This window comes from Hippoglossus stenolepis, chromosome 4, assembly GCF_022539355.2.
Source record: "Hippoglossus stenolepis isolate QCI-W04-F060 chromosome 4, HSTE1.2, whole genome shotgun sequence".
NCBI classification, from domain to species: domain Eukaryota; kingdom Metazoa; phylum Chordata; class Actinopteri; order Pleuronectiformes; family Pleuronectidae; genus Hippoglossus; species Hippoglossus stenolepis.
The window spans coordinates 10360616-10488105 of NC_061486.1; the positions used below are offsets into that span (position 1 = coordinate 10360616).

General features: G+C 41.8%; 9 protein-coding genes across 11 annotated transcripts; 4 read left to right on the forward strand and 5 right to left on the reverse strand.

Moving 5' to 3' along the window:
• Positions 1-2823: 2823 nt before the first annotated feature.
• On the forward strand, positions 2824-3260 carry sptssb (serine palmitoyltransferase, small subunit B). The gene has a single exon (XM_035154941.1). It carries the CDS (start codon positions 2824-2826, stop codon positions 3064-3066), a length of 243 nt encoding a protein of 80 aa, XP_035010832.1. The 3' UTR covers positions 3067-3260.
• Positions 3261-12793: 9533 nt separating this feature from the next.
• On the forward strand, positions 12794-15171 carry otol1b (otolin 1b). Its single transcript, XM_035154818.2, has 4 exons — positions 12794-13196; positions 13281-13370; positions 13760-13831; positions 13908-15171. The coding sequence occupies exons 1-4, from the start codon at positions 12794-12796 to the stop codon at positions 14804-14806; spliced, it is 1464 nt and encodes a 487-aa protein (XP_035010709.1). The 3' UTR covers positions 14807-15171.
• An 842-nt stretch (positions 15172-16013) lies between these two features.
• On the reverse strand, positions 16014-18357 carry LOC118106030 (Fc receptor-like A). The gene is made up of 6 exons (XM_035154151.1): positions 18272-18357; positions 18160-18183; positions 17669-17959; positions 17251-17523; positions 16674-16937; positions 16014-16569 (listed from the first exon to the last, which is right to left on the reverse strand). The coding sequence occupies exons 1-6, from the start codon at positions 18294-18296 to the stop codon at positions 16175-16177; spliced, it is 1272 nt and encodes a 423-aa protein (XP_035010042.1). The 5' UTR covers positions 18297-18357; the 3' UTR covers positions 16014-16174.
• Positions 18358-19161: 804 nt separating this feature from the next.
• rabgef1l (RAB guanine nucleotide exchange factor (GEF) 1, like) lies at positions 19162-29143 on the reverse strand. The gene is made up of 9 exons (XM_035154150.2): positions 28896-29143; positions 23617-23813; positions 23314-23486; positions 23019-23197; positions 22568-22649; positions 22311-22443; positions 22077-22168; positions 21745-22001; positions 19162-21136 (listed from the first exon to the last, which is right to left on the reverse strand). Exons 2-9 carry the CDS (start codon positions 23787-23789, stop codon positions 20705-20707), a joined length of 1521 nt encoding a protein of 506 aa, XP_035010041.1. The 5' UTR covers positions 23790-23813; positions 28896-29143; the 3' UTR covers positions 19162-20704.
• On the forward strand, positions 25095-34676 carry caspa (caspase a). Its single transcript, XM_035154152.2, has 9 exons — positions 25095-25865; positions 29386-29611; positions 30984-31262; positions 31359-31453; positions 31685-31861; positions 31951-32221; positions 33548-33700; positions 33801-33910; positions 34053-34676. Exons 2-9 carry the CDS (start codon positions 29605-29607, stop codon positions 34164-34166), a joined length of 1206 nt encoding a protein of 401 aa, XP_035010043.1. The 5' UTR covers positions 25095-25865; positions 29386-29604; the 3' UTR covers positions 34167-34676.
• A 319-nt stretch (positions 34677-34995) lies between these two features.
• On the reverse strand, positions 34996-88237 carry stx1a (syntaxin 1A (brain)). 2 transcript variants are annotated; one of them, XR_004695195.2, is made up of 11 exons: positions 87797-88237; positions 70942-71019; positions 64130-64229; positions 51964-52038; positions 49531-49604; positions 48943-49051; positions 41641-41714; positions 41419-41553; positions 40428-40559; positions 39366-39476; positions 34996-37697 (listed from the first exon to the last, which is right to left on the reverse strand). XR_004695195.2 is itself a non-coding variant. In XM_035154768.2 (10 exons), the coding sequence occupies exons 1-10, from the start codon at positions 87824-87826 to the stop codon at positions 36238-36240; spliced, it is 864 nt and encodes a 287-aa protein (XP_035010659.1). In that variant the 5' UTR covers positions 87827-88228; the 3' UTR covers positions 34996-36237. The 2 variants fall into 2 exon arrangements, 1 of the variants encoding a protein (XP_035010659.1); XM_035154768.2 differs by lacking the exons at positions 39366-39476; positions 40428-40559 and adding an exon at positions 39077-39187 and having other exon boundaries at positions 34996-36315; positions 87797-88228.
• A 918-nt stretch (positions 88238-89155) lies between these two features.
• On the reverse strand, positions 89156-93915 carry bud23 (BUD23 rRNA methyltransferase and ribosome maturation factor). The gene is made up of 12 exons (XM_035154770.1): positions 93717-93915; positions 93523-93560; positions 92760-92855; positions 92433-92515; positions 91989-92085; positions 91801-91897; positions 91655-91705; positions 91480-91565; positions 91164-91209; positions 91019-91077; positions 89819-89908; positions 89156-89627 (listed from the first exon to the last, which is right to left on the reverse strand). Exons 1-12 carry the CDS (start codon positions 93762-93764, stop codon positions 89573-89575), a joined length of 846 nt encoding a protein of 281 aa, XP_035010661.1. The 5' UTR covers positions 93765-93915; the 3' UTR covers positions 89156-89572.
• Positions 93916-94613: 698 nt separating this feature from the next.
• Positions 94614-97134, forward strand: dnajc30b (DnaJ (Hsp40) homolog, subfamily C, member 30b). Its single transcript, XM_035155362.2, has one exon. The coding sequence runs from the start codon at positions 94691-94693 to the stop codon at positions 95867-95869; it is 1179 nt and encodes a 392-aa protein (XP_035011253.1). The 5' UTR covers positions 94614-94690; the 3' UTR covers positions 95870-97134.
• Positions 97135-97702: 568 nt separating this feature from the next.
• LOC118106320 (SH2B adapter protein 2) lies at positions 97703-119894 on the reverse strand. Of its 2 annotated transcripts, XM_035154756.2 has the most exons (10): positions 119664-119894; positions 109734-110682; positions 104610-104711; positions 104257-104348; positions 103828-103928; positions 103568-103729; positions 103250-103452; positions 102123-102297; positions 101624-101669; positions 100571-100672 (listed from the first exon to the last, which is right to left on the reverse strand). In XM_035154756.2, exons 2-9 carry the CDS (start codon positions 110649-110651, stop codon positions 101659-101661), a joined length of 1764 nt encoding a protein of 587 aa, XP_035010647.1. In that variant the 5' UTR covers positions 110652-110682; positions 119664-119894; the 3' UTR covers positions 100571-100672; positions 101624-101658. The 2 variants fall into 2 exon arrangements, with proteins under 2 accessions (XP_035010646.1, XP_035010647.1); XM_035154755.2 differs by lacking the exon at positions 101624-101669 and having other exon boundaries at positions 97703-100672.
• Positions 119895-127490: the final 7596 nt, after the last annotated feature.

The following is a 127490-nucleotide window of genomic DNA, read 5'->3' on the forward strand; positions in this document are numbered from 1 at the left end:
GCAATATTCTGATTTATATGCCACCTGCAGCTTTTTCTGTTTTGCATGTGTTGAATATGTGCACCACAAGTGGAGTATAGAATGTGAAAAGTGCTTTTTCAACATCATATATACACAGAAAATTAGCTTGGCAACATGTTGGCTTGTATATATATTTTAAAGCACTTATGCTGCACATCAGTCAATCACTTAGATTTCATTTGTATAGCCCACATTCACAAATCACAGTTTTCCTCATAGAACAAACAATCTGTACAAGGTGGAACATCCTCCTTCCCTAACCCTCGACTAGAATGAGGAAATACTGAAAACTGTTTTAACAGGGGAAAAACACCAAGAGTCACAGGCATCCGTCTCCCAGGACAGACAGAAGAGAAGTGTAATAGATGTGACCCGTAACAGAACATTTGAACAAAAAAATCTAAAAAATAATTACACCCTAGGACAGAGATCGTTTGTTAAATCACTCCTTCTTAAGGTTGTGACCCACATATCCTCCTTTTTACTACATATAGTACTTGGCCTGCCATAAAGAATGAGGGACATTTTATTAAGTGATCCAGATAAAATGCAACACAACATAGATTAAAATACAAAAGAGACAACACATACATAGATATATGAATGTTTAGCACGACACACTACCAATCCCTACTGTAGAGACTTTGGTATAGTTTATGTTAGACATTAAAACCAAGATGATTTCAGAGTCATTGGGGTGGAAAATAAATGTATAAAATAAATGCATATACCAGAGATTTCTCCGGACAGATTGGAAAGTGTCCTTTTCACTCACAATCGACTATGCAGGTCTCTTCAGTAATAATCTCATTACATCATTATCTGCAATTTCACGTTTCGTTAAGCTTGCTTGTGAATGATTTTCATGTTTGTTTAATGTAAGGTTTCCATATACTGACTCATATGAACATCCTGAGGCTGCAGTACGAGTGAGTGCACACACACACACACACACACACACACACACACACACACACACACACACACACACACACACACACACAATAGTGCTGCCTCTGCTTGTTTTTGCCTCCTGCTACGTCAGAGGCGGCGCTGCGGCGCAGGTCTGCAGCTGCAGCAGGATGATGGAGCAGGTGGTGGGACAGAGGCGCTGAAGGATGCGGACACATGGAGTGAAGAAAGTTTAAAGATGCCGCACAAAACATTGGACTTTACGTGACTGAAATAAACCTGCGATTAAGACACCGACTCCTCCCGCGCCTCTGATGCGAGGACGTGTTTCCCTCCCGATGCGTAAAACCGCGCACACCGGCCTGTGTGCGTAAAAGTCCTCTGCGCCTGCTCCTGCCTGACCTGTGGCGCCAGGTGAGGGTGGGCAGTGTTAGTGGGAGTGGTGTCAGTGTCACGGTGGGAGAGTGGTACATATAGGACGGTGGCAGACTGGTGAAGCAGCTTTTGAGTTTACACTAAACAGCGGAGCGGCGGCAGGACGGACTGCTGTCTGCGGCTCAGCCTCATTAAGCTCCAGCAGCGTGGTTCACACCAGGGAATCGGACGGCGGCTGCTCAGGTGAGTCCGTGTCCAGATTCAGTTTTAACACAACACAGGATACACAAGAGCCTTTATTCAGCATTTAGAATCATAATAAAGAAATGTAAATTCACTGAGGAATAGTTATTATCATGGTGATTTTGCAGATCATTAATTATTGCACATCTGGACAGGAAGGACAACTTTAAGCCTCAGTTATTTCACTTTTGTGAGCCCAACTGATTGATGGAGATATTTATCAATACATTATAATAACAACAATGCAAAGATGTGCTCTGGTTTACATAACTTCAGTGCAACAGTTCTACTTGGGCTGAAGGAAGTAAATTAGTGTCCCTGTGCTCGTTGCTTTTCTATCTGCTTTAAGTTTTTTGCAGAACTTGCAGAGCACCTGTTGCCCCCTTACCTGTGCAGCAGATTCTATTCGAACCTGAGACCACAGGGCGCCCACATGCACTTAACTTTAAATAAACACTGCTTTTTATCAGATTTGTGGAACACAGCACATTAGCACATTCATTGTGTTGTCCATGCAAACCAAGCTTTAAAACAAGTGTTGTTTTGCCTGTATGCTCTGTGGGGATGTGGAACTGTTGCTCCTTCCCCACAAAGTCCCATGTGTGTGGGAACATGTGTGTGTGTGTGTGTGTGTCAAGTGTGAGAATAAGCGTGCCAAGAAAATAAGCGAGCGTTGTTTTACGTCCATGTGGGACCCGTGGGTTTAATTTCATGGGCATGTCTCTATCCACACAACGAGCTCCCATGAGGCCTGATTGATTGCTCCACCAGGGACATGAGAGGCTTTAATGAGAGCTCTCAAGTTCCCCCTACGCCTCCCTATTAATAAAGAGACAGCCACAAGAGCTTTCTTATATCATTTGAGGATTATTATCCATATAGCCACACGATCCCCCAGGACAATGGTTGACACAGGGCAGAACATGTCTTGATCTGTGTACTGAGGGTTTCATCAGGTTTCGTCAGTTTTCATGATAGACTAATATATAGAATAGAATAATCATTTATTATAGAATTGTGTTTCGCACATGCCATGTATAATTTTTCTGCGTGGAGTAAACTCCCTTTGTTCAGGATGGTACATACTAATAACACTGGATTGTTTTTAAGAAGTAAATCATGGTGGAAATTTGCTACGAGTACCATGCATGCTTGAGAAAACATGCTTTAAATTCTTGTAATCACTCTTTCTCTTCACACTTTCTCTTTCTTACGACTCGTATCTCACGTGTCTCCACCTCCGTTTTCTTTCTCCTTCATCCAGCCTGCAGGATGCTCTTCAAGAACCTGAGGGAGTACCTGGCCTGGCTGTACTACCAGTACCTGCTCATCACCGGCATCTATGTCCTGGAGCCCTGGGAAAAGTCCATTTTCAACTCCATCCTCTTCTCCGCCATCGCCATGGTCATCTACACCTCGTACGTCTTTGTGCCCATCCACGCGCGCCTGGCACTGGAGTTCTTCTCCGGGATCGTCGGCGGCCAGACCAAGAGCACCATGACGCTCATGAACTAAAAGAGGGAGGGGGGGGAGAGGCAGCGACTGGGTGGATTGGCACGATACCCTGAATCATTTTCCTGTAACTGGGCAACTTGAGCCCCTCCTCACACCTTCACCTTCATCCAGAAACAGCAGCTCATCGAGACTGAAAACATACGAAGATCTGAACGGAATTATCTGGAAAGCAGAGCCTTACCATCTTCTTTACATCCCACACCCTCTGGCCTTACCCCATGGTATTAGACACATGACTGTACTTCACTTTCACACCCTCACGGTGAAATGTCTTATGGAATGTTGTTTGTCCTTTTTCTTTTTCCTTTCCTCACCTATATGTCGTTTTTAAGTACATACCACCTCTCGGTTTTGAATGATAGGATCATACATGAGTAGATTTGCATGCTCGCCTCCATACAGAACACTGCTCGACTCGTTTCTTTCAGGCATGAAGTTTGAGCTACAGTCTCGGCATCCCAGCGGTTTTCTTTGTCACTTCCATAAAATTGGGGGATTTGTTAAGGATATCATTTTAAAAGAGAGCGGTTGTAATCGAAGCAGCAGAGCTTGAGATATCTTGAGTTATAAGACACGGTCACATAAACGCAAACATACCCGCTGGGATTTGCTTCGCCACAGAAAGCTAATGTTTTATTCATCTTCTTGCTCACACAGATCGGAAGTGAACTGATACATTCTGGTATGTGTGATCTGATCTGCACTCTTATGGCAAAATACTGGATCCTGCATTTCCCATAATACAACTCAATTGGGCCTTTTAATGGATCCTCACTTATTGTTTCAAACTTAATTTACTGAACCCAATTCCCCAAGGTTGTAACACAACCAGTCTGCCAAAATGTGTAGTTTTCAAACTTTAAATCCCAGTTCGATTCCCAGTTTGACCGGTGTCGTTTCAAAGTTTGCATTTTTTCCCAGTATCTGTGTGGGTTTACTCTACCTCCTGCTTCTTCCCACAGTCCAAATGCAGATTGGGGTTCGGGTTAATTACAGATTTTAAATCATCTGTACGTGTGAATGTGAGTGTGAATAGTGTCCCCTGGCATGCACTGTACTTCTCGCATCAATCCCATGATGCAAAGTGTCTACAACTGCCAGAGATGATGCAGAATGATGATGGATTCTCTGCTGACTGATTACTACAGAGTATAAACCATTGACCATCTATATTACAGTGAATAGTGACTGAGTGGATGAGGTGATTTCAGACACAGACGCAAGAAAGCTTCCTTCAGAGAAATAGAAGACATAATAGAGTCTGTGTGTGTGTGTGTGTGTGTGTGTGTGTGTGTGTGTGTGTGTGTGTGTGTGTGTGTGTGTGTGTGTGTGTGTGTGTGTCTACTAGCTGCCATGTTATCACTGATTGTGACTCAACTCACCCCAACGTTTCTGACATGCACCTAATGTTCCTGGTTGATCTGTGGTTTTGGATCAGAACACTATCGCCTGTTGCCTTTATTGACTCTAACACAGACTGATGGGAGGCACACTGCACATTTCATGTATCACGTAGAGACCAGATAGAAAAGCTGTGCAATGTATCAGTGCAACATTCAATGATTTATTGGTTAAAGTTATGGTTAAAGTGTAATATGACAGAATAACGGCAGCGGTGCGTGCGGAGTCTTCTCTTTATCTCACTGCTGGTATGTCAGGAAGCAGTGCTCAGCACTGAGCTTGAGCAAATATTGATCCAACACACCTTTGTTCTTGAGGCTTGGCTTTGTTAATGACGTCGCTTCCCTCCATCAACAGCGACTGAACGCAAAGCTGAACTGTTTTCAGTCAGATGCAAAATGCAGCCAGATTTGGCCTGAACGCAAAGAGCAAACCTGATGAAAAGTCTCCTATAGTTGATCTATAGAGAAGGAGTCGCAGTGTGTGTGGTGGCTGTGATGAGCATTTAGTGGTGTGCTTACGATCATTTTTCATTATTTGTGCTTTGGGTCAAGGGCTCGCTGATTACCGTCTGAACATGATCTCTAAGTTAACTTTATTTATATGGAGCTATATATTTATATACACTGGTAAACGCTTGGCTGGTTACAATGTCAATTACCAAACCTTTTGTTTTGTTTTGATTATTTATATCTGTGTTCTTTTGTGGCCATAAATTACACATCAATTTGTTTCTCTACCTGAAATTGCTTTTTATACATGTATTGTTTCTATTTTATGTCATTTCATTTACCTTTTTAAACATGTTCAGTAGTCTCAGACAATTTTCTTTACCAAGATTGAAGAGCTTTTTTTTCACCGCTCACTAAATGAAAGCTTTATTTATACACAAGAGCAACACACCACTGCAATATTTAGAAAATAAAGTCATATGAAGACACTTTGACGACTCTTCTGTTTGTCATCCCTGTTTGGTTTTCCTGATATGACCGTGCAGCACGTTTTGCCTTCAGTGGAGCACCGCCGTTACTTTGAAAATGAAAGAGACGAGCATTTCAGAGAGCAAAACAAAAGCTTATGGGAAGCTCGTTCTTGACACAATAGACTACACCACATAAAGTGAATTCACACAATGAGGCAGAGTCCCCAAACCAGTTCTACCAAGCCAGGGCAGGAATGAATGCCCATGGGCTCCACTTTCCCTCCTGCAGGTAATGTGTGCATACCTGCAACACTGCTGACCTGAAGCCTGCACCACTTCCATTTCAACCAATGTTGATAAAATGGATCAGTGACTTTTTACTCTACACACCCCCATCTTGGTTCTTTTATTTTCCAGGATGTTGTGACATCTCTTCCTTTTCGTCTCCTTTCCATCTTCTTTCTTTGATCTGCTTTTCCTACTCTTCCTGTTCCTTTTCTTTCCCTTCCCCTCCTTTCCTGCCCTCTTCCTTCCTTTCCTCTCCTTTCCTTTCCTTTCCTTTCCCCTCCTTTCCTGCCCTTTGCTTTTCCCCTCCTTTTCTGTCCGGCTCTTTCCTTCCCCTCATTTCCTTTCCTTTCCCTTCCCCTTCTTTCCTTCCCCTTCTTTCCTTCCATCTTCCTTCTTTTCCTCTCCTTTCCTTTCCTTTCCTTTCCCCCTCCTTTCCTGTCCTTTGCTTTTCCCCTCCTTTTCTGTCCGGTTCTGTCCTTCCCACTCATTTCTTTTCCTTTCCTTTCCTTTCCTTTCCTTTCCTTTCCTTTCCTTTCCCTTCCCTTCCCCTTCTTTCCTTCCCTCTTCCTTCCTTTCCTCTCCCTTCCTTTCCTTTCCCCTCCTTTCCTGCCCTGTCCTTTCCTTACCCTCCTTTCCTTTCCTGTCCTTTCCTTTCCTAATCCTTTTTCTTTTAAAGTTGGCCTCAGGCTCATTGAAGAGCACTCACGTGTTTACACTTCACATGTTAATTTGTAGAACATGAGGTAAGAAGCCAGAGGTTATCTCCATAATGACACGGTGTAAACAGAGTTTGGTGCAGACTCAAACACACAGTGGGCCGGTGTATTGTTTCTGTTGTGTTTACATGTGGTCTGTGACGGTTTCTGCCACAGAAAACCTGAGGGAGAGAGAGAGAGAGAGAGAGAGAGAGAGAGAGAGAGAGAGAGAGAGAGAGAGAGAGAGAGAGAGAGAGGCACATAAGAAAGCATGCACCATCACACCAACACTGCTGCTGCTACCACCACATCTCAGTTTACAAGGAAACATCAGTCCACACATTCAAGTTCCTCTAGATATTTGGTACAAAACACAAAAGCAATAGGTAACAAAAAGATAGAGCAAAACAAATATATGTGTATCTGTAGAACAAAAAGGTGAAGGCTGAAGCAATAGATGCAGAATGAATTTAAACTGGCGACCCTGTAATGTCTGAAGCTTAAAGTCATTTAGTCAAAAAATATCACTGTAAAGTTTGTAGAAAATACTGAACATACTCACACAGATTTCCTCATGAATTTACACATGAAATGAATATCTATAGGCCTTTTAAGTTTTACACTTAATTATCACAAACAAATCTAAATGTTTTCCAGTTAACTGTAAAACTCAGGCTTGTGATTTTGAAACTCTTCAAACCAAATTTCGCAACACTTGGTTCGTTTTTGAGTCATTTGTATAAAATCCCCAAAAAGAAAAAAAGAGAAGATGGTGAATTACAGAGTCTTTTAATCGGCTTGTTTTGAGGGAACAGTGTTTGCACTGCTGGGTGTGTGTGTGTGGTGTAGTGCTTCAGGTGGGGGCTTTGTTAAACACTCTTAACTATATGTTTCCTTATAATGATAAGAAAATGTAATTTCCAGGAAAGGGTCTCATTTCATAAGAAGTCAATAACATTTATAGACTGGACATCGATTTTACAGCTAAAAACCAATTCCAGGAGGGATTTTCCAAATTAATTTTGTTCATTTTTAGTTCAAACTCTTCATACACAGAGAAAAACAAAGGCTCTAAAATACTTTGAGTTTGCTCCACTGAGTAAATGTAAATCAAAAGTAGATTAGATTAGACACAATGGTGTTTTAACATGATTTGAAAATATAATCACATCCCCAACACAGTTCAGGTACAGGATCACATTATTACTGTTTGAGAATAAATGATACTGCATCGGCCTCCTCTCTCATCTGATAACAGACGCCTATTGTAGCTGTGGCATTTTGGAATGATTGTGCAATTATTGGCATTCTTTGTTAAAAGATGAAGTAGGAATTCACTTCGTGACACTCCCCCTGTAAAGCTCCACTTTATATCTGAGGTCTGAATCAGTCAATAGAATCCTGGGAGTGGTCGGCCTGATAAAAACCTGAACCCAGTAAGGCGTGAAACCACAGCCAGAGCCAAACCCTGAAATGATCAATGGACTTTCACTACACATGTAAAAACATTTTCTTGCTGTTTGTTCATAGCAACTTGGACAAAGACGTTGCTGTTAAATATGATCATGAGATCACAACTATCTGGATATTTTACATTTGTAAAGATTAAAGTATAAAGCAGATTTTCTAGCTGATACACATTTTTGTCCAACATACATTTTCGTTCGTGTTCAGATAATGACGTTGAATAATTCAAGCCCTGTAACTGTAAACATCCCTGTGGTTAAACCAGAAATACAAGTCTGCCACCAAGTGGTCAAGTAGTGGTCAAGTTTGCTTGCTGTACTTCAGCTGTGTTGAACAATAATCTTATTCTTTGTTCAAGTCACTGAATCCAGCAAATAAGATACAGCAGTCTTAGTAATTCTGATTCTGTTGAGACTATCAGGTTCACTCATGTGGTGTATTTTACAGGGTGGTGCTGTATACTCACAGAATAGAGGGGTATTTTCATCAATGTGTGCACCCAGGTTTGAAGGAATGTTTCACAGAGCAACAAGAATTTCCATGTGAAACACACAAAGGAAGGAGAGAGAACTTTCCCTTTTTTCTCCACTTGATATTGAACCTGTCTGTTCTTCACAGGGTCATGGATCCTGCTCGGTGTGCTACTCCTGCTCGCTGCAGTGGGCATGGTGCTAATAATCAGTTTAGGGTAAACTCTGTGAAGGTGAAGATTGTGCTGTAATATAAACCTCTTTATAGTGGGTGCTTGTTCATTTATGGGCATATGAGGGTGGTGGGTGTTCTGGGTATAGGACCTTTAAGGTAGCAAAGCTAAATCAAAGATTAGGGGGTATTGTGAAGGAAGTTTTCAAGGAAGCTGGTGAAAGTAGAACTCGGGAAGCGGCTGATGTATTTTGCAGAAGAGTTTAATGCATCAAAGAGACCAGAAGGGGAAAACAATATCAATGTTAACAGAGTGTTGACAATTGCCCCCCTAAGGCTAGAGATGCGGTCACTTTCTATGTTACATCTTATTGGATACTTCAACCTAAAGCATGAGCACCTAAATAACGCTGTGTCACTACGTTATGTGCCTAAGAGTTGGAGCCTCTCTGTCTGGCACATTTGGATTGGATTTGAAATTCCCTGAGCATGGATGTTATAATTTACAGCTAGTTTTCCCTTTATAAATAATCTGGCCTTGTGAATTCAAAAGGAGAAAGCAGTATGTGTAGATGAGACTGGATCTTCTCTCCTAACGGTAAACAAATAGCAGATGTGCTGTGTGAGGATGCTCAAAAGTTCCTTTACAGGAATGAGATTAATGAAGATGGATAAACCATCGATTCCTCTTTGGAGATACAACTCATGGTCCTGTAGGATGATCGGCTTTTCCTCCTGCTACTCCATCTTCCTCCCACAGTCTAAAAACTGTTAGCCTGGGTTTAGGTTAACTGGAGACTCTAAATCGACCATAAGTGTAAATTTGAGTTTTTCTCTGTATGTTGGTGAAGTGTCCAGGGTGCACCCCCGCCTCTCGCCCCATGTCAGCTGGGATCGTCTCCAGCTCCATACAAGCAGTATAGAAAGTGAATGGTTCTCGGTTAAGTTATGAAATATTTGAGTTCCTGTCTCATTCGTCTATATTATCTAACCATTAAGTCTCCAAGATGTTTTTCTTTTGTGAATTTAAACGTACTGCAAATGAGTTTTTAATGTAGTTTTTAACTGGTTATGAAACGGTCTCATTTTAATATTGCCGCCTCCTTATGACCTACAACAGCAAATGAGGGAGCAAATTGGCTTTTGGTATACGATACAGATTTGTGTTGCCTTTGGAAAGACCCCATGTTTTCAGTCTTTATGCAAAGCCAACAAATCCATCTGTAGATAAATAATGGCGTTTTTCCAAATTTCTAATGTATTTTTTAAATTAATTTAATGATATAAAACACTGATCACTTTTGAACTACCTGTAACTACCAGTAAAAATAAAGCTGAAGAGAATTGAATTTCCTCTTGAGGAAAAGGCCGTCATGTTTGCATTGTCAGTGTATCAGAAAACCAACCTCGGTGTGTGGCAGGAGTGTTTTGTGCTCTGACTACATGAGATGTCTTCACTGCCAACAGATCTCTTGCCAAAGTCATTAGCAGCTGGATCTGCAGGACCTTGATTTTCTATAATACGATCCCACAGTAAAGAACAGGAAAACAGTCCATGGCTTTATTTGTGCTGGCAGGGGAATAATCATATGGACAATGGTGGTTTGCTGTGTTGGTTTCTAAACACGTCTCTATCTTTTTGTTCCACACTGTAGATGTCATCAGGCCGGGACTTTTGTCTTACATGTCTAGTTTGGACATGGCGTGTAATCAAACTTTGACGCCACGCCACGGTCACACCGTGTGACGAAAAATCGATCTTTGAGGTAGTTTTCATCTCCATCTTGTTGTGATGACACGCATCTCCATATGAAGTTGATCTGATGAAAGCCCTGGGACAAGTACATCAAAGTAAAAATGTGGAAAATGGCCAATATGGCCACTAAAGTCAAAATGGCGGGCTTCCTGTTGCTTTTTTCCAATTGCACCTCTGACCTTTTTTGTTTGTCTGGTCATGATACACCTGGGCTACGATTTTTGTGAAGATCGGTGAAAGCTAACTGAGGGCTTTTCCTTAGATGGCGCTGTTGAGCCATTTTCCCACCCCATTTCAAATTACTCCAGAATACAATTACTTTTTGGGTTTTGAATTCCCTGCAAACTTTGGTAACAATTTGAGCATGTCTAGGCCCCGAAAAAGCCCCAAAAGGGAAATACAAATCCTTCGAAATACAATAGGGCCTCCCACCGGAGGTGCTAGGCCCTAATAAGGTTAGGGTTAGGGTTAGGGTTAGCCATTTACTTGTGATGGTTAAGGTTAGGGTAAGGGGCTAGGGAAAGCATTATGCCAATGAGTGTCCTCACTAAGATAGAAGTACAAAGATGTGTGTGTGTGTGTATGTGTGTGTGTGTGTGTGTGTGTGTGTGTGTGTGTGTGTGTGTGTGTGTGTGTGTGTGTGTGTGTGTGTGTGTGTGTGTGTGTGTGTGTGTGGATGGAGGCCAAAACACGGCCGGTGCCAGTGTTACATGAATGGACAGGGGAGAGGCGCCTGGGTCTGCTGTGACCAGCTGGGCACTGTAAGCTGACCGCCACTGTTGTGTGTGGTCTGAATGGAGCCGAAAGACGACAGGGTCGAGGTCGGGCATGGAGAAACCCAAAGGGACCAACCCCCCAACCCTCTCAGGACTCAGCTGCATATCTTACACTCCATCTATTTGTCTGGAGGGGCAAGTCAAGGACACTTCACCTGAGCCGCTGGGAAGGAGGGACGAGAAGAGTGCCTAAACGGAGGTGAAGAGACAAAGTAAAGTGTACGTGGGCAGATTCAAATTTAAAAACACAGTCTTCTCTTATTTAGCAGCTATGCCACCATCCCCCATCTCTGTTTCCCAAATTCATTTCCTCCTCCTCCCTCACACCTGGTCATGGATCTCTCTGAGGACGTGAAGTCTTTGACAACTCAGGCATGTCCACTGCTCAAACATGCACTTGCACTTGCACGTTGAGGGTTTCCTGCAGACAACTAGCAGAAAATCTCCTTTTCCGCTAAAACTCAATGCTATCCTGTTACGCTGCAAGAATGAGTCATTGTGCAGCTACACAGTGTGAATCACAGTTAGCGTATGTTAGCTGCCGGAGATATCTGGGCCTCATGTGCATGATAGTCAGTCACTGTGAGGAGGTGAGTATCGCAACGGCACTGATTCAAGGGAGATAAGCTGGTTCCCAACAAACAGCTCAGGTTTAGTAACGCTGAGTGAGGAGATTATCAGTGCTCTTTAGACTAAACCTTTCTTCTGGATGTTCACCAAGTACCCGTAGATTGTAAATACTAAGGCCCCCTGTGCTGTGTGCCAGTTTGAGGATCTCATACTAAGTCATTTTAAATTAACTGTTGCAGATATTTTCATCGAGGGCAACTTGCAAAACTCTGCGTGGGACGTTACAATAAAAGCTCTAAAATTAAAATGGTTTGCACCTTCCCGCCTTCAGAAAGCTGCACAAACCAAAACTTAAAAAAGGCCATTGTGGTGCACTGGCCTCTGTCACAGAACCCTCTTTACTTGGCTTTGTCCCACCGTAAGAGCCTGGGTAGAAGGTTGGATGTTGGAGGAATGCCTCACATATCGGATGACCCATTGCCCCGCGGCCTTTGCTCCTCGCCTAGCTCGCAGCGATGGAGTGCTCTCGGCGGCCGCTGTATCCCGTGTCACAAAAGCACCTTTCTACACAACAGGGCTACAGAGGATGGGCCACAGCACAGTGGTTCTCCTCGGGTCAGCACCAGCTCGCCGTCGTTGGATTTCAGACCTCCCCCTTTTTCTTCCAGAAAAACACCCTCATTGGTGGGGATGTTATTTCGCCCAAGCCTGGCAGAGATATCAGAGAGACCTGGAGCTCCTGGTGCTGCCTCCAAGACGCCGCTAGAGAGGATAAATGATCATACTACTTATGCATAATTGGGTGAGTCTTCTCAAGTCTGCTGCATTTTTGTTTTCAGAAAGTTGGATATTAGCACAACAAATAACCCACTAAAGTTTTGGTTTTTATCTAATTGTTGGTTTACCGAACTTGAATCATGTGATATTGAGTCGAAAAACCTGCAGACTTGGTCATTGGATCACTGGGAGAATCTATATTTAAGTGCAAACTAACATAAGTATTTAACAGTGGACATGGAAATGTAAGATTGAACTAACGAGAACTAAATCCCTTCGTATTTTGTGATTTGATTAGCAACTGTGAACTGATCAGTATTTTTTGTAACATCTTTTTTTTCATTGAAACGTGGATGGAAAAATGAAAGTGGTGCAGAACATCAGAGAAAAAGTGTGTTGTATAAACTCCTCTGTTCTCAGATCCCAGTTGACCATGAGGACTCTCTCGTGTCAGTGGACCCTTGTGGCTGTCGTTGTGGTTGCACTCACTGTGGCGTCCTGCGCTGAGGCGAAGACCACTCAGAAGCCAAAGTATCAGTACACCAAGAAGCCTGTCCCTCAGATCACATTGCATGGCCCTGTGACCACCAGCATACCCAAGACACTCAAGATAGTGGCCAGTGCAAATCCTGTGGTGCCCCTCCCCCTGCCAACCAAGGAGAGGACCACCTATCCAAGTCATGTCTTTCCTCAGTACCACTCTGAGAGCCCTGAGCCCTCTGGTGTTGGCCCTGAGAACTACACTCTGGATTACAATGAGTGTTACTTCAACTTCTGCGAGTGCTGTCCTCCAGAGCGAGGCCCCAGGGGGCCAAAGGGAGACAGAGGCCTGGCAGGTATAACACTCACAGGTAAATGCAAGATAGAACTTTTATTTTTGCTTCCAAAATTTTAAACTTCTCTTATGATTCCTCATGTAGGACCACCTGGTGAACGAGGCCCTGCAGGAGCAGCTGGTTTACAAGGACCACCAGGTGTGAATGGTCCTGCGGGATTTAAAGGAAGCAGGGGTAAATATAATATGGTTAAATAAAAATTATTTGCAACAGTGGCAAGAACTGAAGTGAAATTTGTAAGACTTCTGACCACATACAACATTGATGCTGGGTGTGGTTGGAAACAGACTCGAAACCTACATCCACAGAAGGAAGTGAAACATTGTTTTTCAGCCTAGAGTTTTTATTACTGGAAGAAGAAGAAAAAAAGTAAAGAAAAAACAAAATCATCATTGCAACTTTTCCAGTTTGTTTGAGTCTTGTGAATTTACAAACATATAGTGTCATTGGGCCATTAAATATTTAGTTCTTCTTCACCTGTAGCTTCAGATTATAAGATTATCATATTGTGTCTATGTTGGATATTGTTAATTAAACATTAGCTTTTTATGTCAATTTCTTAGGGGATAAAGGTGACAGAGGAAACAGTGGGACTGCTGGCCCATCAGGTATCCCAGGAAAACCAGCACAGAAAGGTACACATGTGTTCAAGCGATAGTTTTATTATTGTATAATGTTACCAGAGCTCTGACAGTTTCCCTTATATTGCAGGTGAAATTGGCTCAAAAGGTGAGAAAGGGGAAATAGGGCTGCAAGGTGTCAAAGGTAATAGTGGAGGAAAAGGGGAACCTGGCCAGAATGGGAGTGCTGGTGATAAGGGAGAACCGGGAAAAGAGGGACCAGCTGGACCTCCAGGAGTGGCTGTCGAGCTAGGTCCTAAGGGAGATAAGGGAGATAAGGGGGAGTGTGGCACTTTTGGAGAGAGAGGACAGAAAGGAGATCGAGGTGATCCTGGTCAATCCGGCATCCCAGGAGTGATGGGCATTCCAGGAATTAATGGCAAACACGGATCATCAGGTCCTGTAGGTGTCCGAGGGGATCAGGGACCTCCTGGACCTCCAGGAGAACCAGGGATGAGAGGGCCTCAAGCACCACAAGGCATACGAGGGATGCCTGGGCCAAAGGGGGACAGAGGTTACCCTGGGATGAGAGGTGACCGAGGCATCCGTGGATTGAAAGGAGGTAAAGGATCGGGAGTTCCCCAGAAACGCTCAGCCTTCAGTGTTGGCATCTCTCCAAAAAAGTCCTTCCCACCCTCTGGCTTCCCGATCCGCTTTGACAAAATCTTCTACAATGAAGAGAATCACTTTAATGTCTCTTCCAGCACCTTCCTATGTGTCATCCCTGGGGCTTATGTCTTCTCCTTCCAAATCACTGTACGCAATCAGCCACTGCGAGCCACGCTCGTAGTGAACGGGACCCGGCGGGTAAGGACAAGGGACTCTCTGTACGGCCAGGACATTGACCAGGCTTCCACTCTGGTGGTGCTGCGGCTGGCGTTGGGCGATCAGGTGTGGATGGAGACATTCAGAGACTGGAATGGGGTGTATGCCAGCAGTGAGGACGACAGCATCTTCTCTGGGTTTCTGCTTTACCCAGACAAGCCCTGATACTTAGTGGTGCTGACAATCTCTTCTATTAGACTGTTCCAACATGATCATATATGAAAAAGGACCAAATGCTGGTGGTGCTACACTTTCATACTCACTACGTATGAACTGCTCAGAAGCTGTACTGTACACTACAGGACTGGTATTATCGAGATCATTGCATTTATTGCATTATCAGTGTATTAGTATCCTCTTGTTTGACCCATATGGATAAATATGAGAAAACAATGTGTTTGATTAAAATGACCCTCATCAGGTGAATGAACATGCATCAGCAGGTCTAGACCCAGGAAATTATGAATGCATTTAAAATGCACTTAAATAGGACTAGAGACAGAGAGTGAAGATAAAATGATCCCAATCCTAACCCCAATACTTATTCCAAATGTAACCTACTTTATTCATTTTATTTAATTTTGTAATATTTGATTGGGTTTCATTACTGTTCAAGTTCATTTAAACACAATTTTTAAAACAAATTAATCAGTAGTTTATAATAAATAATAGGATTAGGTTGAGGTTTTTTTTTCAATGTACAAGAAACACTAATGAAAATAGTGGCTTTTCTTTGGATTAGGAGGGGTGGACCACGGTGCAATGCAGCAGGAGATGTGGCCTTTCCCCTTCACCCTCCACACACTGTAATATAATTACACATGCAAAAAAACTGCGTGTTTACTTGGAGGCTAAAATACTTTTAATGAATATACCAGCAGTAAATTAGACAGTTAGCAGGGTTGTTTTTTTTAAACCTTGCAGAGTTGCTGAATAATACATGTAGCCTTTACTCCTTTAAACCCACAATTATGTATTCATAATTATGTTATTCATTCACAGTCTACCGTTACTTATGTACTCTACTAATGCCATGGCCCCATGTTACTCTCATTTCTCTCTGCCTCAGTCTTTGTCTTTAAGTTTTACTATGGATTTCTCACACTCTTTCCTTTCTAATCCAGGTATCTAACTGCATATTGAGACATAGAAATATATTATGTATGTGCTGAGTATAAGGAAAATATCACCATGAGCTGCATTACTATTTCAAATCCAGCGAAAAGGACTTAACTCTTGCATTTGAGAACTATATATAATATCCACTGTCATGTTATTATACCAATACATGTAATATGTAAGCAGTATTGTTGTACAATGAGGCTGTATAAAGAGAGTGTTTCAGTGCAAATAAAATCCAGTAACACATATACACCATTTATGGAATGATTTATTTGCTCCAAGCCTGAGTATGAACATGAGGATTTTCGTATTTGGCAAAGCACTGCAATGTCCCAGGAGTTACCTGAGTCTCACCTTATTACTCTGATTTAGGATCATTCACTTATGCAACAGTTTAGAATGTCTGATAACTTATGAATGTGTAACAGTGGCTGAAGACATGTCGTCAGACTCCTCTGACATGTCCCCAGATGCTCCAGCCATGTCAATGTGTGATGACGTGACAGGGTGGATCCTGCTTGGTTGAACAGTTTGATCGACAGACTGGGCTGGAGAGGGCCGGATCCAGCCTGTCACGTCTTCAGCCATGTCAATGTGTGATGACGTGACAGGCTGGATCCTGCTAGGTGGAACAGTTTGGTTGACAGACTGGGCTGGAGAGGGCAGAGAGCCTGGAGTGGATTGGTAAAGAGACGCCTGGGTTGCTGCTGGCTCATCTGTCAGAGGCAGGGGGTCTGGGGATGAGACCGGGGGAGCAAAAGGCCTTGGATTTCTGGGTTGAAGAAATGGAGGCGTCGACTCTCGCCCTATTGGGTCAAAGACAAGTAGACCTCTGAAGTTTCCCAAATCAGAACGAGGATTAGGTATCGAACACAAGGAGACACAGCATGTTGCGTTTATGTCGAAGTACCTGCCACTTGTCCAAAGCTTTTGGGTTCACTCCACCTGGAGATGTTCAACTGAGGCACCTTGGCCCTGCAGCTGTAGCGGCCTGGACTCTGTCTGACCAGATCACTGTTCTCAGAGGTCGCTGTTCCCAGTCGCTGGTTATTCTTGTAGAAATAGTAGTTTATTGGAGGGGCAGGAGCGTGGGCGTTGTATTGGAGGTGGCAGATGAGTTTGATCAGCTGCTGATCATGTTCAACAATCTCCAAAATTGGCTGCGTCAGAACCTCTGCGACAGAGCCACATGAGAGAAAATAAACAACTGACACATTCAAATACATTAAAATATTGAGAATTATATTCCTTGAATCAGGCTGAAAATAAATGGAGCGACGCTTGAGAGCTGATATCAAAACCAACATTCATGTATTTCATCAAAGAACAGTCATATAATTTAGTTTACAGCCAAATATAAGGGAGGTGTTGATCTTCTCATCTTGGCAAGAAAGTGAATAAGAACATTTCCCAAAGTGACTTTTCACTTGTGATCTGCAACAACAAGCAAACTAAGGATATGCAACTCAACCTGTATGTAAACTCACCTAAGACCTGCACTGAAGCATCAACTGAAAGGACAGAGCGTGTCCGTCTGTCTGTGTCCCAGGAGGCCCGACAAGAATACATCCCTTGGTCTTCCAGGGTCAGGTGGTTCAGGTGAAAATGTGGGTCGAGGCCCCTTTGTTTCATGACTTCAACCTTGTCCCTGTACAGAATCACCTCATGAATTGGGGGATTGCCTCGGACGCGGCACGTGAACGTTAAGGTTTGTCCAACGAGGCCTGAATGGGGTGGGACTTGCAGGATGGCCCACCCTCCTGAAGGAAGATCGCACAAGAGAAAGTTACCACACTATGTTGAATAGTGTTGCAACAGCAAAACAAGCACGATGATCTCATTTTTAAAAAAAAACAAATGCAGAGGATGCAAGATTTTAAATAAAATGGATAAATAAGATCTTACCATCCACATTGATCTCCACAGGCAGACTCTTGAGGGTGTCTATGTTTCCCACCAACGTGTCCCTCACTCCCTGGCAATAATATTTCCCACTATCGTTAACCCTCGCCTTCCACAGAACCAGGTGCTCCCCAGACTGTATGAGCTTCTCAGATCCTTTAAACCACTGGAGATCCCATCTGGACCTGTGGGTGTCAGGAACGCTGCACCTCAGCCGGACCTCCTCCCCAGAGAAGATCCTCGCTTCCCCCAACACCCTCTCCACGACAGCTCTGAATGAGGTCTCAAGGGGAGCTGTACGGAGATGAAAACACACAGAATATTCTGTATAATCTGTTTTGATTATTAATGTTTTTACTTAACCGAATTACTTTAAATCATATTTATGTCATGAGTCCAGCAGAAGCAGCTGATACACTGATTCTAGTATGATATGCTTACAAATGGGAGCATGTTTTTATGAGGCATGAATTATACGAATATTTGGTACATACCCACAGGCGCCAGAGTCAAAATCACTGAAATAGAAAATAATCAACGATCAAATTAGCAGAGAACAATATTATCCGACTGAATGTTGAGTTTGTGAAAGTAAAGAAAACTCACAGAGGAAGGAAATGACCGCGTCCATTCTGAGTGTACTGTAAGAAACCAAGACCTGTGGGGGGGCCTACATATATTTATAATGTGGAGGGAAGTGAAAAACATTTTTTTTGCCTTCTTTTCACACAGGATATCCCCTTTTCATTTCACTGTAAACGGTGAGCACATTTCTTAACAAGGAACAGCAAAATAAAAACAGAGCAGCATTATTTAACAAAGGATCTCCATCTTATCTACCTCAAACATTCATGATACAATAGTTTTAATGTGACAATCTGTGACACCTATTGGACGTTATGTATCGGTGCATCCAATGCCACCAAGTACCACCACAGACTGTCCAGGAGCTCACTGATGCCCTGATCCAGGTTTTGGACGTGGTCGGGACTGCATGTGCGGAGTCCATAAACACTACGGAGTCACATTATGAGTTGCTGTGATTTCAATATTTGTACTTTACTTTCTGTGTAGTTTTGAATCCGGCCGTCAGTGGGTTGATGATTTGGGTTTCCATTGACCGTTGTCACGTCATTTTGTTCTCGACAAATTATACAATGTACATCAGTAAAGATTTTCAACCTGAATACTTTGTTCGTCAAGATCTGATGTGTGATTTAATTCTTCCCTTCATTTTTCTGAGCAGTGTATTTGAATTTCCCCTCTAAGATTTATCAGTCTCATTGGATTTAGGCTTTTATTCTGGACTATACAGCAAATCTGAAATTTCTGAATATATCACAAACCAAATGAGTCTTTTGCCTTTTTACTAAAAGTAAAAATATAAACACACACTGGAGATAAAGGATAATTCCAGAAATGCTGTATTTTCATGCGGTTCTTCACTTGCGAAATCATGACAGTCTTGTGAAACAGGAACTGCACATGAGCACCCGTGCATTTTCAATTTTTATTAATCATCACACACCCATAGATTCAAATAATACTAATACTGCCCCAATAAGTTATGTTTAAATAAAAGACAGTATTAAGTTACTTCCTCCCATGTTACAATTACAAACCTATAAGGTTACAAAGATGTTTCTGACTCATAAATGGCTTCTGCTTACAGTGCGATATTCAAGTTGTTGTTTGCATTAAACACTTTAGTTTTTCTAATTAAAATTGGAAAGTAACTCCACACTGAACATTCTGTTGTAGAAGGACTAAAAAGATTCAGATGTAGCAATAAAAGAAAAACTTAAGTCAAAAAAAAAGAAAAATATGTGCCTTTCATATTTTTCAAACATCTTCTCAGGACTGTCACACAGCTGAAAAACACGTGGAAACAGCGTATAACACTGTTTTCACCAATTATCCTTACAAATGAATATAGCAATTACTTCCTTCATTCAATGTCTTTCTTAAGAGCTTTAAAATTAAAGAGACTGAAAGTGCTTTAAAATAAACTGAACTGGTTGATGTTATATTGATATTTCTGCACTATTAAACAGATCTGGGGTGATTTGTACGTTTTGGGCTTGGGGGGGGAAACAGCATCTTCTCCTTGTTAACCAGACACTTAACTATAATAAACCAAACCCAATTTCCCCAGGGATCTATACAAAGTATTTCTGATTGGGATATCTCATCTAAAAGCTGATTACTTGAAGTATCGTTAATGGGAGATGCTTGAGAAGATTAATGAACAGATGGAGCTTTATACTATTCAACCATTAGGATTCATGTAACATGTTTTCAAACTATTTTCTTTAACAATAGCACTACTGTAAATATTACAGGATTCGTGTCTCCTATTGCATCCAGAAGAGTTGATACCTGCCAGTCTATAGAAAAATAAAATCACTGTACATCCAGCTTACGTCTGGAGTGAGAGGTCTGGCATGAAAACAAGACAATATCCGCACGCACGCACACACGCACGCACGCAAGCGCACACACACAGCAGAAGGAATTTCAGATTTGTCATTAACGGAAAATGTCCATGCTTTTTCTCGCCAGATTTCCCAATAGTTCAGGGAAACAGTGAATCAGAAAGCATGAGTGTGAGCTGAAGGGGTTATTTTAGTGAGGGGGAGTTATGCTATGAATCATACCGATTTCTCCATTTCCTTTACCAAAAACACAATTTCACTGTTATAATAGTCGGTGTAGAGTGTAGAGGCAATGAAGGATCAGTTTTACACAAGGAAATATCACAACATAAATGAAATACAAACCCTTATTTGGGAAGTTGTGTATAATCACAGAGACCAGTTTCAAACTCACATCCAACCATTTATCCCATTTACACAAATGTAGGGGGGGGCATTAGCTCCGTGCAGATCTCCTATGAAAGAGGAAAATGGATGGATGGAATGGAGGTGGCTGGAGTGGAAAAGGGAGATGTGCACACAAACATTGAATAGTGAGGAGTGGGGTGGGTTGGGGGGTGGGGGTGGAGTAAAGCCTCTTGATTTTTTTTTTTAGAGCAGAGATCTACACGTCAACCACCTGCGGCTGCAGTGGCGGAGGCAGGAGCTCATTCTCAATGTTATCAGAGTCAATTGCTGACTGTGCTGCAGAGCCGCTCGCTGTGGGTGCAGAGAGGTTTTCCGTCTCTGGTGGGAAGTTCTCCAGAGCGCACTGCACCTTCTGCTCCACGTCATCTGTCCAGTCGATTAGGTCGCTCTTCAGTTGGCGAGCCTTCTCCATGACGCGATCCTGCCTTTCCCCGAGCCCCGTTAGCAGGTCTAGTCGTTTATGGACCTGACTGAGAGCTGCGCTGCCTGATGAGGGTGAGGAGGAGGAAGCTCCGTTGGTATTTGGCCAGTGGGGGGACACCTGGCCCGACATGTAGAGGTCAAACTGCTCAGAGCTCAGGTTCAGAGACTGACCATCCAGCTTCTCAATGAAGGCCACCGCACAGCACTGGGGGGAGGGGATGAGATGGGTCATTGAAAATAAATCAGTCTGTGACTTCACTTTGTTTAGAGTGGTAAACTTTACATTTAAAACTCACAAAAATAGGAAAATCGTTGACTAATCAGAAGACAGAGCTTCACAACAACACAAATAAGCTGCAACATGTTCAAGACTTTTAAAAATCCAATTTGATGTAAAACATTAGGTACCATGAATCAAAGTGCCAACACTGAACTGTAAAGTTAGTGTCCAGCCAGAGAACGTTGCTATGAGTGGCTCATTTCGTTCTACCCTAATTTCCTGTAATCTCTCTTTTATGTCTCTTTAATAAAGAAAACAATGTCAAATAAAGCCCAACAGAATTCAAGTGTCTTTAAGACAACTAAAAGCATTGCTGTCTAATATAACAGTCCCATAATAAATAAGCGATTTTTCGTGTTAACATTTTTCGGAGGGCGTTGATTCAACTTAGTGATGATTCCAGAAGATGTTCAAATTCCCTGCTTATATAACACTAAACAATACAGCACCGGATCTTCTTTGAACATGTAGGAATATGGCGACTCGGACACACACACCAAAAAAACCACAAACACAAGCAAGCATCCCCTCACCAGATTAGTGAAGTAGTAACCATCCTCTCCGGTCATGAGCTTCCTGGGGTTGCAGAAGCGGTTGATGTACTGGATGTTGGACTGCAGTCGTGGAGGGTTTGCTTTTAGCACGATGTAGATGAGCGTCGGGAGGAAGTCGTCCGCGGACGCAGCCTCATTCGTGCTGGCTTTGATGGCGTTGAAGATGTGCTTGCTGCAGCTGGTCATGCACCGCAGTTTGTCGTTGGGCACGCGCTTCGAGTCAATTTCGATCAAATCTACAAAAGGAAAATTGTCAAGATATTGATGTCTGCACATGGGCTTCTCGAAAAAACAAACCCAACAACACTTACCTGTGATGGCTTTGACTACATTGTCAGAAACCTCAGGGATCTCCTCATCCACCGGAGAGCACAGCATCTCAATGGTGACCCAGTGCAAGTCTCTGAGACCAAAAACAAAGATAATATTCAAATAAAGGAACTCTCAGCTACAGTCATGTTATTTTCAACCTTTTGCTCTGAAGCAGTACAGAAAAAGTAATATCAAAGATAATTTAAGTGTTAATACAACTTTTATTCGCTGACCTGATTCTCTTCTGAATGGCCAGATCCTTTTTCTCATCATCTGTGGTTTCAGGACAGAACACTTCCTTGTAGAGACGAGTCATCACGTACTTCTCTACTTCATCCATAACACTCTGTACCTGGTCTGACGAACCTATGAGCAGAAGAAAATAACATAATTATACAGGTCAAAGACATTATATGTTGGTGACATTCGCTGTTTCATGCTGAATATTCTTGAGTGTTTAGCAAAAAGAATCAGCTATAGGCCGTTTTACCTTTGAACTGAGTCTGGAGGCGATCTGAGAGGTTCTGGTAGAAGTCTTGCACACACTCTGACAGCTCATCAGCACCCATGTTCTGTAAAAAGGAAAAAGAATGGAAATAAAGACTTCAACCTTAAAAACATGTTGACAGAACATGGGCAGACTATTAAAATTGGACAAATAGTTGATATTTAACGAGCAGAACTCGACCATTATATATTAAAAAACATATACAGTGTTTAGTGATAAATCAGGTGGTAATGAAACAGTTTAACAGATAAACACTGGTGGAAAGTGAGGTGAAACGAAAACTATGTCATCAGTGCTTTCTGACTCTTAACCTCAAACTTCTGCTATAGGTAATTTGTTCACATCGTATCTGGACTTACACAATTATTCATCAATAGGAACTAAATGGTTCCGACAAACACAGCAAAATAATGAGTAATCCAGTGAACCTCACCCGCTTATAGACCATGCTCTCAGTGAAGGCCCGGCACTGTTTGAAGATCTCCCTGCCAGACTTCATGGGCTTGAGAAAATCAATGAGCTCTCGCATTGAGAGGTCACTGTCCACAGAGGAGCGTCGGCTTGAGGAGGTGCTCGGGCTTGGGCTGGACTGTGAGTCGAAAGGAGCAGCATCTAGGGGAAGATGTTTGATTAATTCAATGCGACAAACATTTGCCGTTTTTCATCGGGCTATGTGTTCCTGTCTAATAGTCTCTCAATAACAGCTACATGTGTGCTAATATACATACCCTTTTTTGGTGGTGTTTTGGTGGAAGGAATAAAAAACTTTGTGACTGTGTTAACTTTGCTGGACTTTTCCTTCGTTTTTCTTTCTTCAAACTTGCTGAAGGGTGTGATGGTAGGCTGTGACTCTGCCCTTGGTTGTTTGCTCGCATATGCCTTCTCTTCCTCTCTCTGAAGCCTGGGAGGGAAAATACAACACAGATGTGACACTTAAGCAAACCAACAAAACGAGGAGGAGAGAAAACAAAAGACACCATATTTGGCATTTTGGAGCAATTGTACAAGTGACACCAGAGAGACAGACTGACTTCTCAGCAAGTGCCCAGTCTTCTTGAATCTGCTTTTGCTTTTCTCGCTGGTTTTCCTCTCGCCAGCACGTTGAGCACAGGCCCTGCCAAGCGTTGTTGCCGTAAAAACCACATCCATTCTTGCAAAGCAAGTCTGATTGGTCCAGGTGGATCCTGCGCCGCTGGCTCGTCATCTTTGCAGTAAATCAGGAGGATTGCTAGAGGGGTCAGAAGACAAGATACCTATCAAAACCAAAGCAGTGAGTAAGTCCTGTAATGACGTACTTGTACTTCACTTTCAAGAACTAAGAAATATAATGTGTTGAGGATAATGCAATCATTTTCATTTTGACAAAAAAAAAATGTCACTAGTTGCAAGAGAGGATGTTGAAAAATATATGCAACTATTTTCATTTGCTTTGTCACTTTACTTTTACAAGTACGTGTTATGACTGAGAAAGAATGTCAAAGGAGAAGGATATGTTTATTGCTTATCTAGATGAAGTATAGCTCATTTATTAATTGGTCATTTAATCATTTTTAATCTATTTTTTATTACATTTAATCACTTAATCATTTATCATGTTTTATTTTGAATATTTTTCCAATTTCATTTATAATTTAATCATAATCACTTTTATTGTAATTTATTAATTTGTATTGTTGTTTACTCTGTTGAGGATACTGCAATTGTTTTTACTTTTATAATTAGGTTGGTCTCAGAACCTGACCTATTTATCATATGACGGGCGGTTACGTCTTTTCTCATGTGAATTAGAATTTATCATATGATAGGCGGTCATGTCTTTATTCATATGAATAGAAAACAAATCTAGAAAGACCAAAAACAAAAACTCAAGGAGGAAAATCTCCAAAGTAGCCCCGCCAAGAAATTATCTGACCAAAAAGGATGAAAAACATTAATTTGTTTGAATCAACTTCTTATATTGAGCTTTCTTATATCATTATCATTATATAAGTATCCAAATATGATTGTGAACTGAAACTGAACTGAAAGTGTTTTCTTGTATTCTTATTCTTGTGTTAAGATAATATTAGAGTGCATGATCATGTGCTTTGTCTAAAAATCCTGGAATTGATGAAAGTTTCCATCCTTAAGTGAAGACACCAATGGTATTAAGCTTGTGACAAGTATGTGTTATGATGACAGAGAAAGAATGTCACAGAAGAAGGATGCTTTCTTGCTTATCGAAATTAAGTATTAGCTAATTTATTAATTAACCATTTAAACATGTTTTAAATCTATTTTTTATTACATTAGATCATTTAAGTTTGATTTTGATGTACTTCAATCTCATTTATCATTTTATGATTGTTAAATTGCTCATTGTTATTATCATATACTCGTTTTAATGTTGTAAGAAGGGTGTCAAAAAGTCTCACTAAAAAGTCCCTCCCAGAGATACTTAAGGTCCCAGCTGCAGCTGCATGAGAAAGGGAGGGGGCCTGTTGTGAGTAAGGGCATCCAGAGTTCAAAAAGAAGTCTGTACATAGGTCATACCTCTGTCTAGAAGCCTGTTCCAACCAGTTCCTTAACTGGAGTTACCCTAAATTTCCTCTGAGGGCGCAACTCTAAGCGGAAGAGTTGTGGTTTTCACACAAGGCTGTTCCGGTTTCAGCGCAGCATGGTATAAATATGGCTGCCTCAGATGACTCCGGCAGCCTGCCACAGACTCCAACGGATGCATAATTTGATATTCATTACCTCAGCTCTCGAGCTAGAGAAGCCAAACTCCGGCACTAGAGACGAGGACTTAGAAGAATAATATGCTCCTGCGATACGCTCATGGGTTGTTGCTAACTAAGGCAATTAGCCATAATAGATGGCTTCCCGCTTTAAATGGCATCAAACCACGGCACAGCAGTGAACGTGAGGGAACGTAGAAAATTAACACGCTGTTGCTGACATGCTCATGGGTTGTTGCTAGCTAAAAGCATATTAGCCATAATAGATGGTTACCCGCTTTAACAGCATCAAACCAGAGCGTAGCAAGTAAGCGTGCGGGATAGAATCAGGAGACGCATGACACCCTTTGACTTTTGATGTAAACCGCTTTTATTTTCCGTGCTCAGTAGTTTTTCATTTTATTTCTTTTCGTACATAGGAAAACCCCTGTAATCCGTTTCATAAGGTTGAATAAAACAGCGTCGTTTGATAGCATCATCTGTTTTTGAGTTTTCTGTGGCAACACCCCGAGCACCAACACATAGTTTTTCTTCAAAAAAAGGACACCGCTACGCCCCCGAAGGTAAGCTCCAGCGCATCCACACCACGGCAACATTACTGATGACCTTGGTGCACACACACACACACACACACACACACACACACACACACACACACACACACACACACACACACACACACACACACACACACACACACACACACACACACACACACACACACACACACACACACACACACACACACACCTCTCATCTCAGGGTAGAGAAGTGCTGAAGGGACCTCCTCTGGTTTCAGCACAGCACAGTATACAAACAGCTGTTTCAGCAGACTCCGGCAGTCTGCCACAGACTTGAACGGATGCGTGATTCGATTTTCATTACCTCAGCTCTGGAGCTAGAGAAGCCAAACTCCGCCACTAGAGATGAGGACTTCGAAAAATAACACGCTCTTGCTGACATGCTCGTGGGTTGCTGCCAACCAAAAAGCAATTGGCCGTGGATGCTGACCACTCAAGAGCTTTACTGATAAACCTTTGACTCAGCGATTTCACCTTCCGATAAACCATTGGCACAATAGGTTAGTAAGTCCAATGAACCTTTGGAAAAGGAAGCCCTCAGTTCGGAGACATTGGTAAATAGGCTACTTATACCATAGGAGACTAGATTGGTACTCGCTTTTAAGGAATCAAACTGAAGCATAGCAAGTGAGCATAAGGGATAATATCAGGTAAAACCCAGGATGAATGACACCCTTCAATTTATGATATAGGCCGCTTTTATTTTTCGTGTTCGGTCATTATTTTAGTTTCGTATAGGATAGCTCCTGTAATCCATTATATGAAGTTTTTCGTTAATAAAAAACGTCGTTTGACAGCATTATCTGTTGAGTTGTCTGTGGCAACGCACCAAGCACCAACATATAGTTTTCTTCACGAAGAGGACACTGCTATGTCCCCAACGGAAAGCTCCAGCGCATCCATGCCACAGCAACATTACTGACGACCTTAGGGCACACACACACACCTCATCTCAGGGTAGAGAAGTGCTGTAGGGACCTCTCCCCGGCTCGAACCAGGTGGTAAGGGTTTTTAGGCAAGGGTTTTCTGTACAGTCTTCTTCTAGTCGGAGACTCCCAGGAACAGGCTGTGAGTCATTCGGACGCCCGCACCGGAGACAGCCCTGTGCAGCAGCGTCACAGGGGGCCTCCTTAGGGGGTCTGAGTCGACTCAGAGAGGCCAGTGGAGAGTATCACATAAGAGGGCCATCTCCGCCCCTCTCCCCTTCCTGCCTCCGTACGCCTCGGTGCTCATACGTCGCCTCAGGTCGAGGACGAGGCCAGTGAGCAAGGACGGGCACAAAGGGGTCCATGGTAGCAACCGGACAGGACAGAGAAATTAACCGACTGAGAGGTAGGTTCTCTCCACTCGTCCTCGAGGGCTACGGGCTCGCTAGCATAGTCCAGGAAGTCCGTAAGTGCTATAGGCGGCAGATTAATGAACGTGCTGTCGCCGGCGGGAAAGTCTCAGCTCTGAGGGCAGCTCGTCTTGTTAGCAGTGGCGGAGTCAGAACATTTTCAGTGGGGTGGCCAGGAGGAAACTGTAATAATTTTGGGGTGGTAGCATAAAAATCACTATTACGTGAACATAAAAATGTGTTTGAGTAGAAAGGCAAAGCTTATAATATACAAATGTACAAATGTAGTGCAATATACAGACTATCATCCGATTAACAGATGTTCTAGTGTTCAATTTTTATATTCATACTTGTTTTTAAACTTTGTGAGTAGAGTGCTTGATTGTTGCTGACGGTTTTATTCATATTGTATGTAGGGCCTGTCACTGAGGAGTTGCACTAAAGTATCCCAAACTACGGACTATTACTACTCTTCTAGGAGCAGGTGTTCAGCTCAGTTTATGGTGATCAGCAGCAGTATGGTTACAGGTAAGCTATAATATCAAAACAGAGATTGCATTTCGACGCTTTTAGTAACGTTAATCCTCCCACCCATGACTATCTATCTAGAGGTTCAAAACTTCGCTAAAAGCGTCGAAATGCAATCTCTGTTTTGATATTATAGCTTACCTGTAACCACTGGTTAGACTTGCCAGGCAAAAAGTCAACGCACGCTTGCTGAAACACATCCACTCACAGCCAGACCGACTCACAGGATGTGCGCGCGGCTTAAGTGTCCGGCAGTGTGCCTGTGCCAGTGCAGGAAGGTTCCGCACGGGGGAAACCAGTAACGGCTGTGACGTGTTGCCTGGGGTGGCCAATAGGGTGGCCAAGATTCAGCGTGAGGTGGCCATGGCCACCCCTGGCCACCCCCAGCTCCGCCACTGCTTGTTAGACGCCTTAATGCAAAATGTTAAAAACATCAAAATATCTGGATCCAGCCCCGCACCAAAATGTACTGGTTTCTTCTTTGACCTACATCACATCTTTCCAAGTTTAGTTGTAATCCGTCCAGTAGTCTTTGGGGCAGATGTGTTAACATTATAAACTATGATGTTATTATTATAGAACAGAAGACTATCGATTTGCTGCCGTGTCTGTATTCACACCACAAACCACAGCAGTGAGTACAAACAGCAACGCAGAGACAGGAACTGTCACCTTCATACGTCCAGAAGAAGCCAAGTACTTATCCCACAATAAACACATCTGCCCCGGAAATTACAGCCCAGCACCGGCTCTGGCTGGAGCTCATTCCTGGGGATAAAACATTAAATCCAGTCACAGCAACAGGAATGACTCCCTACCTCTACTCTGCGGGTTAGCATTGGCTAGCTGGTAGCAAGTAGCTACCTCTGAAGTTCTCCACTGACAGAGAGTACTAACGTTCATTTTTGAGACAAAACATACATTAAAAACAGCGCCACCTCTTCGGTAGCACGACCCCTTTGTCGGTTATGGGAAAATAAACAGTTGAACTGTTGTGGCTGCGACTCTAAACGCAAAGTCAACAAGCTCCTCTTCAGCTAGCTGACTCTGTTTACCTCAAGCTAGTGACAGCGCTAAGCTAGCTCACTGACTGGATTAACTCCGGTTTAATGGAGATGCTATGGGCTGAGGATTTAGTGTCGACTTACACTTCTACATTCGCAGCGGTAACGAGCAGCGTTGTCGTCCCTCCGGCTCCTGGCTCCTGTCGGTGGATGTTTACATTAGCACAGCAGCTAGCTTCGTCCTCCAGCCATTTTGTCACCGTTTCTTTTTCTCTGGTTGTTGTTGTGTGTGTGTGTGTGTGTGTGTGTGTTAGAAATGAGTGTTGAGTGGTTTGGCGCCACCCAGTGTTGCCTCCTGGGCTGTGTCTCATGTTGGCGCAGTGAGGAAGGAAGTGGCGAAGAGTCCGATCAGTCTCAATATTCCACACACACACACACACACACACACACACACACACACACACACACACACACACACACACACACACACACACACACACACACACACACACACACACACACACACACACACACACACACACACAGTTATCAATGTGTATACATGTTTTAAAAAAGGTTCACAAATAAATTAAAGTTTCACAAATATATTTCTGCATTTGTGTGTGGATCGCAGTACATTTTTGTGGACTCACCCACTTCACCCACCCCTCCATCGGCATCTTGGTGAGGAGTTTGGGCGAACTATCCTATACAGGTGTTTCCTCCTGTAAACACCCCCACACACACACACACACCATACCCCCATACGAAGACACGTATTGTGTGGAATTGACCCGAGACTCTTTCGTCTGAGACTGCAGCAAGAAGAACTTTGTGACTCGACATCTGTGCAATGGCCGGTAAGAGTTTATGATCTGAATGCAACTTTGCGTGCCACCGTGGCACAAAGCAAAATGTACTGTATGTACAATATGGAGGCGATCAGACAGGAAACGCAGAGGTGGTTAAAGAGTGTGTGTGTTTGTAATAAGGGCGAAGAGGAGAATGAGTTTCAGAAACATGATTTCATCTTTCACAGCTTGAATGTGTCCTAAAAGTTTCGTTCAGGCTTCCCTGCAGTTTCCTATAGGAACAACGCGTCTCTGTCTGTTTGCGGTAAAAGAGAAAGTGAAAGTATGCAGCCTCTATTATGTAAATGTCGACAAGCCTCTTCAATGAGATTAAACCCGACTGTAATATATTTCTTAATCTACATTATATTCAAAGCTGGTGAAGAGTCTGAGTTTAAAGTGTTTGTTCGGGTTTGGTTTGAAACCATAAAGGAAGGTCAAAGTACACAAGTCATCTCATAAAGTTGGTCTCAACTGAGGAATCTGGTGACGTTGGACTGAAAACAACAGACTTCTTAGCTGTTTAAGTGAAATAAGAAAACAATGGGCAGTGCAATTAAAAGTCCCCTCCAGAGGAGTCCACCCTCCATCCCTCCCTACTTTCATATAAGTTTATTATTTCTGTCTTATACTTTATACTCAAACCTTATATACATCTTATACTTATACCTCATGTATATCTTATAGTTATACCTCATAAAAGTTAAATATTTCTGTCTTAAACCTACTTATACCTCATAAGTTTATTATTTCTGTTTGATACCTTATATATATATATCTTATACTTATACCTCATGTATATCGTAGTTATACCTCATATAAGTTTATTATTTCTATCTTATACCTACTTATACCTATATATTATATTTATACCTCGTATATGTATGCTGTGTATAAGATTGTTGTCCTTAATACAGTGAGTACAAAGCATCACTAAATACACAGATTGATTCTACATCATTTTCTGATTGAACTTATGAACATTTGAGCCTCTTTTCGTCACTGTAGGATTAGGAATTAAATACTGAAGTGTCCAGGATGAAGTGTGAAAAAGCTGTTAGATGTTATGAAAATGTAATGTCCTAAAGTACTAAAGTACAACTGTAAAACTAAAGTACAACTGTAAAAGATATGTTTTGAAAATAATTCTGATCTGCTTCTATTCAATGTTCTCCCTGCATGTTAGTGTGTTTTCTGCTGGTTCTCCCGCTTCCTCCCATATTCCAAAGACATCTAAATTCCAAGTAGAAAGTCCAAAGAAGCCCAAACACTTAAATTGCCCATAGGTTGTTTGTCTTTGCCCTGTGAGTTGGTCAGGATCTATGTGTATAAGTTTTGCAATTTACTTTACTTTTACCATGATTTATATTCTGTTCTCTAGACAAGCTCGCCAAGGTGAGAAGGAAGTTCGTGGAACAGGTGTCCATAGCAACTCTTGATCGGCTCCTAGACAACATTCTGGAGGATCACATTGTGAATGACTTGGAAAAAGACTCCATACTGAAGGGGAACAGCAGCAGAGAGAAGGCGCGCTGCCTCATCGACACGGTGAGGAAAAAAGGCGATAGAGCCAGCATGATGATGATCGCTCACCTTCAAAACTGTGATCTCACACTTTACTCTGAGCTGGGCCTCGGCTTAGTACCGCCTGCTCCACCTGGTGAGAACTTTATTCTACTTTTTCCAAACCAATATTGTATTTTCAGACTCAAATACTTAATTTTATTACGTAATCTTGTATTTCTGTTGTTTGCAGCTGCAGAGCCTCGGAGCATTAAGGAGGAGGGCCGGTCGACCACACTCATCCCCACTACTGAGGATTTCTGGAGGGAGAAACAGAACCAGAAAGATGTCAGTCTCTCATTAAAGTCATATAAATGTGGCTTAATTGATAGAATTACCCTATTGCTATTTTATTATCTAGTGGAAACAATGGGAAATGTTATTGAGTTAGTTTGCATCTCAGTTTACCTCAAAATTGTTTTCTAAAATGTATCTTGTGAAAGTTTTCATTGTAGACATGGTACATTTTTGTTTAATTTACATATAAGACTACAATATCCTTTAAACTCTTCTTTTCAGATTTACCCTGTGACCAAAGATAACTATAGGAATCGTGTGGCGCTGCTTATCACCAATATAAAGTTCACGCTTGAGAGATTTGACAGACGTGGAGCTGAGAAAGACGAGGAGAACGCGGAGAAACTTCTCACAGATCTGGGATACGAGGTGGTGAAACACACAAACCTCACTGCAAAGGTGCGTCATGGTGAAAAGGGGAATACATATCTTTTTCCTGGTTGACGATGAGTAAATGAAACCAAACTCTTTCTAATTTCTTCTCACAGGCCATCGATGATGCTGTAATCAAGTTCTCTAAACATCCAAAACTCAGAGAGACAGACAGCGTGATGGTGGTTATCATGTCTCACGGGAAACTGGGAACTATCCTAGGTGTCGACTGGAAACCGAAACCTAGACCACTGGAAACCTCAAAATCTGATGACGAGGAACCGGATGAGTTCCCCATCGACAACATTTATAAACACTTGGGTCCAGAGGAATGTCCGGCTCTGCTGAACCAAACTAAAATCCTCATCATCCAGGCCTGCAGAGGAGGTAATTCTCATCCAGTCTTTACAGATACACCAATCTTTCTCTAGTAAGAGCTACGCCCCAACCATAAGTGATTTAAAGGTTTGAATGGAAATTGATATGTTGGAAGTTGAGGAGAAATGAATGCACGTTGAGTGAAGGGGTTGAGGTGAAGCTGCGTCTCATAGGCTTGTCTGAGAGGAGGGAGACTCTTGTTCTCAGGCATCATTCCACCAGAGCTTATTACAGGACACCCAGCCAGAACCTAGAATGAAACATGCAAGAGGTATGAACAGTTGAATGTAGGGATGAGCAAAGGAGCATGAAGTACTGAGGGTAGGGATGAAGGGAGGAGGTAAGGATGAAGGGATTCAAGGGATGCATGTAGGGATGAGGGGATGAAGGAATCAGGGTAGGGATGAGGGAAGGAGGATGAAGGCATGAGGGTAGGGATTAGGGGAGGAAGTAAGGATGAAGGGATGAAGGGATGCATGTAGGGATGAGGGTGAGGACGAAGGGAGGAGGTACGGATGAAGGGATGCATTAGGGATGAGGAGGAGGAGAAGGCATGAGAGTAGGGATGAGGGAGGGGTAGGATGAGGATAAAGGGATGCATGTAGGGATGAGGAGGATGAAGGCAGAGGGATGAAGGAGAGGAGGAAAGATGAAGGGATGTGAGGGATGAGGGTGGAGGGAGGAGGTAAGGATGAAGGGATAAAGGGATGCATGTAGGGATGAGGAAAGGAGGATGAAGGCATGAGGGTAGGGATGAAGGGAGGAGGTAAGGATGAAGGGATTCAAGGGATGCATGTAGGGATGAGGGGATGAAGGAATCAGGGTAGGGATGAGGGGAGGAGGATAAAGGCATGAGAGTAGGGATGAAGGGAGGAGGTAAGGATAAGGGATAAAGGGATGCATGTAGGGATGAGGGTGGGGACGAAGGGAGGAGGTAAGGATGAAGGGATAAAGGGATGCATGTAGGGATGAGGAAAGGAGGATGAAGGCATGAGGGTAGGGATGAAGGGAGGAGGTAAGGATGAAGGGATTCAAGGGATGCATGTAGGGATGAGGGGATGAAGGAATCAGGGTAGGGATGAGGGGAGGAGGATAAAGGCATGAGAGTAGGGATGAAGGGAGGAGGTAAGGATGAGGGATGAAGGGATGCATGTAGGGATGAGGAAAGGAGGATGAAGGCATGAGAGTAGGGATGAAGGGAGGAGGTAAGGATGAGGGATGAAGGGATGCATGTAGGGATGAGGGGATGAAAGTAACTAAACTTAATTTAATACAAATTCATGAAGGTCTTGTTTTCTGTATCAATCTGTATTAAAAGTGGGACACATGTTTCAGATGAGAAAGGCTTTGTGCTGTTGAGCGACCGTCCGGCTGTGCCTGATGACGACGGACTGCTAGGGTTTTCTCCTGAACACGACATTGAGGATGATTGTCTGCGAACGGAACACAAAGAAAAAGACTTCATCTCTCTTCTCTCCTGCACGCCTGGTCCGTTTGAATCTAAAATAATCTCATTCTAAATCTCACGACAGAGGGAAGATGAAAGACGATAAATGTATCTTCTGTTTTTTCGTGTTTTGCGCTGCAGACACCGTCTCATATAGACTACGGCATCGTGGGTCTTTTTTAATCCAGTTTATTGTCGACGTATTCAACACCGCCGCACGCGAGGATGACATCGAGGAACTTTTCAGAAAAGTAAGTGTAGACTTTTCTTAATCCGTTCTGAGTGTAAAATATTCTTGTATAATGTGTTTAAATGGAAAATAACATCAGTAATAAAGCAGTAATGATGATGGTCTTGTTTTTATAAAATCTTATACCCTGTCTGTTTCCACAGGTCATGCAACGCTTTGAAGAGTTCCGCACCTTAAACATAAGGCAGATGCCGACCAAGGACAGATGCACACTTACAAAACGCTTCTACTTTTATCCAGGTCTCAATGTTGTTTGAGACACTTCCTGTTATAAACGTGTTATGATATCTTCAGGAGTTGTACACGTGTTCATAATGTGTGCTATTGGCACATAGGGGATCTATTTACTTCACCGGCCCACGTCTTCGTCAGTTTTGTATTATTCAATTTTTACTCTTGAAGAATTATTTTTATAACAAAGTTCTTGCAGTTAAAGTGAATAAAGTAACCATAGCTTCACTTTTTCTGACAAACCTGATGAAGTGACATTCGGGCCAGAGAATCTTTTTATCTCAGGGTTAAGGGTCGCATACGGTCTATGTGCAGATCTTAGCTGACACTGGTTGAGAGGTGGGGGACACCCTGGCCTGGACAGGTTAATATCGCAGGGCTGTGTGTGTGTATAAAAGCAGTTAAGGAAAAGTATAGTGAACTTTCATACTTTTGTACTTTTACTTGTGTAAGATTCATCAACAACAGTTCACACTGTGATGTTACATTTATGAGTAAACAAGAAAAGTTAAAATAAATATGAGAATTGAAAAAGACAAATTGCGTCTCTTTGCACATTTGACTATATGCACATTCATTTTTGCACATTCCCTTTAAACATTGTTAAAATTGTCTACCTCAGTTTTGATGGATGTGTGTGATGAGTGAATATGAATTAGCATTTTTCTTACCTTAGATTTTTCATCTTTGTTTTCCTTTATTCTATTTTTATATTGTTATATTTAGACACGTATCGACGACATCAGGTAGAGACATGGGGAAAAAAGAATTTCATTGCATTGATAACATTGATAAATAAGAAAATCGTCTCTGTAAGTGGATGCCTCCAAATCAAAAACACAAACACACTGAATGTGATTTTTCAGACGAACTTTACTTGAAATTTAAAAAAAACAAAAACAACTTGGATCAAACAAACATAACCATGTCGTCACAATACAACACAAAGGCAACAGGTCGATTAGGCAACATGGTAACATGGTTGCATTGTGCAGGTCTGATGAGTCGCCAGAAAACTGAGATGAGTCTTTCACGGGGCTACTTTGAATTCATACTGACTGAAGTTCATTCATACAAATAAACAGAAGTAGTTTGACAGGAGATGGGCTCTGTTTTAATCTCAGGGTTTATATATATATATAAAAAAAAGACATAATACAACAAGCGTACGACCTCCAACCAGACAAGACTCCTTTTTAACAGCTTCTTTGAACATACTGGCAGTGTTAGAGAGCTTTTTTATATATATATCAGTTTACACTTTATACAAAACAAACAGGAGACTATTAACAAGCACTCATGTTCTCATCCCATGACTCGCACTCTGCACGTTTAGCTACAAACAAACACGCTCATCACCGCTCACTTGATGCATGCATACACGCAGTCACTCACACCGCAGCCACAGTCAGAGAGGCTGCACGACTGGTAAGGCCCGGACGAAGGGGACGTTTGAAAAAGTTTGGCAGTGTGATGATGACTCTACGAGCAAAACCAAAAAATCTCACATCAGTACGACTGTCTTCTTCCCCTTTTCACAACAGAATACAAAAAACGCCGCTTTACAGTGAACTAAACCATGCAGGGCTTTCGAAGGGTGGTAGACGACATCCGAGACAGGGTAAAGAAAAGATAACGGAAATTAACACGGGAAAAGAAACAGATCTATAGATAACGTGGCTTTGAAAACACTGCCGATAAGTGGCCTGATACTTTGCCTGTACAGCACGAAGTAGACATTACAACTGAATATTTGGAAGTTGGAATGTATTAGTATAGCGATATGTAGCGTTTAGCAACTTGTTCCATTCAAGAATTCACTTTTGGAAACATCATATCTTTGACAACACAAAACACTCAGATAAACAGTTTGCAGCACCGCACATTTACAAAATAGCAAATCATGCGAAAACACCTCTGGCCCTGTACACTGTTTCAAATGTGTTTATCGTACCGCAGGCACCGCACCTTGTGCTAAATGTGTTGTAGATTGCATTCAGGAAAACAGGAAACGGAAATTGTAGATCTGCTCTGTTTTTGCTCCGTGTGTGTGTGTGTGTGCGTGTGCGTGTGTTTCAGTGTAACCGGGGCAGAGGGTTAGGCCAACGTTCCCCCGATGATGGAAGCAATGACAATCCCCAGAACCACACAGCATATAATAATCATGATTTTCTTCTGATCAGTGTTAACAACAGATAATCCGTGGCAGCATTTGGGGAGCAGAGGAAAACATGTTAGAAATATGACTTAACATATTTATAGTCTTCATAATATTCCGAACAATATGCAGATTAGAAAAAAGCAGAAGGAGTAAAGAAATGTATCTCGTGATGTTTGCCTATGGAGTGTGTGTTGGATGCATTGTCTACCTTTAAAACCATACATTTATAGTTCCTGAATTTTGTTCAGAGTACATTAAACAACATATATTACATACATATATTTTCACACATGCAACAAACATACTCACTCTGGTATTTAAAGACACTGTGTAGAAGATAGGAATCCTCAATTTTAGGGACATCTAGTGGTTGTAGAGGGTAGCGCAGACAGATAGCTCTTAAAATAAGCTGTGTATGGACTACACTGTGAATGTTTCACAAAGTGGCTTTAGAGTAAACTTAAACTGTGTACTCTCCTTCAGTTTTGTCAAAGAAAAGGTTTGACATTGCATGCACCTGAAATTATCCAGAGGGGCTGTATGTGAGAACACAAATGAGCCAGTTGCTCCGGACATTTTCCTGCTGGCCACCTAGTAAACTGTCAAGAAAATGTCCGAGTGAGCCCATGTGAGAATACAGAAGGAAAAATATCTGAGAAACTCAAGTTTCACAGTGAGCAAGTTGGCGCATTTCTAATATGGGATGGACCCAAAACTGAAAAAACAAAAGAATACAAATATCTCAGGATGAAAAAAGAAAGACCAAGAGATTCCAGGGCTTTTGGTGATAAGGGCTGACGCCGGTGTTGATGTGCTATGAATAAAAAAAACATGATTTCGGTGGTGGTATTTAAATTCGGACTCCTGCATGATCGACCCAGGCACCACACTTTGCCTGGGTCGAATGTCCTGACCCAGACAATCTTTTGCTGTGTTCTTCTTATGTGAAAGACAAACTCTGGAGAATGTCCGGACCCAATTGTCCAGAGTTGATTTCGGAAAAAGGCTTATCTCACATTCAGCCAATGTTCAGATGAAAGGCTCAATGGCAACTCTACTGTAGGGGCTGTGTGATTGGACCCAAATCTCTTATCCCGAAAAGTCCTTTCAAATCCAGAAAACGTTACAATACAATACGTTTAAATATATTTTCTTTAAATCCAATGAATAAATAGTATATATATATAAAATGCCTATTTCTTACTGCAGCAGCAGCTCCTGACTGCACATTACAGAACCCACTGTAACACCTGAACACTTTGTACCGTGCTGTGCATCACATCAGGTCCTGTCTGCTCTGTGGGGTTCTCTTATGGTCCTAAGTGAGTCCAATAACGAGGGAGATAATGAGGATGATCAGACATAGTCCAACACAACCTCCTATCAGGATCTTCTTCTGCATGGGGGACAACGAGAGGGGAAACAAGAAGACTGGAGTCAAATCATAATTCAGTGGATAAAGGAGAGAGAATAAAAAGAAAAGGAGTAGAGGAAATGTTGCTGCTGCACAGTGTTTGATTAGAAGTGGGTAAATAATTATACAGATCAGGACCCTTGAAGGGAGTTTGGGTCATGTGGTGCATGGAATTCCTCCACCTTTGAGTGCTATTACAGATATTTACCAAGAGGTGGCACAGTTGTTCCACTGTGGTGGGTTGTAAAAAGACGGAGAGTTACATGGGATAATTACACACCACTCTCTGTGAATAGGGTGAATGAGGAGCTGGAGCCAGCAGGTGGTTAGCTTAGCTTAGCATTGAGACTGAAAACAGGGGGAAAGAACTGGCCTCAGTCTGTCCACAGAAAAGATCTCCACCAATGAGCACCTCTAAAGTTCAGCTCACTGATTAGCATGTTGCATCGGTCTAGTTTAAACATGTATCCATTACTTTTAAATGTCTATTTCAGCTTCGGTTCAGTTACTTACCTATTTCACGACCTCTCAGCTGCAGGTGATGTTCAGGTGTTACAGGACTCTCACTGTTCTCTGTGCCGTCTGCTACTGTTTTCATCTGCTTTTATTTCTTTGTTTGTAAACAGGATTACGCAAAAAACTACAGGACGGATTACCACAAAATTTAGTGGATGGATGAAGTATTGGTCAGCAAAGAACCAGTACAATTTTGGTGTGGATCCAGATCGGGGGGCGAAGCCAGGAATGTTTTTTCCCCCGCTGTCTTTCACATTGCAAGATACAGTGTTTTCTGATGTTTCCCAGGGAATCATTTGTGAATCTGGATGAAAATAAATCAGGCACATTTAAGGAACTGATATCTATGAGTGAGAAATGTGGTGCAGCTTGATTGAATTCATTGGAACTATTGAGCCTTGACGGAGGTATGCGCTCCTCTGAGTGCTATTGTAGTTTATTTATTTTTAACCAAATAATGATTGTATTTTGTCAAATTAGCTGAGGCTACTTTCCGATTTTCATTTGTAGTCCCAGATAACTGCGGAAAGTAGCCGTAGAAGTTTCATTTAGTGATCTTTGTCATTTCTTATTATTTGTAGATTTTGTATGGTATTTCTATTTGTTTGAATTTTCATGTGTCTTTAAATAAAACTAATAAAAATTGGCCCCAGACGTATGCATGCCCCTGGCTGGGTATCAGCGCTGCAGACTATGTCAAATACACTCACGACACACATCTTCTACATGCAGAATACATGCCAAGTGAGCATGCACACTTTATACAGAACATGCAATGCCTCTAAAGGTTTCCATTTGACAGGCTGTTCTTGAACATGCATCGTTTTGTTGTATTTGTGACTCACCCTCCGCGCTTTACTCTGGTATTTTACCGCCTTCTTCGTGTCTGATACTGCCCTCTCCACATAGTCTACTGAGTGCTCCACATTGTACTCTATGCGGTCTATCATTTCCCCCTAGGAGAGGTTAGTGGAAGACATGCAGACAGGTGGAAGAAAGAGGGGACCAGATGTGGAAGCAGGAGAAGGAGTGGATACAGGTGAGGGGAAAAGAGGGAAAGAAAAGATAGAGGGGGAAAAAGAGAAACAATAACATGAGAGTCAGTTTGTAGACTGTGTGCTTGTTGCATCTCACCCGTCTGCTTGTCTTTTTCAACTTTTTGCATTTTGGGATTCTATCCTTCGCCTGCTCCACATACTCCTGAGCGCCGAGCACGCTCTGCTCAATGTTGTTCACCAACTCACCCTGCAACCAGACAAGAGGAGTCATTTAAGAGGCGGCGTGAGCATAAGGGCCCGCACACACATATGCAAATGTTTCAATGGCGAACACGATATTTGCTTCACATTCGTGTGGGACTTTGCCCCATATCAGCAAGAACGCACATTCTGCACCATCTTCAATCACACGAAGCACTGGATTTCATAGATGCATTTTAGAATACGAATTACAAGAGACATCTTATGAATGATTAATGCATTAGATTTATACAGCTCTATTATGTATATATTCTAAAATGACAAATAGATTAATTTTTATTGTATGAGCCTTTCAAAAGTCATGTTTAAACCACAGACTATAATAACGATGGATGTTGAATCTCCACTTCGTCCCACTATCCAGAAATGAAGCTAAAATATCCCAGATATGAACGCTGCCGTATTGCACATTTAGAGCCAGAATCTGCGTAGTGGCGTTCTGGGGATGAAGCCGCGGCAGCGAGGTCCCGTTGATACACTCACTTGACCAGTCACAAGTCAGTCTCAGCTGTCAATCAAGACAATTCACCTCATTTCTATTGCATCAGATAACTAATTAAAACCAAACTTGATAAACAAAACCTAAAATAACACAAGCATTTACTCTGATTTTTTGTATGATACGTTCCAACCATTAACATGGAGGAGGTGGGATTTATGACCTATACTGCAGCCAGCCACCAGGGGGCAAAGACGCTTTGGATTCACTTTAGGGGAGCTGTTGTGTCATCCATCTTTATATACAGTCTATAATTTAAATCAGCATTAATAAATCAATCAATCAATCAATAAAGACCCAGTATAGTTATTCAGCTACTCTTCTATTCAAATGGCTGTTACGGTGAAACAGTGCGTCTCTCCATGCATGCATTCCAGCAACTGTTTCTCAGTATAAGTATGAAATAAATAGAAAAATGAGGAATCACAAGAAAATTACCTTTCCATATTAGAAGGGAAGCGCTGTTCTCTGTTCTCTAGAGCTTAGAGTCATTGTTGTGGTGATAGTGTTGTGGATGAGAACAAAATGAGGGAAAGACAATAGAGAGCGTCGAAGACAGAGAGAGCAAGGCTGAGAAAGGCAAAATTAACAAACAGACCAGACTCAGGTATAATCTTGAATTACATGACTTGATAAAGGAGGGGTTAGTTCATTGAATTATTTACATTTAAAGCACTCAATTTGTGAGCATACACACACACACAATACAATTATTAGTCAATTCAACAATTATCACCCCCAAAATAAAATCATGAAGAAAAGCTTGTTATTGCTTTGTCCTGTCGCCTCAATTCAAGGACATTCATCATTCTGCATTTTCTCTTATTCATGTGTTCTCTCGCTCCGATTTCTTTTTGCATTATTCAGACTGAGTATTTCTGATGATGGAAACAAAGTCTCTGTGGGGGTTCAGCCCACACACACACACACACACACACACACACACACACACACACCCACACACACACACACACACACACACACACACACACACACACACACACGCACAGGCCTACAGATTTACCTGAAGCCCTTCACTTAACTGAAAAGAGCAAAGGCGACTATGTCATTTGAGGATTATCTATATATGTGGTGTGTGAAAGCACATACCGCTTTTAACATTTTCATTAATTTTTCAAAGAATAATTCATGGTTCTTGATGGAAAATATCAGACATGTTTAGGGGACTGTTAAGTGTGTGCAATTTTGGTGGAGATCCAAATAAAAATCTGGATCTAGTAAATTAAAATGTGGTTTCAGAAGAGGACTGTTGGGCCTTGGCAAAGGTATGCACTATACTGTGCAATTCTAGTTATTTTATTAATTTTAAATCTCTACCCTACACAACAGCAGGTGGATCACCAATTTATGAATGTATTGAGCTTGAGACAAATATTTTGTCTGAGTGAGAAAGGATCAGCGTCCTCACCTGACTCTCCACCAGCATGGCCATATCCATGAACATGTCGTGAAGCTCTCTAATACTGTTCTCCAACTTGATGATCTCAGTGTGCCGCGTCTCGATCTCGTTCATCGCTTGCTGCGTGATGTTGTCCATAATGATCTAAGACGATGTAACAGAGAGATATAGTCAAATATGATAAATAGATAGATTTGTGTGCTGTCAGTTTGCATTAGTTGTATCGCTCACCCCTGAAGTGAAGATAGCTGGGTTGTCACTCTCCAACATGCTCTCCAGCTCCTCGTTGGTTGTATTTCTCCCAGCTAAAAAGACAAACACACAAATCAGAATAAACTATACAAGAAAAGTGCTCATGGTAGATGTTAGATTTACAAAGTGTGCTACTGTTCCCCAGAAATTAAAACAGTGGAATGCAATGCTAATGGATTTAAAACAGAATCCTCACCTGCTTATTCAGAAACCCCTCCGTCTTCTTATTAATTTGAGTACACAAGTTAATTATCTAAATGCTCTTTCTGTATTATTACATTTTTAATTTAATGCTTTATTTCAATGTTTTATTACTGTATTATTTCATCCCCCAATGTTATTTGCCTCAATCCTGAAATGTGTTAATCCAGTTTCAACCATGTGATAACTGTTCATTGAAAAGTGCTATATATAGTTTTTTTATTAAGCTTATCTTTATTATCTAATCTACTGACCCAGCTTGTAGCACATCTTACTGCTTCTTCCTGCTGATGTGCTTGCTCCTCGTCCATCTTTATTTTCCCCGACAGAGTTGTCCTACTTCATAATCATTCCCCCTGCACCTGCATTAATATCCTCGTGTCTGAGTCCGCCTGCAGAGCTGCTTCTCACAGGCTCCATTTCTGCCCCACTGACACTGTAAGTCACAGTCAGACTCAATCTGCATCATTGCTTTGGACATTTCAAATCCTCTGTCGAGCTATGTCGTGTACATACAGTATGTTCTGTCTCCAACCCTGCAAACCCCCAAAACTATGAGCTGGGCTATCAGATACTGTCTCTTTGTTGATAAGACCATGTCATTATCCAGGTAAACATATATATAGCCAACAAGAACAAGAAAAGAAGAAAGAAAAGTAATTTAACTTCTTGTCAAATGGATGCAAGATATGAACATGCTATTAGGTATGACAGAGAGCGAAAGCAAATATAAAATCTCAGTCGTGCAACCAGTTCAACCCCTGACAAATAACTAATGCACGATATATTTCACATATCACAACACTGTCAAAGATGAAAAGAAACTAGTTTAAAAATAGTCAGATCTTTCAATTAAATAAAAACAATACCACAAGTCAAATTCTGGAACCAAAGTTATCGTATCATCAGAACTAGAATTACCATCGGTTGTATGCCTCCACCAACCAGTGCAGTTTCAGTCTACATACACAGTTTTTTCCACACTCATATGAAGTCACCGTGACATTTGACCACTGAGTTTTAATCAGTCAATCTTTGAGTACAACTGAAAATTGTACCAAAAGCATAAAGCCTCCAATGACTGGATTTCGCCAGCGTGGAGTCATAAAAACATTCTTAAAAGACCAGTGTCTAGGAGTTCTTAGTATCTAGCTAAACAATTTCACTGAATTAATTTGTCCCGTCCCTCAGATATATAACCAGACATGTTATCAAGGAGGTGACAAACCAAAGATGGCGGTTGTGTGAAACATGTTCTGCCCTTCCCCCCAAACAACTAATCACCCGCCGGAACAGGGAAATGTATCAAGAACTGAAGCAACCAACTATTTTCTTTAGGCATAAACCCTTTGATTTGTTCAAGTGCTCTGGTTTGATGAGCCGTCGACATCAGGTCCTGGCTCTTGATTGAGCCGTAAACGTGGTTAGTGTGGTTATTATTTTGAGAAGGATTTGGTCAGTTATGACTCATGATACATGTAGTATTTATGAGCTGTGATCACTGAAAGTGAAGTAATTGCTCTCTCCACGTCCATTATCCCGAAATAACTACCCCCCTGTTGCCAATTTTTCCATATATAATTTTAATATATGATACGATTTTAGAATACAGGACAATATGAATATCCCTTGTATATTTAAAGGACTAATAGTAGTAGTTGTAAGAAATATAAAATAAACCTGAATGGTTCTGCACAGCCATCTTTGCCAGATATCACTTTAGGAGGCAACATCTATTTATGAGCTCATCACCACATCAGCGATAGTGGGTGTCTGTGTGTTTATGTGTGATGACGCCTGGTGGTGGGAGTGGGGGCCTCAGTGGCAGAACAGGTAGTTTGCTGGTGAGAGTTGATGGTCGAGAGTCAGAGCCAATGATTGCCTTCATGAACAGAATACTGATGAAGCTGCTCTCTAACATTTACCGCTGCATTAACGTGCGACCGTTTGACATTTTTTGCTACATTTTGCTTGGCACAAAATTTCAAATGACGATTTTCATTTAATTGCGGTTAAGTGGTCCAGCTGTTTCATTACTGTGCTTAGGAATCTACTCATGTTCAGCGATGACATTTTGCCGTTTGACAAATGAGAGGACGGACACGTCGCGCGGAGGAGCGAGGGACCACGTTCACCTCATTACTGTGATCAATTCCTCTTTTCTCCCACAGCGTCTCTGATGATAAATAATCTCTCTATCATTAAGGCTAAGACTACAACATTAAAGAGGGTCAAAGTTAGAGTTGAAGGACGGAGAGCAGCGACAATGAGTCATGGATAATTGTGGAGGAAAAAAAAAAGGAAACGAAGGCACTCGTACCCTATTTATCTCACTTCCTACACACGCACACATACACACACACAGGCTTTTTTTAAAGCCCTGACAGGCTCAGAGGGAGGCTCTTATTTGTTACCATGGAGACCTAAACCCTGAGAAACCTAATACGAAGCCAAGAAGTCTTAGCGTTTATGGGCTATTAAATCATTCATACAATGTTGCTACCAGTTACAGTATTATTTCATTTCCATTGTTATGTAACACAAATGAAGTGAGACCCCCGAGGAACGGAGAGAAAAAGGCAAATCACACAAATCTTCATGCATACAGAGTGACAGAGGAAAGTGATTAGTTTGCTTTTGTACTACGCAATTTCACCTGCAAAGGAATGAGGGAAGCATGTGCAGCTTTATCTACAATTGTATTGGTCATTCTGTTTGTGAATTTCTCTTTTTTCCCAGGAGTTTTGAATGCACCAGCCCAAGTGGCATCCGCTGGTAAATAATACTTTTGAGGATAATGCAATTGTTTTCATATTGACAGAACAAATGTCACTATCTGCAAGAGAGGGTGTTGGAAGAATAGGATTATAGGCAACTATTTCATTTGCTTTGTCACCTTACTGTATATAGTGGGTTGGTCTCAGAACCGTACCTATTTATTTATCAATTGTTTGGTTGTCATTAATTCATTTTTATTGTTGTATTGCTCATTTTTATTATTATTTATCCATTTTAGTTTTGTAAGAAGGGTGTCAAAGAGTCTTTGCTGAAAAGTCATTACCTCTGTTACCTCTCAGCTGCAGCAGCATAGTAAAGGGAGGAGGCCAATTGTGAGTAAGGGCATCTAGAGTTCAAAAAGAAGTCTGTACATAGGTCATACGCTCTATGACTAGAAGCCAGATCTAACCAGTTCTTTAACTGGAGTTCCCCAAACGTTCCTTTGTGGTCCCACATCTCAGCGGAAACGTTTTGGTTTTAACACAAGGCTGTTCCGGCTTCAGCGCAGCACAGTATACGAGCAGCTGTTTCAGTAGACTCCAACTGATGCGTGATTTGATTTTCATTACCTCAGCTCTCAAGCTAGAGAAGCCAAACTCCGGCACTAGAGATGAGGACCTAGAAAACGAACAGGCTGTTGCTGACATGCTCGTGGGTTGCTGCTAACTAAAAGCAATTAGCCGTGGATGCTGACCACCCAACAGCTTTACCGATGAACCTTTGACTCAGCGGCTACACCTTCCGATAAACCATTGGCACAATAGGTTAGTAAGTCAAATGAACCTTTGGAAAAGGAAGCCCTCAGTTCGGAGACATTGGTAAATAGGCTACTTATACCATAGGAGTCTAGATGGCTACTCGCTTTTACGGCATCAAACCAGAGCATAGCAAGTGAGCGTGAGGGATAGTATCAGGAGACGCATGACACCCTTTGACTTTTGATGTAAACCACTTTTATTGTATTTTATTTTCGTACAGGAAAACCCCTGTAATCCGTGATATAAGGTTTAATAAAAAGCGTCGTTGTTGAGTTGTCTGTGGCAACGCCCCAAGCACCAACACATACATTTCTTCACGAAGAGGACACTGCTACGCCACCGAAGGTTAGCTCCAGCGCATCCACACCACAGCAATATTACTGACGACCTTAGGGCACACACACCACATCTCAGGGTAGAGAAGTGCTGTAGGGACCTCTCCCCGGGTCTAACCAGGTGGTTTGGGCTCAGTATGTATAGGCCTTTTTATAGCTGTTAAAAGGGTTTTTAGGCGAGGGTTTTCTGTACAGTCTTCTTCTAGTCGGAGACTCCCAGGAACAGGCTGTGAGTCATTCGGACGCCCGCACCGGAGACAGACCTGTGAAGCGGCATCACAGGGGGCCTCCTTAGGGGGTCTGAGTCGACTCACAGAGGCCAGTGGAGAGTATCACATGAGAGGGCCGTCTCTGCCCCTCTCCCCTTCCTGCCTCTGTACGCCTCGGTGCTCATACGTCGCCTCAGGTCGAGGATGAGGCCAGTGAGCGAGGACGGGCGCACAGGGGTCCACGGTAGCAACCGGACAGGTCAGAGAAAATTAGCCGACTGAGAGGTAGGTTCTCTCCTCTCCTCCTTGAGGGCTACAGGCCCGCTAGCATAGTCCAGGAAGTCCGTAAGTGCTACAGGCGGCAGATTAATGAACGTGCTGTCGCCGGCTCTGAGGGCAGCCCGTCTTGTTAGATCCCTGAAAGCGACACAACTCTCGACAATACACACCAGTCAAATGACAATCTCCCTCAATCTTACTGAAACCACCTGTCTAATCACTGGATATGGATGTTAATATATGGATGATATGTTAATCAATAATTACCTAAAATGATACAGAACTGCTATTGTGCAGGCTTGGAATGTGTAATTTGTATTTAAATCAAAGAGATGCATCTTTAAAGGAATAGTTTGGGAGATATGCATATTTGCTTTGCTCGGAGTTAAATGACAGCATTGACATTTTATGTGTCTCTACATCCAGGAAATGGTTTTCTTTGTTTAGAGTAAAGACTAAAATCAGGGGAAAACCGATAGTTTGTCTCTGAACAAAGGTTAAAAAAAATCTGCCAAACAGAAGGACTATTTCTTCATCAGGAGCAGCATCTTCTTGGAGCCATGCATTATTCCCTAGGAAATCTGTGAAAATGAATAGAAAATACCTTATCTCGCAATGTTAAAGAAAGGGAAACAAATAAATTAACAAACCAACGTACTGGGGTGAAAGCAACTTCCTTGTTAGAGGAAATGAAAGATATTTAGACAGGCTAGCAGTTTCCCCCTGTTTTAAGTATTTGTGCTAAGCAAAGCTAACCATTACCTTGTCTTCTGATTTACCAGACATTTAGGGGCATCAATTTACCACTTTAATGTCCATCGGCCACCAGCATTTTTTCCCCCTTTATATCAGCAGTATATATTTAGACTTGGGGTTAATGTGGCTCTGTTAGCCATGCAAATGTGTGGGAAATGCTTTTATCTTGACACTGATGTGTTTACACAGTGTTGCTCTCATCTCTGTATCCAGCAGGTTGGAGTACAGGTGAACAGGAAAGGGCGAACGCGGCAGAGAAAACATTGATTCTCTCACAGACCAGACTAGATCTCTCTCTGTGTGTGACACACTTATTGATTCACACACAAACAAGTAAAAGGAGTTGACACAACAGAAACACATCTCTCTTGCTATAAAACCCTCAAAGGAATTAAATTGTATTTAGATTGATCAAAAATATGGATCAAATGTAATCTAAAGGTTTTATTTTTCCCCTTCCACTGCGTTTTCATCTTCAATCTCTCCCGGAGCTTCTAATCCCTTCCTTGACGACAGGTGATACGAGCTGAGGCCTCCTGTGACTCCACCAGCTGACAAATCAAATCCAAATGGATCTGGAGGAGCTCAAGGAAAAAGTGAGTCAGGCCTGCGTGCGTGTGTATTCAACTCCACAAGGAGGGTTTGTGTTCGTCTTCTTTTGATTGGACCACATTGTGTGTAGGTATACTGGGTGGAGCTCACACATGCAGACCTGGCCGCAAATGTCCACTCTAAACTGACAGATGGGCAGAGAAAATTACGTCTACGCCCAGAGGCCCAGTGACATAACTGCCCCTGCTCACCTCTGCTATTAACACTAAGTGAGTCACAGTGTTCCTTTCTGAATTTGTGTGTATGTGTCTTTGTGTATAGGGTGACTCTATCACCATGACCATAGGGGGCAGCTGGCGGCGTGCTGCCTGCCAGGATGCCGTGGCAGAGGCTGTGTCAGGAGCCTGGGGCCCGGGGCCCTGCGGCTAATACCTGTCAAATCATATCACACATGCGGCGTGACACAAGTGAGAGCAGCGCAGATCTGGGTCGCGGTAACCTGGCATGAGCATGCATACGGCTGTGGGTGTTGGTGATGTATGTGTTTTGGAGAGTGCTCTGAGTGTGAGAGCTGTTGTTTTGGTACACCACATCAGACAAATTCAAAATAAAATATGGATGGGGTAAACTGACATTTCTGTATTAACAAAATGAATAATGGACACTTATTTGTTTTGTTATTTTTGGTGGAATAACAACACCGGATGTGCCCCAGGTGTTATGGTACACTTTGCATTGTTTTATGAGTTTTTACATATATTTTGTGTAAAATATTTATGATTTGTTTATGTCAAAGTCTGTGCTCTGTGTTTTACTCATAGACTTAGATAAAGATAGACGACACGTCTTTATCTCCTCCCACTATCCAGACATTAAGCTAAAATATCCCAGAACACTGCCATCTTGCGCCAATGTCGTCATTTGTCGCCAAAGTCTATGCAGTAGTGATCGTGTTGTGACGCCACAGTATCGAGGGCCTGTGGATACATATACTTGACCGACATCAAGTCAAGCTCAGCTGTCAATCATGACGTTTCACCTGTTTTCATAATATCAAATAACTAATTAATGTCCCATCTACTAACATGGAGGAGGTAAGGTTAATGACCTAAACTCGCCTCCAGGGGGCGATGTGAGACAAACAAAAACATTGGAAACAATTTCTCTATCACCCATCATTCATACACTGTCAGCACAGCTGTTATGGGCAATGTTGGGGCTCAATATCCCCTCTTAAAGTGGACTGGAGGAGCCAAACCACCAGATAGTGGACAAATGTTTAATGAATCTCTTTGCTAAATCAGTGCTTTAAGAACTTGAAAACTTGAAAAAAAAAAAACATTATGACTGAAAATGAAAAGATGTTATGGATGGATACAGTGATGACATGTACGCAGTCCCAGGTCTACTCACTGATCTCCAGCTGCCTCTGGATGCGTCCCTTGCAGCGCTCCCTGTAGTCCGACTGCGTGGTGTTGTATTCGGACATCACCTCGACAAACTTGCGGGACAGTGTGGAGTGCTGGAGACACAGCGAGGAACAACAAATCATTTCACTTAAATATACAAGAGTTGCCATTGTATAGTGTCCACACTGAAAAAGTCACAAAAGACGTCAGTGTGCACATTAAATACTCATACACATTATATTTTTTTCAGGGTCCTGTTGATGGAATGTTTCATAATGCAATACACACAGAAAATGGAGAAACAGTAACAAAAAAATGTCAATTAAAAATTGGAAGAGAAGCTCATGGCTGCACAATTCTTAATAAATTGCTGGTAGAAATGAGAAAGCTCAAGAAAACTAAAAATGCAGGTGTATAAAACACTTTTTTCATGGGGAAGTTAACTGACAGAGATTTTTCCAAAATTGAAGTTTGACTGATCCTGATTTTCTTCAACCAGAACTGCAGTACACTATGACAGTAAGTATAATACATACTGTGTACACTTGTATTTACTGGGACACAGTTGTTGATTCAGCAGCTGTCTTCCTACCTGTGTTTTACGTATCCTCAGGTCAGCTGATGACCTGTTCTGTCCTTCCTCTTGCTCGATGGTTTGCTGGATACCTGCACAGATAAACAAAAACATATATTCAGTCACCTGGTGAGTACTCCACCTCAAAATCTACCCCAATAAAAATACAAAATAGTCCACATTTTGTTCATTTTGCAACAAAACAGTCTTGAAGAAACAAAAAATATTGGTGATTTTAGTGCCATCAGGTGTCGCAGCAGTAGTGGGCCTCACTAAATAAGGGCTTCCTTGTTAACGACGATGAAAATTATCTATGGCTTCAGAAATAAGGGTTGTTTTCCGTCACATTCAAATCAGCAACTTACAATTGTGCAAATTAAGTTGATTTGCATAATGTGACTTAAAAATACTCATATGTGCAAATCACATGTAGACATTTCACAGAAAAAAGTAAACGTAAGAGGTTGAGGATAAAATAAAAAAAAAATTCTTACATGAGCTCCACTTTCTCTCTCTTTGAACTTTTAGCGTTTCTCTCCATAGCTGATATTAATTGAGATATTCCAACATCTACCAGAATCACCATCTGCATTATCTGTCAGCTGGTTTTGAAGAAATCCTCTACCTGAATCCCATTACATGGTTTGAGAATTGCAAATGAGATGGTTACAGCAAATAATGTTGCTTCCCTCCATGTCGAGGATTTATCCCCGGGTGCAGTTTGACAAAGATGAGGTCATTTACACACAAACACACATCAAGCGGTTACGCAAAGGTATCCTGTGGCGACAATTGATGTGAACTGGAATGAAGCAGAGGCCTGTGATGCAGAGCCTGTTCCGCCTGAAAGCACTTGTGTCTAGCTTGTGTATCATTGTACATACAGCAAATGTGCACACAGCTCTATGTGCATTTATATGAATGTGTGTATATCTGTAGGCATGCAGGACGAGGGATATGGGCTATTATCTTCCAGCTTTCTGCAGTGAAGCTGTGTTATACTTGCGTGAAAGATACCGTACACAGGTATTTCATCTCTGACCTCTATTCTTAGACACCTGAGCCCTGCAGGGAGGCACAGGAGTGTGTTGTATATATTTGAAAATTAATAATGTGGTGGACACAGAGGTTTCATACCACAGGATTTCAGGAAGGGCACATAAATATACAAAATAAAAGACTTACTCCATATGACAAGATTAAAAAGTGTTGTAAGGTTTATGAGAAAAGGAAGAAAAGGTGGGAGGATGACAAAGAAATCAGAGAATGATAAGAATCATAAGAACACACACATGTAACGGCTGTTGGATCCACACAACAATTGTGCCCGTACACAGTATGTTACAGTAACATTCGTCAGATTGTGTTTACGAGTGTGAATAAATCTTGATTCCCTCACTCATGTGTTATGAAAGAACCAGCGGCGTCACATCACATAAAACACAAACAGGTGCAGACGGTGGTTATAGACATGGTCCTGATAGCATGATACAGGCTTCAGGGTTAGTAACAACTCATGAATTACCTACAACAAGGACGTTATGTTTTTGTTTGTTTCTTAGCAGGATTACACATAACTTACTACTGATTGATTTGCATGACATTTTGTGGAGGAGTGGGGCATGACCAAAGGAGGAGCCCTTACATTTTTTAATCTGGATCAGTGGGTTAATCCAGGATTTTTTGTTTCAAGTTCTTTAACATTGTAAGATAAGGCTTTTTCAACATTTTCATTGATTTCTCAGAGAATAATTCATGAATCTTGATGAAAGAAAAGCAGTCATGTTTAGGGGACTGAGTGTATGTAAATAAAAACCCGAATCTAGTGAATTTAGATGTGGTTTTATAAGGAGACTGTTGGGCCTTAATGGTGGAGGTATGTGCTCATTACTGCCTTTTTAGTTTAAATTTGCCATTCATTTTCTTGATTAATTAATGGATCATTTGGTGTATAAACATTAGAGAAAATACAAAAATGGTGATTACAATGTCCTAGATGCCCAAATATTTAATTTACTATGATTTAAGACAGGGAAAAGAAGAAAATCCTCACAGTTAAACCTTTAAATATTTTGACATTTTGCATTAAAAATTACTGCAATGTTTAATCAATTATGAAACAGTTGTAACTAAATTTTCTCTTGATGGAATAATTCATTAACCAACTGATCTAGTGAGCTCAGATTTGAAAATCCCTCAAACTGTATCTGTGTAGTTATTAGTCGTAGGCAGCATAATGTAAAATTACTAACAATTACCAGCTGCAACTTCAACCACAAAGATCAGACTGCTAATCAGGGTAAGGAAATGCATATAGCAAACAAGTGACAGGCACTTTTCAGCATTTGAAATTTTAATTAGCTCATCACAACACTTCAAATGTTTAATTGGTGAGGAAAATAATCACAGTAATCATTCGCCGCAGGAGGAAAATGGAAGAAGTGTACTCACTCTTTAATTTGGATCGTACTTTGTTGGCCAACTTCTTGATGTCAGCCATTAAATCCTCCAGATCAGCCTTAGTTTCTGAGGAGAAGAGAGAAAGAGGAGAGGAAGAAGAAGAGGAGAGGAGGAAGAGGAGAGATTACTGGGCTTGTTTGAAACCCCACATAACCACATACTAACTCAGTTCCAGTGACAGAATCAACACACAAGAAATGACTCTGTGTCACTCAAAACACTTCATTAGCTTCAGTCCACAGCAGCACAACTCATGCTTCTCTCTCCTATTTTTCCTTAAGCATCCTTCCCTTCCCTCTGTTGTCCACCTCTTTCCATCCTGGCCATTGATTGTAGATGATCAACAGGTTCTTGTCCTGTCGATCGCATAAAACGAGCTATTGTTAGCTACTGATAATATATCTGCTGTGAGGAACTTACAATTTCTACTTTCTGACATTTCTCAGATATGATTAATCTGCAAGGAAATAGGGAAATTGGTCAATAAAATAGTGTTATGAATTATGTTATGTACTAAATGTTAAATTGGGGTTTAAAGTACCGTTTACTGAGACCAGAAAATGAGACCAGAAGCAGAGGAGAATAGAAAAAGATGTAGCAGAACGAACATTGCACAATTTCTCTCTCACACACTCTCTCTGGAACATTAATTTCCATTTTTAGAACAGTGCATAAAAGTGAGAAAGGCATTCATCATCTTAATACCATAAGAACCAAATCTCCATATATTAACAAGCCCCAGGAGGCCAGCAGACGTAAAAGAAGGTCCTTAAAAGTTACTGGAGTCAAACTATTCAATCAAACCAAACTGCTCGCAGTACTTTTTATAATGAGTTTTTTTTTTCTTCCTGCATGTTGCCTGCTTCTATAAAACGGCATAAATCATACAGATGAATAACAGACGCTGGGTACTGAAACCTGGAGAAAACATCTGCATCTGATTACAGACCGAGCCTCAATAGATGATTTGATTACACAGTGTGAGGAGGACCTCCATCGCTGCTAAAGTTCAATTATAAAAACATAATATTTGCACACATTTTGAGCTAAAAAAAGAAGCTTAAATGTAATGAGACAATCGTGTAATCTCATTCTCTACAGCTGCACAATAAATCTACGCTATATGTTTGCTCTTTGTGGCAGTTTGAGAGGTGACAGCAACACAAACAGACGATAAAAAGTAGAGCTGGGATATCAATCCTCTAACCAGCTTGTATGATAACATTAAACTATAATGGCTCCATGGAGACGCTGAACCTATTACACAGTGATCAGCAAAGCACTACAAGCTTTTAATCTGCTTAACAGGCCTTTTTCCATATCAGCGGACATCAGCCTGTGGTACATAAAGCTCAGTGGGACAAAGCAGTGGACGAAGCAATAACTGATGAAATTACATCAGTTTATATCCAGCTGCAAATAAACTCATTACAATGGAAGATGGTAGGAATACATGCAGGTGTTTTTGTTATTAAAAAAGCAACAGTCGAGTAAAAAGACAGGAAGAATGATTTGTCTCAAACGTCCCTGACTGGACTCGAGCCAGTAAAGTAGTAACATGACCTGCATCCTAAATCCTGAGGCCTCTGTGGTGACTATGGCAGGTGTTCTCAATGTTTGTGGGACTGATTCACGGTTCCATCACTTGTCAATGTCAGTGTCGAGGCCATAATTTGACTCTGCAGGGGCTGTGGATACAGCAAACACAATCCATGTCTGTCGGCAGGGAAAGGTACTCTGCAGTTTTATACAACTTCTGCAGAGCAATGCTTTAATGTCTTGACTTGCACACGGACGGTTGCAGCAAACAATGAATTTATGCATGAAAAAATATTTTAATGGTTTTTTGGGGTATCGTTTGCATTTATTGATGGGAGAGGTCAAGTGGGATTGGGGGAGAGAGGGGAAAACACCAAGCAAAACCGAACCTGCAGCCACTGCAAAGGACTGAAGCCTCAGCACATGGAGCACCCACTCAACCTGGTGAGTTCATGTTCACCCCTGCACCAGCAAATTTAGAGAAGACATGTAAGGGAAAAAATTATTCACTGGAGATCAGCTTGAAAAAATTCATGAAACAGGGTGATGTTAAATTCTAAAGGATGAGCCTGATATGACAACAACTGCAGCATTAATTACCATAATCTTGGTTAGGATTTGAATACAATTCTATCTCTGGTCGCTAATTTTTCTGCTAAAGGAGAAATATGTGCAGCACACAATGAGTGTGTCAGGGTCAGATACTGATCTGAGGTGGTGGGCTGAAGCCCTCAGGGCAGAATGAATAAACAGTGCTCTGTGGTGTGTGTGTGTGTGTGTGTGTGTGTGTGTGTGTGTGTGTGTGTGTGTGTGTGTTGAGTAGGACTGTAATCATTTATCAGTCCTAGAATACCAGTTTCCAAAGCAATTTGATTACTTGTTTGAAAAGGATACTTTCAACCCTGCTCAATGAGGTAATTTGCAGCGATAACAACACAAACACAAAATCTAGCTTTGTACTGTGTGTGTGTGTGACGATGAGTTAGATTGGATCTCTCCCTTGTGGTTACCAAACACAGAGGAGGCCAACCTGCTTGATCAAGTGTCGATTCAGCCTCATTATTGGATGTGTGAGAGCGCAGACTCTGCTGAATAAGTCGAGGGAGAAGTGAGAGGGAAGCAAATTAGAGGGCAAAACTGAGGAGTCAATTGAGCTGTGGCTTCACACTCCATCCCTCTCCCAGACGCTCTCGAATGGAATCTTCAGGTCACGCTTGTTGCCATCATTAAGACTGTGTTGCTATGGCGATGTGTGCAGTCGGTCCTCTCGCCATGCAGCTTCAGATTGTTTCAAAGTGGCAGAGGGAAAGAGAGAGTCAGAGAGCGAGAGATACGCTACAAGGCAGGAAGAAATGGAGAAAATGTGGAGGCTAGAAGAGGAGTGTGAGCAGAGACGATAAATAAACGGTGTTTCGGGATGTTTATTCTAATGTAATAACTGATATAAAGTATTATTTTCAAGACATTTTTGCCTTCACTTCAGAGTTAGAAGTTAAGGACAACATGACTAAAGCCAGCCAAGATTTTATGCTACAAACGTGTCCCACCTGAAGCCAGAGTCTGATAAAAATTGCTCCTCCATCTCACAGATTTCCATTGTAAAAACACAATAATGAGCCAATGAGCATAAGGCTGACATGGTCCTTTGCTCTGATCAACACGGCACTTACTGGCCCCTGTAGGAGTTTGGGCCGTCCAAGACCTAAGTTGACAGTCGTGAGAGAAACAAGGGTGTGAGATTTCACTCTCAGTCCACTGAGGGCTGATCTGGAGCTCTGCCGACCAAATCCATGATGCTACAAACCAACCAGTGCATAAACCCCAGGGAAAAAAAGGAAAAACTTTACTGTAGCAAAACTCAGGTCCGCACTTTGCTTGTCCTCCTGCTCTCTATTGTTTTTTTGTATGCATTGAAGTGTCATCGATATGATTAAAGATAGCTAAAGTCAAAATACAGACTGTCTTGTTGCCGTAGACACCACATAGAGCCCACAATGAGTATTAAATTGATGATGAAGCTCCTCCTCCTTTAGTGACACTTCATAAAAATGTGTCTTTCGGAAATTGCTGGGCCTTTTTCAAAAATAAACAGTGGCCCAGTAATAATTACAGAATTACACCAAACTTATGCTTTTAACACAACAAAGGAACGAAAACTAGGACACTGACACATACATACTCTGCACTGAATGAGATTATTCCCACAGTTGTCAGATTGCTGGGAACTAATTCAATTTCGCCATTTTTGCCAAGACGAAATTGAATCAGGATGACTGAAACAATGCAGAGAAACAGAGCAGAGCAGAGAGACACAAGCTCATTCAACACAAGCCACTTTCAGGCAAAGACACACACACACACACACCTGGACAAAGCAACACTATACCCGTTTCCTTCTATTTCCAGTTTTTGTGCTGGTGATGTTGATTTTTCGTTAATGAATGAGCGTATTTTCTCAAGCTGACTTTTGGTGAAAACCATTAAGCAAAAAGATACAACTTGAAGACTATACACTGGTATTAGTTTGCAGATATAAAGTATATATGACATTGCAAACACACCAGATTTGATTTAAAACTATAAATGGATTTAATTTACTGTATAAACTGTTTTTCTAATCTATCAACCACTCAAAGTGTCATACAATGTATGTCTCATATACCCATACATTCATGCACTAACGAAACAGCATCAGAAGTAGGGGTTCAGTGTTTTGCTCAAGGACACTTCAGTATGGACTTTGCAGAGGACGGGTCTAAAACCAGGAACCGAACCGCTTTACCACCAGTCTTCACGTGTATAGATCAGGATGAAGCTGTTCTTACATCCCTCATCAGAAATATGAGGATGAAAGCATATTAGCAGAATTTAATAAACGATAAACATCCTGACCGTCCTGGTCAATTCTCTACAACATTAAGCTTTACATCCGCTTTGCTTTTACAGCAGCGGCATTTATCCATTTAGAAAAGAACAAAATCATCTGACAGATTGTTAAAACTATGATAATATTGACACAATTTGTGTGCGCGTGTCATTTTGATGTCAGGGTAACGTGACACAGACAAGACACTGAGCCAGTCTTGCTTCCTCCTCTTTAACTCAGGGTCAATTGCTGCCATTCCAGCCTCTAACTTGCAGCCATTTATCTTTTTTCTCTCCATCTCGCAGTGTCTGTGCACGTCTCCCTCTGCTCGCTCTGTAAATATATTACCAGTCCTTTGTGTGTTTGCTCCGCTTATTGATCGTCTAGAGTCCAGGTGTGTGATGTTTCAGAGAGACACGGAATCTGAGCTCATCCCTCAAACATGACATGTTATTTGCATTAGTGTCGAATACAGTATGCACACAGATAATGACAAACTGAGAGCAGAGATAAAGTTGAACTACTTAACGATAGAAACAACACACATACTCATCCCTACCTTTCCATTCTGAAAGCACAGATTCACTATAGTTAATAAGTATCAAAGCATGGACTTTTTCTTCAATGCATGATGAGCCCTGGATGAAGTTTATAGACAATTTTTAAATAAATATTAAAGTAGGTAGATGGCAAATACACTAAATAAATAATTATATAAAAAAAATGAGCAAACACACTCTATTCTAGCTGCGTAAAGGTAGACTGGTTACTATTTGATGTTCATATTTACCTCTACCAAGGACATTATATTTTGGTCTGCATTTGCTTGTTTGTTAGCAGGATTACTCAATCTATGGCGGTATCGAGGGCGCACGAAGGTCGCTCTCACGTGCAACAGATCCCGAGTGACAGGTACACAAACACAAGAGTGAAAGAGAAGTTCTCGTGTGACAAAGTGAAGCGTATTGCATGCCACTTGTGGGTACATGCACAACTGCAGCTGAAACTATGGTGGTGCAAATAGTGAGGCACACAACTATACAATGCCACAACAGAGAAAAACACCAAGTTCGAAATCTTATATTATTATGGTTCATTATAAAATTGTGTCAGTTTTGGTTTTGTACATCCACAGAAAAGGATAATTTTCAATAAATTGTATTTTAAAGGTGAAGTTTTCAGATTGTACACGTCAAAGTCTGTTCACTGGTCTTGAGAAGCATGACTGCATCTGTGAAAAGATGCATGAAATCCTATAAATAGACTTTAGACCCCTTGAGGTTTGCATCAGTTGGGGCTGAAGAGTTTGAAAATGAAAAATAAATCTGGGGCTGTGGAGTTAGAAAGAAGTGAGCTGAAATATCTGCATCATTTTATCCTCTCTTTTTTTGCAGTCCAAATTTTTTGGACAAAAGAATAGAATGGTAATGCTGAAAACAACTTATAGTAATCAAACTGAAGTTATTACAAACCTTATCATGGCAAACCTCAAAATCCACATTCTTATGCCTGAGGTCAACCTGCATTTTAATTAATTCTGGAGGGTTATCTCCACTGTCGAGCCACAAATATAAAAACTCTCATCCATCAGGGATGCCTTTAACCTTAGTTTTCCATTCAGACTCACATAGAATATATCTGTTTCGGCAGATAGTTGAGTAACACAGAATAAATATATTTAGCCATGATTGTGTTGTATTTGATTAACATCCCCCTCCATCTCTTTAAAAACTTCTCTTTCTCTTGCAACATCTTCTGAGACAGTATAACAGGGTTAATGTGAGTTAACATAGAAGTGTCACTGTCACTTTGAAACGTCCCCCTGCCTCCCAACACTTGGCATCAAGGCAGAAAGACCACACTCATGTCCTCTGAAGCCACAGGGACAGAGAGCAGTTAAACTGATTTATACTTGATTTATCATTTATTCAAGCTTTGACCTCCATTGTGCGCATTCATTTGTGTGTTACTCTGTGTGTCCTTGGCCTTGGATACGATTGTGCACATTGTGTTAACAGCTCATTAAGAGGGATATTATTATTCCGCAGAATAAAGCTGTGTCTTAAATGGCTGGAACACCACTCCAGAAATAAAAGGAAATAGAGAGATCAAGTGAGGAGAGAAAGATGGCTGAGGAAGAACAAAGAGAAAACTTTATATAACCTTATGCAACACTTTAAAAAATTTGGTGGGGGAGCTTTGGCAAACAGCAGTCTGAGGGTGGGTGCGCACTCAGCCAAAAAACTGACACTAGAAATAGTAACACTCACAGGCTGCAATTAAAGCAAACATCTCACGTTGAGGACTTTTCAGAGTCGAGAGTAAAGATGCTCTTTAGAAACTACAGGCTGAGATGTCAGAGCGAGCAGCAAACACTAAGTGGCTGGAAAAACATACTGTGAAATGTCGTTAAATAATCTCAAGTGTTTAAGAGCAGATTATCTGCATTTAGTTACATCGACAGCCAAGTATATGCTCCAGTAGTATGGTGGTTGTATTATGCAATTCAAAATGGGTATTTTTTACATTTTGTTTGAATTATTTGGTTTGAGTCACAAACTCAGTTCACTGGAGGCATTTCCACAGCTAAACATGATGCAACACTTAAAAACACACTTTTCTCTAGAACGTGATGATCAGTATTCAACCTGCAGCTAAAGAGAGGGGAGACGACAGACTGGTTAAGCAGTAGATAAGCAGTAGTTATCAGACTACTAAACAGAACTGGTGTGTAAATTCACCATCCACTATCTGTAACAATGCAACATTCATTGTGGGAAACAGAAAAGGAACTAGAGGTGTTGGCAGAATTGACAAACTAGAATGGCACCCAGTACAGAGCTTACATCCGCCAGGGCCCTTTGAATTCAACCAAGCTGTGCCAAATTGCACACACTCTTAGATCAGTCCCACTAAATGTGCCTGATTTATACTGCATTCTTCCACCATGTTTTGTGGAAATCCATTTTGGTTGTTTTTGTGTAATCTAGTTTACAAACAAACAAACAAAACAACCAACAAAATAATATAACCTCCTTGGCAGAGGTAAACAATATGACAAATTTAACATGGGAAAACATCAACAAAAACATCACAACAAGTCTTTTCTTCCAATATAATGTTGATTAAAAAGGTCTTTATACCTCCACCTCTCCAAAGGCCACGTTTCATTTCATAGCAGCCTCCCTCTCTCCTGGGAGAAGCAGGGTGTAAAAGCCACTGATATTCCGGCAGAGGACGCAATCGTCACTGACTTTTGGCCTTTCATTATGAAATCTAAGAACAGCCTTATCGATCAAAATAATGAGAAGCCACACTGCGCGAGGCCGACAGACAACACTACAAATTAAAACTAATAATGGAATTATTTTGAAAATGTGAATTCAATCTTGTTTTTGAAATGTAAGATGCATTTGTGTCTTCTTCTCCTGCATCAGAGGAATGTGCTCATGGGGAAACACAGGTTCCATACCCATTATGATCTGATGGCTATTACCTAATCTATCATCATTACTGTTGCTACATACTGTACACTGCTGTGGAGCGTGCCCACACAAACACACAAACCCTTAACACCCACCGAGCAAAAACAAGCGCACACAATCACTGTATGCTGCGATTCCCTGGAGGAAATAGATACGCTTCATTTAGGGGGGGTGGTGATATGGGATAAAGTATAATGCAGGGGTAAAAGGAATGCGTTGGTATGTATGTGTGTGTGTGTGTGTGTGTTTGCGTGAGTTAATATGGGCTCTGCCAGTGGGCTGCAATTAACCCAGTGCAGATCAACAGGAAACGTCTCAGTCAGCGAACACAAAAGCTCCCAAAGCAAAAGGGGGGAGAGGAGGAGGATAAAAGGGGGGGAGGCTGTGACGCAGGCCAGGTGGGTAATGGCTAGGGAGATGTGATGTGATTATGAACATGATTAACCATGACAGACACAGAAGGTTTATCACTTTACAATGTTCCGCTGTGGAAGACATTTGAAAAAAACGATTGCATGTGTGTGATTTCTTCAATTCCTACTCGTCCATTATCCTGTTCCAGTCCAACCTCGCTCATTTTCAATAACATCCCTGATACCCGTTTTTAGAAAAAGTGAGTGCAGGGGAGGATTTACTGTGAGGAAAATACCACTTTTGACCACTGAAATCTAATCACTTCATAAATGAGTCCAATTGTACCTAATTTAAAAAACCTCTCTGGAGTTGCTCCTAAAATATTGCATTCACAAGGCAAAACATTTGCCTTGTGAGACCTTGACCTTTTACCACCAAAATAGAATCAGTTTATCTGTAAGTCTATGTGAATATTTGCGTCAAAATTGAAAGGATTTTCTTGAGGCAATCTTAAGATAATTCTATTCACAAGGTGAAAAAGGATTTGCGATGTCAAAGTGAACAAATTTGAAGAAATTCCCTCAGGGTGTTCTTGAGATACCGTCTTCACAAGAATGGGAATCCATCCATTATCAAAACCACTTATCCTCCTAAACAACCAACCAACCAAACATCTATCTATGAAAGGAGGAGATTAGAGAACAGGTCTGAGGCTCAGGTTATCACTATTCCTCCTGACAGGAAATCATGTGTGTGCCAAATGTCACAGCAATCCATCCAATAGTTGATGTGAAATCTCGTTTAATAACTTAATATGTCAACCTATGATGGGGCAGCAGAAAATATCTGGAGATCATAAATTCATTAGGATTTATCCCCTGGGGACCATGAGTCTCTGTTAAAAATGTACTGCCAAGTCATCCTACAGTTTGTAGCAATATTTCAGTCTGGAGGAAAGTGGTGGTGATGGGCGGACGGACAGACGGATGGATGGACAGATGCAGGGACGAGCCGACTGACTGACTTGCTGTCAGACGTAGAGGGCTGTGTCTCTCCAGCATGGTGAACAATTATATACAAATAAACTTGTGCTTTAGCATTTTAAGTATATAAGTAAGACCATGGTTTCTTCCTTATCTCACCAAAGTGCTTGGAGTTGCCTTAACAACACCCTCGAAATTGTGTTGCCAGAATATTGTGAGAAAAAGCTATGAGAGACACTGACAGTAAACTTTCTGCAGACACATTTAATATTACTAATTCCCTAAGTTTTTTCAATTTTCCACAATTTTGAAGGCCCAATTCTCCATGAACATTCCTGGTTTACTGCTTGATGTTGATAAAAAATACAATCTGGGCACCATTATGTTTCCAAACAAAATGTATTCATCAGTGCTGATGATTTGTATAAGAATTGGATTCAGGAGAAAATAGTTGCACAGACATAATCATACACACACACACGCATGCACCGACACGCATGCACACACACACGCGGGCACGCACAGCATGTATAAGTGTTGCGGAAGAGATAGAGCGGCTGTCTGAATAAGGACATTCAGATGATTGGAGTCCGTCGGCTCCAAAATGCAACAGGAAGACGGTGAAGAACAGACAGACCTCTGTGTAATGAACGACCCTGACATCTACATCAGCTGCAGATTGATGTGCATTTATCAGGGAGGTGCACACACACACACACACACACACACACACACACACACAGAGTATCAATTTCAGTCACAAAGGAAAAGGCTTGTGGAAGAATTTGTATCTTAAACACAACACCTTGCCTCCTTTCTGCTCCACTCAGTTGACACACCCCGGCTGCTACTTAAAGGGCTCATCTGACGCCTGCTGCTTCACACAGATCGATGCTTTCTCAGATAGGTGGGAGGTCGGGAATCAGGGGGAGGAAAGGGGGTTAGAGGGTGTTACTAGCATGAGTAACATCCCCCTCGTGAGTGCGGTGTCTAGATCAATGCTCTGACATAAATGAGAGAGAGGAAGAGGTGTGAGAGGACACAGATGAGGGGGTTGGGAAAGATGGATCGTAGCGCACAGATTGAAGAAAATCAAAGAGGAGAGTGGTTGAAATGAGAAGAGGGATTATGGAGGAACTGATAAATACAGCCGACGATGGTAACAGCAGGTTAGATGGGGCTGAAGAGTAATGGAAAGGAAGCAGAAAAGTGGAGAAAAGTAACAAGAATGCAGGACATTTTACAGTGAGCGTATAACAGCTTGAAAAAGGACAGAAAGGACTTATTGGTGGAGGGTATATACGGCTCTCAACAGCTTTGAGCTCTTCCGACTTCCATCAGTCTCCATCAACAGGCTGCCTTTTGGCTTTTTCCTGAGAAACTTATTTCCACAATTTACTGGAAAGGACAGATACATTTTTCATTCTTTTGCTGAGTGGAATTTGCCACGATTACCAGGCTTTTCGCTACTGTTGCACATTACACGGCATATAAATAACTGACTTTTGGCTTTATTCTCTTCTCTTCTTTCCAATAAGAGCTTCTCCGGCTCATTACTGAGTCAGTGCAGAATAAAACATTGATGTTATCATTAAGGAGGGTTAGCGGAAGTGTTTGCAGACGCGTCAAGCTTGGTTTGGAGAAAGCGCCCTGGAATGGTTGATTAAATCTTTACCTGAAATACAGCCCAGGAAAGGTGGCGTCCACTCTAATGATGCAGACTATTATATGAATAGCGAACAACAAATACATCTAAAGCCTATGGCAGAATCAATTCAAGCCATGACTATTGCACAAGATAAAATGGATCATCGATTGATAGGTGGTAGGTTTGCAAGTTTCATATTTAAAAAGATTAACGTTGAAGGCCCTGAGGATATGCTATGTGTCGTTTTCTTTATTAATAAACTCTTAACATGTTAATCAGACTATTATTAAAACAAGTAAAAACAAACAAGTCTCTGAAATGCTTCTTGTTGATGCTGTTGGAGAACAAGGTCTAACATGTTGCTCTAAAAATACTCGTGTTGAGTATCGTGTTATGTGTTGAGTTGTGCTGAGATCCAGAGCTGGTTTCACAAAGATAGATTTTGTAATCTGCTTTGAATTCTGGGTAAATTACAGCTGTTTTCAATCTAAAAATTCTGACTGACTAAGGCATGCATTATATTGCTCTTCTGTGTTCACTCCAGTAGAAAGTATTTATAGCACACTACAGCATATGAGTCACATCAATGCATACAATCAAAACATTCAATGACCCTTTTTTCCACATCATTTAGTTTCTTGACACATTTAGTCTTTTTCATCCAAACAAACAGTTTAGTTAAGTAACGTAAAGTCTCTTCAGTGAATCCCGGTTCACGTTTCCACTGCACCTGAGGAGCTATAGGGCGAGTGGGTGATGGGTTAAAAATGTTGTATTAAAGACACAATTTTTAACCCCAGTAAGCAAATATATGTCTATTTACTTTCGCCTTAGAATAATGTTTCAACAATCCTGTGTTTTAGGCCTATATTTCTGTTTCAGTACAAACACAGTTACTGTGATTGAACTGTGCCCAAATTTTTTTAAAATTTTGTTTACTTCTCCCTCTTTTCCATTCCTTTGGTTGATCTAAAATATTCTCTTCACTAAATTGTCAGGAAGCCAATAACAGTTTTTAATGTAACCTGATTTTTCTTTAGTTTATGCACATCAAACGTTCCACAAAATGTTCTTCGTCCTTTGGGGAAGTTTCTGGGCTAGAAATGCCCTGATTTATTTTTTCTGCAATCATCTAAAACCAGTGCAAAAACTCCACCTGTACTCTTGATAAACTCGAATCCTCTTATGATTAAAACACAGTATTTGTGGAGAAGTGAAGATCATGTTGAATATCTCACTCTGTGAGATTTAAACAAGAAGGAGAAAAGTCAAACAGCCTTACTCTCATCAGGGTTAGGTGAGGCGAGGATGGCGCTGTGCTTCCTCTTGACCTCTTCAACTTTCTCTGCCAGAGACTCGATAAAACCCCGGATTTCTTCCACCTGGTTTAGGAGAGACAGAGAGACCAAAATGTGCTTTAGATCTGACCAACATACTGAGGTTGATAGAAACTGATCTGAAGATGTTATTATCATGGTAAAGGCAGAATGACGATGGTTTATGGGAAAGAAAACGCACATGACTAAAATCCATCAAATTACCTTCTGCAGACATCCTCATTTCATCACATTTTTAAAGTTATTTTAGTCAACAACTTGCAGGAAAATGTCTGTTAGATATATTTAGTTCACCACGTGCAGTGAAACCGATTCAGTTCACTACTCACCTGAGTCTTTACAACCTGTGATATATCTCAGGATATTAAAGAATGAATGTGTGATTCATAGTTTATATAAGACCGTGCAGGGGAAAGTTAGCTCTGATGTTAGGTGATGATACCTGGCTCACAGCTGGTCATACATTTCATCCCAAAAACTCTGGATGGGGTTAAAGTCAAGGCTCTGTGCAGAACAAGGTTTTCATATCAAACTCAGAAAATCATTTCCTTAAGGACTTTGCTATTTGCACAAAGGAATCTTCCCGTTGATACAGGTAAGAGCCTTGAAGTTCACAGCTGTTACAGCTGTTGAAATATGGTTGTGTGCTTTTTAGATCCTTGTAAAACGAGAGGAAACCTGTGTGTTTTCATGACAAAAAAACACTACGTAAAGAAACATCTGGATCGACATCAAAATTGTACCCAATTGTTTGTGCCTATTTAAAGAGTCTGGATAATCTGCAGACGATGAAGAGAATATAAATGATACTTATGTGAGGTATAAAGTAAGAAAAGTTTGTTTCATTTTTTAAATTAATTCTCTCTCTGACACACACAGGCTTCCAGAAATAGCTGAATATGAATACATTTAGAAACTTTATCTCCAAAAGTTAGATCAATGCCCAAATATTACAAAACCTGTCCAGTTATTAAACTTTGGTACTCGCATCTCGTGCTAACAGGTGGATCTTATTACCTTTAGACAGAGTCAGACTGGCTGTTTCCCCCCCGTTTTTACTATTTATCTAAAGTCAAACTAACCGGCTGCTGACTATAGCTTCTCTGCAAGAACGTGAATGAAGTAATTACCCCAAAACATTGAACTGTTCCTTTACCCACATGATTGAATGCATGGAGGTGCATCTCATGCATCTACTTCTATGAACTCTGTACTTCACAGCATCATCTGCTACCAAGCTCCAGGTCTGACATTCTCCCCCAGCCACCTCCCTCGTCACCAGCTGTGCTGCCTCTGACTCAGGTAACAGCTGGACGGGCAGCAGGTCACATCTGCCAGCGACTTCATCTATCTCTACTCTCTTCTCAGTCTGTCAACCACCCCTGATCACTTTCACCGCCTCTACACCTGCTCCGATACAGCCCAGCCTGTACTCCATTCATTCTGCTCTATCCCAGGTCACTTCCTCATGCAGATCTCTGGTTCGTCTTCTCCATTTGCAGTCCACGTTTTCTCCGTCGCTCCTCACAGCTCTGCACTCCCTGTTCCTCCATCCATACATTCCTGAGTGTCCCTCTTCCACTCAGCCTGGGTCATTATTCTCCCATTATCTCTTTAATAAGCTGCTGATTGGATCATCTTTTTTCAAATAACATCATAATTGTCTCTGAGCGACCACTGGAGAGAGACCAGGCTCTACAGGAGGCCCGCTGAGGTGAGCAGAGTTAAATAAATGTAAGACCGACATGTGGAGAGAGATCATAAAGGTAAAAAGTAAGAGATTGATCCAGGTAGGAAGAGAAAGAGACATAAAGTGAGCAGAGGATGAAACCACGGGTTCTATGTGTTTAGATGCCATGTGTTAGTGAGTCACTGTGTGTCTCTCAGAGAAACCAATATCAGACACTACTGAAAAACATACATGCAAAACAAATAATCAGACATATCCACCTAAAGAACCACCTTACCAATTCTATAAGTTTTCATTATTAACTTGAGCTGCTTGTTCCACGACACTATTCAGGAGTCTCTGTATCTGGTACAAATACACAATTGCAACAATCCCACAGCTGCAGAAAAAAAAAAGCAGATTTCCTTCTTCGTGGTCTAATTTGAGTTATGTTGGTGCAAAAGTCTTTTCATCTAGAAGAAAAGATGATCAGAAGCTCGAGGCCACAGCGAGTCTGTCTTGCTTTCGCTCACTTCATTCTTGCATCATCAGGTGAAGGCGCTTGGGGCATCATATGAGCCTCGTTAACACAAAAAGCAAAAAGAGGGATGACAAATGGTGCTCATATGCATCTCATACTGTGACAGCGGTGTGTTTGCTTCAGAGTTGCCGTCTCTTAAGTGATTTATAGCTTTTTTAAAAAATGATTTTAAAATGACCCTTATTTGTTATAGTCATTACCACAAGCTTTAGGTGCACTGGTCACAGTTTAATATTTTGAATAAAAGAACATTGTGTTTCTAAAATGATCCTAATTCAAAATATAGATGAAGATGATGTTAATGAATTTAATGTATCTTCATAAAATGAATCTACATTTAAGTTAGACAGCCTACACCTGCTAAGGCAGTTTATTGCAGCTACTATTTGTAGTGCTTCACAATATTATTTAGGTCATCAGCAGAAAATGTAATTTTGTATATTTAGTGGACCCATTAAAGAATATGGGAGTAGGCAGATCCCAAATGAACAAGGCAAGGCATTTATTTATAAAGCACATTTCATACACAGAGGCAGATTCAAGGTACTATAGAGGGACATTGAAAACAACACAGTGACTAAATTAAAAGCAATCAAAAAGGAATTAGTGGTTCTTGGTCAGGTTGGTTCTGCTGAGCTTGGCGGACTCAATCTCCCAAGTGATGGCGATGACGATGCTGGAAGAGATGGGATCAGACTGGGAATTGGCATCATCAGCAGCAGCAGCAACAGAATTGACGTTCCTGTAGGAATCAGGGCAGTAAGCGAGAAAGAAGTTTGTGTTGGCCGAACATGGCGCCATGGCTGGTGAGGGTTTGTCGGAGAAAGACTTTGCTGTTATAGTATAGCCAGATCGTATTGTTAAGGTGAGTTCCTGAACCCAGATGCAGACTAAAGCTGCTTTCAGCAAATGTCCGAGTGAGACATCTACAGTTTCTACGGAGTTTACCCGCAGTCTGACTGGAGCAGAGGCTTTGATAGGGCAGGGAGGTAGAGGCAGAGCTGGGTATTTGTAAAGGACTTCATTACGGTGATGGGGTGCAGCTGATGTGGCGCCGCTCTGACTCCAGTGCACCTGCTTCCACTCAGACAAACAGACACGAGGAGAGAGGGGCACAGAGCCACGGGGGGAGTGATGGGCTGAAAAGTGAATGCCTTGTTAAAAGGATACATTTATTGTGCAAGGGTAATGCACCATCTTGTCTTATGATATAAAACAAAAACACAGGATTTATGTATATGCCTCCTGCATGTTCTACTTAGACACCACGCTTGAATGTTCTGGACATTTTCCTATTGTCGTGAACCTTTCTGATGCGAACAATTTCCTTTACCAAGACAAAATTTTAAAACAAACATGTTACATGTGAACACCAAATAAACCAAGTAAAAATACTTCAACAAGAGAATAAGTATGGAGAAGGTACCAGCAAGTAAATATAAAAAGGTACGGAAGCAATTACACTAATACACACAGATCGATGACAGGCACAGTGTAGTACACGATACTTAAATACCAGAGACCGACCAGCTACATACAACCCCACACAAATGCCGGAGCAAACACATTATAAAATCAATAGCCGCACTGTGAGAGTCATGTTTGTGGTGGAGGACAGAGGGCTACAGCCGTCTCTCCACTGTCTGCGTTCCCCCCAGATCACCACTGAAAGCCTAATTAACGGATCCAGTCAGGGTTAGAGGCTGATTACTCCATCACTCCCTCTGCCCCCTTAATCTTCTCCCATCACCATCTCTCCATCACATGTTGTTACCCGTTCCTTCTCTCTGGTCTCAGTTTCTAACCACATCACTCCCATTTCAAACTCTGCCTCTTTCACGATCCCTGCGGCTTCTGACTCGGTCTCAGACTATTTGCTCTCCGTCTTAGAATTTCACTTTTCTCTTTTCTACATTCTCTCACTTGAGACAGATGTAACAGCCTGAAATTCCACACAGATAAAGAGATGCCTCGATATCTATGATGGATACAGACAGTTTGTCAGAGGCGAGAAGCAGCAGAAGAACAGACAGGCAAATGTGAGAGAGATGACTGCTGGCTACAGTATTTCCTTGAGGCTAAAAAATCTAATAATGAATGTTTTAAATTTAGTTTCAGAAATTCTATTACATATATTTTGAATCCTCAACTTCTTCTATTCCAATAAAGTAAAATGCAGTATATGTTTTGTATAGCAAAGCTGCAGCGTGACTGCGTGGTGAACTATGACCGGCGACACCCTAATTCAACGACGTTTTGGCTGTCACATCCTCCTGCCAGCTACCCATCTCCCTCTCCTCCTCCTCCTCACCAACAACAACGCCAGCATCTTTTGTTCTTCCCTGTTCATTTTCTTGAAACCCCAAAACCGCGTATCCAACAACCACGATTTCTGTGTCCGTCACATCCTGCAGTGCCCACATTCAGCTTTCGGCAAGCAATTGTCATTCTCCTGCATTCATGCTTGTGTGACCGTGCCCTCACGCTGGACTCACACCTGAAACACTGCTTCACTGGGAATGGGCTGACGTTGTGTGTTACCTAATTGGATTGTGGATTCTGTGCGTTAAATAGGGCTCAAACTTTCAAAGCTCAAACATGTGGCAATAGATGAACCAGCCCATTAAATCATGTTTAAACAAACACTCAAGCACTGGCCAATCAAATCACGTTAATGCGAAAGAGGAGGCAGCTGGTGTGTTAATCTGGTTGTATATTTTATTTCCTGTGCACTTCTCTTTAGCAATGCACTAATAGCAGGCAGGGCACATTAGCACAAAACTCGGCTACATTTACGTGCGTCCAAAGCATGAAACTGTTATTGTTGCTAATATGACGATCACGCCATGCAGCAGGAACGCCCACCGTCAGGCGTTAGCACAATTCATATGAGTGAATCCAGTGTAATGAAGCTACGAGGAATTAGCTGCTTTCGTCTGCTTTCATTCATCTCCAGAACACAGACTACTGTGGGCTGTAGCCAATTGCAAAATAAAATTGCAGCATCTCACTCAACTTCACCCATATATATTATACTCAGTATTTCCATCACATGCCTGCTGGTCATTTACAATATATGATGGCTGCTTCTTGTTGTTGATGTCTGTCTTTATTTTCTACATGGTGCCCTGATTGTTAAAGGTTCCCCTTGATGTAATAAATATCTGTACAGGGTTTCATTGATTGATGCACCTGCAGCTCAGTCACAGATGATTTAGCCACTTTGATGATGCATTTGTGGTCCCATGTTGCTTTGACGACCCACATATCAAAGTGCGGATCGTCAGACCTCTTTTAATAACTCGCAAATGAAATTCAACCTCACCCCACCAACCTCTTTGTTCCATTTGTGACTTAAATACTTCAAAGTTAAAGACTCTGTGTACATCAATTGGTATACACAGGTTTTATATACACAGGGAATAGCTGATAAATATAAGTGATATAGCAGTGACATAGGAGTTTAAATATACATTGATTAATATGGATTATAATAAAAAACGTTTACCTCAGCCCTCTTCTTTGAATTATCCTGCTTTTTACTTCTAAACCACTCGCTGTGGGAGATGAACTAAGCAGGCTTCTTAAAAAGGCATTACAGAGGCCACTTTACTCACTGAGAACGATGTCACATAGTAAAGTCAGACCAGCTCCATATGGCTGATGATTCACAGCAGGTCTCCATCTCTCTAGGGAGGAGAAGTCAACTGCCACTACACTGAAATTGGGGCCCCCCCCTCTGAGAGCTATGACGATGTTCAGTTTGTGTTCCAAGCGCAAGTGCACAGCATGTACAGGAAAACTCAGTCCTGAATAAATGCATATAGATACAGTCATGCATGCATATAGAACAGAGGGTGGGGAACCTTTTTTTCCTATGAAGGGCCATTTTAATGTATATAATAAATCCTTTGCAGGCAGAACTAAATCACTTAACACGTATCAAACTAGCCTCTCTAATGCAATGTCTAGAACTACTTCTATTTTACAAGATGTCTGAGGTCAGATGGTAGTGATGAGGATGCTACTCACAGCTGGTTTCAGCCATATCAACTTCCTCAAACAAGTCCTCATCTTTGGTTCTGCTATGCATGGCTTCTAAAGACACTTGACATGTAAGCATTTTCTTCGCAAAAAAAAAATGCTGTCATTAATCTTGAGTGTCTATCACGCACAAGAGGCGAGACTGGAGAGCTATGAATGTACATTGTTGTGTCGTTGAATCAATAAAGTGCTTTTGAAATGAAATAAAACACATAATGATCCATGCCACACCAGCAACAACATCAGCAGCTATAAAGCATACCAATGCTCCCCTGGGAAAAGATAAGGCATGAGAGTGATTGCAGCTCGCTCTCTGAAAAATGAACATGATTAGACAATGTCAGAAAAGGACTGACCCCTAGGCAGAATGTAGTGTGCAAACGACCTCAACTTTAATTTTAGATGACAAGATAATAAACAGCTATAAACCTGTTAGTGTGTGAATGGAAGGAATAGTGACTGACAGAAGGAGGAAGGAAAGATCAGGACTGAGATTAACAAACCTGTTCAAAGAATTCGTCCATAAAGCCTTTCTCCATTCCCACGGCGACTTCATCCTCTTCCTCTGTCGTCTCCTTCCCCTAGAAAAACACATAACATGTGGAGTTAAATAAAATGGACAAAAGTAAAATAATGAATTAATTCAAGACATTTGCATTACATTAACATTGGCCATGACTGAATTGCGTCAAACCATTATGTAAAAACAAAAAACCCAACCCGCTGTTTCGGCTGGGGCAGTGTGTTAGAGCTTATGTCACAAAATCCCTTTTTCATTTCACAAAACCACATGTTAATCATGAAATCATTGTTATTGAGACATAATATTAAACTTCAGCCTTGAGGGGTCTCTCAATCAAAATAATAACAAAAGACCTAGTTTGATTGATGTCTTGAAGCTGAGTGGGATCATGGGAGTTATTGTCTTCACAACCATTGCCGATGAAAATCTACCTGACGTAACTCAGGTGCAATTCATCTTCACGGATGAGGTTATGTATTCAAGTATTGTTCATGTTACACAACAAACAGCAATGAGTAATCATGATTCGTTACGAGTGACCAATACAAACAGTGAAAGGAAAAGAAACTGCCAACTGGCTAGCAGTTCACCATACATCGTTTGCCCAGGAAGTTAAAGCAGAGATGGGCAAAGCCACGAGGAAAGCGGACATGACGCAAAACAACCAAAATTAAACATCCTGTTTCCTTGAATTAAAGGGGTAGTTCACCCAAAAATAAAAAATTCACTCATTATCTACTCACCCCTATGCCGATGGAGGCGGGGGTGAAGTGTATGAGTCCACAAAACACTTCTAGAGTTTCAGGGGTATACAGTGTAGCAGCCGAATCCAATACAACTTAAGATATTAGGGACTAATCCTCAGACGTGAAAAAAACATCTGAAAAAACACATAACATGTCTCCATTCTGCTCCTGTGGTGTCATCAAAGTGTCCGCAAGCCCCGACATTCATATTCGACTCGAAAGGGCGTGATTTACACAAAGCCTAAATGTCCAATGATATCTTCCGACAAGGTGGATTCAGGGACCGTCGGAAATGCTAACGTCTGCTAGCTTAGCCTCTTCTGGTGGACTTTTAGGCTTAAAACAGTGTAAATGACCTCGTTTCGAGTCGAATATGAATGTTGGGTTTACGGACACTTGGATGACACCACACAAGCAGTATGGAGACATGTAAAGTTTTTTTCCTGTTGATTTTTTTACGTCTGAAGATTAGTCCCTAAAATCTTCAGTTGTATTGGATGATGCAAGTGTCACCAAACCATAACTCAACAAACTATATAACATAGGTCTAATCTAGACATTTAAATAAAGAATTGTAAAATAATGAGAATTTTGTCAAACATTATACCTACTTTATAGTTCAACTGTTTCATCTTATAAAGTTAAAACTTCTCAAAGTTTTAGGCATCAAGCCAATGATTCATTCTGAAGTACATGTTCTCGTTGCTAATCACATATCAGTCATTGCACTACATTAGCAGGGATCTCATGTGGCCTCATCTCATTCATCTAGCCCCTGTCAAACTAATTCAATTCCCCATTAGCAGCCCATGAGCTCCATTTGCTCATCAGTGCTGCAGCGAGGGAGTAAAGTTTTCATCCTCTCCTGTCCCAAAAGCAGGGAAAGACTTTTATGTATGACATAATAACAAGCTTTGTGTGTTATAAGTACGATTTAGGATTTAAGATTAAGAATCTCTTTTTCAAGGGAGACCTGGCCAAGATAGGCAGCAGCACAGATAAAAACATATAGCACAGATAAAAAAAAAATTGCATAACACACAACCTGATAAGTTAAAAACAGCAACATCTCATAGAATCTGCCTCCAGTTCTTTAATTCCGGTTTTAAGGCGTAAAGTAAGATCAATATGGTGAGCTTCAAGTCCTTCTGCAATATATTCCACGTCGCAGGTGCAGAATAAGCAAAGGCCCTTTTCCCAATTTCTGTTCAGACATTTAGAACTGAGAGTAAATAGGATGTTCTGAGAATGCAGAGAGTAATGCCCATTGCCCAATACATGTTTGCTTAATGCAGACACAGGTAATTAGGGAGCAGGCCCAGAATCGATCCATGTCATTATTGGATCACAGGAATATCGTTGGGTTTTGATTTTGGTGTAGGGACCAATGTTTTGGAGTCTGATGCAGATTCTGATATTAGGGGGTAAAACATTTCATATTGATATCATATGCAGTCTTTATGATATATATACAAATATTACTTGGCAATAATTCCCAATATGTCATTATCAACCCCTTATGACAATAAATGTAAATGAGGCTTGATATTTTACAGTTTAATCATAAACTTTATTATAAATTACTGTAAATAAGAGTTAAATATAAACAAATGTTCTGCATTGTTTAATAAAAGGTTTCATAATGGCACATATCAACAAACATGAATGTAGATACCAATATGTCTGTGAAAGACTCATATCAGCCAACCAATATAACGGGCCACCTCTGAAAACTACATCTTCCCAATACTAAAGACAACATATTAACACAGAAGAGAGAAGCAATAATAATAAATAGAATTAAAAATTAAATGAATGATGGCTGAAAACCATTTAGCTGCTCCAGTTTCAGGCTCTAGTGCTGTGCATGCTGGCTCACTGTCACACTGTCATGTCTTACTGGGACACTAATGTTATTAGTGACAGCAGCGCTTCTCCAACTACAAGTGGAAATGTCTGCTGTGTGAAAGATCCACTGACAAGACACATTAACCAGTCAACCCACGTAATCCTTCTTTAAGAGATAGAAGAAAAGGGGCCTGAAATTCATCCCATGTTCTCGGATGTTTCAATTTATTTTCCCAAATGTGAAATGCCAATTTATGTACCACCAAAGCTGTTTATATATGTAAGGGAAGAGACAGCGTCTTCTGAATGTCCAAAAAAGAACCATGTCTTTGAGGAGTCGTAGGTTTTTTGCATGCATTGAAAATCTACAATTAGACAGTCCCAGAATAATATTCCTTTTAAGATTTTGCATGGCCATAAAATGAATTTACCAAATTTAACCGATAACATTAAACTACATTTGTGTCTGCTATTTTATCAAAAAATGATGGATACAAGACAATTCTTGCATGTTCAATGTTTTCTCAAACACAAAATCAATTCTGTGGAGCTGTAGCAGGTGATGTGTCGGCACAGAGGCAGAGGCAGGGAGAAGATGTGGAGGAAATGGGCAGAAGAACAGTCGAAGAGAAACCAGTTCTTGAGATGAATGTCGGAGAAGACAGACTTCAGCAAGAGATGGTGCGGCAACTGGCACAAATTTAAGTGAGAAGAATAGAGAGCCACTGTGATCCTGCTAATATCTAAATCCACTTAAACTGTATTTAATTCAACAAAAACTGGATTGTTTTTTGCTCTCTTCATCAGACAACCTTAAAAATATTCTGTACAAAACAATTAAGTGTTAAACTGTGACAGTTGGGCATATAAATGAGATACACAATATGTTGTTTACTTGGTGTCTCATTTAGGAACAAAACTGCTATTAATAAATACATTTTTGGTGTTGGTGTGGAAACGAGGTGCATTTGAGGAACTGCCGACTATTAGAAGCAGAGAGAAAAGAGGCGGCAGCAGCAGCAGCAGCAGGAGGTGGTGGAGGAGGAGGAGGACAAGCGGGGAATCAGAATAAGCTCCCAGATCACCCGTAGTGTTTCAGACTCCATGGAGAGATGCTGCATCCCCTGCAGTGAGAGGAGGGCTTTGGTCTGGTTTTACTTTGAGTGGTCAGGAGGAGAGAAGACTGAGCGCTGCACCTCAAACCTCCAACTCCCACACAGATCTGAAGCTCCTGCTGAGCCACAAGGGGGCTGAGAGAGGCCTTTATCGCTGCAGTCTTGACTCAGCCTACAGTCTTGGACTCCACACACAGCACATGCTCTGAGCTAGACACACAAACATACATGCACACAGTGATAATATATAACACATGGTCAACACACAGCGAGAACAAGCCGTATACAAGCTGGCCCCCATTACGGCCACAACCCTCCGATGCACTCAGCCCCTGGGGCTCACACTCGGGTTAAAACACCCCGGCAGGAGTAGTGGCCTGATTATGCCGTTTATTAGATTATAGAGTTGTTCTAGGCACTGTGCCAGCAGGGAGTCGCTCCATGAAGACAAAAGGCATTGTCTGCACATCCAGTGTAAACAGGAGGAGGAGGAAATATTGTCCAGGACAGAGGGAGCGAGAGATAAACCAGACTTTTAGTTGCGCTGGCTCATGTCAGCATGGAAAGACGAGGAGGAGAAGCAGGGCAGCACAACAGTTACTGAAAGCTGTGGCAGTGTATGTGCAATAAGAGGATGCAGACTGTGCTGATGTATAAAGAGTCAGGTTAGGGAACAGTCACATATGGCAGGTCAAAGTTCACCAAAGTCTAACTCCACATGAAGCCACGCCGCAGATTTGCATCAGGAATCAAATGTTTTATTAGCGCCTCGCTCGATCAGATAGGAGGTGAACAGGAGGCGTTGATTTGCCTCTGATACACTTAGGTCAAGTCTTTACTTGACATTTTAATTAGAGTTTGTCACATATTACATCTTTAAATGAAAAGGGAAGGAAGACAGTTGCAAGTACCATGCATTCAGACGCTGTTACCTGAGAATACTGGAGAGAAGAGCAGTGACGGTTCAAGTAGAGATGGAAACCCATGTGGGCAGGACTTTATTGTCCTTTTGTGTTTCCATATTAAAGCAGACCTGTTTCCCTGCATCTTTGTACTACAGCCAATTCAAGCAGCTTCCTGCAGTCTCATTAGAAATGACTCAGAAATTTGTGTCAGCTGCTCTGAGGAATATAGAGAGCATAACCAGATTTATTATCATAATACAGCCACACAACATTCATTATGGATGTGTGCCCACACACACACACACACACACACACACACACACACTTGAATATAAGATTTATTCATGTTTCCTTTTGCAGACAAATACAAAGATATAAACAACAAAGACTGACTTATGCTCCAATTGCAAAGCTGCTCATATGGTAAATTAATCTGCTAATATAGAAGAGACGTAAAGAGAACACATACACACACATACTCCAGGAAGCTGGAGTATGTGTGTGGAGTATACTACTGTCAATTCCAGGTTCTGCCTGATAAATTGTGTTCATGTCAACATCAAAAGTCATAATTACAACTTAGAAAACCTCTGAACTCTCTGATACATTTCCCTTAATAATACAGAGGTAGAGAGAGATATAAAGCTACAGTATACTGTCAGCGCAAATGGTCTTCATGTATTCAATTATAAAAGTTAATGGAACTTTACCATCTCTCAACATCCATTGTGTACAATCTGAATCTAATTTAAAATTAGAAAACACAGTTTCTCACCTACCTCTAGCAAAGGGGTCACTAATAGGTCGACCGCAGTCCGGACCAATAACCGATAAATCATTGAGAATTGCCAAATTTTGACAGTGTGTCCGTCGTCACCTGCACAGCTTCTCGAGACAATACAGCACTGGTTTAGCCGCCCAGGAAACTCACAGACCAATTGCATTCATTGTAAATCATCTCATGTGATGCCACTCAGCCAATCAAATCTCAGAATTCTTATGAGCATTTTGATAATGTGTGTAAAAGAAAGGGAGACAGTGCCAACAGAGTTTTTTTTTTAAATCAAGACTAAACAGATTCTTGTTCATTCTTCCAACAAGCAGTCCAAAAACAGTTTGTGTCATTTGTTCAAAGACTGTGGTGATTGTTAAAAGCAGCAATGTGGAACAACACTGCACCACTTCATACTAGATTTAAAATCCTGGCAGGACAAGCTAGCGCTCACTTCTGTCACTGAACAATATAAGTGGGGGTGGGATTCAAGAGAAAAAGAAAAGCAGGTGTTAAAGCTGCTCAGTTGTTCAGGTGTGTTGAAATTGTTAGAAAAGGGTTGAGTTAACAAAAAGAAGAAAAAGGGGAAACTTAATTTAGACTATTGTCAAAATGCTCTCTATCTGGAACTCAGAATTTTTTATATCCCTGCTCTAGAAAAATAAACTCCAATGCCACCCAAATAACATGGATGGAAAATTAGATTCCGTGGTGCTAATAGAATTGAAACATTAGATTCAAAAGATTTAAACAACTTTTTTTCCAGAATAATAGTCTTGGATACTCGATACTCTTGGATACTCGAAGAGTATTCAGATTTCACGGGGAACGGTTTTCATAAATAATATAAACGGCAGAAAAGTCTTGATCCAGTATGAGTGACACATAGCACATAGTTAGAGGGACAAACACATTTCCATTCAGCTCCAGTGTATTTGTACAATTTGTGCATCAGTTTTAGTCTCCAGGGTTTGACAATGTATCTCAAATGAAAACCAAGTCATTCCTGTTTATAAATGTCGTCATTCTCACTGTTCAAAGCTCAAACTGGTCCTCACAAAGAGACACAAAGACAACACACATGCACACAACCCCACTTATAAAAATAGGCATGGCTGTGTCTTCACCTGCTCCCATTCTAAAGCCCCCAGGACATTCACCACCTACACGCCAAGAGATCTACAGTCTATGCGGGAAAACAGCCGACAGCAAATCACACAGAAAATCTCCAGCGTTAGGCCTCGTGGCCAGACTTCTTATGAATGCAGGGGTTTAACTGAAAATACAATAGATCAGCACAACAATCAATACAAGGGTCCAGAGTGTGAATTATAATATTTCCGTAACTCCTGAATGATTGTGTAACTTCGTATGCAGCCAGGATTTAATTTTCCATCATATTGTGGTTGTGAGAAAAAGGCAAAGCAAAGCCACAAAACAACACACCGGCCTCACTGACTGATTGCCCCTCAGGCCACCTCACTGAATAACTGTCGTAGTGAAAGAGCGACTGATGGCAGAGCAGGAGTCAGTGTGGTGCTATCGAGACAGGACTATTACACAACCAGCGAGAAGTGTGGGTGACGAGAGGACAAAGGAAGTGATAAGATTGAGCCAAAAGGAAACAAGGCAAATGCAAAACTCGTGGGGTTCCTTTGGCATTACTGTTCTTGCTCAGCAACAAGAGCAACCTTCAAGGAAAATCAACAAGTCTCCGTCTTTGATTCAGAGCATTAGCATGAATTTCAGCCAATGCTTTTCAGCTGGAATAAAATGTATTGTGCACTAGCTGATCAATGCTCCCCTGCTGATAACTGGCTCTTTAAAATACAGATCAATACTCTTATTACTCTGAAATATGTTCTATATGTGCTGTATTACCTTCCAGACGCGCTTCCCTGCTGTCTGTACACATGTTCACATTCATGCTCTGAAGTACAGCACATCTAACAGTGGGAGCGATGACAGGGGAGAGAATAAATTCTGTTTGCCCAATAGATTTGTGTTGGAATTACATAAATTCAGATCTAAATGCAATGTCTACTGTTCAGCACACTATTCCCAGTCCAAACCTGGACTCAGGTGCTGTCCTATCTGGGCCCAGACATATAAATAGAGCATTGCTTTTTTTTAACCGGCGCAATTTTCTTGCCTTTACTGTATTGGTTTAGCTGCCCAGGAAACTCAGACCAATTTTAGGCTTTATCTCATGTGATGCCACTCAGACAATCAAATCTGTGAATTCCAAGGAGCATTACTACTGAAGTTGGTGTGATGAGAGACAGGGATGAAAAGACAGTCTTCAAATATTGTATTATACTTTCTTTGTTTGACAGTCAGTTGTGGATTACACACACACATCAATGCATCTAATATTTCAATATATAGCCTATTGCACTGAATCATTTACTCTTTTACATAGACATTATGTTCCCGACAGCTCCATGAAAAAAAACCCAACTATGAATTTCAATAGAATACCTCTGCTTTACACTATTCACAGAAAGTTGGTAAAAATGACCATGAAGGGATAAATGGAGTACGCAGATAAGACTGAATCGGCTATAAAGGATGTTATACACAAACTGTATAGGATGACTGACTGGCTGGCTGACTGATTGCCAGTCCCATTTTCCTGCAAATAATTTCCCGCCAAGACCTGAAATGTGGAAATAAATTTCCACAAATTTAGAGATCTATTAAAACGACATGATAAGACACCTAAATAGCTGCTAAAATGTCAGACACGTGATTCAAACAGGTCTGATGCTGTTGTACAGGGTTGATTTAAGTCAATTCAAAGAAATTTCTACTCTTAAATTGGTTGCTAAAATTTCCTATTGCCTAAAAATGACACTGGCGGAATGGATACATCATCACAGCTGTCCTAAACAGGAAACAGCAAACATGAGCAGAAATGTCAGACTGAAAAACGGAACTTAATCTGATCATCAGGCTCAGAATTTCCCCGAAATGTTTTATCTGGATTTAAATCGCAGAAAAATTTAATAAAATCGATCCCCACTCTTTAAAGAGCATGTTAAAATTCTTTGCTACGGTTGTTATATTCTGTCTCTCCATGAATTGGTGCATCTCGATTGGATTTAATTAGGCCCTTCGATAGGCTGCTCCTTGTAGTTGTACTTGTTAAAATGTCTGTGAGACATTTCATATGTTGATTTTGTTTAAAAATAGAAAGTACCCAGGTTTCTCAGGCTCAGCTGCTTTCCATTCCAGTGAAAACGCAGGTCTGGCCGAGGTTAACAAGGTGGTTTTATCAGCCCTGCCCACGGAGCACAGGGTCCATCAGATACACAAAGAAGAAGAATGTGGGTGGGAGACGAGATGAAGCACTGCCACCACACCGAGTCAAACTGTGTGCATGCGCAACAATTTCCTTTCCCTAACAATCCTCCTTAATGTCCTCCCCCTTTAATCATCCTCCCTTTTCTTTCTCATTCTCCCTGTCCGTCATTGTCTCACCTCCTTCTCTCTCGCTTGCCTTCCTCCGTACTTCTGCTTCGCTGCTGAATTCTTATAGCACATAAGGCCCACACAACATGGACTCGGTTACCTTTGTCTCGCTCTCCGTGGTCACGTTTTCAGTTTGCGTTCATCTTTTCTTCCTCGCCATCTCACTATCCTTCTTCAAGACCACAGCGTCGGTATTCATTTACCAAAACTTGCACTTTAGATGTTTTTATATTTTGTTTGTCATTAGAAAAACATCAAATTCTGCTACATGTGTATTCAAATATTTAGAATGACAACTTGATCTCCTCCCATTTCCCCTGCTATGTCTTTCATCCCTCTCAGCCCTTTGGTCTCCTCACATCTTTCTGACCTTTAACAGTTTAATCATCAAAGTGATGCCATTTAAATACGATTAAATAAGAATTTACCAAACGCCTATCTATTAAAGGTTAAATAATTACTTACAATGGGATAATAACACGTTTTTCCACAAAATCAATAATAATCAATTTCCGGCCAGAATCCAAATGTCTGCAGCTGCCAGCTCTCACAGAGATAACTCTGTCGGCTGTGGGGACTTCGACGATGAGAAGACTGACCTTTCAGACTTAGTTAGTGGATGCTTACTTCCATTTTGGCTTGTTAGCACATAATTGGCCGATGGGTAGGATTTTATTAATTACATGCTGCTGCGGATGTTCATACACAAACTTGCCTGCCCTGGGGATGTGTGCAGGCAGCTGCAGGTGGTCGACCAGTGTTGAGCGTTGCAGGAGTAGGTGAGAAAATCTTCAATTGAACTTTAATGACGGATCACAGGCTGGGAAAAGAGATTTGCCATCACTGCTATAGGCTGTGGTTTTGCCCATCCCCAGTCTCTTCGCCATCTTCCCCCTGTGGAATATTTTCAGAGCGCTTCACTCTGTAACTCGCTGACCATGAAGGATTATGACAGCACCAATGTGCCACTAACACAATTACATTGCAGATATGGGGGGTGTGACCGGGAGTGAGAGAGATGTCAAGGAACGATAGGAAGTGTAGAAAAAGAAGCATAGCATTAGAGAAGAAAGAGCAAATGGACGGGAAGTGCAGAGAAAAGCCAAGAGAAATATCAGAAAACTAATTTGGAAAGAGGCAGAGATAGAATATTTTCAAATACATAAACATGTCAAACTAAAGACTTATTATTGAATTCTTTTTTTTTGTTCGTTAGAGATGCTCCGATACCAGTATTGGAAATGCCTCCAGTACTGCAGAAAATTCCAGGCGAGTACAAAATTCAATGTACTGATCTGATACCACATCTTTAAAGTATATTAGATAAAACAGCAATTTTCTTTTCCTGGATATCACTTATTCTTCGCCACTGCAAAACAGCAGATGCACTATACTGCCATTGGCAAGTATTGTCTTTAGAGCAGTGAGGAAGCAGTGATTTCCGGTAATATAGCGTTAGCCAATCTAGCTAAAATGTCATAATGTCAATATTTAACACTGTGTAAAGTCCCAGATGTGAAACGGCAACATGTACATGTACCGACTTCAATTTAGAGCAGTGGCACTAGACGCCAATTGCAAGACCAGCAATAAGCCACACAACAATGACAGCAATCATCACTTCTATGCAGGATTTGTAGCATACAGCTGTTAAAATCATGGTTATATTAATATCTGTATATATACAAGTTATTATATATGCTTACATGTAAGCATTGGTATTGGATCGATACCCTCTATCAGACAAACACATAAGTCCAGGTATAAGAATCTGTATCAGGAAGGGAAAAATGTCGGAACATCTCTATCTAAAATGTCAGAAAATAGTAAAAAAGTTGTCAGTACAATTTCCTAAAGCTCGTCATATTGTTTTGTTTGACCATCAGAACTTTGAGGTTTTCAGTTTTCTATCACATATGACAAAGAAAAGCAGAAAATTAAACTGGGAATGTTTTTGCTTGAAAAATACCTTAAGCAATTACCAAAGTTTCTACAAGTTAATGTTCGTCAGTTGACAAATCAACTCAGTATTTCTTCTTTTGCAGTGGTTGCCATGGCAAAATCTTTTCAGAGAAACTGTTAAACGGAGACAGTCTTCCCAACAAGAACAACAGCATCAGTCATGTCAGCAAATGGCTGCAGGACAGATCAGAAAATGTTAATATATACACGTCAGTCTGGGGACAACTGATGGCAAATTATGTCTTTTGTTGTTTAGTTTGGACGGCTTGTTAAGTCATAAGTGCTTCTTTAACCTCATGATGGAAAGATTTACATTAGTACTCTAAAATATTACCACCAAAGAAAGACAGACAGAGCTGCTTAGGCCCTAATGAGGTCAATGACAGTTCATTTGGTTGCAAATTATGTTTAAAGGTCCTAATCTCCCACAGGAATCTGTGATAGAAGGCATTGCCTTTGCTGCTACAGATCCACTCCGCTGCCATCAATTAAGAGATGATGTGAGAGGGAAGGTCGGCACATTATAAATTCAATTTTAGCATCTGCAACAAAAATGACCTGAAGCTAATTCTCCCACAACAGATGGGGAGGTTTGATTACAGAACCGTCATTATTTATTTTTAGGATCTCCATCAGCTTTGGGAGCTGCTGTTGTTTATGAGAAGTAAACAAGATTTTACCCGCATCACAACAACCAATCTGTCATACAGCAGAATTAAAATGAATGAGACTCACAATAATATGTTGAAGATCTCTAATGTAGGAATTATCTAAGATAGAAAACTCAAAAACAACAATGAATATAAGAGCGTATTACTTCTGCCAAGGAGGTTATGTTTTGGCACCTGTCCGTTTGTTTGTGGGTTGGATTGTATGTTTGATTGTTTGTAAGCAAGTATTCGCAAAGACTTGAGGACACATTACCACGATGGATGTGGAGATGAAACATTTGAACTCAAGTACTCCTGTACTGGCACTGCTCACACGAGGACTGCAAGTAAGCACAAATGAACCTGCAGCCAAATTCCTGCAAATAACGCAACGCCAAAATTTCACTTTTTGCATTTGGTGTGAAAGCAGAATGAGGATTTTTTTTGTGAAGAACATTGCTAGATTCAGCATAGGGGACTGACATCTCTAAATGAGTGCAATTTGGTGCAGCTTGATTTCAATTTTAGGGGAATGTTGGGCCCTGGCGGAGGTATGAACTCTTCTGAGTGTCATCCTAGTTGCATGCTTTGATTGTTATGGATGAGGATGTTGTGTTCAATTCACACATTTCAAAAATAACAACAAGCAGCCAACAGATATTGGATATCATTACAACTGTCACCTCATTTGCTGAGACAGACAAGTCCCTGGTGAAAAGCCAGATCGGTCACACTCATTTCATGGTTTATTTATGCAATTATGCAGCCTCTATGTGTTGATGCATAATGTCTTTATCTGTATGTAAATGTGCACCTTTCTCATGGCGACGATACAGGACGATGACAATGCATTTTACTGCTACTTTATCCCTCCATATAGATAGGATAAGGCTCATCTGTGGGTCAGGATCAGTGAGTAGCCATTTTTTTCCCCACAACAGATCCCTGAGCTTACAGAGGCCTTTGAACAAGGACAAATAAAACCTCTGACCCTGTACGATCAGTGTTCTCTTCAATAGCAAGCAAAGTGGCTCTTTGTCCTCGCTACTGTTTGTGTCACTGAGGAAATGTCAATAGCCAAGATCAGGTTAAGGACAGAAGAATAAGAGGTAAAGAAATTGCGCAATAAAGAGGAGATGGATGTGAAAGAGGAGGGGTAATGAAAAGATGAATGGAGAACTAAAAGAGCCAAAGACCCACACACGGCCTCTGAGTGTGCCACATCCCTCCTATTAGTTAATGTGTCACTCTAATGCCAAGTTGGTAGTGACACAGGTTAGTGCGCACACACACACACACTGAACCAATACTGACACTGACCAACAAAGCTGCGCAGAGAAAACAGGAGGAAGAGAGGAGCGGAAAAAGTGTAGGGGAGGACAGGAACCCATCTGATAAATCACTGATAGGAAAAGAGCAAAGAGCAATATGGAGGAACTCACCACTACAGAGCCAATCATAGAAAAAAAAAAGTATTTATTAAAGAGACAGAGATGAGAAAAGAGGCAAATATAGTCAATCAAATAGAGAGATTAAAGTAAAATAAAAACAGCTGATAAACCGTCGAGGAGATATTAAAGAGAGACGACCTGTTACAGGTGAAGCGTTCATAACACCTGCCAAAAATAAGTAACTGCAGCAAAACGATAAACAATCACGTCTGATTGGTAACAGTCCTTGTGGGTGTGTGAAATCTGTAAAAGCCACAGCAGCGTGTTTCCCCCTCAGGTTTCAGAGCTCAAGACGGCTGACAAAAGCATCATATCTGCCGCCATCTGTCACTAAATCACATCTGGGCCGACTGGGAGTGATGGGACGAGGGGAGGGGAGGCGAGAGGCCGTACGCCCGTTTTAGTTATTGAGACTGGCAGCTTCAGGCAGCAGGCTAATGAGCTGTTGGGAGAACAGAGTCATGGGCAGGTGTTGAGCTCATAAAGTGGGTTTATGTGCATATGGGCGACGCTGGAGCAGAACCTGCGCCCTCGCACAAATATGAGCAAAACTCAATTTCCTGCCAAAACGACACATGAGCACATGGGTGAGTAAACCTGCAGTGTGACTCTACCAAAACACATGAAAAGACACAGCAGCAGTGAAATCTGCAGGAGCTCAGTTCTCTTCACTTTTGCTGCACCCATGTTTGGTTTGTACATATGAAAATGCAGGCTTATGTCATATCTAATATTTAATTTGACCTGCCTTCATATAAAATAAATATGAAAAGTCTGATCCCAAACCACATTATCTGCCTGTTATAAAAAGTCTGGAATCCAGCATATTGAGAATTGGAGTCCATTTATAGAGCTGCTTTCCGACATGCACCCTACTCCTGATGTACCCAAAGGGGACCGTAAATGACAGTTGTTACCGACAATCGCTTGAGTCTTTCCTGCCAGACCCCCAGTCAAAACTCCAGATAATGTCAGAGTGAGCTCATGTGAGAATACAGTATATTATCTGGAGGATTCACAGCGAGTGAGTAGAAGTGTTGATTATACTGGAAAACAAAAAGAATACAAATATCTCAGGATGAAAAAGAGGTGCCATACATGTAGAAGACGCCTAAGTAGATGTCAACTTGGAAAGACAACGAGATTCGGGAACTTTGGGTGATAAGGGCCGATGTGCTATAAACAAAAACATGTGATTTGTGCAGTGGGAATTACACATCACGTCCCGCCTGCTGAATGCTTTGCCCTGGTACCTCCTCTCATCTGAGATTTTCCTGACGTTGTGAATGTGTCTGAACTACTGCATTATCTAAATGTGAAAGGCAAACTCTAAAGAAAGTCCTGACCCAATTGTCTGAACATTTTCTGGAGTTCATGTCTAAAATGGTTTAAGTGAAATCTCCTATTATGTTTCCAGCTCTTCGCTGATTTGCAACCCAAATGTGACCATCAACAGTGAGCTGGGAGACACAGAATACATCCTGCAGGGATAGCTTTACTTTGAAAGTAGACACGAGTCTTTACGAAGCAACACAACAAAGTCCATCATCCGGTTTATTTCCATTCACTAATGTGCTGCAGGTGTGGTGGCTAGAGAGAGAGCTCAGTTGTCTGTTTCCACTGCCACAACCTCTAGTGCCTCCCGAGGGTATTCAACATATTCCTCAGGCTGAGACCCACGTAGGGCCACATGAATGCAGATTGAGCCACCAGCACGCTAACCTGCACATTCTCCTTACCTCTGCCACTCGCATCTTTGAACTGCTTTTTAGTTTTGCCACTCACAACGGACCACTCTCCTCCTCATGGGAGACCCTACCAAGAGCTGTTTCCCTGGCAACATACCCAGCTCCCCACCATGATAAGGACACACCTCCTGGAGAGGGACAAACCTCATATGTTCTCAAAACAAAGAAAACTATAACATAATGAAGCACCAACTCAGCAACTGCACAGACCTGCCAAAAGAAATTTATTCAAAATGTATAATGACAATATTTCCATAACAGCCGTCAGCTTTTCCCGCTTAAAATTCAGCATGTAAGGAACAATAGCAGCCCAGTGAGGGAATGTGGAAGCAGCGAGATGTGGGTTCATGCCATCAGCTGTAGTGTTCTAGATGACGTCTCAGTAAAGGTTTTCAGACATGAACTTTGGAAAATGTCTTGAAAATGGGGTCTGGTCATTTTAGGAGAAATTAAATATATTAAGATTTGTGCTACTGGTCAGACAAGCAAGATGGTTAAAGATGTGATCTCGGGTCCTTGCTATTTTCCCTATACAGTTGATTTACGATATTTGACGGATGAATCAGTATTAAAAATAATAATTACTTGCAGCTCTAGTCCAGAGCTGCAACACAATCGAACGTGCATCCTACACTGTGCTGTTCAGACCCACAGAAAAATCTCCATGAGCCGTATTAACTTTAGAAGGGGAACAACATTAATCCAGTGCTGATGAGAAATCACACATCTGTGACTTGCAATTTATTTCAATTTTATTTGGTCCCGATTGTCTGAAAATGGTGCAGCTCCACACTAATCCAGCTGCCTTTTCTCAGACGGGAAAGATAAGATCAAGAATCGTAAAAGAAAATAGAATCGGCAGCTGACGTATAATTTCTGTCTGCTCCAACCGCTTGGGCTGAATATTGGTTTGACTGTTTCTCACTGAAGCTGATGAGGAAGATTTAGGCTATTTCTCTGTAGCATGGCAGCCTGGAGACACGCCTCTCCTCCTGAACGAACACACACACGCACACAATTGGCAACGCTGGGTTGTTTCCCTTGAGGCCAATTCATAGCAGGATCTGCCCTGAAAACTGAGGAGTCGTAAATTGTTTCCCCCTCTATGTCCTCAGCTTAACTGCCAATTACCCAGTTCTGACAATGGCCACTTTAACACCACACACACACACACACACACACACACACACACACACACACACACACACACACACACACACACACACACACACAACGAAGGATATTATTCAATCTCCTCTTCCATTAATCTAATCAGTAATGTATCCTCCTGGTCTCATTTTATCCCATAATCTAAGTATGTTATACTGCATATTCGTGATCATTCCAACTGTCACAAGGTTTACATTTAAAATCCAAATAATCCAAGTCTTTATTTTCATTTACAAATGTAGGATTGGAAAAGGTGATTAATTTGTGTCAGGATGAACCCCCTCTTCTCTCTGCACGTGCACAACACAGATGTTGGAAAGGGACAAACCATTGTGCTTGGAGCGGGTAATGATTACATTTTATATATAGAAAGACATCTTAAAAGGTTAAATGGGCGAGCTGGGACCGATTTCCAATCCCACACCAATAGTTCAGCCCAGATCGATCCAACGACACACACACACACACACACACACACACACACACACACACACACACACACACACACACACACACACACACACACACACACACACACACACACACACACACACACACACACACACACAAATTCATTTACTGGTGACATATTTCCTCACTATTAGCAATCTAACGTTCTCTGGATGGGTTTTAAATTCTGAAAAATTACAGAAAACGTGTTCATATTAATAAAATAAAACTGAATGACACTTTAATTCAAGTAAAATGCCATTAAAGGAAAAGTGCGATAGAGAAAAGCTGAGCCCACCTGTAAGCACATAAATCATGTCGGTGGTTATTCAGCGGCAGAAAATGACTTTAACTTGGATTAAACCTGTGGAATCTCTGGGTTTTCGCTCGCGCTCACACGCACGGTGAATCTCAGCAGCTGCTGCCGGTGATAAAAAACCCCGGAGAGTCACAACTGTTGCTCCATCAGCTGCACCTCTGCTTCCTGGACACACACCAATGGAACAACATGCGTCCACGGAGCAGCTGCGTGTTTTCTACTTACGTGTCGAAGTTCTTGCATGCGGTCCTTCATGGTTCCCCGTGTTCCGCTCCTGTTCCTCCGGTCTTCCTCTGGGTGAGAGCGGCGGCGGTGGTGGTGGTGGAGGTGGTGGTGGTGATGGAGCGGCGGGGCGGGAGGATGTGACCGAGCCGGGGAGGCGCGTCTAGCGGCGGCAACTGCTCCTCAGGGATGGCGGCGGGACCACGGGTGACGCGCACTACAGGTGAGGCCTTCCGCCGTTAACCCATCACACACCCGCAACTTCCTCCTCCTCCAATGGACGCTTGTATAAAAAAATTAAAGATGGAAGAAAGTCTTTGTGGAAGTTTGGTGTTTTGTTCCGTTAACGTGGGAGCGTTAGAAAAGTTACCCGGAGACAGACGCTGCAGGAGCGGACACACTGAGGGGGATGTGCTCGTTGATTGAGCGCGTTCACGCTGATATAACGCCCAGGTGCCTTGTGTTGTGTCCAAGCAAACAGCGCCCCCTGTCGGACACACTGTGCGGACTGTGAGGAAGGAGCAATATTGATATAAGATATTTTCCTTTTTAATTTGATTTAAAACGTTTTGCAATGCTTTCCAGGTAAATAACCCAACTCCAAGATATTGATACATACAATTTAAAACAACCCCCATTTTTCTGGCATAATTGAGCAACATCACACAAAAAATATCTGAAATGTTGCAGACTTTAACAGAGAGCACAATCAATATGATGTACGATGACATGCCCTTATTCTTTGTATAATAATTTAAGTTAAAAAATAAAATTGTATCTTTAAATTGCAAATACACCAGTCCATTTTCTTACATTGTTTGATGGTAATTTAGTGAACTTCCTTTAGTCTGAATGTTTTCTCATTATATTAGCTGCAATGTTCTAGAGATAATGAGCACTTATCTATTATTACCTGCCAGGATGTTATTAGGGCCCGAGGCACTGATAGAGCGAGGACCCTATTGGAATTGTGATTTCATTGTCATTTGTTTGTCTGTCTATTTACTCAAAAGCTACTGAACTGGTTTTAATGACATTTTGAGGGGTGGACTCAATAAAGTTTCAAGCAGATCCAGATAAAAAGGCAGATCTGTCTTTAAAATGGGGACGAAGAGCATTTTTCGACATTTTCATAAATTTCTGAAAATGTTGGATGAGATGTACCGGATAAGGGACCTGACCACAATACAGGCAATTTTGCGATGAAGTGGCCAATCAGCCTTAGTGCTCTTCTAGTTGAACATGTACTATATTTGTCATTTTACATGCCCCCTTTACAGGGTGTTTTTTCTATCATAGGATTGTGAGAAACCATGTTGCTCAAATTCTTTTATATTCCAGTAGAAAAAACAATGCAGCAAATTCAATAAAAATCTTCAATCGTTTATTTTTAATTGATGAAATATTATAGATAAAACAATCAACAGTTGACCAGAAATGGAAGATGACATTGCATAATCTATGAGCATTGTTTTAATTCTGTGACTGTGTTGTTCTTGCGTCACCAGACGGCAGCACACGTCTGTTCATGTACTTAATATTCTCCATCCAGCATGAACGTGGAGAGAGCAGTCTTACCAACGTGTGTGAGAAACAATTTCCCAGACACTCGACCAAATATAAAAATAATTGACCATAATAGCATTTCCCTCTCTCCAGTCCACTTGAATTAAAGAGTTGAGAAATTATTAGAGTCCAAACACTCTGTAGCTCCAGAGGTGACTGTGTGTGGGGAGGCACAGACGGGAGCTAATGAGGGCCCAGCCGCATGAGTCACAGCTAGAAATTAGGTCTTCTCTGACGTCCAGTGTATTTAGTGTCGGCTCGAACTTCCCTGCAGGAGACAAATACGCAGCAGAGAGGCGAGGCGTCAGCAAGCATCACAAAACACAAATAATCAGAGGTGATTCAATTAAAACCAAACTTAAATTGCATTATTTAGAACATGAATATTGAGCACAACATAATTAATAAATCAAATTAATTTGTCCCATTAGAGTTTGAAACACAGTCATGCTGACGTACCGTCCCTGTCTCCTCCTCCTCTCCTTCTTCTCCAAGATCCAATCTCGCCCCTTCTTCCCTGATTTGCCCTTCATGTTTTTGAACCGGCATCTTCACAAAGACAAAGTGGAGCTGATTAGGTCATTTAAAATACACAATGTTCTTTATGAGAAATCTCATCCAAAAAAAGGAGAAACTTGAACATCACTATGTGAAAGGGAGGAAAACCGGCCTGACAGGGTTTTTAAATCAGGCAGGACAACGGCCCTTTTTAGATTTCTCTTGGTCTTTTGGCTTCATCAGCACAGGTATAACTGAACCCGCACTTATCATCACCAAGACCTGCTCACTCTCAAAATAAACTGGAATAGTTTCAATAGAGATGTTCCGATAATGATAAGAGCATTAGAAATGCCTCAGTTACTGCTGAAAACATCGGGTCAGGCATCTGCAATTATGCAAATCTTTGTATAGATCCAATTTTTTGTCTTTTAAGAATATTAGTTCAACCAAGATAAAACTGCAATTTTATTTTCCCGGAAATCACTTCTTCTTCTCTGCTCCAAAACAGCAGTTGCTCTGTTCTGACAGTGGCAAGTGCTGTATTTAGAGCAGCGAAGAGGTTTCTGGTACTGTAGAGTTAGCTAAAATGTTAATGTGTTGGCAATGTTTCACAAATTCCAAAATCTCTGTACATTTCAAAAAACAAAACATTCTGTATTCAGTATACTATCGTGCAAGAAGAAATAAAAGGAAATCCTTACATTTGAGAATATGAAATAAGCAAAAATAATAATATTGTTTCAGATCTAAGATTAAATAATACAGAGTCAATCAAAAGAGTATTCAATTAATCCAGTCATTATTCTAATATGTCTATAGATCTATTTTGGCAGGTAAACAATCAATAATTCAGTTAGGAAAGTTTTTTTGTAAATACAATGTCACACTTTAATACACAAAGTCTCTGGCCACAGCTGCAATCTGCATGGAGGCAAAAATACTAGTTCTATTATAGTTGGCCTCGGACTATCTCATCACATTGTACATTTCTGAATAAAACATATCAACCAACAAATACACTTCATATAAACTCTCAAACAACCTCCAAATATGTGAGCAGTTTTTTAAAATCACAGTAATCTGACTACTTCTGGTAATCATGGTATGTCCTGCATATAAACACAGCCAGCGTCTCGCCTGCTTTGTGACTATCATTACCTTTGTCCTGAGTACTGGACCTGGTTTGAAACAGCTTTGTCTGACGCTATTCCCAATCCCTGAGAATGATAGACAAAAAGCAGAGTTATTAAAATCTGGCTAAAACAAATCAAACTGTTCTCAAGATAAGTCCTTTGTTTCTTACTTTGGGAAGGACTCCTGATACTCCAGCAAAAAGACACAAGAAGAACCTGGAAATAAAATGTATGCGTGTATGTGTGAGAGAGACAGAGAGAGAGAAAAACAAGTTAAATGAGGCAAAACATTTTTAATGTGTAATAATTCATTACCAGGCTAATGAGAAACAGTTGAGTCAATATGGATGTTGTTCTGTTCTAATTAGTGTTGTGTTGCCAGTAAACTGGTACTAATTTCCCAGGCTATTAACAAGGGATCAATGCAGAGGGGAGCAGCTCAACGTGTCAAAAAAAAAAAAGCCCCTGCTTCTCATAGATACTGACTTTTTAGCCTTGCTGCTGTTGGGATAGTCCACCACCATTCCTCCACTGAAACCTGCCCTCATGGCCTGCGTCGTGATCAGCTCCAGCTTGAAAGAGGGAAGGAGAACAGAATGTGAGTATGTGAATCAGTATAAAATGTTAGATTTTACATCCACCGCCCACAGTGTATTTTCACCTGCTCTGAGTTCTCGGGATAAAGCTGAAAAACTGCACGTGAGCCTCTTGACTGAAAGACAAAGAGAAGTAAGCAAAGCTGTAAAATATGGGTAATGGATGTTTAAATGTTTGTCTAAGAAGTCAACTTGACTGATAGAAGCTTACCAGAGAAGAGTAGAGAGTACTGAAGAAGGTATAGAGTCTCTTTGGAGGACTGTGTGACTTCTTGTCGGCATTACAGAGCCACTGCAGCGCTGAAATACTGACAGGGAGAAAAGCATTAAGAAAAAACTGAGTCAGATATTTACTTCATGTTTTTTTTTTTTGAAAAGTAAGTATGCTTTGATTTTCACCTGATGCAACCGTCAAAGGTGCCAGGTCGGAAAGGCATCCCCTGGCCCATGTCCCCCAGTAAAAGATCTCCTTCAACTTCTCTGTCCAGTGCAACATCTGTCAAAGGAAGACGTTTACATTTTTATTTCAATTCATAATTACTCAAATGAACATAGCATAAAAAATATTTTTTTATTACTATAAAGTATTTTGTGCCACAGTTAAAAGGTCACTCAGAGTGATAAGCCTCTGATTTAATGTTGAATCTGCCAGAACCATCAAACTTAAACACAGTCTCACTTTTTGTAAAGAAAATCAAAAATAAATAAAAGTATATGAGCCGGGTTTCAATAGAGTTTTCAATTTCAATGTAAGACATTTCAAATATGAACAGCAAGTCGATCGGATGAGAAGTCTTCTGAGAAAATCGGCAGACAGATTTCTTGAATTATGCGTAAACTAACCCAGCATTGCTGTGCTGATGTCGACTCCAACCCAGACGTGTCCCTCCTCTGAGAGGTAGTCTCCACTGAGACCAGAGCCACACCTGAGAGACAGGACAGACAGACCGGATTACTTCACATCACAAATACAAGATGACAGTTATTCTGAATATTCTGAGGAATTATGTTAAAACTTTAAAAAGTGGTGTGTGACACACATTTACAATCATTCAAATAGAGCTATGTGATGCTATTTATATTCATTTTATCAGAAACCTGGCATTAGAATGTGAATTTGTCTAATTCAGATGAACAGTGCAGTCCATGTAAACAGTCAGCGTGACCCACCCCACATCGAGCAGGAAGCACGGCTCTCCCTCTGGCAGGTTCAACAGCTCCACCGCTCTCTCTGACATCTGGGTCTGGATCTCAATCATTCGAGAGCTGTGAAGCAACTACATCGTTTACGGGACTTCTTGAAATGTAGAGACATTCTTACATGAAGGAATACAACATTTACACGTGACAAAGACAGTAAACAGTCACACACACACTAGTAACAAAGTACAAGTTTATGGAACTTTACATTTATATTTATAATACACTACAACTTAGAGACAAATATAGTACTTGTATTATTCAAACATTAGTTACTATGCAACTTCTGATTAGTAGTATGATAAGATAAAATTAGAATTTTGTGGTCCTGGAGGACATTCATATGCTACCCAGTAAGTAGTTGATACTAGTCTAGCTTCATTACCTGCAAACAAGTAATAGTTACATTCCAGCAAAAAAAACTTCTTATTCTGAAATGGGACATTCAACATAATAAAAATAGTATTTTTACTTGTGTTTATGCTTTTACTTGTCACAGAGTATTTTCTACACAGAGATACTGCTACTTTTACTTAAGCTCTGACACACCCACACACATTTATCTTCTCTCTCTCTTTATAAATTAATGTTTTAGGGACTTACTCTAACACTAACCAAACCCACTAGTTGCCAAACCCTTAACCACTGACCCAAAACCCAGCTTCTATGTACACTGGTAGCCAATACGACAGAAACACACACACACACTGAAGACTGTAACACGCAGACTCACTTCTGGGAGTACTTCTTTGCCTCGGCTTCATTGTAGAACTGTGGAGACGTGAGCACATTATTAGGACCCGGACACACTGCTCAGTAACACTGCTGCTAACTTCACTCAGCAGTTAGAAGGTCTTTAAACATCCCCAAACACTGCAGCGGAAGCTAAACGTTAGCCTAGCAGCTACAACACAGCTCGAGACTCACCAGATCTGGAGGAGCTGAGTGTTCAGGCCGTCGACAGCTGGACGCCATGTTTCTCCTTGTGTGTGGTTGTGTGTCGGTATCTGATTGTGAAGAATTAGTTTTGTAATTTCAGGTTATAACCCTGCGGAGTGTTATGGAGGCAGAGACTCAGTCCACACGTGAAGACGCTACTTCGACGAGTCAAATAAAAGCAACGCTGTGTAAATAAACGCCTATATCGCCACCTGCTGTTGTATCCTGTGAACTACATAACAATCTACTTGCTACTACTTCAACTACTACTACCATCATTATACTTATACTTATTCTGCTACTACTGCTAATAATAATAATAATAAGAAGAAGAAGAAGAAGAAGAAGAAGAAGAAGAAGAAGAAGAAGAAGAAAGAAATGTAGAGCATTTTTCAAAACTCAGAGGGCTTTCAACTAAATAATCAGTAAATATTTCAATATAAACTTAAGACCAATTCCAGATGACACTATGAGATTAAAAGGTGTACTTGTGTTTCATGGCCATTGTTAAGCTGCATACTGTAATTTAATTAAACCTGATTCTTTAAAAAGAAATAAAATATCTTTATCAACATTTTTTATCTTAATTGTTTGATTCTGTTGTCTTTTTCCTTAGTAGCTAAACACGAAAATCTTAATTTTTTCAAATGATTGAGATAATTGTCCCATAACCGAGGTGAGCACACAAAAACTTATTTTTAAAAAATCATTTAATTTGTACAAAAACAAGATGCCCATTAGTAAACTAAAAAAAGCTTTTAGAGACTCAGTGGTAAAGTTTAGTGGGAAAAAAAGATTTATTATACAAGAAATCTACACGTAACATTTTTCCTGTGAAATGATTGGTCGACTGAAAGTACTTCCTGTAAACATTGACGCTTACTGGTTGCTCCTCGAATGACGTCGCCGGATGCTGCAGCTGTTTTTCCGGCCTGGTCCCCTATGGTCCGTTCTCGGTGAAAATGGCAGAGGTCGGACTGAAGCTGGGCGGCGGAGTTTACCGACTGTCCGCCCTGAGGAGCAGCCACAGACGACCCGTGATCACCGGCGAAGGCCCCGGATCTCTGCTGGTGAACTGCACCGTCAGTGAGAGCCGGGTGAAGGGGGAGTCAGACCGGGATCCACGTGAGGATCAGCCGGTGTCAGAGAGCAGAGCTGCACAACTCAGATCAGAGAGAGTACACAGAGGGAGAAGAAGTCAACAGCAACAGGTTTACAGACGTTTGCTCTGCCCAATGTCCTTAGAGCTGGATTCATCACGTTTTGTTGGGTTTGTTCATACATTAGTGAGGGTCCAGGCTCAGAAATCAAGCCTGTACCACCCTGCAGGACCACTTCCTCTCCTGCAGGAGAAGCTGCTGCCCTGTAGGATGACACCCTGGTCCAGAGGAGCGGTCTCCACCCGCCCTGACACCTTCAGGTCTCATCAGCAGCTCCGAGCTCTCTGCACTGTCATCTTCATCCTGGCGGAGCAGGAATCAGAGAGGCCGGGCTGTGCACAGAGACTGAGACGACTGAAACTACAACCTGACCCATGCACAGCAACTAGGAGCTACAGCTGGAGGAGTGACAGGAGCTTCAAGGATGCTCCTCTGCACAGAAGCAGGACGGCCTATTACGATATCCTCAAAGTGACCCCTGGTGCCACGCAGTCCCAGATCAAGACGGCCTACTACAAGCAGTCCTTTATTAACCACCCCGACAAGAACCAGGGGAACAAGGAGGCTTCCCAGCGCTTCTCTGAGATCAGCGAGGCTTACACCGTGCTGGGCAACATCAGCCTGAGGATGAAGTACGACCGGGGCTTCCTGAACCAGGCAGATGTCCAAAGTGCAGGGAGGCCGTCGTTCAAAGAGGCCGCGAGCAGATCCACTGCCTCCTCGCAGCAGAGGCCTCAAGACACAGCCAGAAGGTTCTCCCAGGCCAGAGGGAAGACCATGTTTGATTTCGACGCCTTTTATCAGGCTCACTACGGCGAGCAGCTGCAGAGAGAGAGGGAGATGAGAGCCAGGAAGGAGCGCATGCAGGAGCAGCAGAGGCAGAATCTGGGCAGGTGGAGGCAGGGGAAGATGATGGAGATAAGTGTGGTGATGCTACTGGCACTGGCAGGGTTGATATTTGTGAATCTCAGCAGGCCCTGAAATAGAAGCAGCGAGCGCACGTGGCCCTCTGGGGTTACATGTTACGACTCCGGGGGGAAGAGATGGAGGGGGCTACCTCTGACTGTTTTGCTTGTGTTGCACAGTTTCTGACAGTGGAAGAGGATTATGTTGCAGGAGGAAGTGAAGGCTGGCTCTGAAGCTAGTCTCTCACAAAACGTATCGCAACAAGTTCAGTGTATTAAAGTTCTTAGTGTTAAAAATTCAGGTGCCGACTTGAACACAAACAGGTTTTCCTACTGTAATCATTCCTCCTGTTCACACCGGCCATTAGGAGATCCCCTCCTGATGTTAATTTGCAGCAAATATGATGCTGCAGCAGTTTGTGTTGGACAAATCAACTGGTTCAAAGTCTTTTCGTTAAATACAAAATTGTTTTAATATGTCCACTGAAGCTCAGTATGTAAACAACCCAGGGGGAAAAAAAAGAATGACTGTGACTTTCAAAGTTATCATTTGATGTTTCTAACACAGGCCGCCGAAGCCCCCTACAGCTGTCAGATAAACATAGTTGCACAGAATAATGACTGTGGATTGTATCTTCCATCACTTACATACAAATGGATAGGATAAAAAAAGTGTTAACACATAAACACCTACCCAGAAACGTATAATAAATTTAAAAAACAGAAAATATAACTAGAAATTGGAAATATGCAGATCACATAGCAAGATGTAAAATTATTTATTCCTGTGTTGATTTTGAGCATGTAGCTCTTTTTCAAATGCACCCTGTGGATTTTATATTTCATTGCTTTCCAACATTTTATTATAAAACTGGTAAACACTTGCCCCCATGCTGGAACCTCTGCTGGAGAAAACCTGCATATGTAAAAAGTCAACTACTGTTCTAAGAGTTGTTAAGGTGTTATGTAAACCCTTTGATTCATTTACTTTGATTAACAGGTGACAAGTGATAAATCTGAAGCTCAACGTCTTTCTTGGAAGCTTCAATCTGTTCATCCAAACACTGAACAAGGATGAGAAGAATTAACTTTGCATGCTGGACAGCGCACAATACCTCCTCACACTGGTTCTTCAATGTAGACAGTTACTTTGAACTGAAGATTGTGTGCTATTTATAAATTAAACAACACTTTGGTACTTAACTACCTGTAGAAAGATGCCAATCAATGTATGTAATGTACATACAGGATGCCACATCATGTCTGATATGTTATTAGAAATGTTTATTTTGTCCTACAGAAACTGTATTTGAGCAGATATAATAAAATTTATTTATTTTTCTTCGTTTTAATGTTTATTTATCAGTGATCATAGTAAATATGCAATTACTTAGCCTTTTTTAAGTGTTATAAACTGACCTCTAGAGGGCGTCTGTGTTCATTCAAATGATGTCTAAGTCACAAATGAAGGCTTGGGGGGGGCCTTGGTGATGCTGATGCATGTTCAGGGCGTCTCATTCAGCTGCTGATAGATTAACACAGGTTATTTTTGTCCACTTTCTCTGAAAACCTGACAATTGAGACCAGGTCGATATGGGATCAGTTGTCAATTCAAGTAAAACACTTTATACTTTTATCTTTTAATCTGATTCACTGGCTGTCAGATACATTTAAAACGGTTCAAAGTGTGTTTGCAATATGGCCTAATTATGGGACATAACCTGACTGCTTTATTAAACACAACCTAAAACAGTAGAAAACTAATGTTTCACACTTCAGTCAAAATGAAGTAATAGAAAGAAAAGTTTATCCCTGCAAAGCGACAATTATGAGTTTTTAATCTCCAACATTTCAGCCTGAATCCTCAGACTGGGACAGTAACAAGTGAATAACTACAGAAAACATGACATTGTTTGTTCATATTTTATTCACAGAAATATAAAGTAGTATGTCAAGTACATCACTTTGTACAAAATTGCACAGACTCTTCAAAACTCACTCAGACAACAGAAAAATTCAGCTTTAAGAAGTGTTAAGAAAATAAAAGGGAGACGTGAGCCAATCTGTGATATGTGAGATGGACTGTTTTGCGACAGACGGGTTTCACTGAGGATGTTTCGTCAAGAAGAATCAATCAACTCTACATAAATAAGACTCGATAGGAAAAAATGTCATTTACAACAGCCGAGGAATAAATATGTTTCAAAAATAGGATTCAAATTGGCACATGAACTGCTTTGTCTGCTCCACTCAATCAAAATTTCACCTTGGAAGCTAAATGGCCATGCTTGACGAGACAGACGCCGAGTCTTGATATGTTTGTTCCGACTGAACTAAAGTGTTGCATATGTTTGAAATACTGTAGCTGCTTGCAGTGATTTGAAAGGAGTCACTTGTTGTCCTGTTGAGAGATGAATGATCGATAGCTTTCTAATATCTGTACGGCAAACATTAACTTAGTGCTAACAGCTAGCTAATATAGCTTAGCACCATGCCTGGAAATGGGGACACTAGCTAGCACGGCTCTGTCCAAAAGTAAGAAACTCTACCTAACAGCACCTCTAAGGTTCAATTACTAACACGTTACTTATTGTTTTTAATGAGTTCAAATGTAAGTGTAAAAACTGCAAATCAACATTTTACGAGGATATATGCCATTCTATTGACAGACGTGGTGATTATTTTTGCACTTTGACTTTTATACGGAATAAACAAATTAAATACGTGTTAATTAGCTATTGCTTTAGAGTCAGCTAATCTAGCTTAGCTAAATGGAGAAACCAGCTAGCCTGGAACATCCAAAATACCTAAATCTAGGCCGACCTATTGCCCACATTCTGGCTTGTTTGTTTCATTTGCACAAACAATTTAAATACAAGTTATCATTTTACAATAGGATATACGCTGGAATATTTCTTGGAACAGGTAATAGCTTGAAATCTTCACTGGCCGCCTGGCAAATGGTCGTGACCTCGAAGTCGGGCACGTGACCACCACAAAACGGTGATGGTCATTTTGTGTAATGTGATTTGGTTTTACACGAACTAAACAAATGAAATACAGGTTGTTAAGCCAGCTCGCGAGGTGGTGGTGGTCAATGGATTTTGTTAGACAGTGCTAGGCAAGCTGTGCCCATACCCCTGTTTCCAATCTTTATGTTACGCACAACTACATATTTGTGACAGACATGAGAGTGATGTAATGTATCTACGTACATTTTTCTATTCAAGCATGGCCATCTAGTACTGTTAATCTGACCAACTGTACTGTTCCAGTTCAGCCACACGTTCACCTGCAGGCTTCACAAACAGTGCACAATACTGTCACCTTCCTAACAAACACGTCTCAAGTCCCCCCCTCTGCTGGATTTGGTATAATAATATCTCCAAGGCATTACTTCAAAGTGAGCTCCTACATTAACAGCATCTCTAATCTACAGGTTATCGATATGATGAGCTTGAATACAGAACCAGCATCAGACAGAGGGACCCTGAAAACCATGTTTTGGAAACACTACTGTAGCACACCGATCATTGAAAAACATTTGGACTCCACACACACTCATAGAAATAACCCAGTATGACACCCCGCCATATTCGTACGGACTGAACTTGTATTAGACGCTTTGAAACTGATTTGTAACTCAAAATATGACCACCTGCGTGTATGTTGCAGCTACCAACATAACTGTGAGAACGAATCCCCTTTCAGTATGCAGAGATATGTGTGATCGGTGTGTTTTAAGCAGAAACCGATGAGTAAAATAATCGCCTGCGTTTAATTCATGGGCCGTTGTGAATATTTGTCAACATCCTCCGCTTCATCACTATAGGCAACAATCCGTTCAAGTCCAAGGGAACTGTCAGGCACTAAGACCCTTTAGGCTGTACACGTTTCAGTAAAACATCCCAGAGCTAACACTAACACACCCATGATTGCTGCACTGATGTTAGTGTAGAGCAGAGACTTTGTAGGGAAACCCCACGGGGACAGTGAGGATATCCGGGACAGACTCGAAGCAGCTTTACAAACATCAATTGGATGCTCTCGGGAGCTCTGAAGGGAGGGACTATCTCTTCAGGGTCATTTCAATCTCTCAGTCCTTCAGCGGAGTGGTGACACGGGCTCTGCTCCCAGGGAAGTGTGGGCGAGAGTGAACAGGAAGTGGTTAGAAGAGGTGAATCAAAGCAACACGACCCCACTAGATGACTTCCTCTTGCTTTCTCCGCCTGTGTTTATCTTCGCCATTGCATTTCCTACATCTAAACCTCTCTGTTCTGCCTGTAGCCCTCTATACATCTGTGTACTCCCGTCCCTTGACAAGTAAATTTGAAAGAGCCTGAGGGATTTATCAGCATAGACACGTGGGTGTGCCATTATCTAGTCCCCTATCTCAGATCAGAGAAACAGGAAATTGCCTTGAAACAAACAAAACAACGGATGATCCTGTGATTTGGATCATTTTCAACATCCCATGTCACCTCCGACTTTCTGCACATCATCCAGTCCAGAAAATACATGACTGAACCCAGCCCTGGGTGGCTTTAGTAGAAAGAATACTGGTTCTCCACAGCTCGGGCCCTGCGGGTCCCATCAGCGTCATGGTAGTCCTCGGATGCCCCAGTAGAGGCCTCCAGCAGACGCTCAGAGCTGGTGCTCCGGCTCTGTAACCCTCCTCCCACTCCTCCTCCAGTACCTGGGTCGCTGCGGGAGAGGGAGGGAAGGGTGGTGGGCGATGAGGAGGTGCTCGATGAGAGCGGGGTGTCAGGGGGAGGCCCCGCAGGCGCTGTCATCCCGGGGGGGTGGAGGGCTGGCTGGGCCGAATCTGTCCGGCAGCCTGTATCCCTGGGTGGGGTTGGGACTGGAGGCACAGTCACATCTTTAGCATGTCATGGGAGAAGAAGAAATAGATAGTTTAAATACACAGACTGAATGATATAGAATTATCTGTTTAGCTGATGATTGTTTTGTTTAGTTTTTTCTACTTGCGAGCTGTGATCAAAAAGCTCCTTCACAGAGCAGCATGTAAACACAGGCAGTGTGGGCCTCCTTTATTATCCTTTCTCTTGGTGGGCAATAACACCGACAACACTGGTGCCAAAGACACGCCTGACCAGTGTATCAATAAAGCCTTTTAAACGCCCTGAATCAAACCCTTACTCTATGTGCGTGGGAGTTAGTGCATGTGTCTGTGTAGGTCCAGCATTTGGGAAAAACAGAGGGCCTCTTTGTGACCACCAGGGTGGGTTGGGGCCGGAGTCTCGGCCTGCATGCAAAACTCCTGCGGTATAATCGCCCCCTCACTCTCCTGTACAGGAGGGCATTCATTTCATGCCAGAGAGCGGAGGGCAGGAGCAGTGTTGGTGTGTTGGTGTGTGTGTGTGTGTGTGTGTATGTGTGTGTGTGTGTGTGTGTGTATGTGTGTGTGTGTGTGTGTGTGTGTGGGTAGGGGGTTCACTGAGTTGTAGAACTGCTTCCTCCATCTGTACGGACAAACCTCTGCTATCATCAACGTGTCTAACTTTCTGGTAGTTTAATCTCACTTCATTATTCTATGACCCGAGAAAACGACCATCAAACTCTTCCCAATCTCTGCAAGTCAAAAATATGAACTGAGGCGTTTACAAGATACTAGCAAATGCTACAACTCAGTGAAAAAATGCACATAAAACTTTTAAAACATATGTTAAGGTATTGGTCAGACCAAACCAAGCAAGCCAGCAAAAACTGTATGGCGTATGGTCCATTTCTCAGTCAAATAATTTTCCCATCACTTGTTTGTTGTATTCATATCAAAACTAAATTTAATTTCTTGTAAATAATCTTATACCTTCAAATTTAAATAAGGAATAGTCCGAAGCTTCTCTACTGGACTTCTAATAGCAGAAAAGACACAAACATAGGTTACTTAAAACATTATCAATCAACATTATCCATTCCAATGTTCCAGTAAGACATGATAATGTGACAGCGATAACAGAAGCAGCTAAATGGAATTCAGCCATCATTCATTTTATCATTGTGTGGTTGACTAACATCCTCCTCACTCTCCAGTCAGTTTTCTTGTACCTGTTGGAGTCAGGACAACTCACAGGTTTGATTTTCTTATTAATACATTAATACATGGACTTTGGTGACCTCAGTTAATTTCCTGCACAGCTCCACCAAACACAACCCAGGTTTCCAGGACCCTTCACTTAGTCCAAATGGTTTGACCTCTCCAGCACTGATTAAGCATCTTTTAAGGATGTGAGAAAGTGCTGAGCAGAATCGATGACTTTGAGTTTATATGTGATGTCTGAGTAATTTGAAGTTTGTCCGTTGTGTACCTGTGGTGGAGCTTCGCTGCACCTGCACATAGGAGCGTAATGTGATGTCAGCCGAGCCCCCAGACTCAAGGGGGATTGGGTGGGCGTGGAAGTGTCTCAACATGTCCGACACAGTGTGGAACCACAGGTGGTGGACGTGGCACTGCCCGTTCTCATTCACCGACAAGCGCAAATGCTGTGAAAGTGTTGGAAAAAGAGGGAGCAGGGAAAGAAAGAGAGCAGAAAAAACAAAAAGGAAAGAGGATTTCAGTGTGAGACACAATTACGATCTGAAACAGACAGGCCGAGTCAGAGGTCGGGACATTAACTGACAGGCGTCTCGCTGTGGGAGCAGAGAAACAGAAATGCCAAGGGTGACACTGGAGGAAGAGGCGGCAGCTGACACTTCCTCAACACTACCGGCTGGCAGGATGTGATGTGCAGGGATCACGTTACATAAGAGAACACAAAACATTGACATTACGGCATCGTTTCCAGACCCTGGGCAACTTGGTCAGCGCTGTGAGCTGCAGCGGCCGCATCCCAAATGTCAAGAGAACAAGCCTGAGGGAAATTCACACGGCTGCAGAGCCAGACTGCAGCTGGGAGCAAGCGTTTGATATTTTATAAACCATATCAAATATTAAATTATTATTAAATTCATCATGTCACCTTAAAATCACATTTAACATGCAACTTTAATACACCGTACAATATTAATATTTTTTATATAATTTTTCATACTTACATCAGTGACTTTACTGCTACTGTAAGGTCAACTCAACTTGTGTTTACTTGTATTTCATTTTTTATTTTATCTACTTTATTTTATACTTTGTTTGTTTATTTCTGTATTTTGTATTATATTGTGACTTTTTTATTTTTTTTATTGTATAGCCTCCTCTGTAAATCTTTGTAACAGGCACAATCTGATTTGAGGATGATACATTTTATAATTTTAAATGATGATAAAGTTTGTGAATCTTGAATCAAATTTTTTATTATATTAACAAAAAAATATCAATTGAAGAAATAATATCAAACATATATTAGTTGCACCACTGATGTGCATATATATATACAAGAGACTAACATCCCTCTTTCTCTGAGTTAATTTACACTTAATGTTGTGACTCTAATCGACTGACCTTGGCTTTGCCCTGGAAGTTGAAGGTGAGGACGTATTCGCCCGGCCGTGTCTCGCTCTGACGAATCACAAAGAGCCCGTGGCTCCTGGCCCCGCCTGCAAGCACCAGCTGGGCTGCACGCACGCGAGACAACGTACCGTGGAACCATGGGTAACCTGCCAGGCTGGCATCGCCATCCGAGTCTTTTGCACCTTCACTGCAACCTGAGCAGAGTCACACACATAAATTCACGTTTTGTGTTTATTTTCATGTATGTGTGTATTCAGCTGGTTGGAGATTGATAACCTAGAGAGAAAAATCCTATGTCTCTGTTATTACCTGCAGAAGAGTTGCAGGCCTGGGCCTCAGGAGACTGGAGGAAGCGCTCTAAAGGCATGTGGGATGGGTGCTGGGTGAAGGGGGGTTCCCTGCAGCGGACTGAGGGGGCGCTGTAGTGCTCTGCTGCTGTAGGGCACGACCTCTCTGGAGCACGATACACCCCTAAATATGTTTTTTATGTATTAACATGTTTGTTTGAATCAAAATATTTGACTTTGTCCTTCTTAGGGGACAGTGTGTGCTGCTCGGTCTGTGCTCACCCTCAGACAGCAGCTCACAGCTGCAGGAGGCCACCATGGAGCAGTCTTTGGAGGCCTGACCATGAGGACACGACGCCAGCTCGATGTCATCGCCGCTGTCCCTGTACACAAGCAGGAGGCTCAGGAGAACCGCAAGAACGTAACACACAACTCGACATACATCCTCGTCCTACAAACACAGACTCAAATAATCCGTCTGTTTACATCCTGGGCTGCACCGACTGACGTCCACTGACCCAGGAGACTGTGGAGGAATGTCAGCGGTGCGAGCTCGCCCGTGTTTGTGCTCATGCTACCTGTCAGAAACTCCACTAATTTGATGATTAATGACTGTGTGTGTTACCCCTCCCTCCCTCCCTCCATCCCATCCACCCTATTCCCCCTTCTCTCCATCTTCAGCCAACAGCAAATATTTATCTGGTGGTTTACCCCGGGTCTGTGCAGTCCTGAATGTCAGCAACCCAGGAGTTCTTCTGCAGCGAGTCAATGGTTTCCAGGATGTACTCTCCCCCATTTTCCACCTGTGGAAGCAGCCAAACAGTGCGATCACACACTGAGCTCAGTTCAAACGACCACATCATGGCACAGAACAACACTAATCCAGTGTTAACTCAGCACGTACATGGGCTACTTCATTTTCCAGCAACCTGTTTTGTTGTTATAAAGCTGTCATCAACTTTTCAAGCTCTATTTTCTATGTTGTGAAAATGGGTTATTCCCATCATGCTATTCAACTCATGCAGGTGCAGCTGTGCAAAAGTAGCTGTTTGTGTTGTTTCTACCTTCAGAACAAAGGTGTTGTCCTTGTCAGGCATCTCCAGCGGCATGGTGGTCCTCACCTCCACGATGGCTGACAGAGGGATGCTCACTTTAGGCTTTGAGGACTAGAACCAAAGCAAACAGACACATAGAAGCTCAGATTAACAGTGTGAGGTTTTTACTTTGTGTGAACATTCAAATCTGTCATGTGTTGCATTTCCCGCAGGTTCCCCACTGGTCGGTTGAAACCCTCAGATAAATCCAGGCAAAAGGGATTTCTCCAAATTTGGTACAAACATTCAGTTGCAGTCACAGATGAACTGATTCGATTTTCATGGTCAAAGGTCAAGGTCACAGTAACCTCGCAAAATACGTTTTGCCTTGTGAACACATTATCTTAAGAATGCCTCAAGAGAGTCCTTTCAAATTTGACACAAATGTTCACATAGACCTGTGTCGAATGATTAGAATTAAGAGTTCAAAGGTCAAAGGTCAAGGTCACAGTAGCCTCCTGAACATGAAATGTCAAGTCTACCTTTAGGGATCTCCTTCAAATTTGACCAGTCGTCACTTGGACTCAAAGATGAACTGACTAGATTTCAGAGGTCAATGGTCAAAGGTCACAGTGACCTCATATTACTGTAAAGGAAATGTCTCAGGAACACCTGGAGGGGCTGAAACTGCTCTGGCTGGCGGAAGCATACAACCGCAGGCTGGTATTTCTAGTTCTCTATTATTATACTTGTTGTTTTGATCATTCCTACCCTACAGAACGTCACAAAAGCTAAATTAAACCCTTAAGGAAGCAACTGCACCTCGGAAACATTTTATTTTACTACAAAAATAACCCTACATAGTTTTATAAGTTAGTGGTTACAGGTTTAAATACTACCTCTCTTTATTTAGGACGTCTTTAGTGTGAAACACACCCAACTTCTCCTAAACCTCAAACTTCTTTACACAATCATAATTAAGGGGAAACGAGCAGTCGGAATTCTTGGCACATCCGTAGCAGAAATGAACGAAATCCTCCTGCCAATATTAAAAGACCAGAAGAGAGTTTAGCAAACATGGCACAACCTAAAAGAAACGACTCCACAGCTCCGTTTTTACGCAGCTTCTTATTGAGTGCTGCATTTCTCAGTGATTATTCCTGTTGACTGACTAACAAACATAAAACACGAAGAGTTTACAAGACGGTAAACACGGTAAACAGCCTGGCCTCAGTTTGCCCTCTGCAGAGAGTTGGATCTCAGATGATAATCTTAACAGACCCAGAGAGTGTGTTTGAGGCTGTGTGTGTGTGTGTGTGTGTGTGTGTGTGTGTGTGTGTGTGTGTGTGTGTGTGTGTGTGTGTGTGTGTGTGTGTGTGTGTGTGTGTGTGTGTGTGTGTGTGTGTGTGGCTGCACAAATTTATTTCTATGTGTCAGGGGAGACGGAGTGAGAAGGAGGCTGACTGATGGTCTGGCAGAGGCTTATCAGCTGATCTGTCTGGAGTAACACGCTTCTCATCTTGATCTGTGCTGCTGGCTGCCGTCCACACCCACAATGCTTTTCTCAGGATCAGATGTCACAAGCCACTTCCTGTATTAAAGCATTGGGCCGTTTCCTGTACCTCTCTAATTTTGGAAGCACAAACCCAATGTCAGCATTTAGTCGGTAGACACCAGTATGAACCAGTGCACATGACACAGTGTCTACATATATATATTATTACATAGAAACGTATATAATAAATAATTTTGTAGAAAATTCAACCTTTAGACCTTCACTATTAAACGTCAATCTTTCTAAAGGGTTACTTCACTCGAAAAACCAAAATGATATGTGCTTACAAATCACTAATGGCATCTATCTATCTATCTGGTTGCCTCTGAACACACTGAGCAACATTCATATTCACAAAGTCAGGTTTGTGTCCACTTGATAAATGCATCATGGGAGAGTACAAGTGTGAATGTGGATGGACAGTGAAGAGGACATGCAGCAAAGGGCCGGGTTGGAATTGAACCTGTGGCTGCAGCAGGTCTCAAACCTCATTCCATGAAGTTCATTATACACTCTCTCTGTAGCCTTTTTATGTCCATCGACTCCCGGTGGAAATGTTTGGCTCATCAGCCGCTAAATGCTCCTCTGTGTTCACCTGCTCCTTGCTAACTTTGTCCATCTCCAGTTTGGTGCTGGACCGGTTGTGTCAAATAAGCTTTTAGAGTTTGTTTTGGGCTTTTTTATTTTTTTTCGTTGGTGAAAACAGCTGCGTACTGCGTCTGGAAACTATGCTGATGAGCGCTGTGAGACTGAACCATAACAGTGAAGGTTTGAGGCCTAAAAGCTCCACTGTGAGTTAAATGATGAGGTGAGGGGAACGGAACAATCGGGTGATAACCCACTATAAGTGACCCAAACATACATTATCATTATTATAATCTACTGTTGATATCAACATAAAGATTAGTACATTAGTGCATTTAATGCAAACAAACTGGAAAACTGAGAGAAAAATATCTCCATGCTTCTGCAGTTAAAACCCAAACTATCTAGATACCACAAGAGATACCAGCAAGAAAATAGGACTTTTTCAGATTTGAGGAAATCCACCCTTTAAAACGGTTCCATTTTAGAACATAGGACAAGACGGAGAATATCCCTTGTATGTTAAAGTTAAAGTCAAGTTAAAGACCAGTCAGTTTTTCTTGGATTCTTTTCTCAGCTGGTTTAATGATGGAACTGAAAACCCAAACAGGCCCCCTATGAAATCACATTTAAATTCACTAGACCTGGATTTTTATTTGCACACACTCATAAATATCAGTCCACTTATTTTTTCAGGGAATAATTTCCACTGACTGCAGAACCAATTTTAAAAACATGGTGGAGGTGTTGGCCAAGAAAGAATCCATTAACATTTGGTGTGGATCCAGGAACTTTAATCACCTTCTTTAACATTGCAAGATCGACATTTTGGGGAATTTTTCAAGAGATAATGCAGAGATCTGGATAATGATTATTCTACTTGATATATTTTTTACTTGAGTTTAAACTGTGTGATGTTATCTTAGGATCAGAGATAATTCCTCTGATGTTTTCCTTCTACGTTACGGTGGCTGGTGTTGTCCACAGAGCGGGTCGTCTCGGGGCCTGCTGCTGTGTCATGATGCAGGAAGCTAGCACGCCGCAGTGTGTTGCCTCCGCCACCCTGAGCAGCCGGCAGATTGATAACCCTGACAGGGACGGAGCCAGAACCAGGCAGCCAGGAGCGGGCTGGAGTGAGATTTTATGAGTGCGTTTATCGCTCCGACACTGTTGACTCTGTACTATTATGATTTGTAAGAGCTGAATAGGATGGCAGTGATAAAACATCTGGGAACGTGTCTGCAGGCCAGGCCTGTGGAGATGTGTGCGTTTAATTAATGTGCCGTCGAGGCTGTGGCTGTTTCTCTGAAGCCTCTCCTCATCGCCGCCCAGTCCATAGCTGCTAATCATTTCCCCATGTGTAGAACATAACAGATGAAACTGCTGAAGCACAATCATTACATTTCATTTTAGATGTTCCCCTTGTGGCTCTAACTGAGTTTGGCAGTTTCTGAGTGACTCACAAAACTATTTCGGTTCCTGTTTTCATTTTGTCGTCGCGGCCAGTTTACCGGAGACAAAAAAAACAATCAATACTTATTTCTTTCTTTCCGCACGAAAGGGAAACTTTGTGATCCCTTACTCTCAGAGAAATCAATGGAAAATCCTCTCTCTCTCTCTCTCTCTCTCTCTCTCTCTCTCTCTCTCTCTCTCTCCCTCACACAATCTCCGGTTTTCTCAACCAGCTCCCTCCCCCCCACCTCCCCCTGCTCCCACGTCTGCCTCCCACTTGTCCTTACCCCTCTCCCCCCTCCATTCTCACATTCCCACCAGCCACGATCAAAGCCCGGTGGCAGATTTACACACACTCAGCTGCACAGGCTCGTGGCCTTCTTAAGGTCAGGGGCAATGATCTGGAAATCCCATACAGAAAAATGTGAGGTGTGCACGCATGCACGTGAGTGTGTGTGAGTGTGTGTGTGGTTCAACTAAAGGTTGTGTCACTCAGGGTCAGAGAGACTGGATTAACAGGCCGATCCATATCTGGGATCCATGTTGGGAAGCAACTAATGATTATTTCCATTATTGATTCAGGTGCCAATTCTTGTTTCAACTCTAATCTAATCTTGTCCTGCTCAACAGGAAATGTGCTCGGCCTCCTGCTTTTTAAACAGCGGCTGCACAAAATGACCTCCTCACTTAACCTAGAAGAAGAAGACGTCACTGTCCAACAACATGGTAACTGGAGGGACTGCGATCATTCAGTGCTTTTCTCATCTTATCGACCACTCAGAGAGCTTTACTGTACGAGTCATATTCACCCGTTCACACAGCACTTTTTCTACCACACAGCTGTCAGGGGCAATTTGGGGGTTCAGTGTCAATTTGGCATCCAGATCGAACCACTAACCTTCTGGTGAGCGGACGACCGGCTCTTCTTCCTGAGCCTCAGCCACCCAAAGATTACAGGACCATACTTAGATGAAAACATGGACATTAAATAAAGGATGTATGGACTACATGTTTTCTATAAGAATCGTGAACATTTGGGGGAATGTGTTAATTAGGTTTAGGTAATTAGGTACAGTTTTTGTTGTTTTTTGAAGGGCTGTGAGATCTAATGTTTGATTCATGGAAAAAACTTGTAAGGATTTTGACAGAGATAAAAAAAATAATAATTTGCAAAATATGGTGAAAGGTAAAAAGCGTACGTAAAAAAAACTGCCTAAAACTCAAAGATATTTACTTTACAGGGATATGAAATAGAGAAAAGCAGCAACATTTCTGTTGATCAGCCAATCTACAGATGAAATCTTTAGTCGATTAACTGATTGATTATTATTATTGACAACTGGAATTGAAAACCTCAAGTTTTGTTAGAACCAAATGTTAATTTTCACTACCTTTTATTTCAGAAATGTATTAAAAAAGAAGATAATCAACTGACAGATAATTAAAATATTTGTTAGGTGCATGTCATTGCCGCAGTGTATTCACTTATTCATTCATTCATTCATTCATTCATTGTGTTCCTCAGCCCATCTGCTCCTCCATGTCTGTGTGTGTTTGTGTACCTTGGGTGGCACGTAGAACTCCAGCAGGAACCTCTCCCCTCCTTCCTCCCTCTTCGTCTTCCTCAGCAGGAGGCGACACTTCTGCCACTGTGCGGCGCCCATACAGTTTGTGTCATCAGCCACCATGTACCTCAGCACCCCCTCCCTCTGGATTTCCAGCATCTCGGCCTTGTGGCCCTGGGAACCCCTGGGAAGCCGCAGCTTCTGGGACCACCTCTCTCCCCCTGCAGCCTCCCCACCTCCTCCTCCTGCACCTCCACCTCCACCGTTAGCTTTCCTGGCTCCAGAGGGAGCGTCGGGTTCTGGGGAGGCCCGTCGGTGCCACATCTCCTTCACCCCATCCACCACACACAGGCTCATGTTCCTCAGGGAGAAGCCCTTCTTGAAGCGAGCCTTTGGGTGATTGACTGAAACGTCCTCTGAGCTGCGAGACTGTCCCAGAGCAGACACCTTGTGGGCCGGCTGGGGGCCTCGAGGGGTGCCACTGCCTCCCCCATCTATCCCTCCCCCTCCGCTGTCCATACTGTCCAGGGATTCACTTGAAGCCCCAGCGTCCTTACGTCTCTGGTAGAGGTCGTGACCGTAGGATAATGGGCAGCCCTGGATTCCCAGGAAAGGAACAATGCTGTACTTGGGTGCCGCGTTGGAGCCGTCCTCTCCTGGCGAGGACGCCTGGTTCTCCCGGGCCTGGGTCACAGCAGCAGAGAAGCACTCCAGAAAGTGTTGGGCAAAGTGCTGTGAGAAGCTCGCATCTGCGCCGGGCGAGTCGTAGCACGGGTTCTCCAACAAGAAGCGCTGGAACTTGTCAGCGAAGTCTGCAGCAGAGGCTCGAGCATGGAGCTCACAGAACTCTCGCCAGTCAGGCAGTGGGCACGAGGAGGAGAGCTCCGGGCTACCGGGCACCACCGCTCCGTTCATCACTGGGCCATGCCAACCCACCGAGGAGAGGCTGGGGAGGAGGAAGAGGAGAGAAGTGTTAGTACAGAGTGTAACTACCTGCTGTAGACTCACAACAGCTGCAACTGCATATGTGATGGTGCAAATAAGAAAATCTAAAAGAATGAAACAGACTTTGAACAAGCTTGTGTCTGATATTTATATCATGGAGAAAAAGCAGCACAGTGGTACTCTGGCTTCCTCCCACAGTTCACAGACATGCAGATTGGGGTTAGTATAACTGGAAACTCTAAATTGACCATCGGTGTGAATGTGAGTGTGAATGTTTTTTTCTCTCTGTCTGTCGGCCCTTTGATACGCTGGATGTACCGAGCCTCTTGCCCAAATATGGCTGGAACTGGCGCCATCTCTCCAAGACCCCTATAGAATAAGCAGTATAGATAATGAATGGATGGATATCATGAAGAAAAATTAAGTCTTTGTATGTGTTTATCAGTAAAATTAAGTACAAATTTTATGTCAAAATTATTTGGTTTCGCCTTACAATTTCCCCCAATCTTCTCTCTTCCAACACCATATCCAGGTCTAAGTCGCCCTACCCCAATAAAAATGTCACCAAAAGTAACATGTTCTTAATTATTTAGATTTTGTTTTAAACTTTTCCCAACACAGGTATAGTGTCACGTAGGTATCAATCCTTTGAAAACCAATTATCTCCAAACCTGTTAATCAGGTACAAAATCGGATTAGTTTCTGACAACCTCTGATTAAAGATTATATGACGTATCTGTCAGATGAGATTAACAGCATCTTTTAATTCAAACATAAATGTATTATATGTCTCCTCTTTGTGTCCCGTACAGTATTTCTTTAAGACCACAGTCGCTCTTTGTCCACTCATCCTTTCATCCCCCTCTTCCTCGACATGTGTGTGTGTTTGAATGAGTCACTCCTCAGCTCTGCCTCCCTCTCCGATGCCAAACCACATCACATCACTGATAAAACTCTTTGCACTCTGGTCTGCGGTGGGGCCCTGACACATAGAGCCATACCACTGTAGAGTAAGTATATCAACATCCAAGCACTTTTCCCCACGCTCCCATCTCTCTCTGCTTCAGCACATCACAAGACAGCATCAGTGAAAAGTGTCAAACACACGTTGGTTTGATTATTCATGTCTGTAAATCACACAGATAAAAAGATGTGACGTCTGTGTGGGGGTGTACTCACAACACGCGCTCAAATGTTTTTTAGAAAGTGTACTCTTTAACCAAAACACGCCAACATGCACATTTTATACATTTGCAGGGTGTCCTCCTGGAGTTTCTCCTGCAAACAGATTTATTGTCATTTCCCAGAATATCAGTTTGGGTTGTCTCTTCATAAAGGATTAGTGCAGGGAAAAAAAATATCTCCACCTGAATTAAGCCTCTCTCTCTCTCTCTCTCTCTCTCTCTCTCTCTCTCTCTCTCTCTCTCTCTCTCTCACAGATGTGGAACAAACAATATGCCAGATTAGAGAGTGGATATGATAAAGTGATTAGATGATCAGGGGAAGTTCACACAAGAGACAGCTCTTTGAAGGACGATCTCTAAGGTCATCTCTCTACCTCACACACACACACACACACACACACACACACAGAACTGTTGATGCTGAGAGCTGGTGACAGAATTTCAGAGGAACACTATAATGGATAGAGACACTATAAAGTAAAGGAAATGTGGGATTAGAGATTAATAATAAATCTGCATGTTACCTCATGTTATGAGATGGGAGTGATTTCATAACCTGTCATCAGGTGACGGATATGTGCTGCGGAGAAGGTTCTATACAACTTATAAATCATTAACTAAGAGTTCCTTATTAAGAAAGTTAATAAATGTATGAAACGAAAGGTAAAATCCCTTTCATTCATATCCATCACTTCATTCCCTAACCAAGATAAACTGCTAATCCCCATCATCATTTGTTACAATAATCGTGTGTGTGTGTGTGTGTGTGTGTGTGTGTGTGTGTGTGTGTGTGTGTGTGTGTGTGTGTGTGTCAATATCCATTCAGCTATTTAAAAACCTGCCCTGGGCCAACTTTCCACTTGTTCAGCAGAAGAACAACAGCAAGCAGTGAGGTGCATTTCTCAAACTCCTGCCCTTCCGCAAAGATGAGGATGTGCCTCTCTCAAGGATACTGAACGCCTCGCGCCCACACAGACAGACAGACAGACAGACAGACAGACAGACAGACAGACAGACACACACACACACACACACACACACACACACACACACACACACACACACACACACACACACACACACACACACACGTCCACTCACCGAGTCAGCATGAAACTCAAGCCACGAGACGCTGGAGGAAGTGGACAGCATTAGGATATTCTGGGGCTCAGCAGACGGAAGCAGACGACATATTGCGCAGCATGCAGGGGTAGAAACCGAAAATGATTGGCAGAGAGAGAGAGAGAAAGCTAAACGTGTGTGTCGCTGCTGCACCGCACGTCCGACAGGAGTCACACAGCGTCACATGCACTGATTGAAAATTAAATCTAGGTCAATTGGAAACGAGAAAATCAACATCAACAACAACATGATGATGAGTTCACAACCACAGGGACAATGATCAAATCTCTGATCATACTATATGGAAAAATTGTGGAACCTCAAGATGACGTTGTATGTAAGCGATGCTAAGCTACAGTTAGCCTGCCATACCAGCACTAGCAACCAGGGGGCAGATCTCAGAAACATGCTACATGAGAATGTTATGATGTCCAGAACCACGTGTTTATGTTGAAATACACATTTGTTGATTACTTGTGGTCATAATGCACAAACAAGATCAATTTAAAATGATTTAAAACTGTGTGTTTTAGAAGTTTAAACAATATCTAAAAATAACGTTTGATTATGTTATTTTTTGACATTATTTTGAGAGAGCTAATTAAACTAGCTTAACGTCAACCAGCTGAAATAGCAAAATGGTGTTTTTGACATCAATGCATCACATCTAATAATATCATGTGTAAAATAAATCGGGAAAAGATTACTTTTTATACAGATTTTTTTTGGCCCTTGGTGGCAGCAAAAAACAGTTACATATTTTCACCTTTTTAAGACAATACAGTAAACTTGTAAGAGAACAGATTCTTATTTGCATGCTCAGCAGATATGAAGCAATATTACCATTGATTGAACTTCCTGATGAAATATTCCTTCTCTTTTATCTCTGTTTTTGGTCTCCACCTACTCCCGAGGGAAATGTCTGGCTCCTCAGCGGCTAATCGCTCCACTTTGTTTTCTGGCTATAGTTGCTAAATGTGTCTGTGAGCTGTTTGTGATCAGTGTTTTTTTTTAGAGCTCACTGAAAACAGCTGCCTGCTGTGAACCAAAAGCAAAACAATGAACTGTAAGTCACGATGAAGTTTCAGTTTCATCACTTCACGTGACCCTTGTCACACAATGTTTTCTATATATTCATAAAAAAATATTACAGGTGCTTTAAGTACATTTCACTCTTAATATTTATGTGCTTCTTACTTTAAGTAGTAGTAGAGGGGGTCATGTTTTTGCTCTGAGGACCGGCTGCTGAAACAATCAGTGAGTGTGTGGAGGTGGAGGAGACCAGGGGAGCGTAAAGAAAGCGAGAGGATGAATGAGCAGAGACACCATCACACCCCCCACCTCCCCTCAGTTCTTTTGCTCCAGGTCCAACGAGGGGAGTTGTGGGGAATCTACACTGTTAACCTCCATCCCTTAAGGCCTCAATAACGCCTTCCTCCTTCCTGTACCTCTTCCCCGTCTGTTGTAGAAATCTACCACCGCCGTGCCCCCTCTTCCTCCCACTTCTTTATCCCGGGGAGCGCGGCTGATATCTCTTTCAGATGGTTGGGAGTTGTGTCTGTAACAGTAAACTGACTGGGGAGGACAGGAAAGAGACATTACTGCTCGGGGAGAAGCAATCAGCTGCAGCCTGCAAAACACATCGTACATGATCCGCCCGCCTGGTGTAGCGTGTAGGGCCCTCACAGGACTGAAGTGTGCAGAGCCAGGAATCACATACAGTATGCCTGATTGATACTGTGTGTTGTTGGTAGTAGCTACTGAGGAAAGGACATCCTGGCCAAGAACGCCGGATGTGCAAAGATTTGTGTTTTTAAAGCTGTGTGTACACATACCTCTGTGAGATAAACACTGTACATGTTGTTTAAAAGACTCCTATATCGTCAGACACACACGTTGCTCTTTGCCGTTGCAGTTTCATGCCAGAAGCACGCTCTCTGTGATTGGCTGATGTGGATGATTGGTGATGTTGTGCTCCCACCCCAGGGAGTTTGGGCCCAGCCATGTTTACTAAGATTAGCCTGCTCCACAGCACAGCACACAGCTGGCAGCACACCCAGTACAGTACAGCAGAGAACACACACAAATACACAACTCTACCTGAATCCATGGATTATGTGTCGTTATTAAAGATTTAAATCAGGCATACATGCCCCGCCCCTCCACGAAGTTGAATGGATATCGGTTCAGGAGTTTTTGTATAATCCTGGTAACTGACAAACAAACGGTTATGAAAACATAACCTCCAATATTTGTGTTTTACTTTGGGTACAGTAACTGTAAGAGAGTAAATACTGACGCTAGTTGAACTGGCTATACTGAAACCAAGCAGAGAATCAGGCGATGCAGAAATCCACATGAACACCATGTCTGTTTAGTTTTGCTGCTCCACTGCAGGAGGACAGAAACAACAGCCGACAGACACACAGGAGGGGAACTGACTCACCTGGAGAAGTCAGAAGTTATCAGAGTAGACATCCAGGTGTGTGTGTGTGTGTGTGTGTGTGTGTGTGTGTGTGTGTGTGTGTGTGTGTGTTTGCTCTTGCACAGCTATCTTTGTGAGGACCAGTGTGAGCCTACAAACTACGGAGTGAGGACCCTTTGGGAAAGTGAGGACATTTTGGCGGTCCCCACTTTGTGACCCCCATTTAATGGACGGTTTGGGGGTTAAGACTTGGCATTTAGTGTGGATGGTTAGGGTTAGGGTAAGGGGCTTGGGAATGCATTATGCCAATGAGTGTCCTCACTAGGATAGAAGTACAAACATGTATGTGTGTATGTGTGTGTGTGTGTGTGTGTGTGTGTGTGTGTGTGTGTGTGTGTGTGTGTGTGTGTGTGTGTGTGTGTGTGTGTGTGTGTGTGTGTGTGTGTGTGTGTGTGTCTGTGCAAGACGATGCCAACAAAGAAAGAATGAAACTACCGTATGTAAACCAAAGCTCAACATCTCAATTAAAAACAGGATGATGGTAGTGGAGGAAAAGCAAAGGAGATGTAGACACGAGATAATGATCCCAGGAGGGAGAGAGTGGAGATAGAGAGGTAGAAGTAGGAGAAAGAGCAGATATGTGGGGTCAGCAGTAACAGACCTCCACCCACGTCTGTCCACATTTTGTTTCATCCGTCCACTTCAGAGCCACCGATCAGTGACCTTTAACCGGGCTCTGATAACCTTGTCCCTGCCTAATGCGACTGAGCGGCGTCTGGAGAGTTTCGATCAGTCCCGCCAGTCTCAGACGTTATGGAAGTAACACAGTCCTGATCCAGACACTGATACACCCGGCGACATAAAGTTACCTGTGTGTTCAGACGCAGACGGATGGTAACCAGAGATAACGGGCCAGACGGTGAGAGGATGTCGAGGACAGACATTCCTCATCACCGCACTGTAACTGCACACAAACCAACCGAACAGCGCTCGCCAGCCACCGCGATGCTGCACGTAGCAACACCTCATCACACATATTAAACACATTCATTAGCATGTCCTCTACTAGCAGCTACACTGACTCTCTCTCTCTCTCTCTCCCTGGTGGACAGTGACAATGTGTGAGCGCAGGCATCCATATGGCAGCCAGTGATAAAGGACAGAGCGCGTGGGAGACACACATACCGCCACTGACTTCCATTTCCTGCCTCTCACCCACCAGGTCTAACTAATTTCACAGATGACCACAGGCCTCTCTCACAGAGACGAGTGTGTGTGTGTGTGTGTGTGTGTGTGTGTGTGTGTGTGTGTGTGTGTGTGTGTGTGTGTGTGTGTGTGTGTGTGTGTGTGTGTGTGTGTGTGTGTGTGTGTGTGTGTGTGTGTGTGTCTGTGAGCAGCGAGAGTGTTGCCCACTGGAATTGATGAGGTTTTAATTCAGCATCACAGAGTGAAACTACCTGTACTCAATCGGTATTTATGTTTGTGATTAACATAGATCAGCCAATCTAGTGAAATATGTATGACACAATTTCCAATAAAATACTTAATATAGATGTTCAGTCTATTATCACATAAGACAAAGAAAAAGAGTAAATCCTCACAAATGAAAATGAGCTAGACAATTTAAAATTTTTTTGGTTAATTTCAGCTCCAATTAAAAAAACTGTATTTGCATTAAGATTACAATCCACATTTAGAAAACTAAATTGAACCTAATGAAGAAATGTATATTAGTATTGTACTGAAAACAATATATTCTAAAAAAAAAAATTGTCCTGATGAAACTGAGAAACTGATCATATATTAAGATGGAATCAACATATTGATAATGAAATATTTTCATAGTAAATATCAATGCTGTATGAATGTAGGGATACTTCAAATCTTAAGGTCCAGTATATAAATTACTAATCAGTGGTACTGTGGGAAGTTGTGGGGGTCCACCATTAACAACAACTTACTACAAAAACGAGCCTTACATAGTATTACTAAGGCCGGATGATCATACTACTGCATTACTACATAATTAGCTGGATTGAATTATATTCCAGGGGGTCTGCAGGGTGTTTGTGTTACTCTGTCCACTCCACACACAACATATAGTCTATAGCCTGGGTAGTGTGTAAAATGTCTATTCCCTCTATTGCTATTGCATTAGTCAACAACTTGGATGAAGAATACCGGGAATAAATAGTATAAAATAAACTCCTGCCTTTAATTACATATAGAAAATCACAGCTCAAGAGATGTGACGTGGCCTCAGAGCAGTTTTATCAGAATATTGCAGTGATGTAAAGATCTACAGTGAATGATGTGTCACTGTGTGGTGGGGGTTCTTGTTATTCTGTCCACTCCCTGCTGTGTCTATCTACACACCGGCTGAAAAGCTTAACTTTTAGAGTAGGATTTAAGATTTAAGAGGGATGCGGCTTAACTATTACAACAAAACAACATCTTGATTAGGAGTATTATAAAACATAAGCTTTAGGAGAGGGAGGATAATAAGCCATTTCCTTTGATTACAGCAAAATAAAATCACAACATAGTGTCAGGGAGCCTCATGGGAGTTTTATCAGATCATTACAGTGATGTGAGCGTCTATATAAACACATCAGGAGTTACTTTGAAGACAATTCACCTCTCATTTAACGGTTCTAACTGACTATATAACACATTTTGCAGCGACGTATTGGATTTACACCATACTGTAGGGTGTTATTCTGTCCACCCTCTGTAGCCTCGCTTGTGTTGCATCACTGCACATTATGAGCACAGAGGAACTGAGAGAAACTGAACATTGAGTAAATATCACAAAGAAACCACTCCAGACCCGCTGTAGCCTTGTAGTATTATCAGAATATTATATAAAGGCCTTTATAACACATTAGGATTTGAACTTAGCCAACACCTCTCATCCAAGAGGCTTCTACAGCTCTAAATCTGAATATAACATATTTTGCAGCAACATATTGGATTACATTACACTGTAGGGTATTGTTGTTATTCTGTCTGTGCACGTAGCCTCGCTAGTGTAGCATCACTTGGCACACAAGCTCAGGTCGACTCGGAGAAACTGAACTTTTAGTGACTCTTTGCACCATTTGACTTTAAAAGGAATGCTGCAGAAACATAACAACAAAACAACAGTCCTTTTAGAAAATGACACTTAACCCAGTGCAGCCTCATGGGAGTATTATCAGAATATTACAGTGATGTCTTTATGACACGTTTTTGGATGACACTATACTGTGGGGTTTTCGTGTGATTCTGTCAAACCCCATGTGCTTCTAGTGGATTTCAGATGACCACATTATCATTGACATTATGAGCTGAGATCAAGTCTGAGAAACTGAACTTTTAGAGACAGAATTTTTGCATCTTAGTAAAATGTCACTTTAGGGATGCTGCATAAATATCACAAAACAACAGTCCTATTAGAATAGAATAGAATTGACACTAAATCCAGTGTAGCATCATGTGACTATTATCAGAATAAGACTGTATGTCCTGGTATAATGGGGCTTATTAAGCTTCATATTAACTGAGAGTAGCAAGTAGAAAAAGACACATGAGAGAAAGTCAATAACAGGCCTAGAACAGGCCTATCGGAGGCCGGTGAGCCTATTTAAAGCCAACAGTGGATCGTTGTGCAGGCTGCGTACTGGACTTCATGAATGGGAATCAGCAGCAGCAGCAGCTTCCTGCTGAATGGCTGCTGACAGATCCTGGTCCAGGGAGGAGGCGATGAATGGGAGCCTGCGTGCGCGGTCACGAGTCGGCACACTGGTTTTGGGTCAGTTGGAGCGGGCCTGCACGTCCCATCCCATCACATCCGGGCCCTGAGCCACCCTGACACTGACCAGACTTTACCCCCTCAAGGCTATTAAATGGATTATCAGAAAAGCCCCTTTACACCCATCCTCCATAACAAGCCCCCAGGAAGCCTCATCCACGGCCAAACACCTCAAAACGCACGGCTGCCATCAGCCGCACTTGTTCTCTAGCCCCAGTGAAAGCCGATCTTTACGCAGAGGCTGAGTGAGGGGATGAGGCGCGTGCACCAGCAGCCTCCTCTGCCCCCAAGCACCTGGAGGTTTGTTGTTGTTTTCCTCCACAAACCACGATGATGACGCGTCTCTGCTCACATCAGCAGCGCGTTTAAAGCATCTGCAGAACACACCTGATCCGGCGCGTCACTCCGGTCCAGGGCGCACTGAATCTGAAACAACACGCAGCAGCAGCAGCTCTCACCTCAATGCAGGACTGGCTCCATGACGCTGGTGTGTGTGTGTGCGTGCGTGTGTGTGAGGCTCTGCTGAGAGGATGTTCACTCCCCAGGATCACACATCATGCAGCTCCCTCTTCTTCATCTGATGCGTCCTCCTCCTCCTCCTCTCTGGTTTATGGGAGCAGCTCTGCCTCCATGTCTCAGCTATACGCACTGTGCTGCTGCTCTGTCTCCTGCTCTGTTCACAGACCACTGACAAGTCACACAGAGGACACATGAGACATCCGGCTCCAACCTTCAGAATAAAGCTCCAATGTGGTCTGCAGCTTGGTTTGGGAAGCCCAGAGTTCAGCAGAGGGAGTGACAAAGGGGCCACAAATGTCTTTGGTGGGTGTTGGTCATTTCAATGCAGATTCTGGTTACTCTGATAACTACTTTTCAGTTTGTAGCTTTTAATGGTAATTTTCCAATCATTTCATTGGAGGTTTCCTGAAAATAACAAATATGAGTTTCAGAGATTTTGCTGTCCCATGCAGATTTTTTTTATATTTATCCGATAATTCTGTTTATCTGCTGATTGCAAATTTCTTTGAAAATAAATGTACAACTACAGGCAATAGTAACTAAAGCCGTGAACAGTGGTGCTGCATCAGAATCGGATGTTACGTTGTTTCAATTTAACGTTGTTTATTGTTATATCTAAATGAAGTTGACTTTGAACCAAACGTCACAATCTATCTGACACACACAAACCATGAGGGTTTTCCAGCAGTCGACTGTCTGTCTACGTTCATCATGTCCTCATTCATTATTTTAATTAACAATGTGGTAATTTGTTATGAATTGCTCCCTGCACGGGTCAGATAGGAGGTTTTATTCTGTAAAGCTCCTTGTGTTCCTATGTTTGCATGAGAAGTGATATCTCAGGTCTAATTGATTGATTGACTATTTCCAATAATATGCTAATATATTAACCACTTTTGTTACTTTAAAGGCTTTTATTTTGAAGGCCGACTCACACACAGACATGGTGTGTGTCTCAGGCTGAATTGACCCCCGCTTCCTTCACTGGGGGTGAGTGTGTGTTTGTGTGTGGGGGTGTGTGTGTGTGTGTGTGACACTGATCTATTTAACAGCCACCATGACTGCCCTTAAAGGAGCCACGCCCTTTTATTGTTGCCATAACTCCCCACTGACACAATACAAGAGGCCCAGTGTGTGTGTGTGTGTGTGTGTGTGTGTGTGTGTGTGTGTGTGTGTGTGTGTGTGTGTGTGTGTGTGTGTGTTGATGAATGAATGAAAAAAAGAGGGCATTCAACCCACTTTCGTAGCGTGCACACACACAACCAGATACACAGTGACTTTGGAGATACACGCACTCACACACACACACACACACACACACACACACACACACAGAGTACAGACTGAATGGATAAGTGTAACTGTCCAGTGAACTGCTCACTGGGGGTTTTAGATCTGAGCAGCAGGAACATTCCCTCAAAGCTTGAAGCTATATGAGGATTAAACAAACTAATTTCTGCTTTGACACTGAACTGTCTTGAGCGATGAAGAGGTGACGTAACCATGACGTCATGGCGACATGTAGAAACCCTGTGCTCTTTCATCAGTGCTGCTTTGAAGACAAAAACAACACGAGATAATGACATGAAGAAAAGAAGATGGATGATGTGCACGTTGAGCTCCAGACACGACAGAAACACTCTCTGATGAGGCAACATTTGTAAAAGAGGACTTTAGCCTTTCTTAATAAATACTTTTCTTAAAAATAAATTTAATAACATTTAGGTTGCCAGGTTGTGGAAAATCATCTGGCATTACATTTTTTAATGGGGAGAATGAACTGATTGACTGAAACTGACAGAGAACATCTGGTCCAAAATTCGTTCAACTACAAATTCATATTTATAATGGTTATAATAATTGATCAACTGTCACTATATACTGACTCAACAGCTTAGATATGTAGAGGGAACAATACAGTTAATCAGAAATGGTTTTATCACAGGTTTAAGTTAAGTTTCCGTGTTTTCAGTAAATACAATATTCACAAATATATAATAATGCTATGTTGGTAAACCATCCAGAAGCACTCAAGCTTTTCCATTATCTAATAAGTCATCAAGTTTGAAGTTATAGACGATATAGAATGATGTTAATAGTCAGTAGTTTATAGCTGTAAATAATCCAGCCTTGTGTTTACATAGAATTTGTTATTACAACCCCACTTAGGTTTATAATTAGTTACACTTATAGTTTCTGAATTTTACAGTTACTGAGATGATGTTGGTGGCAGTGGTTATGATGATGATTGTTATTATTAAGTTTATTAATAGATCCTTTTTAATTCTTTGGTTTGTTGTCATTGTTTTTTTGCCTTATATCTTATTGTATTTTAATCTTTATTAATCTTTTCTGTTTTTTATTATTGTGCAGCACTTTAGTCTTATCTGGTTGTTGAAAATGTGCTTCATGGTTAAACATGACTTCCCTTGATAAGGATACTCAGTTAAACAGACCAACACTGCTGTTGCCCTGCAGAGCTCAGGCTGACACCGCTCCATACGTGTTGTTGCTGTTTGGCCCAATGAGACTTTGCACGTGGCTCACTGATGTTTACCTTCACTATAATCCTCACTGAGAGGATTGACTGTGTGTGGCTTCATGGTGGGTTTAAGAGCTAAAATAATAACCCGTTCAGGCTGCAGACAGGTGGTGGTGGTGGTGGTGGTGGTGGTGTTGGTGGGAGAGGACGAGCAGAAGGTCACCATCTGATCTGAGTGTTTCCTCTTTAACCGGCGGCTCCTCACCTGTTCCTGCTCAGAGCTGCCACACACACATCCTGTCTCACACCCTCTCCTCTCAGCTGCTGTTCAGCAACTATGATCCATCTGATTCACACTCAGCAGCAGATAATGTGATTGAAATGTTGCCAGATTTATACGTCAGTTTGAACCCCATCAAATCTTTCACTATCCAATCCAAGCCGTCTGTATGCACTGCACACCAGTGTGTATACGTACATGTACAGAACACAACCTTCTGTTGTATGAATAAAAAAGGATTGCACAAAAACTACTGAACCGATTTTCCCGAAACTTTGTGGAGTGATGGAACATGGGTCAAGATAGAACCCATTACATTTTGATATTCTTTATGTAAATTTCCTTGGCAGAGGCATATGTATTTGCAACATCTGTTTTGTTATTCCTCAGTAGTATTTATAATGTAGGGTAAAGTTTATTTCTCTTGTTCTCTGAAAGGTTCAGTTGTTACTCCCTTATTTTCCACAGTATATGTACCAGAAGTAACTTATTGTATTTGTGCCTAGCAACAAGAATGTAAATCATGATGCTGGTAACTCACATTTCTGAATGAAATGAATTTCTGAAATGAACACAAGCCTGTGTTGATCTATAAACACATTTCAACTAAACTCTGGTTTTAAATCCAACATACGTCTGATACAGCATTTAAAACTAAGATCATAGATCGAGATCATTTCCACCTTCGTCAAAAGGTGTTTGTGGTGGAGTCACTGTCGTCACCTTTATTATCTGTAACGATGACGACAGAAATCTTTCAGCTGATTATTCTGGACTCAGAGGCAGAATAGAGCGAGGAGTAGCTTAATGAAACAAAAAGAGACCTGGGCCCTTTCTCCGTCTCTCTCCAGAGACCCTCGCTTCTTATTGATCCTCACACACTTCCTGCCGGAAGGATGAATCGACGGGAGCCTCGAGGGGGCAGGGGCCACTTCAACCTCCTGCTCATCCACAAAACCGTCACTGTCTCTCTCACATCACCATTTGTTTTAGTCCCTCATGATTCAATCCCTCTGTCCAAACATCAAATCATCACTCTTTTCTTTCCTAATTCCTTCAATCTCACCAATTATCAGTCCTCAAAGTTTAAATCTCTTCCTCTGTGCAGATGTACAGTAAAATCTGAGAGCAGAGCAGGAAACCATAACATAAGAGAGTGCACACAAACAACACGGCCTCCTCGCCGGGTGTCATCGATCAGGAGTTCAAACGTAGACCAAATTTAGACTTCAGAGGGGTGGGGGGGGGAGCAGTTTAAAGAGAGGAGGGGAAAGAGAGAGATGCTTTTGAGTTGATTTCCTGTGAAAGCATCTGAAGTGGTTGGGATTGAGATTGGCCTCCTGGGGCTGTTTGAGGATCAATGTGTCAGCCGGCTTTAATAAGAAACTGCCCCTCACTGTCTCCAGAGCGGGAAAAACTCAACTGAAGAGCACAGACGACTCAGCCCAGACTTTAAATAAAAAAACTGATCTACACCACGGCCACTTGAGTCGAAAAGTTGAAAACTGGTGGGAGAATTTAAACGCTGCAGTCTGGAAAATACAGAGAAACTACTGCCTGTGAGGGAACACAATCATAAAAACTGAAAAAAAATGTCCGGAAATTCGGAAAAAAGGAGTTTTCCTTTCACGAATAAAAAACACAGCCGGACATTTTCCAGACATTTCAAGGGGGCTGAAAGGAGAAGTTCTAGAAAAATGTTTGGAGACATTTACAAAGTGTTTATCAGGCGTAATTAATAGGTTGGTATTAAAATTGATAAAAACAGTTCGGTTGAGAGGATTTTTAATATCTATGAATTATTCATAATTTTATAACTGCAGACTTGGTGGTTTGGACGAACCTCTCTAATTCATTTGAGAGATAAGTGTCCTGCTAGAGGATAAAGTTCCTACCTGGAAATCAATAACTCATGACAGATGATCAATTAACCATTGATAAAGTGATTAACTACAGACGACAAAGCCATTATAAATGGTGCCTTATCAGAGAGTAATGAGAGCTTAATAACCCTGTTTTGAACACATACACATTAATAAGATGGGGGTATCATCAGTATACACCCCCCAAACACACACCCTACTCTTTATTTTGCACTGTGACTGTACCATGTCACCTACAGCCTCCTATCAAGTAAAGTGCAGTTACTATATTTAGATGCCCAGAGACTCAGAAACCAACTGTAGCAGGTTGTGTGTGTTTGAAGTTTATCTATGTTGGTATAGTTGTGTAGTTGTGTGTGATAAACTTTTCAATATGCAACATTTAGAGGTTTGTTTTTTAGTTCATGAAATAAAAATTGAAAGTGCATAAAAATATCAGCTTTCTGCAGAGGCCTTAATTACCTATTTAACTAAAATATATATAAACAAGATATATATGATTAGTTTATTGTTTATATTCCTGCAAATGTGGAGCTTTTGGGACCCGGCAGTTTCTGGGGACCACACAGGGACCGTGATATTCCCATTTAATATCAATTATCATTACATATTCAGTCTCAGCTCAGAGGTCCTGTTAGAATCTGACCTCTGAGTCTGACCTCCATCACGGCTGAGTGCACGAGCTGGAGCAGAACTTGTGTCATGTGCTTCCTGTGTGCTGGGATGGAGCCTGCATGGTTCCAGATCTCCTCACACAGAGTCACAAGTGTCAGTCTGCCAGCTGAGAGCTGAGTCACACCAACAGTCACTCACAACTTCCACCGAGGTGACAAGAAATTAGCAGCGCTGATCCTCAGATGACCTGCTGGTGAAACGTGTGTGTGTGTGTGTGTGTGTGTGTGTGTGTGTGTGTGTGTGTGTGTGTGTGTGTGTGAGTTTCTTCGTGTCACCCTGTACCTGAGGTCACGTCTCTTCCGCTGAGCTGGCAGGAGATGATGCATGATGGGAGCGGAGATGTCATCTGAGCCACTCTGGAACTCGGCCCGAGATCGCACAGTATCATAAAGCACATTATCACTGTACACAGCTCGAGGAAACTGCAGTGGGAAGGAGAGCACGTCAGTAAGTCATGTGCTGCAGATGATCCGTGAACTTTATGGTGCGTCAGGAAACATGATGGTGGAAGACAAATACTTTAACTTGTTAGTAAGTACATTTGCTATAAATACACTTTTAGATTTTCTTAATGTATAATGCAGGCCTTTATCTTGTAATCAATTCAAGGTGAATTTAGATAATTATGTTTCAAGACAATTAATATGCTGTTTTGAATAATAATCTCGATATAATCTTGTGTCTTGATATTGTTTTTATACAACAGATCTAATACCTCGCAGAAAATTCCAGCATATATGAAAATATTAAGTGTCACTAGTCTCCTACTAAGTGAACATGTGCTCTGGAGGTTTCCAGCTCCTGATTGGTGCATAAAAAGTATGATCAACTCCAACCACAGATATGGAACAGAGAAAATGTGTTATGTAATGTGGTTCTCACAAAGAGTCCAGCAGATAAACGTATGTTCAGGAGGGTTTCTGAGTTTCTTTTAAGAAGGTCTGGGGTCGTCCAGGGGCCAATCAGAGCTTCAGGTTTGATCCATTCAGAACCAAGGCTGTGAATTCTGTAATTTAAACATGATAATCATGTTTTTTGTCTTTCTACAGTGAATAAACAACATCCAAGCACCTGTCATTTCCCATCACCTTCCCCAGACGAGGTGAGAGAGAGAGGGGAGGCAGGGTGGGGGGAGATTTAAGCGATGGTAGGGGTCATGATGAGAGAGGTCGGCTCCATGTCTCTGTGTCCTGATTGGCTGATGCAGGAACACGTGGCGGAGTGATTCAGCCGGACGACGTAAGAGCAAATCAGAGCACAGCTAAAGTGTGTTTGTGTGTGTGTGTGGGGGTGTTCGGTAAGGATCCACCTGACAAGAGGAAGCCTGTTTCCATGGCAACACCCCAGTGGGGGAGGGATGGGGTGATGTTGATATGGGGGAGTGTAAACTGAACGCCACATAGAGGAAAGTAAGAAATGAGAGAACAGGGGTGGGGGCAGAGATGTTTCCAGAGAGACTAAAATGTTAGTGAATGATTTCTCCCAAATAAAATGAATGACACCTCTGAAACACAAACAGGCGCCAAAGAGTAACACACACGCACACGCGCACACGCACACACACTCCCACACACTCTTTGTATCCATGCAACAGTCGTCCGCTGCAGTTTAGGGCCGAGCTACTGAGCAACACAAAGCAGAGAAATCCTGAATGGTGTGTTGGCTGAATGAAGCCGCTGAATGAGGTTTTCACAGCCGCAGAGACATGAATGAAGAGGATGCTGCTGAATGGGAGGGAGAAGGGGGAAAAAAATCGTACCTGTCGAGCCACAGAAGGATTCACACTGTACCAAGTGTCTCATAACTCGTCTGTCACCACCACTGATCTGCAGCTCAGGAGAGACTCTGAAAACAACAGGAAACTGTTAATTTAACATCAGAGGGAACAAACGCTCAAAGTCCCAAACTGGATTGTGCTTGATGTGGATCAGCAGAGTCAGCGATCACAAACATGTCCAGCAACGAGAGTTAACTGTGGAAAATGAACCGAGGAAATCTAGTTACCGTCACTGATCAGCATGAAATAGAAGGTTTTCCTACTTTTCATGGTTTTGATCACTACCAAGAGTTGGTATCGAGGTTTTAAATGGATAATCTAAATAAGCTGTAGGTCATATCTCTAATGCTAGTGGTTGCAGAAGTAAATGAGCGTTACACTTTATGTTTTCTGACTTCATAGTGAAACCAGGATGACATTTCTATCGTATGATCCTTTTTTTGATTTAAATAAGGATTTATAATAGGATGCAGAGGTACCTCAAAAAGATGCATTTTTGAATTATGCATGATGTCATGTTCTAAAATTGACCTCACTTATCGTATTGTATTGTATGAGGGGAAATACATTTCCAATCAATATAAGCTTTAAATTATATTTGATGGATAGATATATTTGGAAAAATTGTTTTTCTCACCATAATTTTGTTGACATTTACCTTTTGACTGC

Excerpts from the sequence above, each read along its gene's own strand:
- sptssb (XM_035154941.1), top strand. The coding sequence starts at position 2,824 with ATGCTCTTCAAGAACCTGAGGGAGTACCTGGCCTGGCTGTACTACCAG.
- otol1b (XM_035154818.2), top strand. The coding sequence starts at position 12,794 with ATGAGGACTCTCTCGTGTCAGTGGACCCTTGTGGCTGTCGTTGTGGTT. Across the intron at positions 13,197-13,280 it reads GGGAGACAGAGGCCTGGCAG|GACCACCTGGTGAACGAGGC; the intron begins GTATAACACTCA and ends TTCCTCATGTAG. Across the intron at positions 13,832-13,907 it reads AGGAAAACCAGCACAGAAAG|GTGAAATTGGCTCAAAAGGT; the intron begins GTACACATGTGT and ends CTTATATTGCAG.
- LOC118106030 (XM_035154151.1), bottom strand. The coding sequence starts at position 18,296 with ATGGACGCGGTCATTTCCTTCCTCT. Across the intron at positions 18,184-18,271 it reads CGCGGTCATTTCCTTCCTCT|TGATTTTGACTCTGGCGCCT; the intron begins GTGAGTTTTCTT and ends TTTCTATTTCAG. Across the intron at positions 17,960-18,159 it reads TTTGACTCTGGCGCCTGTGG|CTCCCCTTGAGACCTCATTC; the intron begins GTATGTACCAAA and ends ATCTCCGTACAG.
- rabgef1l (XM_035154150.2), bottom strand. The coding sequence starts at position 23,789 with ATGACGAGCCAGCGGCGCAGGATCCACCTGGACCAATCAGACTTGCTT. Across the intron at positions 23,487-23,616 it reads GACTGGGCACTTGCTGAGAA|GCTTCAGAGAGAGGAAGAGA; the intron begins GTCAGTCTGTCT and ends TTTCCCTCCCAG. Across the intron at positions 22,650-23,018 it reads AGAGCATGGTCTATAAGCGG|AACATGGGTGCTGATGAGCT; the intron begins GTGAGGTTCACT and ends TCCTTTTTACAG.
- caspa (XM_035154152.2), top strand. Across the intron at positions 31,263-31,358 it reads AGTACCGCCTGCTCCACCTG|CTGCAGAGCCTCGGAGCATT; the intron begins GTGAGAACTTTA and ends TGTTGTTTGCAG. Across the intron at positions 33,701-33,800 it reads TCTTCTCTCCTGCACGCCTG|ACACCGTCTCATATAGACTA; the intron begins GTCCGTTTGAAT and ends TTTGCGCTGCAG.
- stx1a (XM_035154768.2), bottom strand. The coding sequence starts at position 87,826 with ATGAAGGACCGCATGCAAGAACTTCGACAC. Across the intron at positions 41,715-48,942 it reads CCAGAGGCAGCTGGAGATCA|CTGGGAGAAATACAACCAAC; the intron begins GTGAGTAGACCT and ends TTGTCTTTTTAG. Across the intron at positions 39,188-41,418 it reads CCATGCTGGTGGAGAGTCAG|GGGGAAATGATAGACCGCAT; the intron begins GTGAGGACGCTG and ends AACCTCTCCTAG.
- bud23 (XM_035154770.1), bottom strand. The coding sequence starts at position 93,764 with ATGGCGTCCAGCTGTCGACGGCCTGAACACTCAGCTCCTCCAGATCTG. Across the intron at positions 91,210-91,479 it reads AACAGCAGCAAGGCTAAAAA|GTTCTTCTTGTGTCTTTTTG; the intron begins GTCAGTATCTAT and ends TTTTATTTCCAG. Across the intron at positions 89,628-89,818 it reads AGGAGGAGGAGACAGGGACG|GGAAGTTCGAGCCGACACTA; the intron begins GTACGTCAGCAT and ends TGTCTCCTGCAG.
- dnajc30b (XM_035155362.2), top strand. The coding sequence starts at position 94,691 with ATGGCAGAGGTCGGACTGAAGCTGGGCGGCGGAGTTTACCGACTGTCC.
- LOC118106320 (XM_035154755.2), bottom strand. The coding sequence starts at position 110,651 with ATGAACGGAGCGGTGGTGCCCGGTAGCCCGGAGCTCTCCTCCTCGTGC. Across the intron at positions 102,298-103,249 it reads ACTTCCAGGGCAAAGCCAAG|CATTTGCGCTTGTCGGTGAA; the intron begins GTCAGTCGATTA and ends ACACTTTCACAG. Across the intron at positions 100,673-102,122 it reads GCAGCGAAGCTCCACCACAG|ATGTGACTGTGCCTCCAGTC; the intron begins GTACACAACGGA and ends GACATGCTAAAG.